Below are 113,053 nucleotides of genomic sequence, written 5' to 3'. Positions count from 1 at the left end.
ATGGATTTCTTTAGTTAGGAAGGGGGTGACGGGTGTGATGGAATTTATGTAATCCTTTTTTGGAAAAATTGGCCTATCTTCAATAGATATGCTGTTAATTACATCAAAAAGATGGACAAATTTTATTTGTGAACAAATATGGTTGTGAATACTACCACTAAAAACTCTCAGAGGGGCCAAGATGGCAGTTTACTGATGTCTGGGATTTAATTCGTTCTCCAGAGCAGCTAGTTAATAGCAAGGAACAGTATGGAACAACTGCTGGGGCCCCATCAGTGACCGAACACACAGTGTACCCCAGTCTGGACGAGCTGTGACCCCACCCAGAACCATGAGTTCCCCGAACTGTGGTGGCCAGTGCCCCTCCCCCACAGGCTGCATCCCAGAGGGGAAAGGAAAGAGAATTTAGCAGCTGCAGGGGCTGACCACAACTAAGCTCCAATTGTGGAATTAATTAACAAATTGTGACACTAAAAGTAGGCCCCAGCTCAGCTGAACCTCCAGTCAAAGTGGAGGTTGCTGGTTTTTGCCCCAGTGCAGAGGGGCAGGGCTGATGGAAAAAGAAAAAAAAAGAAACAGAGGTTTTTTGGATCTGTAGCATATAATACTTGAAAGGGTCTGGGCCCTGAAGAAAGGAGGGGGCACACAGGACCTGAAGATACACAAAGCAACCTACCAACTTAAACTCTTGTTTGGCAAACCCAAGGTACAGGAGTCGGCTCTGGAAAGGATATTTCTTTTTCTTTTTTGTGGCTGTTTCTGTGACTTGACTACTCTTTGGATACAGTGCCAAGACTTCTCAGGCTCCAACTGCCCCAGGCATAGGCAGAATTAAGCTTGTCTGAGCGTTTGTCTGGACACTGTGGCTTAGCTGGGGGGGGGGGGTGCCCAGCTCAGGTGGATTCCCTCCCTCAAGGAATTCACACCCCAGGGTTTGGAGAAGTGGAGCCTTTAAAGCCAGCCTACAACCTCTCCTCTGTCTCAACCACACCCCTAGCAGGGAGAGTCTGCTGAAGTTAAAGGTACTGCATCACCCTATGCTGGCACAACCCACAGGCAGAAAAGCGCCACATACTGGCAGGACAGGGAAAACGCAGAGTTCAGAGGCTTCAGAGGAAAGCCTTTCAATCTGCTGGATCTCACCCTCATGGAAAACTGACCCAGGTGACTCTTTCCTCCTAAGAAGAGGCATTCTGATCTGGGAAAATCTGACTGGGGTCTATAATATGTAAAGCAGGGGAGGGGGAAGGCACCATACAGGAAAGGCAAGAAACAAGTAAACAAGAAGTGAAAATTCTGATATGTTAAAACCTAAGCTAGAGATCCAGAATAAGTTGAACTAAATGTCAAAGAACAGAGAGACAACAAAGTCATTCAGCAAGAAAATCCTAGGTAAAAAAAGTGAAAAGAATCTCCAGAATAAATTAATTAAGGTAATTAAATGCCTAGACGCCAGCAAAAAATAATGAATCATACTAGGAAAATTGAAGATATGGCCCAGTCAAAGGAACAAACCAACAATTAAATGAGATACAGGAGTTGAAACAATTAATTCAGAATGTTGGAACAGACATGGAAACCTCATCAAAAATCAAATCAATGAACTGAGGGAAGATATAAAGAAGGCAAGGAATGAACAAAAAGAAGAAATTAAAATCTGAAAATACAAATTATGGAACTGATGGCATTGAAAGGCACAGTAAAAGATGAAAAAAAAAAAAAAAACAGAAGCCAACAATGTCAGATTTCATGAGGCAGAAGATAGGATTAGTGAACTGGAGGACAGAACATCTGAAATCCGACAAACAAGAGAAAATACAGGGAAAAGAATGGAAAAATATGAGCAGGGACTCAGGGAACTGAATAACATGAAGCACACAAACATACATCTTGTGGGTGTTCCAGAAGAAGAGAAGGGAAAAGGAGGAGGAAAACTAATGGAGGAAATTATCACTGAAAATTTCCAACTCTTATGAAAGACTTAAAATTACAGATCCAAGAAGTGCAGTGTACCCCAAAGAGAACAGATCCAAATAGACGTACTCCAAGATGCTTATTAATGAGAATGTCAGGTGTCAAAGAGGAAGAGAGAATCTTGAAAGTAGCAAGAGAAAAGCAATCCATCATATACAAGGGAAGCCCAACAAGACTGCAAAGATTTCTCAGCAGAAACCATGGAGGCGAGAAGACAGTGGAATGATATATTTAAGTTACTAAAAGAGAAAAATTGCCAATCAAGAATTCTAATTCCAGCAAAACTGTCCTTCAAAAATGAGGGGGGGAATTAAAATATTTTCAGACAAAAAAATTACTGAGAGAATTTGTGACAAGAGACCAGCTCTGCAAGAAATACTAAAAGGAACACTAGAGACAGATAGGAAAAGACAGGAGAGCGTGGTGTAGAGAAGAGTGTAGAAATGAAGACTATTGGTAAAGGTAAAAAGAAGAAAAATTAGATAGAACATATAAAATCCAAAAGGCAAAATGGTATGAGAAAATACTACCATGCAGTAATAACAGTAAATGTTAGTGGATTAAGCTCCCCAATCAAAAGACATACACTGGGAAAATGGATTAAAAAACAGGACTCAGGTTTTTCTCTACCTCTTGAAACACTGTCTAGGTGTTCTGTTTTTATCTGAAATAAAAGTTTGCCTGAAAAAGAAACAGAACCCATCTATATGCTGTCTACAGGAAACACATCTTAGACTCAAGGATAAACACAGATTGAAACTGAAAGGTTGGAAAAAGATATTTCATGCAAATAACAATCAGAAAAGAGCAGGAGAAGCTATACTAATACCCAACATATTAGACTTCAAATGTAAAGCAGTTAAAAGAGAAAAGCAGGACACTGTGTATTAATAAAAGGAACAACTGAACAAGAAGACATAACAATCATAAATATTTATGCACTGGGCCAGAATGCTCCAAAATACATGAGGCAAACACTGAAAAGAGAAATAGACACATCTACCATAATAGTTGGAGACAATTCCACAGTCTCATCAATGGACAAAATATCTAGACAAAAAATCAATAAAGAGATAGAATTTGAATAATACAATAAATGAGCTAGACTTAACAGACATATTTATAGAACATTGCACCCCACAACATCAGGATACACCTTTTTCTCAAGTGCTCATGGATCATTCTCAAAGATAAACCATATGCTGGGTCACAAAGCAAGTCTCAATAAATTTAAAAAGACTGAAATCATATGACACACTTTCTCAGATGATAAAGAAATGAAGTTGAAAATCAATAATAGGCAGAGTGCCAAAAAATTCACAAATATATGGAGGCTCAACAACACACTCTTAAACAATTGTGGGTTAAGGAAGAAATTACAAGAGAAATCAGTAAATATCTTGAGGCAAATGAAAATGAAAACACAACATATCAAAATTTACAGGATGCAGCAAAGGCAGTGCTAAGTGGGAAATTTATTGCCCTAAATGCCTACATCAAAAAAGAAGAAAGGGCAAAAATGGAGGAATTAACTGTCCATTTGGAAGAACTAGAGAAAGAACTGCAAATTAACCCCAGAGTAAGCAAAAAGTAAGAAATAATGAAGATGAGAGCAGAAATAAATGAAACTGAGAACATGAAAACTATCGAGAAAATAAAAAAACCCAGAAGTTGGTTCTATGAGAAAATCAATAAGATTGATGGGCCCTTAGTGAGGGTGAAAAAAGAAGAGAGAGGATGCAAATAAATAAAATCAGAAATGGAAGAGGAGACATAACCACTGACCCTGCAGAAATAAAGGAAGTAATGAGAGGACACTATGAACAACTTTATGCTAATAAACTCAACAATGCAGAAGAAATGGACAACTTCCTAGAAAGGTATGAACAACCAACATCGACTCGAGAAGAAATAGATGACCTCAACAAACCAATCATTAGTAAAGAAACTGAATTAGTTATTAAGAAGTTCCCCAAAAAGAAAAGTCCAGGACAAGATGGCTTCACATGTGAATTCTACCAAACATTCAAGGAAAAATTAGTACCAATCCTAGTCAAACTCTTCAAAAAAAATTGAAGAGGAGCGAAAGCTACCTCTTTCAATGAAGCCAACATCACCCTCATACCAAGTCAGACAAAGATATTACAAAAAAAGAAAATTATAGACCAATCTCCCTAATGAATACAGATGCAAAATCCTCAACGAAATACTTACAAATTGAATCCAGCAGCACATTAAAAAAATTATACACCATGATCAATTAGTATTCATCCCAGTGTATGCAAGGATGGTTCAATATAAAAAATTCCACTAATGTAATACACCATGTCAACAAATCAAAACAGAAAAACCACATGATCATCTCGATTGATGCAGAAAAGGCATTTGACAAAATTCAACATCCTTTCCTGTTGATAACACTTCAAAAGATAGGAATAGAAGGGAACTTCCTCAACGTGATAAAGGGAATATATGAAAAAACCACAGCTAACATCATCCTCAAAGGGGAAAATCCAAAAACTTTCCGCTTAAGACCCGGAACAAGACAAGGATGTCCACTATCACCATTGTTATTTAACACTGTGTTGGATGTTTTAGCAAGAGCAATTAGACAAGAAAAAGAAGTACAAGGCATCAAAATTGGAAAGCAAGAAGTAAAACTCTCAATCTTTGCAGATGATATGACACTATATGTTGAAAACTCTGAAAAATGCACAGTAAAACTACTAGAGCTAATAAATGAGTATAGCAAAGTGGCAAGTTATAAGGTCGACACTCAAAAATCTGTAGTGTTTCTACACACTAATAATGAACAATCTGAGGGGGAAATCAAGAAAAGAATTCCATTTACAACTGCAACCAAAAGAATAAAATATTTAGGAATAAATTTAACTAAAGAGACAAAAGACCTATAAAAAGTACACTCAAGAAATTGTTAAAAGAAATCACAGAAGACCTAAATAAATGGAAGGGCATACTTGTTCATGGATTGGAAGATTAAATATAGTTCAGATGTCAATTCTACCTAAATTGATTTACAGATTCAATGCAATATCAATTAAAATCCCAAAAACTTACTTTTCAGAAATAGAAAAATCAATAATCAAATTCCTCTGGAAGGGCAGTGTTCTAGTTTGCTAGCTGCCATAATGCAATACCAGAAACAGAATGGCTTTTAAAAGGGGGAATTTAATAAGTTGCTAGTTTACAGTTCTAAGGATGAGAAAATGTTCCAATTAAAACAAGTCTATTGAAATGTCCAATCTAAGGCATCCAGGGAAAGATACCTTGGTTCAAGAAGGTCGATGAAGTTCAAGGTTTCTCTCTCAAGTGGAAGGGCACATGGCAAACACAGTCAGAGTTTCTCTCTCATCTGGAAATCTCATCTCATCATGGTGAACATGGCCTTATCTGCTAGCTTCTTCTCCTGGCTTCTTGTTTCATGAAGCTCCCTGGGAGGCATTTTCCTTCTTCACCTCCAAAGGTCGCTGGCTTGTGGACTCTGCTTTTCGTGGCTATGTCATTCTGCTCTGCTATCTCTGAATCTCTTTCATTCTCTAAAATGTTTCCTCTTTCAAAGGACTCCAAAAACTTGTCAAGACCGACCCAAATGGGTGCAGACATGTCATCACCTAATTCAGCTAAACAACCACTCTTGATTAAAACACATCTCCAGGGAGATGATCTGATTACAACTGCAAACATACAGTACTGAATAGGGATTATTCTGCCTTTATGAAATGGGATTTAGATTAAAACATGGCTTTTCTAGGGGACATACATCCTTTCAAACCTGCACTGGCAGGGTGCCCTGAATAGCTAAAAGTATCCTGAGGAAAAAAAATGAAGTCAGAGGTCTCACGTTACCTGTCTTTAAGGCATATTACGAAGCTACAGTAGTCAAAACAGCATGGTACTGGCATAAAGATAGATATATTGAGCAATGGAATCAAATAGAGTGTTCAAATATAGACCCTCTCATCTATGGACAATTGATCTTTGATAAGGTAGTTAAGCAAACTCACCAGGGACAGAACAGTCTCTTCAATAAACAGTGCCTGGAGAACTGGATAACCACACACAAAAGAGTGAAAGAGGATCCATATCTCACACCCTATACAAAAGTTAACTCAAAATTGATCAAAGACCTAAACATTAGATCTAAGACCATAAAACTGTTATAAGAAAATGTAGGGAAATATCTTATAAATCTTATACTAGGAGGCGATTTCCTAGACCTTACACCCAAAGCAAGAGCACTGAAGAAAGAAAGAAAGAAATGGGAACTCCTCAAAATTAAACACTTTTGCACATCAAAGAACTTAGTCAAGAAGGTAAAAAGACAGCCTACACAAAGGGAGACAATATTTGGAAACAATATATCAGATAAAGGTCTAGCATCCAGAATATATAAAGAGACTGTTCAGCTCAACAACAAAAAGACAGACAACCCAATTAGAAAATGGACAAAAGATATGAACTGACACTTCTCAGTAGAGGAAATACAAATGGCCAAAAGGCACATGAAAAGATGCTCAACTTCCCTGGCTATTAGGGAAATGCAAATCAAAACCATAATGCAATATTATCTCACACACACCAGAATATATCACCATGTAAGGTTAATTGTAGGATCATTTTTTCATACTGAAATGTAATTTTGCAAATAAAATAATTGAGTTAAGATTGTTGATAATATTACAGAGAATAACAATTGTCATCATAACTAGGAATGGCCATACTTATAATTGGTGTTTTCCAAGATGTGGTGCCCCCAGAAGAAAATGTGTCATGTAATCCAGTTTTAAGTACAAAATCACATTTCTATTGCAGAGATTCTCTCACAACTTGTTAAAGCAAAAAGAAAATATTTTGGGTTTTTATTTTGTATGCAAGTAGCATACACAAATTAAGTGATAAGAGCAAAGACTTAGAGAGCTACCAAAATGAAAGTTAAGAAGGAACAGTCCAGTGCAATGATTCTCATGCTGTGTGTGCATCAAACCACTACTCCCCCCACCCCCAACCCAGAAGGCAGCTAAAACACAAATTCTCAGCCCTATGCCTAGAGTTTCAGGTTCAGTATGTTTGATTTGGGACCAGAGTACTGCACTTTTCAAGGGATGCTAAAGTTATTGGGACCACACCTGGAAACCAATGGTGTAGTAATAGAAAACATTCTTTGAATATGGAATCAGTCAGTCCTGGGCTCAAATACTTTCCATATCATTTACTTGTAGATCACCTTGTACAAGCATCCTTTTCCTTATACATAAAATCAGGACAATAATGCATAGCTCTCAAGGTGATTATAAGGATTGAAAGATATGCTGCTGAAGGACCATCAGTGTAGACATTTAATAACAATGATTTTTGCTTGCTCTTCATTGAACAAGTGTATTCTAACTATTAAATATTTGCTGTTTATATAAAGTTATGTAAGAAAATAGAAGTCTCTTGATTTAAATACTTTATTTATTCTTTAAAGAGGTAATTGTATATCAGACATGTGGCTGGTTACTGGGATTTGCCTTGTTATACAGAATAGAGAATGATTAAAACAAATTTATTGTCTGGGAAAAAATTGTACCTTGTGGACAGCTCATGCAGGGAGCAGGCGCCCATAAGCTAAATATGAATGTGGAGGGAATTGGCAGGGTAGGGAGAAAACTAGCAATTCCAGACAGAGTTGCAGCTGCCAAATCACTATCACTGGCTGTGAAATGGGGTGATTCTAACTGGGTTCACTGACCAATGCCCTTGGGATGTGAGCTCTAAATAAGTTCAAGGATTATCTAAGGACAACTGCCAGAACCCATGAAGGGAGAAGTTCATAGCTTCCACTTAGTAAATAATCTTATCTCAAAGATAAGTACTTCCTCCAGTGTGTTAAAAATTATTATTTCTCAGAAAGCACTGGACAATCTTCTCTGCTTGAAGAGAAGAAATTCTGCTGATAGAAACATTTTGAAATAACAGTGATGGTGCAGATGCTATTGACTCGATCTGCTACTATTGTGTTATTTGAGACAGGAAATTGGCCTTGGATTCATCCTCTGAGAAATGGAGGTAATAGTACCTAACTTGCAAAGCTCTTGTAAGAACAGGAAATTGCTTAGAGGGAAAGAACTTTACCAAATTTAATATATATTTAAGCAACTGTTCTTGAGACAGGTATAAACTTCTGACTTCATTCATTTGTAGTCATCCTGAATGCCAGGGCTTCATTTTCCAACCTCCTTAACAATGAGTTGTCTAAAGTGACAAAAGTAAAATTGTTCAATTAGATAACTTTTATATGATTTAATATTATTTCAGCTCAATTAACTCCATTTTTCCCTCTTTCTTGCCACTTTTATGGATTTTCATGAGAGTAAAATCTTAGAGGTTTATGCAAGGGAGCTCTTGAGAGAGAAAGAGTTTCCTCTCCAGTAGAAAAGTAGAGAGCAAACCTTAACTTTGAAATAGATTTTAAAATGTCCTATGTGAATCAGTTTCAGTTCCAATATGTGAAAGCTTAGAGTCATCATTCTCATCCTTATTACAAGAAAAGGCTAAACAAACTGAAAATCAACATTTCTTGGACCCATCAGAGAACTGAAGTTGCAGGACAAACCACTGCCACAACATCCAGCGAGACAAGCTCATCTAGAGAGACATATCTGAGTTCAACTTACCTGGAGCCATAAACTAATAGAAACTCTTCAAATGTAATTTTGAAAATTTACTGAAGACTAAGTGTAGAGTACTCTAAACTGAGGAACTCCTGGGACAGCAGTTTTAAAGAATCCCAACACTTTTATAGGCTTTACCTCCTCAAAACCACCAGATTCTCATGGTGAAGATCCCAGAAAGGTCACTTCAGGGGTCTGGCAGGAATAGGGGAAAAGTAATCATTGTGAAATATGACCAGAGACATCTCCATAACAAAGGTCTACTCTCCAGAGGAAAGGAATTTGCCAGAGACTTATCCCAGGTGGGAAGAGTGAAAGGAATTCCCTCCACTCCAACCAGCTTTACATAGTAGTAACTCAATCAGGTTATTATCAGTTTAAGATGTTAAGTGCAATCTCCAGCTAATCACTTAGAAAATAGCTGCAAAATATACAGAAAAGAAAATGAGAAACTGAAAATGGTGCACTACTAAAAATCAGTAAATAAAAAGAACACAGTAATGGAGGAATTGCGGCACAAAAAAAGATAGGGCATACAGAAAACAACTAGCAAATGGCAGAAGTAAGTCCTCTTTTATCAATAATGGCATTAAATGTAAATGGTTAAGCTCTCCAATTAAAAGACATGGTTTGACAGAATGGATAAACAAACAAACTTGAGATAATATGGGAAAAAGCAACATAAAGAAGGGAAATAGAGGGATATAGGATATGTATGCTTTGAAGTTATCTTCTTTTCAGATTACTATGGTATAGATATAGGTTATATAATCCAAACTCCAGGGTAAGCACAAATAGAGTATGTTTTAAATATATGGAAACAGAAATGAGAAAGGGATCAGTCAGATACATCACAGAAGATCAACTATACAAAAAAGGATGTTGCAATAAAGGAAAAGAGAGGCAAAAAGAGATGTGTTAGTTTATGTACCCCAGAAAAGACCATATTCTCTTAATTGAGTCCTGTGCATGCAAACCTATCGCGGGTGGGACCTTTTGGTTAGGTTATTTCAACTGAGATGTGACCCAGCACACACAAGATAAGTCTTAATCCTTTTACTGGAGTCCTTTATGAGAGGAGAAAAGACAGAAAGAAAACAGGGAGAGCAGCGAGATAAAGCCCCCAGAAGAGCTGAGAGAGGAAGCCACTGAAGCCAGAAGCTGAAAACAATGAAACTCTGGAGAGAAGGACCAGCAGATGCCGGCATGTGCCTTCTCTTGTGACAGAGATGTCCCAGATGCCAGTGGCAAGGCGTCATCCTCTTGGTACCTTAATTTGGACATTTTCATGGTCTTAGAACTCTAAATGTGTAAGCTAATAAATTCCCATTGTAATAGGTGACCTATTTATGGTATGTAGCATTCTGGCAGCTTTAACAAACAAACAAAAAAAATGAGACATGAAAACTAAAAGACAAAATTGCTGAAGCAAGTAATGCTTTTATGGTAACAACAGTGAATGTTAATGGATTAAAATCCCCAATCAAAAGACACAGATTGGCAGAATAGATAAAAGAGCACAATCCAACTATATCCTGTTTAAAAGAAACTCACTTTAAGCTCAAAAACACAAATAGGTTGAAAGTGAAAGGGTGGAAAAAAGATATTCCATTCAAATACTAACCAAAAAAGAACTGGGGAAGCTATACTAATATCAGAAAGAATAGACTTTAAGCAAAAAGCTGATATAAGAGACAAAGAAGGGCACTATATATTAATAAAATTCTCAGTCCACCAAGAAGAAATAGCAATCATAAATATTTATACACTTAACCATGGTGCTCCAAAATAAATGAGGTAAACACTGCAAAACTGAAGGGAGAAATAGACACCTCCACAATAATTGCTGGAAACCTCAATACACCATTCTAATCAATAGATAGAACATCTAGACAGAAGATTAATAAGGAAACAGAGAACTTGAATAATGTGATAAATGAACTGCCCTAATAAACATACACAAAACCCTGCAACTTTAAACAGCAGGATACAAATAATTTTCAAATGCACATGGATCATTCTCCAGTATAGACCACATGTTGGGTTACCAAACAACTCTCAATAAATTTAAAAAAATTGAAATTATACAAAGCATTTTCTCTGACATGATGAAATGAAGTTGGACATAAATAACAGGCAGAAAACTGGAAAATCCACAAGTATGTAGAAGCTAAATACATGCTCAGAAATGATCAGTGGGTCAAAGGAGAAATTACAAGAGAAATCAGAAAACGTCTTGAGATAACTGTAAATGAAAACACAACATATCAAAATTTATGGATGTAGTGAACAAAACACTGACAGGGAAATTTCTGATGCACACCTGGAGGAACAAGAAAAGGAACAGCAAGGCAACCCCAAAGCAAAAAGCAGGAAAGAAATAACAAAGATTAGAGAAGAAAAAGAAATCAAGAGCAAAAATAGAACCAGCAAACCAAAAATTGGCTGTTTGAAAAGCCAATAAATTGACAAACTCTTAGACTAAGACAGACAGAAAAAGACTGTAAATAAATAAGATTTGAGAGGGGGGTATTACTACTATCCTATGATACAAAGGACCATAAGTGGATACTGTGAACAACAATGACAACAAATTAAATGACTTAGAGGAAATGGACAATTCTTAAAAACACATGAAAGGCTTACAAATTCCAGAAGAAATAAATCTCAGCAGACAAATCACAAGTAAAAAGATTGTATCAGTCATCCAAAACTTCCTAATAAAGAAATGCCCAGGATCAGATGGCTTCATGGGTGAATTCTAGCAAACATTCCAAGAAGAATTAACATCAGTCCTGCTTAAACTCTTCCAAAAAAATTGAATAGGAAGGAACACTACCTAACTCACTCTATGAGGCCAACATCATCCTAAATACTAAAACCAGACAAAGATACTACAAGAAAAGAAAACTACAGACAAATTTCTCTTATTAATATAGACACAAAAACCCTCAACAAAATACTACTAGCAAGTTGAATCCAACCGCACATTAAATGAATTATACATAATGATCCAAGTGGATTTTATCCCAAACACGCAGGGATACATAAGAAAATCAATTAATGTAATAAACCACATTAACAAAATAAAGAGAAAAAACACATAACTATCTCAATTGATGCAGAAAAGGAATTTGACAATATCCAGTTTCTGCTATTGATAAAAACAGGAATAGAAAGAAACTTCCTCAACATGACAAAGAAAGGGCATACATGAGAACCCACAGCTACCACCATACTGAAGGGTGAAAGACTGAAAGTCCCCGCAAAGATCGTGAACAAGATAAGGATGACCACTGTCAGCACTGTTATTCAACATTATACTGGAAGTGCTTGCCAAAACAGCTAGGTAAGGAAAAGCAATAAAAGCCATTCAACTTGGAAAAGAAGAAGTAAAACTTTCACTGTTTGCACATGACATGATCCTATATAAAGTAAGCCCCCCAAAATCTACAAGAAACTACTAGAGCTAAAAAGCGAATTCAGCAAAATGGTGGGGTATAAAATCAATATGCAAAAATCATTAGTGTTTCTATACATTAGTAATGAGCAATCTGAAGAGGAACTCAAGAAAGAAATTCCACTTCCGGAGAAGATGGCGGCTTAGTAAGACGCGCGGGTCTTAGTTCCTCCTCCAGAAAAGCAACTAAAGAAACAGAAACAATACGAAACAGCTCCCGGAGTCACGACAGAGACCAAAAAAGACAGCGTACCCCATTCTGGAACGGCTGAACGGGTAGGGAGAATCCACTGCTGTGAGATACCCGAGGGGTGCACGTTTTCCCGGCTGGGGTGGCTGGCGTCTGGGGTTCCCTCCATGCACATGGCTCCCCGGTCTGACTGGGAACATTGGATAGCGGGGCCCTCCCGTCATGCTTGGCGTCTCGGGCCAGCTGGGCAATTTGGACCGGCACTCCCCCAAGCCACGGCCAGCGACCCTCGCCTCCACGCACGGTTTCCCGGGCCGACTGCCCCGCAGACAAACGACCGCCACGAGCGCCACCTACTGGGCAGGAAAAGAAAAACAGAGCCCAGAGATTCCACAGAAAAACCTTTCAACCAGCTGGGTCCCACACCCAGGGAGATCTGATCAAATGCCCAGACACCAGCAGAAAATAATGGATGACGCTCGGAAAATTGAAGATATGGCCCAATCAAAGGAGCAAACCAATAGTTCAAATGAGATACAGGAGCTGAGACAACTAATGCTAAATATACGAACAGAAATGGAAAAACTCTTCAAAAACCAAATCAATAAATTGAGGGAGGACATGAAGAAGATATGGGCTGAACAAAAAGAAGAAATAGAAAATCTGAAAAAACAAATCACAGAACTTGTGGGAGTGAAGGACAAAGAAGAAAAAATGGAAAAAACAATGGATACCTACAATGGTAGATCTAAAGAGACAGAAGCTACAATTAGTGAACTGGAGGATGGAACAACTGAATTCCAAAAAGAAACAGAAACTATAGGGAAAAGAATGGAAAAACTTGAGCAGGGAATCAGGGAACTGAATGACAATATGAAGCGCACAAATATACGTGTTGTGGGTGTCCCAGAAGGAGAAGAGAAGGGAAAAGGAGGAGAAAAACTAATGGAAGAAATTATCACTGAAAATTTCCCAACTCTTATGAAAGACCTAAATATACAGATCCAAGAAGTGCAGCGCACCCCAAAGAGAATAGACCCAAATAGGCGTTCTCCAAGACATTTACTAGTTAGAATGTCAGAGGTCAAAGAGAAAGAGAGGATCTTGAAAGCAGCAAGAGAAAAACAATATGTCACATACAAGGGAAACCCAATAAGACTATGTGTAGATTTCTCAGCAGAAACCATGGAAGCTAGAAGACAGTGGGATGATATATTTAAATCACTAAAAGAGAAAAACTGCCAACCAAGACTCCTATATCCAGCAAAATTGTCCTTCAAAAATGAAGGAGAAATTAAAACATTTATAGACAAAAAGTCACTGAGAGAATTTGTGACCAAGAGACCAGCTCTGCAAGAAATACTAAAGGGAGCACTAGAGTCAGATACGAAAAGACAGAAGAGAGAGGTATGGAGTAAAGTGTAGAAAGAAGGAAAATCAGATATGATATATATAATACAAAAGCCAAAATGGTAGAGGAAAATATTATCCAAACAGTAATAACACTAAAAGTTAATGGACTGAATTTCCCAATCAAAAGACATAGAATGGCAGAATGGATTACGACCCAGCAATACCACTGCTAGGTATCTACTCAAAGGACTTAAGGGCAAAGACACAGACGGACATTTGCACACCAGTGTTTATAGCAGCATTATCTACAACTTCAAAGAGATGGAAACAGCCAAAATGCCCATCAACAGACGAGTGGCTAAACAAACTGTGGCGTATACCTACGATGGAATATTATGCAGTTTTAAGACAGACTAAACTTATGAAGCATGTAATAACATAGATGGACCTAGAGAACATTATGCTGAGTGAGTCTAGCCAAAAACTAAAGGACAAATACTGTATGGTCCCACTGATGTGAACCGACATTCGAGAATCAGCTTGGACTATATCATTGGTAACAGAGACCAGCAGGAGTTAGAAACAGGGTAAGATAATGGGTAATTGGAGCTGAAGGGATACAGACTGTGCAACAGGACTAGATACAAAAACTCAAAAATGGACAGCACAATAATACCTAAGTGTAATGTAACTAGGTTGGAACACTGAATGAAGCTGCACCTGAAATATGGTTTTTTGTTTGTTTGTTTGTGTGTTTGTATCTTTTGTTTTTGTTTTTTCTTTTTCCTTTTTATATATATATATATTATTAGTATTATTATTTTAATTCTCTTCTCTATATTAACATTCTATATCTTTTTCTGCTGTTTTGCTAGTTCTTTTCCTAAATCGATGCAAATGTACTAAGAAATGATGATCATACATCTATGTGATGATACTAAGAATTACTGAGTGCATGTGTAGAATGGAATGATTTCTAAATGTTGTGTTAATTTCTTTTCTTTTTTTTTGATTAATAAAAAAATTTAAAAAAAAAAAAAAAAGCTTGGGACCAAGTTCATGGGTGAATTCAACCAAATATTTAAAGAAGAATTAACATCAATCTTCTGCCAAGAAATAGAAGAAGGACTATTTCTTAACTCCTTTTATGAGACTGGCATTATCCTGATACCAAAGTCAGACAAAGACATCATAAGAACAGAAAACAAATCCTAATAACAATACTAGCAAAATTAATCAAGCAGCATTTTCGAAGGATTATACACTGATGAAGTGAAATTTATCCCAGGAATGAAGGGTGGTTCAACATAAGACAATAAGACAATGTAACACACCATAATAATGAAAGAAATAAAACCCATGTGACCATAGCAATTGATGCAGAAAAATCATATTGACAAAATCCAACACTCTTTCATGATTAAAAAGACTTAATAAACTAGGAATAGAAGGAAAATTCCTCCATGTGATAATAGGGATGTATGAAAAACCCACAGCTAACATCTTACTTAATGGTGAAAGACTGAAAGCACCCCTTTAAGATCAGGAAGAAGACAAGGATATGCACTGCTCCCACTGTAACTCAACATTGTACTAGAGGTTCTGGCCAGAGCAAGTTGGCAAGTCAAAGAAATAAAAGCATCCAAGTCAGAAAGAAAGAAATAAAACTGTATTATCCAACTATCCCTATTATCTTGATATTATCTGTAGTGTTCAGAACACATAAAGAACTCTTAAACTCAACAATAAAAAACCAACATCCTAATTTTAAAATAGGCAAAAGACTTGAGAGGTATTTGGATGGCCAACAAGCACATCGTGGTAGGTTAAGTGACCTACACCAACACATATACATTCTTAATCTTAACCTGCATCCCTGTGGGTGTGAACACCTTACAAATAGGACCTTCAGAAGACGTTACTTTTAATTAAAGTGTGACGACTAAAGCAGGGTGGGCCTTAATCCATATTACTGGAGGCCTTATAAAGAGATCCCAGAAATCTTAGAGGCCAGAAAGGAGAGGACATTGTCATGGGGAGAGAGGCAGAGATACAAGCCAAGGAACCCCAAGGATTGCTAGCAACAGGCACCAGAAGGCTATTGTCTTTGAAGATGAAGCAACTGTTGCCAATATCTTGATTTGGGCTTCTTCTATCCCCAAATCTATGAATCTATGAATTCTTATTTTTAAGCCAAAATCAGATTGTGGTTTAAATGACAGCAGTTTTGGCCAACTAAGACATACCCGAAAAGATTATTGCAGTCATTACAGAAATGCAAATGCAAAGCAAAAGCATAATGAGATACCACCTCACACCCACTAAGATAGCCATAGTAAAAAACATTGAGAAAATGAATCTTCTTGAGGATGCAGAGCAACTGGAAACCTCATACATTGCTGTGCAAAACAGTTTTGCCGTTCATCAATAAGTTAAATGTATATTTACGACACATGACAACATTCCACTTCTTGGTATATACCCAGAAGAACTGAAAACTGGAATTCAAACAAAAACTTGTACAAGAATATTCATAGCAGCTTTTTTCACAATAACTGAAAGTTGGCAACAACTCAAATGCACATCAGCAAATAAATGGATAAACAAAATTTGTCATAGCCATACACTGGAATATTACTCGGCTATCAGAAGGAATGAAGTACTAAAGTTTGGGTAAATATTGAAACATGGATGAACCTTGAAGCCAGACACAAAAAGCCACATATTGTATGATTTCATTTACAGGATAATTCCAGAACAGGCAAATCCACAGAGACAGAAAGCAGAATAGTAGTTTTCAGGGGTTGAGGGAGAGAAGAATACAAAAGCAACTGGTTAATGGTTATGGAATATCCATTTGGGGTGATGAAAAGTTCTGGAACTAGGTTGTGGTGATGGTTGTACAATAGTGCTACTGTACTTTATGCTACTAAATTATGTCGTTTTAAATGGTTTCTGATAGGCTTAGATGCCCAACAGAGGCCACGCCACTATGGAAATTCCACTTATTGCCCACCTGGCCCAGAAACTCTTCATCGACACCTGAACCAATGGCTCAAGGTCTTCTCCTGTCAAAACATGCTCCGTCCTTCCCCCAGGCCAACTGCTCTAAGTCCTCTCCTGTCCTGCGCCCACCAAGCCCTGTGCCACTTATCACCCTAACTAGTCTTTCAAATATATAAGATCTTTTCCTGTTCTCCCTGGCATGGTGAAGGGCTTCCCTTCAGACCTCTGCCATGCTGTGGGCCTGAATAAATCTTGTTACCTGCGTCCATCTGCTTCCATCCCTCTTACTGCCCATTTCTTCTCTGACAGTTACAATGGTGAAATTTTATTTTTGCTTTTACCATAATAGAAAATTCACAGGAAAAAAATAAAGGGGGGTGTGTGTGAAAATTATGCTATGCTAGCACTAAAAAAAGAAGGAGAAAAACCTGCAGTAACAATATTAATTCCAGACAAATTGGACATCAGAACAAGTAAATGACCAGGGATAAAGAGAGGCATTACATAATGATAAAAGAATCAATTCATTAAAAAAAATAATAATCATAATGTTTTGTGTGGCTGAAGAAAGAACATCAAAATACATGAGAAAAAATGATAAGGACTGAAGGAGAAATAGACAAGTTCACTACGATAATTGGAGGGTTCAAGGCTCCTCTTTCAGTAATTGATAGGTCCAGTAGACAGAAAATCAGTAATGATTAAGTTCAATTGGCCAGTGCCACCAGTCAGCAGGATTTAATTGACCTTTATAGAATTCATACAACAATGGCAGAAAATACACATTCTTCTCAAGACCACATGAAACATTCACCAATCCAGACCACATTCTGGTCCATAAAACATATAGTATAGTATAGAACATATAATGTAGAACTATATAAACATATAATGAAGTATATCCATATAGTATAGTATAGAACATATAGGGTAGAACTAATGAAAATAAAAAATGACTCACCAAAATCTGAGATGCAATGAAAGTAGTACCCGTAAGAAAATGTGTAGCAATAGATATATATGCTAGGAAAGAAGAAAAACATAAAATCAATAACCTGAGTTTCCACTTTAGGAAACTAGGGAAAGGAGAGAAATTTCATCCTAAAGCAAGTAGAATGCAAGAAATAACTTTTAAAAATCAGAGCAGAAATAAAAGGAATTGGAAACAGAACAACAATGGAGAATCAATGAAATCAATTTTCTTGAATAGATCAATTGAACTGATAAGTTGCTTGTTAAGCTAACAGAAAAAAAAAGAGAAGACATAAATCACTGCATCAGAAATGGATACATGAAAATTAAAAGGAGGAGGAAGGACTATTACCTACAACACTATGTCCACTATTTGATAACTTAGATGAAATGGCCAATTCCTTGAAAGACACAAACTACCAAAACTCATAGAAAGAGAAATAGTTGACTGAATAACAGTCTACCTATTAAAGAAATTTAATTAAAAGCTAATCATCATCCAAAAATGAATCACCAGGGCGGGCCGCGGTGGCTCAGCGGGCAAAGTGCTTGCCTGCTATGCCGGAGGACCTCGGTTCGATTCCCGGCCCCAGCCCATGTAACAAAAAACGGAAAAACAAAATACAATAAAACAAGAAAATGTTTAAAGATGTTTCCCTTTCTTCCTTCCTTCCTTCCTTCTATCCTTCCTTCCTTCTCTCTGTCTTTCCTTTAAAAAAAAAAAAAAAAAAAAAAAAAAAAAAATGAATCACCAGACTGAGGTGCTTTCCCTGGTGAATTCTAGGAAACACTTAGAGGAAAAAAAAATATTATCGACTCTTCATATTTTTCCCAGAAAATAGACACAGAGGGAATGTGTCCTACTCATTCTATGAAGCCAAATGTACTCTAAAGCCAAATCCTTATAACAGCATACAAAAAAGCAACCTACCTACTATTATAGCTAATGAACATTTTTATGAAAACCCTCAATGCAAATTTTGCAAATGGAATCCAACAATGTATAAAAGATCTCAACACCATGACCGCAGTGGGGTTTAATACAGGTGTCCAACGTCAGTTCAACATTCAGTCGCCATCAGTGTGATCCACCACATCAGCAAGCTAAAGGGAGAAAATCATATTAATGGAAGCAGAAAACACTTGACAAAAATCCAACAATCAGGTTTAAAAAAATTCAGAAAACTAGGTATATATGCGACCTCCTTAACCTTGAAAATGGCATCTACAAAAATCTTACAGAAAACATCATAGTTAATGACAGAAACTGAGCATTTTCCCTAAAAGACCAGGAACACGGTAAGGGTATCCTCTCTCATCACACCTATCCAACAACATACTAGAATTCCTAACTAGTACCACAAGACAAGAAAAAGAAATGAAAGGTACACAGGGAAAAATAAAAAATAAAACTGTCTTTTTTCACAGATGACATGACTGTCTACATAGGAAAACACCAAAAACCCCACACAAGATGCTGGTACTAAAAGGTGAGTATGGCAAAGTCAAAGGATACAAGGTCAGCATACGAAAATCAATTGTATTCTTATACACAAACAAAAGTTTGGAACTTTAAATTTAAAAAATACCAATTACATTAGAACTAAAAACCAAAAGAGAAGAGAAAAATCATTAGATACAAGTCTGACAAAATATGTACAGGATATGAATGCAAGAAACTATAAAACACTGAGGAAAGGCATCAAAGAAGATTGAAATAAATGGAGAGATATTCCATGTACATGAATTGGAAGATGCAGTATTGTTAAGATATCAGTGTTGAACCAGTTGATATATAGATTACATTCAATATCAATAAAAATAATCCACAAGCTGCTTTATAAATGTCGACAAACTGATTCCAAAATTTATAAGGAAAAGATAAATAAGTGCAATACCATGCACATTGCTGAATGTTACCCCACACAATACTGACCAAAGTGGAAGGACTCACACTACATGATTTCCAGACTACTTTAAAAATCAAGACAGCGCAGCATTGGTGTAAGACAGGCATTAGATAAAAAGGACAGAACAGCTAAGTCACCTGATTTTTAAAATGCAAAGGCAATTCAACAAATGGTGCTGAAAGAAGTGGGTTTCCATATGCAAAAAAAAAAATTATCCTATACACAGACTTTGTATCTTATACCAAAAAGCAACTCAAAATTCATCATAAAACTGATTGTAAAATGCAAAACTATAAAACATTTAGAAGAAAATATACGTGACTTGGGATTTGATTATGGATTTTCAGGTACAATGACAAAAGCATGATCCATGAAAAAACAAATTGATAAACTGGACTTCATTAAAATTTTAAACTTGTTTCTGCAAAAGACACATTAAAAAGAATTAAAAAACAAATCACGGGTGGAAAACACTTGCAAAACAGTTATTTATAGAATATTTATAGAATATAGAATATCTAAAACCTAGCAGTATCTATTGCTAGTGAGAATGAGAAACAGAAGAACTCTTATTCCTTGTTGGATGGAATGCAAAATGGTACAGCAACTTTGGAATTCACTTTGGACACTTTGGATATATTAATTTCCTATAGGTGCTATAACGAATTACCACAAGCTTGTTGGTGTAAAACAATTCAAATGTATTCTCCTACATGTCTGGAAGCCAGAAGCTCCCCTCCTGGGCACCGCGCGCGCCTGGCCTGGGGACCTTCGGGGTGGAGAGCCCGGGGCCACGGGGTACCCTCCTGCCCCTGCCCTCCCCGTGTCAGCCCTGCTGGGACAGGGCCTGCACCCACTCCCCGTTCCCAGAAAGTGTCCCACCAGATTCTCCTGAAGGGCGCAGCCCGCGAGCACATGATGTTCTCCTGAAGGGCGCAGCCCGCGAGCACACGACTCCCTGGACGTGCCAGTGGAGTCTCTGACCGTGACCCCCACCTTTGACTGGGAGCACAGAGAGGGTGAGCTGCGGGAGGGGACAGCTCGGTCAGCGGGGCCAGTGCGGGCATGCAAGAGGAGGCCCACCTCTCTACCCTGAGCCTCCTAGGAGGTCCCGGGCCCATCCCACCCCAGGGCCAGGCAGAGTGGCCGCCTCCAGGCAGAGCTCTGCAGAGAAGGCAGCACCCCCATCCGCACCCCTCCCGCCACCAGCCCCCAGGCCCGCCCTCCCTCCGCAGAGGTCGAGGAGCCGAGCCCCATCCTGGTGACCCTGGACTATGTTCAGCTCCACACGGACATGCCAGCCCCCCCAGCCATCCGGGAACTCCACGTGGGCTGCATTCGTTCCACCCAGCTGTCCCCAAAGAAGGTGAGCACCTCACCACCCCAGGGGCGGCCCTGGGCCCCCCAGATCTCGTGGTGGCCCAGGAGGGGTGAGCAGCCCCTGGCTGTGGCCGATGGGCGGGCGGAGCAGGCAGCCCCTCCCCATCGCTGCCTCGCGGGCGCTGCGCCCGGCCCACAGACGGTCGAGTTCAGCGTGGAGGGCACCGCGGCCCTGCAGCACAAGGGCTTCTCCATGGAACCCTCCCGCGGTGCTGTTGAGCGCGGCCAGGCCAAGACCATCACCATCTCCTGGACGCCTGCTGCCGACTTTGACGTGGGTGCCCTGGGGGTACCCCTGCCCACCCCAGGAGCGGGCAGCTGGAGGAGGGCACTGGGCGGGTGGGAGGCACACCTGCCCTTGAGCCCCTCGGCTGAACGTCCCCTCCCCGTTCCAGCCGGACCACCCGCTCATGGCATCAGCCCTGCTGCAGCTCAGGGGGGACGTGAAGGAAACCTACAAAGTTATCTTTGTGGCCCAGGTCGTGAGTGGCTCCTGAGGCCACACGAGCTTCTGCACAGAGCCCCTTGCAGACCCTCCTGCCTGCCTTCGAAGCCCCACAGGCCAAGAGAAGCACGCAGTGTTCCGGGAACCCCGACCCACGACCCTTGTCTCAGCTTCCCGTGCCATGGGCCCGAGCACCCTAGCCGGGCTGCACGGTCAGAAACATCGCCAAGGCCCTCCTGGCCTGCAGACCCTCCTGCCGGTCCGGATCTGGCAATAAAGTCTCTCCACCCACCACGTGCAGGCCCCTGGGGGGCTACAGGCAGCGTTCCTGGGCGGCCCAGTCCGCCTCACACACAGACCAGTCCACAGAATGACAAACTAAGGAAGGGGTTCCTGGAGGCTGGGGATCCTGCTGGACACCAAGGGGAGTCCCAAGCCTGGAACATTGGGGGACCAGCAGGTGGGGGTGGGGGCAGGGTGCTGGGACCACAGGGCCAGAGCCAAGGTGGCCCAAACCCAAAAGCCCAGGATGGAGGGAGTAAGCGGGGGGCTCTACAGCCCACAGCAGACCGTTTAGGCCCCTGCTGAGCCCAGGTCAGGTCACCCTCTTGCTCAACTCACCTGGGTTCAGGTAAGGCCAGCACCTGTGTCTGTTCCTGCTTTAGCTGAGCTGGGTCTGGGCTTCCCGGGCCCTGTGCGGGAAAAGACCCCCACCCCCACCCCCAATACCACGACACGAGTCCTGCGCATGTGGCACAGGCTCTGCGGGGTCACTTCCCTTGATGAGTCCCTGGTCCATCCCTGCCTACATTGGGTGCAGTGGTGGATGTCCCCGGGAGGGGCCTCAGGGGCGTGGGGGTTTCAGACTTGGACCTGCATTGACAGAGGTGGTAGCAGGGGTCCAGGGTCTGCTCTGTGTTTTCCTAAAGTGTCCTTAGAACGGGGCAGAGTCAGTCCCATCCATGGCAGTTTCCAAAAGCTGGAGTTACGGGCTGTTCCTAAGTTGACAATCCCAGCTGCCCTGGGCCACCCTGCACCCTCCTTTGCTTTCAGGGTCTTTAATCCGATAGAGACAAATATTAGATTTGTCTGTGATTGTGAGTGAGGGTAGTCTTGTTTTTCAAATGTTTTATGTAGTATTTGTATCTTTTTCTTTGTGAGACATTTGTCGTGCCAGATCTGTATTTCTTTTTTGAAGGTTTCTCTTTTTTCTCACTATTGATTTATGAAATCTCTTTATATATTAAATGAACATATCAGCATGTAATCTACAAGTATTTCATGCCCTTCGCCCTGACTAGTTGTCATTTATTAGTCTTTCCTGATGGGTTCTGCATGTCATTTTCAGCAAAACCTTTTCCACAATGAGATTAAAATGCTCCCTGCCCCTGTCTTCTCACCTGGTACTTTTGTGGTTCTCTCTGTGTTCTGAGGCCTCTCCTATCAGATCCACACCTTCTTTCCTCCCTACTCTCCTGTTTGGTCTGCCATGGGTTGAATAGGGGCCCCCAGAAGGTACACCCCTGTTCCAGAACCTGTCCGGAAAAAGGGCTTTGTGGATGTTGCCGAGTTAAAGAGTTTCAGTTGCAGAGATGACCTCGGTTATGCAGGTGGGACCCAAGGGCCATCACAAGAGGCCTTGGAGAGGATAGGTGGGGAAGAGGGGACGAGGAGAGACAGGTAGGAAATGAGAAACGGGGGTGGGGGGCTGGGGGAAGAGAAGGCAGGGGCAGGAAGAGGCAGGAAGAAGCCTCCCCTGCAGATTTCAGCAGGAGCAGAGCCCTGATACACCTTGACTTTGCACTTGTGGCCTCTAGAGCTGGGTGAGCATAAATGTCTGTTGTTTTATGCTGTACAAAAACTAGTACGCTGACCGTGATGTGCTGTGAGGGCAGAAACGTCCTGGGCTCAGGTGCACGTGTGCCCAGGGCCTGGCAAGTATGCAGTGGGTGCTTGAGAAGGCTCTGGAAGGAACAGCCTGTGATAGGATGGCCGGTGCGTGGACCAGGTTGCGGGGGGGTAGGGCTTTTCAATTCTACCACTAGTGCTTCATGGGTGGCAGGCAGGGGTCTCAGGGAGGCTCACACCTGTGGGGACTCTGCCCAGGAAGACCTGAACAGGAGCGGATCTTGGTGCCAGCCTCCTCCCTCCCTGCTCCCCTCTGACCAGGTCTCTCCTGCAGGCATCACGTGGGGCAAGGTGGTGTCCCTGTATGCTGTGGCTGCGGGGCTAGCTGTGGACTGTGTGCGGCACTCGCAGCCCGCCATGGCGCACGCGCTGGTGGACTGCCTGGGGGAGTTCGTGCGCAAGACCCTGGCCAGCTGGCTGCGGAGGCGTGGCGGATGGGTGAGTGCTGTGGGGGTGCAGAGGGCCCGGTCTCACTGCCCTAGTCCACCCCAGGCCTCCATCCCTTTCCACCTCCAAGTCTGTGCAGTGGGTTTGGCTCCTTGTGGAGCCTGGCGTCAGGATGGCGCACACTTCCCTCCCGGCTCATGCCACCCCTCTGCCCTCCCAGACCGATGTCCTCAAGTGCGTGGTCAGCAGCGACACTGGCATCCGCTCCCACTGGCTGGTGGCCGCACTCTGCAGCTTCGGCCGCTTCCTAAGGCCACCCTCTTCCTGCTGCTGCCGGAAAGATGAACAGCCTGCCTGGGCGACAGCCGTGCCCCAGGCCCCCCTACACCCCCCACCCCGGGAAGCCATGCCCCCTGGAGAGTGTCGCCCCAGCCCCATGCTGGGCATGGCCCAGCCCTCGGAGACCTACCTTGCTGCTTGTGGGGGCTGTCCTGGTCCCCTGTCATCGGCAGACCCAGGTCCTTTGGAAGGGGTGAGAGTAGTTGGCCGTCCCTGGGCCCAGGGTGGGGGCTGGCCCCTGCTCTCCCAACTCCTGAACCTGGGGCTTCCTCTCTCCTTGTGGGGGCAGGAAGTTGGGCCCACACTTTAAGTGGATGCCCTGGGACTGTCCTGGGAAGGGGCCATCTCGCGGCTTCATGGACACTTGCTCATTGGGTCTGAAGCTGATGCTGGCTTGGCTGAAGCCGGAGTGGCTGTGGGCCACACTGGCCATGCGAGTGTCTGGCTTACGCTCTGGCTGCTTAGTTCATTTCTGAAGGGGAAGTGTGGCCCACTGCAGGGCCTGGGTGTGTTAGGGATGGGGTGTGAGTCCCCTGGCTGCACACCTGAGCAATGGACTCCAATAAAGTATTGTCGATGTGGTGTCTCTGTCTCCTTCCTTGTCCTGGGGCCTCCCCACCTCTCTTGCCCAGGCCACGTGGCCCCCAGGCTGCAGCATCCTCAGGAGAGGTGTTTGCCTGGGACCCCCTTCATCTGTGGCTTTCTTAGCCAAGAGAATGCAAAGGCTCAGCCTTTGCTGTGAAGGCCCCCACAGGAGCCCACCCACCCCCTCCCGGCGGGAGGCCTAAGGTGCACTAGGGGCCGAGATCCGAACAAACACCTTCACAGTCTCATTTTCACTTTAGATCAAACATCCTCACGGGTTATATAGTCTGCCTATGAAAGGGTGAGGAGCGGGGGTTGCTTGAAAACGATGTAGGGGCTTGAGAGGGTGGGTGTTGGTGATGAGAGCATTCTGGAATGGGTTCTTTTGGCACAGAGGCCACTGGCCGTCTGTGATGTGCTGCAGCAATGGAGAGCCATGGGACTTTCCATGGAATAGAAAGCACCACTGGGCTCCCCACTCAGATGGCTGCATGAGGTAAAGCTCTGGGTGATCATGTATTTGACATCTTGGAACATTCTAGTCAAATTTGGCAGTATAGTGGGATTGGCTGGTTGCTCCTGACTGCTGGAGAAAGTGAGGAAAGAAAGTGTTGTGTAAATGACAAGAAAGCCTCCATATTCCTTCTGAAAGAAACCCTTATGTCCTGTAGCTGCAGAGTTGAGATTCTGAAAACCAAACCCATATCCCTCCTGCGAGTGGTTGAATTACAACATACGTGAATTCCCCACCTTTCAGGGTGTCTGCTGTTAAAGTGAGGGTGTAGATTGGGAAGGAATGGGATCCTGAAAATTGGAGGGGGGACAATAGGGTTGATGATGACACTGGGGACATTGAAACCCAAGATTCTCTCTGCCAGTAGAAGCAGCCCTTCTGCTGCCACCTGGGGAGGGGAACCTGCTGTGCACCTGTAAAGGCCTCCCCAGAGGAGCTGGTTTGTAGAACACTTCTTTTCATGACCACCCCACCACCCCTCTTTTCTTCAAGACCTATAACTAGATTGAAGTCCCAATAGGCCCCAAAAGAGGCACAATGTGTGACCCATGAGGTATGCTGTACTCCAAAAGAACTGCATGAGTTTTCCAGTCTATATAGACAGAAAATCAGGAATGGATATTAGGATGTGGGATAATAGTGGAAGGAATATAAAGTTGGAGTCAGCTGTATTATTTATATGGGCCCTCTAAACAGAGATCTGGATTCGGTGTTGTAGTCCAAGAGGTTAAAAACTGGTTCGTTGGTTGAAACATGGACCAAAAGGTAGCCAGTATTACCTGAGGTTGAAATGCCAGAACTGCCCTGATATAATATAGATGAGGGGATCCAGAGGCTTAGAGAGACTGGAATGTTAGAATGGTTTTATCATGGAAGACCTGCTCACATACCCCACAGAGGTCCAGAGGACACACCTTTTATCAAAACTGTGAGGAATAAATTTGTGAGACTAGCTCCATCGTCCCCGAAGAACCCTGTAGTTGCCTTTCTCCGTAGGTCAGATATTACAGTGGGAACGTCTGTTACTGAGCTGGAATCCTTAAATACCATGGGGATGATTGCGTCCCAGGTTGGCAGGAGTCAGGTATCAGCATTTAATCACCAAAGCCAAGGTGGGCGTGGCTGCCTTAAGGGACAGCAGACTCAAAGCAGTGATCTGAAGAGTTTGACTTGCAGGGACCTAAGGCGCTGGCTAGTTCACTATGGGGTACATAGAAGTAAAATAGATGGGCACTCTGCTGAATTCAACAAACAGTATAAGCAGAAAAGTGAACAAAAGTTTAACCTGAATCACAAAAACAGGCCTCTCAATCAGTTCCCAGACCTGAGACCATTCACAGTCCCAGAGTTCCTTGAATGAGGGGAAGGCAGGTCCACTTGGGGAAGTACCCTGGTATATTGCCACGAATTTAGTCTTCCAACCTTCCCCAAGAAGACCCATGGCCTTTTACCAGGTCTTCTGGTCTTCTGATGCTGCTCTGGTGAGATGAGAGAAGGTTCACCAGTCTCTGTTGAATAAATGTTTGAAATTTTCCATAGTAAAAAGTTAAAAAAAAAAAAGTCTCTACTAGAAAAACAGAGTTAGATTCAGAAGGTCTGACATAGGAATTCAGAGTCCTTATTCCTTCCCTGTGTTCCAGAAGGGAGCTCCCTCAAATCCTGAGGGCACCCCAGGTCCAGGCCCAGAGGGGAGGGGGGATTGAGGGGGAGGAAATTCTCCATAACACTTGAGCAGCCGGTCCATGCAGCCCTCCCCTTCCTCTCATCCCCTCCCAGCTCTCTCCCCTTGCCCTCTACCCTAGGCCATCCTTATCCTTAGGACCCAGCCTGAACCCAGTGCCCCAGGTTTCCCGTGACCCTTAGTAAGGGCTTCCTAACTTGAGTGAGTTTCTGAATCCCTGAGGCTCTAAGCCCAGCGACTCCCTTCAGCAGTTTGCTATTCCATCTGCTCCCTGAGGGCCCCCAGGTGGCTCCCAGATGGCCCCAGTTGCTTGGCAACCAGCAAAGTTGCACCTGGGCAGCCTGCTGAAGTGTGCCTTGGTGCATCCCTGGCCAACTGCCCCCTCGGTAGTCAGCCCCTCAAGGGCAGGCCCAGGTGGTCAGCTCTGTTTCCCATGAGGCCTCACACAGGCCTTCCTGCAGACACTGGACACAAGGTAGGTGAATCCAATGTGGAAGAACAAAGTGGCCGTTTGTGAAACTGCCAAGCAGGATTATCCCAACTTCCTCCCTAGTGGAGGCAGTCTTCTGCATTCTTGTGCCATGGTGAGCTCACATGCATGCACACACACACACGCACACCCTGTGCACACATGTAAGCACATATACACTCCTACACATGCACGCCAAGAGCAAAGGCCAGACCCCTGGGACATTCCCTGCCATCCCTGGAACCTCGGTGTGGTCACTGCTGACAGTGTCTACTTGTGGCTCTGTGCCAGGGCTCCAGAGCGCCAGGGCTCCCACTGCTCTCACTTTATGATAACAACCTGCTCTGAGGCCCTGTTCCCATCTGTCTGTCCATCCCTCCGGCCTGCTGAACCATCCCCTCGCCCTGTCCTCCTGTTCAGCTTTTTGATATTGGGCAATCCTGAAGGTCAAGATCCCTGAGGCCACCGCACAGCCTTCACCTCCTCTTCCCTCCCCACCCACCTGCCCACTCCAGGCCACCTGCAGTGGGTGGGTGGGGGCAGGCGTTTCCTCGGCCTTCAGAACCCACCCCATTGGGGTGCACCCTCCCCTCTGGTCTCCCAGGCACATCTCCATGAGGCCCTGCCTTCCCCCTCAGGACTCCCTCACAGATATGGGACCCCCGGGGCCGCTCAGCAAGCGTGAGGTCACCCCAGGCCTGCACAGAGAGGACAGCGTTGCTGCAGTCTGGGTCCCTGGCCCAAGGAGGAGGGGTGCCTACCAACATGGACTCACAGGGCTACCTCACCTGTCCAGGCCGCCTGTGGATTTCCAGCATGAAAAAGTAAGAGAATTCAGAGAAGTGGCAGTGTTTAAAAGTAGCATGGAGCTGAAGTCTCAGAAGGCACAGTGGAAGAGAAGCCTCATTCTGGGCACAGATTAATAGGAACTGACCTCGTCAGAGGATAATCCTAAAGCCGGCCGAAACCCAAGAAGGTGGACTTGAACAGAAAGAAGCACCATGCTCCTACACAAGGAAACTGTCTTAGAAACAAGATAATCACCTGTAAGTAAACTGAAAAACTTAATGTAATTCCCATAAAAAAATCAAAAAACATTTTTTTCTGGAGCTAAATGGGCTAATTGTGAAGTTCAGCCAGGAAGGCTGACAGCGGCGGGGGCAGCCTGTGCCCCCCTGCCCAGAGCCCTGCGGGGAAGGTGGGGAACCAGTCCCGCGCCTGGTCCACCAGACCCCAGAGCCAGGAAGAAGACAGGTTTGTTAATAAAAGCTGTGCAATGACTGGTTAGCCAATTGCAAAAAGACAAAACAGGATTTTCACCTCACACTCCACACCAGGACAAACTGCAGATGGATCAGAGCTGAATATAAAAAGAACAAACCAAACAATTATAGAAAAAATGGGTAAGTTCCTTTGTTAACAGGAATGGGAAAAACCTCCCTGAAGATTTAAAATCCAAGAACGATAAAAAGAATAGTATGTTTACCTTCAAAAGTAAAACATTTTAGCTGACCAAACACCAGCTAGCCAAACAACATATCCCAAAAGCAAAGTCAACAGAAAAATGACAGTGGAAATATTTATAACTTTTAACAGTTTCAAGAATATTTGTAACTTAACACTAGGAATATTCTTATTCCTAATAATTCCTAATTATTCCTGAAATTCTTATTTCAAAGGAACACCTAAGCTCTGAGAACTAAGAGGAAAAAGATAAGCAATAAGATAACTGCCCACCCCCAATACCCCACGATCATCTCTCACCTACTGGGTTGTCCCACATGCAAACATGACAGCATCTGCTCCAGGGGTGCAGTTACCCCACTTGGCGCCTAGATGGGGTCGAGGGTGCAGCCCCTGGAGGGAGGCTGTAAAGAGACTTAGTAAAGAGACTGCACTTGATGAAAATCCATTCGAACCCACTGATGTCTCGAGTCTGCAGTGGCAGGAGGACAATGCAGGGAGGATGGGAAATGCCTCGATTCACTGGACACGGGCAGGAGATCGCCAGGGCATTCTCTCCCTAAAGTGGACGATTAGGGGAGAGCATTAACCATTCCTGTTTTCTGATGTGAACTATTTCGGGATAACCCCATTTAGCCTAATGGATGAAGGAAAGCTCTTCTGCAGCATTCCTGCCGGGGATGCAAAAATAGCCATAGTTAGAAGTAACCATTTTGCAACCTGACTGGAGCAGCTGGCTGAGCAGGAAGTCCCCACGGTGGCAAAACTTTGGGGTGAGAGGCTGATGGGAAACTAGCAAAGGGACCAGGCTGCCACCAGCGAGCCTGCTGATTCAGCACCTCAAAGCCAGGCCAGCAGGCAGAGGGGAGCTCACCAGCGTGTCCTTGTAACTGTTGGCCCAAGTCCCAGTTGCCGGCAGGGCAGGGAATAAGTTCAGTGCTATGAGGAGCCCACCAGCTACGCATCCAGGCAAGTGACCAGCTTCTCCAGCAAGGCCACATCACAGGGGAAGAGATGGGTTCTAGGAGACACATGCCAAACACAAGGAGTTCCCTGATCTGAACATCCGTGCTGCGGTCACATGTTCTGAACCATGGCACTAGTGCAGTGCTGTGGTGGTATCCTGACTCCAAAAACCACATCTGAGCCCACTCTTATGCTGCCCCAGCTCCTTTCCAGCCATGTGAAGGTGGGTTCTGCCAGCAGAGGCCCAGGCAGAGGCCTCGGAAGCAGGAGAAGTGGGGGACTTCTGGTGCTTCCAGGTCTTTCCAGCCTCACCCAACTGCAGAGAAAGCTCTGATTCTGGTGTCCAGGTTCTTCTGGCAAGCCTAGCAGCCTCGACGTGTCCCGCTGGCAACCTGGGTCCCAGCTGAGACCCTGGCATAGGCAATGCCTTTGAGCTCTTCTAGCTCTTTTAAAAGACACAACAAACACACACACACCACCCCCTTTCTGCCCCATCTTTTCTTCAACTTATCGTTGACTACTCTAGCACTCTAGTGAAGATGTACAAATATTTTAGATCTAATCAAACTGCAGGAAGCAAAAAAGAAAAGGAAAGGAAGGGAGCATGGTCCTTTCTTAATTTCTCAGGGATGAACCTTGGGAACCCTACTCATCACCAGCAGGGGAAGAGACAGTCTACACAATGAGATTCAAAATACTCAGCCATAAAAATAAAGGCCTTTTATTTGGTTTTCTATGCCACCACAGGACCTGTGCATAACATTCCTGATCCCACGGATGCTTCCTGACCATACCCCTTCTGCCTCAGGCATAACTGCCCCGGAGCCACGGTTTGCGGGAGGAGTAGGGGGTCCCAGAAGCAGCACCTCCAACGCCTCTGGGACTGGCGCTCCTGCCTCTGCTTCAAGCACAGGCAGCCCAACTCCTATGGTGTCACCTTCCTGTAGGTAACGTGAAGATGCTGTGTCAGGGGCTGTGTAGTGGTTGCCATCGAGACTGTCTGTTCAAGTTTGCCTTCAGAATTCAGCCTGAATTTTCGGGTAATCTAAGCAGATAAACAAAACAGAAGAAACACAAACACCTTAGTTTTATCCTCAAGACTCCATAAATGCTTGGGCCCCTGCCACATGCCAAATGCTGCTGCAGGTGTCGCCAAGGTGGCTTGTCACAGGCTGGCAGCTGGTCAGAGACGCCAGCCCAGGGATGCCTTGAGCTGATGTCGGACGCATGCATGGAAAGATGAGTAGGGGCACCTTTGGGACCCCAATACATGAGAGTCAGTTTATGGCAGCTGTTGCCAATGAGAACACAAACCTGCAGCAATTAATCCCAAATGAGGGAAACTGGAGTTAAATACTCTGTGAGAAAAAATTTGTAGCTGTGATAAACAGGAAATGTGAAAGCATGATAGATGTTGAGAGAGAATCCTTCAATCTTCACTGCTGTTTCAGTATTCAAAACATGATGGGGGTTCCAGAAGCAAAAGCAGGACTTCTACTCCTGGCAACAGGAACCAACTTTGTGACTGACCAGCCCCCTCACAGAGGAAAACAGCAAAAAGCTAGATTAAAAATCCACTTGCAGACATCAGACAGCCGCCAAGGTGGTAAAGACGGAGGCTTGGAGAGAAGGCAGGGCCAAGGTGGGTCCAGGGTGGAGCCACCATCTGCCGAGAGCTGAGCTGCCATGTCTGGAGGTCAAGGGGCCAAGAGGGAAGTGGAGGCTTAGCAGCACCTTCTTGAACTCCTAGGCCTACTGAGGAGGGGAGGCCTCTCCAGACTGGACCACCTTGACCTGCCCCTCCCTAAGCAGCACCTGGAAGCTCAGAACTGCTCTCTGGGGGAAGAACACCAAGCAAAGCCTTAAGTCATCGCTGCAATTCTTTATGGTGATGCTAGGAGATAAGACCAAACAACTGATATCCAAATGGAAAAACAGGGAAAGGAAATTCTCTGATATTCTTGCAGGAGTGGGGACAACCAAATCAACAGGCCAAGTCCTCAATATTGGGGTTCACCCCTATGAAACTTATTCCTGCAAAGAACAGGCTAAGCCTACTTAAAGTTAGGCCTAAAAGTCACCACCCGAGAATCTTCTTTGTTGTTCAGATGAGGCCTCTCTCTCTAAGTCAACTCAGCAGGTGACCTCTCTGCCCTACCCCCATGTGGGACATGACTCCCAGAGGTGTAAATCTCCCTGGCAATGTGGGACAGAAATCCTGGGATTAGCTGGGACCTGGCATCAAGGCACTGAGAAAGCCTTCTTGACCAAAAGGTGGTAGAGAGAAATGAGACAAAGTTTCTGTGGCTGAGAGATTTCAAAGGAAGTTCAGAGGTTATCCTGGAGATTATTCTTAGGCATTATGTAGATATCCCTTTTTTATTTTATGGTGTACTGGAGTGGCTCAAGGGAAGTACCTGAAACTGTTGAGCTGTGTTCTAGTAGCCTTGATTCTTGAAATGATTGTATAATGATATAACTTTTATAATATGACTGTGTGATGAAAACCTTGTGTCTGATGCTCCTTTTATCCGGTGTATGGATAGATGAGTAAAAAAAAGATGAATAGTAATAAATAAATAATAGGGGGAACAAAGGGTAAAATAAATTGGGTAGATGGAAATACTAGTGTCCAATGAGAGGGATGGGTAAATGGTTAGGGATGTATGAGTTTTTCCTTTTTATTTCTTTTCCTGGAGTGATGCAAATGTTCTAAAAAATAATCATGGTGATGAATACACAACTATACAATGATATTGTGAATCACTGATTGTATACCATGTATGAAATATATGTGTGAATGTTTGCCCATAAAAATATTTTTTAAAAAAGGAAATTCTAAACTGGAAAATATAAAAAGTGTAATTAAGACCTAAGTGAATGGGATTAATAGCAGATTAGATACAATTTAGGAGAAGATTGGAAAAGTTAGAAAATGACCAGTAGAAAACATCCAGGCTGAAGCTTGGAATAAAGACGGGAAATAAGGAGAAAGCATAAGAGACATCCTGGAAGCTATAAAAATTTCTAGCATATGGGTAACAGGAATCCCAGAAGGAGAGAGGAAAAAGATTGCGGCACAAGTAGTATTTGGAAGGTTATGGCCAATTTGCTGAAACTAACAAAAGATATTATGACAAAGATTTGAGAAGTACTATGTGCTGGTTTGAAAGGATTTATGTACCCTGGAAAAGCCATGTTAAACTAATCCAATCTTGTGGGAATAACCATTTTTTTTTTTAATTTTTTTTGAATTTTTGAATTTTTTAAAAAATATAACAAACACAAACATTCTTAACTTATGATCATTCCATTCTACATATATATCAGTAATTCACAATATCATCACATAGTTGCAAATTCATCATCATAATCATTTCTTAGAACATTTGCATCAATTCAGAAAAAGAAATAAAAGACAACAGAAAAAAATTCATACATACCATACCCTTTACCTCCCCTTTCACTGATCACTAGCATTTCAATAGAAATTTATTTTAATATTTATTGCCCCTATTATTTATTTTTATTCCATATGTTTTACTCATCTGTTGATAAGGTAGATAAAAGGAGCATCAGACACAGGTGTTCACAATCACACAGTCATATTGTGAAAGCTGTATCATTATACAATCATCTTCAAGAACACAGCTCTACATTTTCAGGCAGTTCCCTCCAGCCTCTCCATTACATCTTGACTAACAAGGTGATATCTATTTAAGTGCAAGAATAACCTCCAGGATAACTTCTCAACTCTGTTTGGGATCTCTCAGCCATTGACACTTAATTTTGTCTCATTTCACTCTTCCCCCTTTTGGTTGAGAAGACTTTCTCAATCCCTTGATGCTGAGTCCCAGCTCATTCTAGGATTTCTGTCCCATGTTGCCAGGAAGGTCCACACTCCTGGGAGTCATGTCCCACGTAGAGAGTGGGAGGACAGTGAGTTTGCTTGTTGTGTTGGCTGGAGAGAAAGGCCACATCTGAGCACCAAAAGAGGTTCTTTTGGGGATGATTCTTAGGCTTAATTTTAAGTAGGCTTGACCTATCCTTTGTGGGGTTAAGTTTCATATGAACAAACCCCAAGACTGGGGGCTAAGCCTATTGCTTTGACAACCATTTCTTTTAATCCCTATTCAATAATGTAGGCTGGAATCTTTTGATTAGATTACCTCCATGTAGACGTGACACATCCAACTGTGGGTATTAACTTTTGGATTAGATGGAGATGTGACTTCACCCATTCCAGGTGGGTCTTGATTACTTTACTGGAATCTTTTAAAAGAAGCATCATCTTGGAAAAAAGCTCAAGAGCAAAAACAGCCAGGAGAACTACAAGAACCCATGCAGTCAGAAACATTTGGTGATAAAGAAGGAATACATTCCTTTTTCATAAAGGGGAGCTTCATGAAACAAGAAGTCTAGAGAGAAAGCTAGCAGACTTTGCCATGTTCACCATGTGCCTTTCCAGTTGAGAGAGAAACTCTGAACTTCATTGGCCTTTTTTCAACCTCTTGTTGGTGCCTTAATTTGGACATTTTTATATACTTGGTTTAATTGGGTTTTTTCATGGCCTTAGAGTTACAAACATGTAACTTAATAAATTCTATTTTTAAAAGCCATTCTATTTCTGATACATTGCATTCCAGCAGCTAGTAAACTAGAACACACTACAAACCACATCATAGCAAAACTTCAGCTCATAACCAAAGACAAACAGAAACATGAAGGCAGCGGGGCCCTGGAGGGGGGCGTACTGTCAAAGAAATAACAAGAAGACTGACAACCAACTCGCTGACAGAAAGGATGGAAGCCAGAAGACAATGGAGTCACAATTTCAAAATAATGAAAACTGTCTCCCTCTGATTCTAGTTACACTGAAAATACCCTTAAAAAACGGAGGCACATCCGGGTCAAGATGGAGGCTTAACAACGTGCGCATTTTAGTTCGTCCTCCAGAACAACTATTAAATAACCAGAAACAGTACAGAACAGCTCTTGGGGCCAAGTCAGTGACGAGACACACAGCATATCCCAGTCTGGACCAGCTGGACCGGCTGCGAGCACCCCCCAGAACCGTGAGTTCCCAAAGCTGCGGTGGCCAGCGTCCCTCCCCCACAGGCCACTTCCCAGAGGAGAAAGGAAAGGACTTTACCAGCAGCAGGGACTGGGCATAATCAAACACCAATTGTGGAACTAATTAACAAATTCTGACTACTAAAAATAGGTCCCCAGCTTAGGTGAACCTGATCAAAGCGGAGGTTGCACATTTTTGCCCCGGCACCAAGGGGGCCGGACTGACAGAAAAAGGGGAGAAAAAAGAGAAGGAAACAGAGGTTTTTGCGGCTGTGTATCTACAAAGGCTTGACTGCCTCTGGATACAGCAGCAGAACTTTTCAGGCTGCAACTGCCCCAGGCATAGGCAGAAGTGAGCTCTTTTGGGGGCTTATCTGGAGCCTGTGCCTTCCCCAGGGGAAGGGTGAAGCCCCACCCAGGTGGAATCCCTCCATCAAGGAATTCAGACACCAGGGCTTGGTAATTTGAAGCCATTAAAACCAGCCTACAACCTCTCCTCTGTCTCCACCACGCCCCCAGCAGGGAGAGTCTGCCAAAGTTAAAGGTACCACATCATTATGCTGGTGGGACCTGCAGTCAGACAAGCACCACATACTGGACAGGATAAGAAAAACAGAGTCCAGAGACTTCACAGGAAAGTCTTTCAACCTGCTGGGTCCCACCCTCAGGGAAAACCGATGCAGGTGACTCTTTCCTCCTGATAGGAGGCCAGTTTGGTCTGGGAAAATCTGGCTGGGGTATATAATATCTAAGTAGACCCTCCTAAGTGTGTGTGTGGGGGAAAGGCACCACACAAGTAGGGCAAGAAACAAGAAAACAAGAGCTGAAAAATTCTCCTCTGTAAACAAAACTTAAGCTACAGGTCCAGATAAAGCTGAACGGAATGTCAAAAAACAGATAGACAACAAATTCAGCCAGCAAGAAAACCCTAGATAAAAGAAGTGAAAGCAATCTCCAGAATAAACTAATTAAGGTAATTAAATGCCTAGACACCAGCAAAAAATAACAAATCACACTAGGAAAATTGAAGATATGGCCCAGGCAAAGGAACAATCCAACAATTCAAATGAGATACAGGAGCTGAAACAATTAATTCAGAATGTACGAACAGACATGGAAAACCTCATCAAAAACCAAATCAATGAATTGAGAGAAGATATAAAGAAGGCAAGGAAAGAACAAGAAGAAGGAACTGAAAATCTGAAAAAACAAATCACAGAACTTATGGGAATGAAAGACACAGTAGAAGAGATGAAAAAAACAATGGAAACCTACAATGGTAGATTTCGAGAGACAGAACATAGGATTTCTGAACTGGAGGACGGAACATCTGAAATCCGACAAGAAAAAGAAAAATAGGGAAAAAAATGGAAAAATATGAGCACGGACTTAGGGAATTGAAAGACAATATGAAGCACATGAATATATGTGTGGTGGGTGTCGCAGAAGGAGAAGAGAAGGGAAAAGGAGGAGAAAAACTACTGGAGGAAATTATCACTGAAAATTTCCCAACTCTTATGAAAGACTTAAAATTACAGATCCAAGAAGTGCAGCATACCCCAAAGAGAACAGATCCAAATAGACATACTCCAAGACATTTAATAATCAGAATGTCAGAGGTCAAAGAGAAAGAGAGGATCTTGAAAGCAGCAAGAGAAAAGCAAGCCATCACATACAAGGGAAGCCCAATAAGACTATGCGCAGATCTCTCAGCAGAAACCATGGAGGCGAGAAGACAGTGGGATGATATATTTAAATTATTAAAAGAGAAAAACTGCCAACCAAGAGTTCTATATCCAGCAAAACTGTCCTTCAAAAATGAGGGAGAAATTAAAACATTTTCAGACAAAAAATCACTGAGAGAATTTGTGACCAAGAGACCAGCTCTGCAAGAAATACTAAAGGGAGCACTAGAGACAGATACGAAGACAGAAGAGAGAGGTACGGAGAAGAGTGCAGAAAGGAAGACTATGAGTAAAGGTAAAGAGAAGGAAAATTAGATGTGACATAGAAAATCCAGAAGGCAAAATAGTAGAAGAAAGTACTACCCATGCAGTAATAACATTGAATGTTAATAGATTATACTCTCCAATCAAAAGACATAGTCTGGCAGAATGGATTAAAAAACAGAACCCATCTATACGCTGTCTCTACTCAAAGGACATGAGGTCAAGGACACAAATGGACATTTACACACCAATGTTTATAGCAGCATTATTAACAATTACCAAGAGATGGAAACAGCCAAAATGTCCATCAACAGACAGTTGGCTAAACAAATTGTGACATTTACATAAGACGGAATATTATGCAGCTGTAAGACTATGTATGTAAAGATATGAAGTATGTAACAACATGAATGGACCGTAAGGACATTATGCTGAGTGTGATTAGCCAGAAACAAAAGGACAAATACTGTATGGTCTCACTGATATGAACTGACATTAGTGAATAAACTTGGAATATTTCCTTGGTAACAGAGATCATCAAGAGATAGAAATAGGGTGAGATATTGGTAATTGGAGCTGAAGGGATACAGATTGTGCAACAGGACTGAATATAAAAACTCAGAAATGGACAGCACAATACTACCTAACTGTAATGTAATTATGTTAAAACACTGAATGAAGTTGCTTGTGAGAATGATAGAGGGAGGAGTGCTGGGGACATAAATGATATCAGAAAGAAAGATAGATGGTAAAGATCGAGATGGTATAATCTAGGAATACCTAGAGTGTATAATAATAGTAAAATGTACAATGTACAAATTTTAAAAATGCTTTTGCATGAGGAAGAACAAAGGAATGTCATTATTGCAGGGTGCTGAAAATAGATGATAATTAATATTTTAAAATGTCACCTTATGTGTGAGACTAAAGCAAAAAATGTTTGTTACAAAATTTATATTTTGACTAGTGCATTTCCTAATATAACTCATGTATATAGTTTGATTGAATGTCATAAGTACTTGGAATCTCAGGTAGGACATGAGATTTTGTTGGTTTGTCCAGAGTGATGCCCCGATGAATCCCAGAGTGATTTGATCAGTGACTGGAAAAGTATTTGCAAGCCCCCTTCGGGGAATGGTGAGACTGGGGAGAAATTCAACTTCCCCAAGTTGAATTCTTGATATTTTCACAAGCAGTGTGGACAACCAAAGCTATAGGCTGAGCCCCCAGTCTTGGGGCTTGTTCATATGAAACTTAACCCCACAAAGGATAGGTCAAGTCTACTTAAAATTTAGGCCTAAGAGTCACCCCCAAGAGAGCCTCTTTTGTTGCTCAGATGTGGCCTCTCTCTCCAGCCAACAGGATGAGCAGTCTTACCACCCTCCCCCTCTCTGCGTGGGACATGACTCCCAGGGGTGTGGACCTTCCTGGCAACGTGGGACAGAGATCCTGGAATGAACTGAGACTCAGCATCAAGGGACTGAGAAAAACCCTAGAATGAGCTGAGAATTAACATCAAGGGATTGAGAGAACCTTCTCGACCAAAGGGGGAAGAGTGAAATGAGACTGTCAATGGCTGAGAGATTCCAAACAGAGTTGAGAGGTTATCCTGGAAGTTATTCTTATGCATTAAGTAGATATCACCTTGTTGTTCAGATGTAGCGGAGAGGCTGGAGGGAACTGCCTGAAAATGTAGAGCTGTGTTCCAGTAGCCATGTTTCTTGATGATGACTGAACAATGATAAAGCTTTCACAATGAGACGCTGTGTATGTGAAAACCTTGTGTCTGATGTTCCTTTTAGCTACTATATCAACAGAAGAGTAGAACGTATGGAATAAAAATAAATAATAGGGGGAACAAATGTTAAAATAAATTTAGTTTGAAATGCTAGTGGTAATTGAAAGCGAGGGGTAAGGGGTATGGTATGTATAATCTTTTTTTTTCTCTGTTATCGTTTTATTTCTTTTTCTGTTGTCTTTTTATTTCTTTTTCTAAATCGATGCAAATGTTCTAAGAAATGATGAATATGCAACTATGTGATGATACTAAGAATTACTGATTGTATATATAGAATGGAATGATATCTTAATGTTTTGTTAATTTTTTTTAATAAAAAAAGTTAAAAAACAAACAAACAACAACAAAAAACATTAACATGGGATCCTGAACTCAAGAGGACGAGGACCAGTGTGGGGCATTTTCTGAGATCAGATCCACTGATCTCAGCAAAGCCTCAACTAACAAACATGCGGAAGCTGTGGTGACAACCTGAAAAAAACAAACGTTAATTGATTTTTGTCATAACATGACAAAGTCAGTTGAAAATATTGTGGTAATGGCCATGTGGATGCTGAAAACAAACAAAATAACCCTGTATTAACAAAAGACCTGCCAAGGAGATTGAGGGACCAGCCTCCAAAGGGTGAAAATGTACCGGCCACTTCCATGGGACTCCAGGCACAGTGGGAGGACCACGTAAACAAATCAGAATGCGGTTTCAAGGACCCAGACCTATACTGTTTGCACTGCACTTCCTCTACAAAACACAAGCAGGGGGCTGGATGGGCGTCACAGCTGCAGGATGGCTGGAGTCTGGACAGGGTGCACTTTCCGAGGCAGACCCCATTATGAGCCGGCAACATTTAAAAATGGGTGCCCTGCAAGGACCAGAAGGAGGTGACACTTTGAAGAGGAAATGTACCTTAAAAAGATCCTGAGAAAAGGGAAACTTTCTCAACATGATAAAGGGCACATGTGAAAAACTCACACTTAATATCTGACTCAATGGTCAAAGATTGAAAGCCTTCCCTCTAAGATCAGGAACAAGACAAGGACGCCCACTGTCACCACTGTTATTCAGTGTTATACCGAAATTTCTAGACAGAGCAATTCAGCAAGAAAAAGGAATAAAAGGCATCTGAACTGGAAAGGAAGAAGTAAAAACTTTCACTATTTTCAGATGACATGATCCTACACATAGAAAATTCTGAAAAATCCACAAGAATGCTACAAGAGCAAATAGAAGAATTCAGCAAAGTGGAGTTCAAGATCAACACCCAAAAATCATTAGAATTTCTATACCCATGCAATGAACAGTTAAAAGAAGAAATCAAGAAAAAGTTCCATTCATAATAGCAACTAAAAGAATTAAATATCTAAGAATAAATTCAACCAAGAATGTATATAGAAAACTACATTCTAGCTAAAAGAAAAAAAAAAAGAAACCTAAATAAATGGAAGGATATTTTCCCTGTTCATGGATTGAAAACTCAATATTAAGATGTCAGTCCTATCCAAGGCAATTAATTTATAGATTCAACCCAATCCCAATTAAAATCCCAACAAACTTCTTTACAGAAATGGAAAAGCCAATCATCAAATTTATATGCAAGGGTGAGGGACTCCAAATAGCCCCTTGACAAGTAAGAATGAGGTTGGAGAACTCACACTTCCTGATCTTAAAACTTACTACAAAGTCACAGTAATCAGCATTAGCACAAGGACAGACATAGGGACCAATATAATAGGATTGAGAGTTCAGAAATCAACCTCAGATTTATGGCCAGCTGATTTTTGACAAGGGGGCAAAGACTAGTCACTTGGGGAAAAATAGTCCCTTCAACACGTAGTGCTGGGAAAACTGGATCTTCATTAGAAAAAAAAAATTTTTTAAAAAGAAGACCCCCCTACCTCACACCTAATATAAAAAAATCCACTTAAAATGGATCAAAGACCTATCTTTGACACAGAACTATCAAACTCTAAGAAGAAAATGTAGGGAATGATCTTCAGGACCTTAGGTTAGGTAATGGTTTCTTAAACTTTATCAACTAGCACAAGCAACAAAATTAAAAATAGATAAATGAGACCTCCTCAAAATTAAAAACTTGTACCTCAAAAGATTATCATGAAAGTAAAACAACCATCTATATAATGGGAGAAATTATTTGGAAACCACATATCTGATAAAGGCTTAATATCCAGAATATATAAAGGAATCCTACAACTTAACAAAAAGACAGACAACCCAATTACAAAATGGGCAAAAGACGTGAATAGAAATTTCTCCAAATGGCCAGAAAGCACCTGAAAGCACTCCATAGAATCAGAGTCTAGATACAGGTTACCAGGGACAGGACGGAGACAAGGGTGGGGAAGACACAGGCTCCTGTTTGGGATGACGGGACCATTCTGGTAATGGACAGCGGCAAAGGTAGCACAACACTGTGAACAAAATTAACAGCACTGAAATATATAACTGACCGTAATTAAAAGGGGAAATACTAGTTTGTATGCATGATAACAGTAAAAAATAAATGTTAAAAATCCATGGAATTGCACAAGACAGTGAACTTCAAGTTAAACTATGGACTATAGTACAATTATAAAAATGTTCTGTCATCAATTGTAACAGATGTTCTACTCCAATGTAAGATGTTAATAATAGGGTGGTAAAGCCTGTCTTTTATGCATGATTGTTCTGTAAACCCATAGCTTCTATATTAAAGAGAAAAAAAAAGGTTCCTGATAAACAAGGGTACTTTACTGACCAGAAAAAATTAGAATGTGCTGTCAGTGGCCTCAGGTCCACAGTTAAGAACTCCTCTCTGCATTTGTGAAGAACAGAACAGACAGGAACCACAGTGGGTGAGCAGACAGACAGTTGCCCAGATGCCCAGTGGACCAGACACCAATGTTCCAAGAGGGAATTTTGGACAAGATTCATCATGAGACATAAAAGCATCCAAACACATGGATCTGTTACCTCAGATATGCAAACTTATCTAAATAAAGCACTTCTAAAGAAGAAAAGAGCATATGAAAAGTACTCAGACCAGCATTATTTAAAAGAACTGAAAGTGGCTTACAAGTCCATACATTTCAAAGAAATACCGTATATTTCAAAACATATGGAGAGATTCTACAGTAACATGAAAAGATGGTTTGGAAACATTTTATAAGGAAGATAAAGGTGATGAGACAGGCCCAAAATAAGAATGGTGACAATGAAGGGCATCTGGAATAAGCTTGCAGGCCCTCCTTGAATCTTGGTCCCGCTGTTTACCATCTAGATGAGTGAGGCAAGGCTCTCCCTGTCTCTGAGTCCTGGTTTTCTCAACAGGCCAAAGCAATTAAAAACCTCTAGGATTCATGACAGCACACAACGTGCTGGACAACCTACTGAACCCGCACCCAGGTGGAAAAGTGCGCAGAGGGGGTTCAGGGAAGGGTTTCTGGAAGAAATGACCCTGGAGCTCCCTGAGTCTTGGAAAAGGAAAAGGAGAGCACCCGGCAGAGACTGGCAGGTTTTGAGGGCCACCTGGCAGGGGGAGGGGAGGTAGGAAATGGCCGGCAAGTCGGGGAGCCTCGCAGGTGGGGGGTGCAGACTCTGCCCTTGAGGTCACTGCAGGGCTTCAAGCAAGGGGGTGATGGGGTCAGACTTGCATTTTACATGGACAGCACAGGTGACTGTGGGAAGGGTGAATTTCGGGAGGTCAGGATGAGAGACCAGGAAGCAGCAATGGTCCAGAGAAGAAATGAAGGGGAGGGAACTAAGGTCATCAGGGGAGAAAGAGTGCCCTGAAGAACTCTGAGGTAAAACTAGCCAAGACTTACAACTGATGAGAGAAGCCACAAAGATGTGAAGGGATGCACTCAGGTTCCAGAGGACCACAGTTGTCAGATAACAACCGTGGTCCTCTGGAACTCTGACTCTGAGGGCCTGAGAAGCTGAGAGCAGAGAGGTGAGATGGCCTGTGTCAGCTGGTGGCAAAAGGGAGCAGAGAAAACAGATTTCTCTAGGATAGGGGCTGGAAAACTACAGTCCATAGGCTGACGCCAGCCCATGGCCTCCCTCTGTAAATAAAGTTTCACAGGGACCCTGCACACTTATTGGTTTACATGTAGCCTACAATGTGCTATGAGAGCAAAGCTGAACAGTTGCAGCAGAGAATGTATGGGAAGCAAAGCCATATGTATGTGCCATCTGACTCTTCACAGAAAATACAGCTGGACAGATCCCCTGGCCTATCTAAGGCTAGAGCTGGATCTGGCATCCTACTTCACGCAGAGCCAGAGAGGAGAATCAGATGACTCTCTCTGAGAAAGTGGCCCTGGATCGCTTCTCATGTGACTTATGTAGAAAGAAGAGGCAGAAAAAGTCCTCAACCCCCAGCAACCTGCTTCCTTGATGGGACTGGGTGGAGGTCATGGTGGGGGCTCTGGGGTGCCAGCACCAAGCACTCCCCCACAGCTGCACAGGTTCCAGGTGAGGCTGGGGCCCACCTTAATGGAAAGATGCCATCCTGGCCGGAGAGCACTCGTAAAGACAGAGAGGAACACAGGGGTGGGAAGGCGGGGTGGGGGTGTGTGAGAGGGTGATAGGATAGCACACAGCAAGGAAGGCTGTCATGTGAGCACACCTATCACAGAAAATGACTCTGGGCAAAGAATTTATATTATTTGAAGAAAAGAAGAGAAAGCAAGGGGCAGGAGCAAGCTGCACATGGAGCTGTAAAAACAAGGCTGGTGGGATTGAGGGGGAGGTTCCCGGGAGGTGCAGCGCAGACGGAGGATGCTCCTTATGAGCACTTGAGAGAGGAAGTGGCAACAGCTCCCCCGTGGTCAGAGAAAAGAATTAAAAGGGGTACAGAGTGGTACCAGGAGAGGCCAATGGAGCAACTGACCATGGCCAGGGAAGGGCACTCTGAGCCAGAAGTCAGAACCGTACGTGGCAACAACTTAGCCACATGAGTGAAAAGCCACAGCCTGTGGAACACAGTTTGGAGGTTCCTCAAAAAGCTAAAATAGAATTACTATATGAGCTGGAAATCCCATTCCTGGGTATATACTTAAAAAATTGAAAGCAGGACTCAGACAGATACTTGCATGGCAGTGTTCATCACAGCATTAATCACGAACACCAAAAGGCGGCAACAACCCAAGTGTCGTCGACAGATGAAGAGATAAACAAAATGTGGTTTAGTCACACAACAGACTATTATGCAGCCAGGAAAAGGAGAGAAGTTCTGATCCATGCAACAAGTATGGATGAACCTTGAAGACATCATGCTGAGTGAAAGACACTTGACACAAAAGGACACACACTGTGTGCTTCTACTTGTATGAAATATCTGGAATAGACAAATTCATAGAGACAGAAGTAGGTTAGAGATTACCAGTGGCTGGGGAAAGGAGGACTGGGGAGCTACTGCTCCACGAGGACAGGATTTCTATTTAGTTATTAAATTTTATTTTTAAAAAGTACGAAAAAAAAACAAGAAAACTTAAAAAATTCTTTGCATTCCAGGCTTATAAAAGTCAAATCACAAAAATGAAACAAAATAAGTAAACTCCGAATTAAAAAATAAAGAAAAACAAGACAAAACATCGTGTAAATCTTGGATTTTACATGCAATGCCAAGCGCCCGGGGAAACCGGCCCTCTACCTGCAGAGGAGCTGCCGAGGCCCCACCCTCACCATACCCCAGGCCTCCACGGGTGGGGGGCCTCCTCACTCAGCTGCGGGGCCCTGGCTCACATGAGGCAACACAACTCAGAAAAGCGGCGAGGACACCGCTGGCAGTCGGCAGTGTCCTGGCAAAGGAGCTCTGGAGCGAGTGCACTGGCACAACGGATGGACAAGAACCTGCCTGGGCTTGGAATATTTCGTTGGTAACAGACACCATCAGGAGATAGAAATAGGGTAAGATATTGGGTAATTGGAGCTGAAGGGATACAGACTGTGCAACAGGACTGAATATAAAATCTCAGAAATGGACAGCACAATATTACCTAACTGTAATACAATTATGTTAAAACACTGAATGAAGCTGCATGTGAGAATGATAGAGGGAGGAAGGCTGGGGCATAAATGAAATCACAAAGAAAGATAGATGATAAAGACTGAGATGGTGTAATCTAGGAATGCCTAGAGTGTATAATGATAGTGACTAAATGTACAAATTTAAAAAACACTTTTGCATAAGGAAGAACAAAAGAATGTCATTACTGCAGTGTGCTGAAAATAGATTGTAATTCATATTTTAAAATTTTAACTTATGTGTGAGACTAAAGCAAAAAATGTTTTTTTGGTACAAATTTGTACTTGACTAGTGCATCTCCTAATATAACTTATGTAGATAGTTGGTTGAACACCTTAAGTACATGGAACTTTGTATAAAGACATGAGATTTTGTTGGTTTGTCCAGGTGATGCCCTGATGAATCCCAGAGTGATCTGATCAGTGAGTGGAAAAGTATTTGCAAAGTCCCCTTCAGGGAATGGTGAGAATGGGGGAAAACTCAACTTCCCCAACTTGAATTCTTGATATTCTCACAAGCAGTGTGGACAACCAAAGCTATAGGCTGAGCCTCTAGTCTTGGGGTTTGTTCCTATGAAACTTAACCCCACAGGGGATAGGTCAAGCCTACTTAAAATTAGGCCTAAGAGTCACCCCCAAGAGAACCTCTTTCGTTGCTCAAATGTGGCCTCTCTCTCCAGCCAACACAGCAAGCAAACTCAACTTCCCCAACTTGAATTCTTGATATTCTCACAAGCAGTGTGGACAACCAAAGCTATAGGCTGAGCCTCTAGTCTTGGGGTTTGTTCCTATGAAACTTAACCCCACAGGGGATAGGTCAAGCCTACTTAAAATTAGGCCTAAGAGTCACCCCCAAGAGAACCTCTTTCGTTGCTCAAATGTGGCCTCTCTCTCCAGCCAACACAGCAAGCAAGCTCACCACCCTCCCCCTGTCTACGTGGGACATGACTCCCAGGGGTGTGGATCTTCCTGCAACGTGGGACAGAAATCCCAGAGTGAGCTGAGATTCAGCATCAAGGGATTGAGAAAAACTCTAGAATGAGCTGAGACCCAGCATCAAGGGATTGAGAAAACCTTCTTGACCAAAAGGGGGAAGAGTGAAATGAGACAAAGTGTCAATGGCTGAGAGATTCCAAACAGAGTCGAGAGGTTATCCTGGAGGTTATTCTTATGCATTAACCAAGACGTAACGGAGAGGCTGGAGGGGACTGCCTGAAAATGTAGAGCTGTGTTCCAGCAGCCATGTTTCTTGATGATGATTGTATAATGATATAGCTTTCACAATGTGACTGTGTGATTGTGAAAACCTTGTGTCTGATGCTCCTTTTATCTACCTTGTCAACAGATGAGTAGAACATATGGAAGAAAAATAAATAATAGGGGGAACAAAGGTTAAAATAAATTTAGTTTGATCAATGAAAGCGAGGGGTAAGGGGTATGATAGGTATAATCTTTTTTTTTCTTTTCTTCCCTGTGTTCGTTTTATTTCTTTTTCTATTGTCTTTTTATTTCTCTTTCTGAATCACTGCAAATGTTCTAAGAAATGATAAATATGCAACTAAGTGATGATATTGTGAATCACTGATTATGTATGTTGATCTTTTATTTTGTTTCTTAATTTTTTAATTAATAAATAAATTTTTTAAAAATAATAAATTCAATTTGAAATGCTAGTGATAAATGAAGGTAAGGGGTAGGTATGTAAATTTTTTTTCCTGTTTTTGTTTTATTTTTCTGTTGTCTTTTTATTTCTTTCTCTGAATTGATGCAAATGTTCTGGGAAATGAGCATGTTGATGATATGCAACTATGTGATGATATTGTGAATTGCTGAGTGTATGTATTCGGAATGTTTGTGTTTCTTTCTTGTAATTTTTTTTTAATTAATAAAAAAATAAAAAATTTAAAAAAAAGAACGTGCCTGGGCCCTACCCCACTCACTGCTGTCAAAGTCGATGAACTTGGTGATCTTGTGCCACATGCGGTAGTAGAAATGCCGGACCTGCTCTTTGTTCTTGACCATGCTCGCAGGCTTGCCTTTCTTCTTGTACTTCAGGGCAATGTTGTTCTGGATCGCTTCAAAGTCCTTCCCGTGCTAGAAGGTAAAGATGGCATTAGAAGCTCAGGGGCTGACACAGTATGGCTTCCTGGGGACGTGGAAGCTCTCCACGAAAGGGAGAGCAAGGCGCCCTTCACGACCCTGCAGGAGCCTCTGCTCCACCTCCCAAGATCTTAGGTTTTCCTTAGGTTTTTAACAGGATTAACAAAAAAGCAACAACAGAAACTCAGGAGCAGAGCTGGAAAGGCAAACAGACAAGGATCTCAGAGCAGAGAAACGTAGCACTTAACACTTGGACAAACTGCTTGATTTCTAGAGTTCTCTCAAGACCATGAAATGAGACTCCTCTAGAAGAGAATTACTGGAAGACAGGAGAACATGTCAGTGTCCAGGGTGCACCCACGTGGCATCTTAAAAGAAAAGAAGAAACATACTCTGGTTTGATAAGCAAAACGTATTCTACATTCTAAGAGAGCAATGTGAACATTCAGAAAGAGAATCACACAGAACATGCCACCCCTACTTCAAGGACTCAGTGCAAAAGTACCTTAGTTTTTCAGAACAAAATTTGTGTTCCAGAGAACATATTCACCCTCAGCACTGCTTCAGGCACTGCTACGAAGAGAACCAACTGCTGGATAATCTTATCAAAGCCAAGCCAATAAGAATAACCAGAAGGACCTGGAGGCATATTAGTGTCCAGGTCTCAGTTTCTAGATGTCATTTTCCAAAAGGAACCAGGGCTCCTTGGAGACGTGGCTGATTACAGGGCTGGAGCAGGGAAGAACAGTAAATCTGGAACATTTTATGGTACCAGAAAGTATGGAAGTACTTAAAGAATGGAAGGAACTTTCTAAAAGGACATATGAGCCCTCCAGAAGAGGGTCTCAATCACCAAATCTGGGACAACCTGGGCAACAAAAACACAGTATGAATGGGTTATGAACCACACAAATATCCACAAGGCCATGCTGATATAAATAAATGACGAGGAGCAGGGCAAGCTTTTCCTTACACAGAATTTCCAATTAAGCAATGCAAAAAAAAATAATGGAAGCAGGAGGTCATCATTAGGCAAACACCAGGACGGTAACTGGTGAATTAGAAATGGCTGCTACAAGTAGTAGGAGAAAAAATGAGCAGAAACAGGATATTTGTACAGTCTCAAGAAAAAGAAATAACTCGACAGTGGCGACACCCAGCAGATACCACCTGAATCACATGGTTCAGGTTAAAGCCCCTGGGAATGAGATGTCACCCCTGTGCCACCTACCCAATGGATGAAGCAGGGGGCATCCTGCACCACTTCTGGGGTGCTCTTGGCAAACACACGCAATCCAAGTCTACTCCCAAGGACGCTGAAATTAGCCTGACTCTCTACAAAGCACTAGTCAGGATTCTTCAAAAATGTCAAGATCATGAAAGAAAAGGGGACTAAAAGACCAGTGAGCTGTTCCAGACGGGAGAAAACTAAGGAGACAGAACGACCAGATGTGACTGGGTCCTGGGTGTACACTGAGCTGGGTAAGGACATTATGGGAATGAGGCCCACAGACCAGCAGCACTGCCTCCCTGCCATACACCAGCTTTGGGTCATACTGAGGCTATGGCCGCATTTGGGGAAGTGAGGTACAGGGTAGATGGTAGCCCTCGGGTTGTTTTTCTAAGCTAAAGTCTACAGTTATTTCAAAATGAAAAGTTAAAAAAGAACGACAAAAAAAGCTTGGCTCATTGTTTTTTTTAAAAAAAAAAAAAGGTAATGGCAGGCAAAGCTGAAGTAAGGGAAAACCATACAGAAGTGAAGATACACATTTCCAAGACTAATAATGGAAAACCTGTGGTATTTATATGGTGGTTACAGAGATGGAAAGCAGCAGCACGGTGCCCAGCTGGACTGGTAGTTGGACTGGAAGGAGATTAGAACGGACAGGCAGGGACAGAAGAAGGAGCCTTCAACAATTATTGACTCAGTGAAGAATGGGAATAGGCTGCTGGCAGTTCAGTCGTGGGTTTAGGGCAGGAATCAAGAATTATAAGACAAAACGTCACAGATATCAGAAGGGAAAATGAAGAAGCATGCCAGCTGAAAAAGCAGGAGGGAGAACGAGAGGGCTAGTCCAACAAGACTAAACCACCTGAAGAAAGACAAAGGGCAGGTCGGTAAGCAGGAATTCCTCCCCTACTACTTTAAAATGACAACCACGTCCACCACATGGTCTTTCGCATCTGTGTAGCCAGGGCCCCTGGCAGAGCCCAGTTTTCTCCAAGAAGAAAGGTCCACTGATGTCCTGAGATATCTCAGGAACTCCGAGACATCTATACCAGCCAACCGTTTAAGGGCGGCACAACTTGGGGATGTCTTCTGCACAAAAACAGCTCTATGCTTTATTTTGAAACCCTCAAAGGGAAGACAAAGAACATGCTAGCATTTGCTCAAATGTGACGGGAGCCCCGTGGGCACTCTTGGTTCTGCCCTCAGACAACGATGTCAAACAGCACCAAAGCGTCTGTCTGTTGTCCAGCCAACACAGGCAGAAGGTGGAGTCTAGAATGCTCTAGAGTTGGTGCTGAACTCCAGCTCTCTGCCTACATTTACAAAGGTCTCCTTTCCTAATCTCTCCATAAATGCTTCACAGTTTAAGTTCTGAAGGCACGTTCTTTTACAAACTTTGTTTCCAGTCTTGGCAAGACTTTTCCATCACCCAACTGATCAGCTCTTAAAAAAATAGGACTCTCTGACTTAGTAGCCTACTGCTGATACTGTCTCCCAAAGCATCATCCCAAAAATGGACTGCAAAGAGATGTTCACTGTAGCGTTATTTAAAACAACTGAATCAGGAAGGGACTTAACAGCAATACAAGAATGGTTACAAGAGCTGGGATCGGCAAACTTTCTGCATGAAGGACCAGAGGGTAAATATTTTAGGCTTTGAGGCCACATGGTCTCTGTCACAACTACTCAACTCTGCCACTATAGCACAAAATTGGCCCTAGATATTATATGAACAAATGAGCATGGCTGGGTTCCAAAAACAGGCTGTGAGCATGCAGGACGTAGTTTGCCAAAACCTGAAACAGAATATTTGCAAGTGTTAGAAAAAAACACTGAATAATTTGAGACAAATCATCAAGGGATATCAATTGAAATGCTTAAGGTCTCAGAAAACTGTTGAGGCATTGGTTTTCTCTGAGAGCTTGTTCTGGACCAGCAGGAGATGGGTTGACAAGTTTGCTCTACCTATATAACTGTTGACTTCAGGTAATGAACTTACTTCTTAATTCCTCTGCCTCAATTTTTTGTTTTTGGAGTTTCATAAAGATTCAATGAGCAATCAGCCTAGGAATTCCTAATACACGGAAAAGCTGTCTAAATGCATGTATTTATTGGTTCCATGGTCTAGCATGTTCTATCCTGGAGGATGTTCAGCACACACACTTGGAAGAATTCTGAAGGTCTCTAGGAGATCAAGTCCAGGAGGTCACCTAGCCCAGTATCAATTTACTCTCTAGGAATTTGGTTTCTCTAGGACAGAGTATAACTTACACTTTGACCTTTCCAGAAACAAGCCTTTTTCATGATTACTGAACTTACTCCTTCTGGGAAATTTTTCTGTTTTAACAGGTTAGTATCTTGACAAATTTTGTGCCTACCTGAACTATTTTTTTTTCTTTATCCTTTGTAGTTCAAAACTAGTGCATAAAAAGACCTGGACAACCAACAAGGAGGAGACCCTTAGGCTCATGGTGTGGCCCTCACACTTGGATATTTTCTGTTTACTACTAAGCATCTGAGGGAGATTACCACTACCTTTGCCATTAGGGGCCTTACAGTGGGTTCCAGGGCGTTCTTCCTGCCTCGGCCTGATCCGGTGACATGTCATAGTTTTGTCCAGTAAACAGGCCATTTTTCTTTCAAGTTAATAGTTTGTTGGCCTGCCATATGTGCCAGTTTTGCGCGCAACCTTGTGAATCCTCTAACCTGTATAATCCAGCTGCTTATTTGAGCTCTCTTAATGGCTTCACCCATTGACCAAATAAAAATTTTTATCCATGTGGAAAAAACAAACAAACAAAAAAATACTGAGTGAAAGGGATATGAAACACCATGAAAATGCATTTGGCATGAAGTAAAAACAGGACAGTTCACTACAGTTACAGAGATCCTTTAAAAAGCCCAAAGGGGAAGGATGCCTGCTCAAAGAAGCAGGGTGATAGGACTGGGTGGTGGGATTAGGGGAGGGTCTTCCCTCTGACTTTTGTTTTAATTCATGTTGGCCTTAGTGCTTCTTGGGGTTGAGAGCACTTCTCTAACTGATGTGGCAAGTGTCCCCTTGCCCACCCAGGGGCCCTCCCTCTCAAATCAGCCCTTCAGCACTCTTCACTCAAGAATATACTCCAGAAACAGTGGGCAATGATCTTGGGAAACAATAAATGTTGCACCAAAAACACTTCCTAACAGCCACCTTGCTGGTAACAGCTTCTAAAGTCCCAGTGTGGCAGTGAAAGGCCAAGGATGGAGGCTGAGACTGGGCCCTGGGGGACTTCCCCACCTCTGCCTCAGCCACGGTAGGGTCTCCGTGTCAGAACCTACTGCGCTCATAGCTCCATGATAAAAATGCAGGCAAGAGAAATGGAAGGAGAGAAACAGATCCCTTCATCTCCCCTCAAGTCACTCACCTCATAGAGGCCCTTGAAGAAGGTGGTCTTGTCCTCAGTGCTCCAAGACTCCCACTGCTGCCGGACCTTTTTGCCTTCCTCCTTCTCACCGGCCGCCGGACCTAAGTTCCGGGATGATGAGCGCAAGCTTCCTGCGGGCGCGGCGGAGGTGACGCCAGGCCCATTTCCTGATGCCGACCCACCGTCAGCTCCTTCAAGAGAAAGGACCATGCAGTGATCTGTCCCCAACAAGCTGGAGAGGTGGGCAGAATACAGCAAGGAGGAGAAGCTTGGGGAGGCTCCTCAGCTGGTGACAGGACTCTGACGGTCCAGTGAGGCTGGCTGTTCGGGCTGCCGGAACCTGGCCTGGTGAATCTTAAAACAGTTTCACAGTGAGAAGGAGGAGAGAGGGGCAGAATGGTGTCAAATGGCATGATAAGAGTACAGCATATGCTGCACCGTCCACACTGGAGGCACTGACATTTCGTCCCCACCTGAGGCCAGAGCTGCACATCACATTTAACGCTATATCTTTTCCAAATGAGGTTTCAGTTCAGATAATTCTTAGTATCTTTTCAAAAGACAAGCTGAAATTCAAACTCAAGAAAACATTCAATTGTGTATAAAAGTCACTGCATTTCCTTTAGATATAATTAATATTTCAAAATATGAGTCTTCTGATGTCTCACAATCTTAAACATCCCAAAATTCCTTATTCTTGATGAATTTCTACCAAAAAAACTGAAGTTCTGAGAGTAACCTGATAACCTCACAAATTCTCCTAAAGCATTGATTCCTTATGTCAAGCCACTCCACTTAAAACCATGCTAAATATACAAAAAAAAAAAAAAAAAAAAAAAAGGAAACAAGAGAGGCCCTGGCGACCAGTGACAATCCCGTGAGGCAGAAGAGGCAGAAGGCAATAAATAAGAATTATAGATCACAGATAAAAATTCTTATGACTGAACCCGATCCTCTCCCTCAGCTCAGGTCCTTCCTCCTAGAGAGAACAGGAAATCCCACGTTACCCCAAAAGATAGTATTCTCTTTCCACGCAGATGCAGGGTCACAGAAGGGTAAGAAACCTTCAAACTCTGAAACAATCTTACAACAAAGACAAAAATAGGATAATAAAAAAGTGCTGTAAAAAGCAAGAGTCCAACGAATATGGGTTATTGTTAAAATGCTTTCCTAATGGAATAGTCAGGGGCTTTTTCCATACAAAACCCACTTCCTGGTGGATCTAGGTGGGGTGTGCCCCAGCAGACAGCAGCCTCGAGACCCAGTTCCCTCTTTCCCAAGGGGAGTCTGCCTCCAGTGAGGGGAGGAAAGACAAGCCTTCTCACAGAAGACCATGACAAATAAAAGAAATGGAAAGTTGAAAGTCTGTTAATCCATGCACACTTGCAAAAACTACATCTGGGGCTACTTGGGGGATGTGGGTGAGAGGCGAACTCACTCTTCTACCTCCCGTTCCTCTGAAACTGCACTGCAAGTCTGTATCACTTCTGCAAAATAAGTAGTACCTGAAAATGGTCAGCCCCATCAGCAGCTACTACAAGTAGGATACACCAGAAAACTTGCTTAGCTAAGTTACTCTTCCTACTTGGAAAGTTGATACCTTTTGACAGCTGGCTAACTTTGAGGCAAAGCAACCAGATTCACAGAAATCTCAACTTTATTAGAGGTGTGCTGTCTGACTCCGTAATTAATACTCATTAACTCAAGTCAAATGAAATTAAAAACTCAGTCTCTCAGTTATACTTGTCACACTTCGGGTACTCAATGAACACGTGTGGCTGGCGGCTCCCAGCTCCCACAGTGGACAGCAGACACCCCCATCTCTGAAGTATTTCCACTTCCAGCACTCAACACTCAACACACTATCACCAAATGGATGATCTTCCCTTCCCAGCCTACTTTCCAGGTACCCCATTCCCATCCATCATGGACGCCGACAACGGCCCTTGTACACTTTCTGGGCTATAAAGTGGGGTAAGGGAGGACTCAATCCATTATTTGACTCTGTCCATTTCCCACCCAAGTAAACCTAAAACATGACCTAATTAACAAACTTCCTAGTGCTACTCGAGATGCCTTCCATAGGTGTGGCAACTTCAGAACATGCTTCCAGGAATAATCGTGTTGTTCTACCGCTAGGAGGTCAGGGGTGATTTTGCTCCAATAGGAAGACCAGGCCCTCTAACCCTTGAACACGTCACTTTAAATGCAAGATTGCGTTCCTCTGGAGCCCGGAACTCCTCAAATGGAGCCATATAAGGGAGGGCTGCCTGTCCACCTCTGCACCACTAACAAAGGATTTTAGTGTCATTTTCGAGTTCTTGAGAAACACCCAAGCTCCCTCTTTTCAAAAGAATTGCACTGCTAACAAGCCCTACCACTACAGCTCAGGTTTACTTGTACGAGCCCATGCTGGTATTAGATGTAGAGACATTTAAAATTTTCTATAATCCAGATGTCTACCTAAATTTTGTGAGATTTTAATAAAGAAGACACAGTGCTAGGGATCCAAAACAAGGGAGCAAACACTAAAGGAAAACAGAAGCTCAGCCTTCCTGAGAGGGACAGGCCTCAGAGGGAGAGAGCAGGACAAATGGTGAACATGAAAGAAAGTGCAACAGTGAAAGTGGCTCCCGCGAGGTTCACGAAGGAGCAACCCACACCTCAGAGCACAGAGCCACTCCTGCTCATGTGCCAAGCCTCTTTCTGATGTTTCAAAAGTGATACATCCTCAGTAGAGGAAAATAAAGCAACATGAATGTCCACGAGAGGATACAAATCACCTCAAACAACGATTCCTAACACTTAGTACACATCATCCTTACCTTGACTGGTTTTGGGGTCTTTTTTTTTGTCTTTTGTTTCTGACATTTTATTCAATATACTGTCCTCAAGGATCATTCACCTAGTTGCACGCCTCACAACTTCATTCCTTCTTGCAGCGGCTCAGCAGCCGGCTGTATGTAAACACCACAGCTCCCCCTTCCATTCCTCAGTCACTGCACCTTTAGGCCACCTCAATCTACTGTGATCTTGACTGGTTTTAAAAAGTAGAATCACAAAACTTCAGAGTAAAAACAAAACGTGGTTTCTATTCTATCCCCAAAACCTATGAGGAAGTAGCTTCATCACTTTGCCTCTGGCTCACCCAACAGCCCAAGTTCAAGCAGAGTCAAACACTGAGGGTGGGATCCAAGAGACCTGGTCTAACGGGATGAGGATCAGTCAGAACCTGCTCTTTCCAGAAGATGATGACTGAAGAGGGAATGGCAGGAAGTGAGTAAGAAGGGTGCAGGGAGCAGAAAGGCAAGAACTCGGAAGAGATTTAGGCACTTTCAAACATGACGGGTAAGCACGGGGGTTTTCTCTGGGGGTGGGAGTGGGTGTGAGAAGCACAACAAAAAGTAGAGGGTCAGAGTCAAAGCTCCACTCTAGCTCTGAAACCACACAGAGCCTCAGCAACAGCTTCTGTGATGAGAAGTCAGTATCCCAGAAACCTGAAAGGAATTACACACATAAGACAGCGACAGTGAGCTCGCTGATACTCAATGAAAGCTCAGGAGCCCACGGGGCACAAGCAGGGCTCTCTGCACCCCAGTCCCAAGGCTTTCTGTACCCTCACTTGCCCAAGGTCAGCATCTCTGAAACCTGGAGAGCAAATCCTCCAAACAGAGCCCACTCTTCCCTCTCCACCCACAATAAGGGTTGCAATTATCTGGCTGCCCAAATGCCACCTTACTTCTCCCCCATCCCATTTCCATAGCAATTTTCCCAGGCCAGCTCTGCTCTGTTCTCTAAAATCACCCACCAAAGCGTACACTGGAGAGATGTGGCCACGTGGCCTTGAACCCCTTCCATGGCTGCTCTTCCCTCTGCGGATGGACCCCCAGTCAAGCATGAAGTCTCCCCTTCACTGTCAGCCTCCTCTGCACTGGCTTGGAAGCCCACTAATCACACCATGCCCAGTCTACTGCTTACCACCACCTTTGGAAGAGAAATTACCCCATTTCTCACCTGGGGCAGAGGAGGCCCTTGTTCACTGAGGGGTAGTTGCTTGGTATCCAGCTGGGCCTGGGAATAATAATTTCCCTAATAATAATAATGTGCACTTATGTAGGGCTTTTAAAACATATTCAAACTTATCAGTTCATCTTGTCCTCATAAAATGGAATTATGATCTCTACTTTAGAAATGGGAAACTGAGGTTCTAAGAGCATAAAAGCCCAAGGTCGTCAGCCAGCAAAACCCAAGGCACAGCCCAATCATCTAGCTGGAAGCCAGGGGTTTTGTTTTCCATCAAGCTGTCTAAACACTCCCAGTGCTGACAGGGTGTGCCATTCTGATGTGCTGTGGTCCACACAACATCACGGTGGCTGCCTCTAGCGTCACAGCCACCTCTTTACTCATATTACGTGCTGAACTAAAAGAAACACAGCATTTTAGAGTGGGGGAAACTTGACCTGAAATCTACAGCTCTGTTTGTGACGGATGAGGAAACGAAGGAGGTTAAACGACTTGCCCAAAGACACATGTGGCAGGTGTTAGAAATCTTTAAGAGAATTCCTACCTCTCTATGATAGCTGTGTGACTTAATTCAGGTGAGATGTGGAAGATGTAACTGCCACCTGCTATACTACATACAGTTAGCTCGTATCTGGGAGTTTTCTTTTGAAGCTTAGTGAACTTCCTTCCAAGTGTTAGGAACATTAAAATCTCAAGAATGACAGAAAACCAACCCAATGCTACATCTCCAGTAACTCCTTTGGGGACAAAAGGAATCTGTAATGGCAAGTGAGGCCCCCACATGGAGTCTGCTCCCGGCTAGAAAGACATTTTCAAGTTCAGTCAATAAAAGTGCATCTCCAGGCATGGCTGATTTCCAACCACCAGCATGGGAAAGTTGAGTTGAGGCCGGCTGGTCTTGGTATAGAATGACAGGGTCCTTCAGAGCAGGCTGCGGAGGGCACAAACTGCCAAGTCCCCACACGTGTGCCTCAGTTCACAACGCACCACAAGTCAAGAGGCAAAACGTCCATGATCTCCCTAGGAAGCTCTGGGCTCATAGCACACGGCATTTATGGCACATGACGGCACGACGAGGTGTACTTTCAGAGCCATCATGGTCACACAGAGGGGAAGACTGAGTGACTTCAAGAAGTCCATTCCAACCAAACCGTCACCTCAAAACACTACTCCCAAAGCCTTCTAACCAGTCCATCCCACCACCATGCACACACACAACTGCCAATTCAATTCCCTAAAGCCACTCCCTTCCACATGGCAGATATTCTATAATAAATGTGGACGTCTCCTGATCACTCGCCACTCAGTCTCCAGCGTTTTCAGACTCAGTGCCCATGAGAGCCTCTCATCCTCCCTTCAGGATGTCCAGCCTTGGTGGTGTCTTCTTCAGTCATATCCCTGCGACACCTCCTGGTCCATCTGTGCTTCCTGACAACCCCCAATGCCGTCCTCTCGGCGAGCATAGCCTCTCTGCCTCATGTTCAGCCCTCAGCACCCAAAGGCCCTGCATCCTCCCGCACACTCACACAAGGATGGGCCTCCAGCCCCGAAGAGCGTGAGAAATACGTGAGAAAAACACAACCGAAATCCCACTGTCTCTATAAAAAATTATGCCCTCTTTATCAAATAATGTGAAGAATTTCAATTGTTTTATATAGAAAATTCTTGCTATCCCAACTAAACCACAAGCTCCTCGAGGGCAAGGGAGTAGGTCTTTTCTTTGGCATTTTTCACCTTGTTCTTCAGGGTTAAGAACACCGCAGTTACTGCGATAAAGTGCTTCTCTACACCCCTGTCCATGTGGGTGCTGATTCATACCTCTGTAGCTCTGCTTTCTCAAGTCATTCCTGTTTTATCTTTCCATCTTCCTATAACCCCAAATAAGACACAACACACTACACAAAATTAAAATCCTAAATCCCTATTCTTTGTTGACAAAAGACAATTCCACAAAGACAACCAGAGACCACAGAAACTACATTAGTATTGAAAGTAAAAGTAAATAACATATTTGAGAATTAGCTCAGCCCTCAAGTCACTATTCAGATATTAGTCAGTGCTCATTTGCATGTGTGTATACTGATCTGTATCTCTGATGAGATGAAAATGCAATTTGTAAAACACTGAACCTGATAATTCAAATAGCCCTTTTGTTTGCAGATACTTTCCTCTATCCTGCACAACTCCCACCCTCACTGGTCTGGAAGTAACCTGGGCCACAGTGCCCTGACCTGCTAAGGACCAGGGGGTCTGGGTCACATAAGGGGACCGCATGTCTGTGTTGATGTATTGGTTTCCACAATCACTGACAGTCTGTAGGAATGCCACCTCCCAGCCACATTTTCCCCAGGAGGTCTGAGGATTTGTAGCTTAACACTACACTGTTGCCCAGGTCTGGCTGCAGGAGGCCACTTGCATCCCTCCATGCTTCTTACTTGAACTCACAGGATCCAACTGAACAAGAAGTCCACATAGCCAGGTGCCGTGGGCTTGTGATGATCTGCTGTGTCTCCCTCACACCAGCAAAGTAGGGAGCCCAGAGCCTGGCTGTCAATGAGGGAATGAGCGCAATCTGAGCCCGGAAGGGGGATTAGCACTTCACAGTGCTGTGGATGGAGGGCACGGCACTCTGTCCCACCCCACTTTCTGCTCCAGGGCCCACCAGACAGAGAAACATTCTGCCTTCAGGTAATCTGCCTTCCAGATCATGCTCTCTTGAGAACACACGTGCTGCTCTTTCCCTCTTCCCCTCGCAATTCCTTCTTGCCCTTCATTTGCACAATAGGATTCCTTCATCCCCGAATATTAAAGTAAGTGCAGCTCCAAACAACTCACTTAAAAAGTAAGCATCTGAGAGCTCAGGCATGTCAGGCGACTTTACCTCTAGCAAAGCAGCCACAGGGAGGCATCCTGGTTCTTGGCTCAACCCTCTTTCCACTATGGTACCAGTTTCCCAAAGGCTGACTGCATCATGCTGAGATACTTTATAAAACATCTTTTAGATACACCTAGAAGCTACAAGCAGCTCACAAGATAATGCAAAACATAAATAAGAGTAAGCTCTGTACAGCAATGTACCCACTGCTAAGCATAAGCACCAGAAAACCCAGATACAAGGCCCAGATATGAGGGAATTTGGTTGTATCACCCTACTTTGGAAATGGGCACCCGTAACTAGCTTCCCTGTCCTTGAGCAGCAATGGAAATGGAGGGTCTGACTCTGACTCTCGCTCCCAACTCAGTGGCTCACGTATGGGATGAGCTGGGGGGTGTGCCTAGGACCCTTAACCTTGAAGCTAAGCGTGCAGGCCATGAAGAAGTGCTGGAGCCCCCTGATCACAGTGTGGCCAGGCTTTGCTGCATTGTGTTATCTACAGTGGAGAGGACAACACTCACCTCGTCCCTTATATGGATAAAGAAATCGAGGTTCCGAGGGGCAGAGTTGCTAGTCCAGCATCCCTGAGGTCATGATCTGCCCAATCAGAGAACATGGGAGTTCTGTCTTCAGGCTCTGCAATCTTGGATTTGAATCTCAAATGTGTCCTTGGGTCACTTCGGTCAGTGCAGTGGGACTGGGTGTTTCAGAACCGAGCAGCACCATTGATTTCTAGTCTGCAGTTTACCTTCTGTTTAGGTTGAACCCACTGTTTAAACAACAAACTTAGGTCTCTATATTCATTTGCCAACCAAGTCACAGAGAACACAAGATTCCTGCCACATGGGGCTTCCTTCCTCTGATTCAAAAGAATTAACTTGGAATATTACTAGAAAAAAAAATTGTTTTCATGTGAGTCAATAAAAGTCTATTCATATGGAGAAAGAAAACAGCCCAGTGGTACAGAGAAAAGCAAAGCAGAAAACACTTCTTTCCTTCAAATTCACTGCAAGTTTCTCATGAACACTAAGACTGAAATTAGTGTAAATGTTAAGTAATCAACCGGAAGGAACCATCAATGGCTATGCTGTGGCTATTCCTTAAGCATAAATGGAAACGACATTTTTTTCAAGTGAAAAATTTTAAAATGTGACTGGAATTCATTTCCTTATCAACATGAGTTCGCTACCCCAGGTGGAAATTTCTAGAGACTATAAAGGAAATGTCTCTCTAAGAACTATTTCCAGGGGTCAGCTAGATAATGTGTGTGTGACATGATGCCACAACTCGGCCTCCTCTCCTGCTGGCTCCTGCTGGCGATGATGGAGCGGAGGTCCCCCTGAAGCTCCAGGAGGAGGAATGTCTTGGGTGCAGTGAAGTGTCCAATGGTTCCAGGTAGCCCAGGGCACAGTGCAGCCCAGGGATGGCTAGATGCTAGCCAAGAAATTCTATAAAGTAAAGGAGACATGTTTCCTTCCTTTCTAAAAACCACTATTACCTGTTAGCTGAATTACTTACTTAGAAAAACAACACAAAATAACAACTTGCTGGCTAAAGTCAGAAATACTGAAGTTGCAACGAACATAGATTTTAACAAATTTGCATACAACTAATATTAAACTGTCACGTGAGGCCACCTGTTGCTTTGACAAGAGCCATTTGGAAGCTCGATATTGAGTGGAGTTTATTCCAGCGGCTCATCCACATCTCAGCAAGATACACTCAACTGTGCAAACAAAAGCTGAGTTCCCCTCCTCAGTTTACTGCCAAACACCTAACTGAACATGGATGTTTCTATATCATTTCATCCCCAGATTACAATTTACAGGTGACAGAGGGCCTTCACATCACCATCCTATTTCGTTTTAGTGCCCACACTACAAGAGAGTAGGACAGTCATTGTTGTTCTCCTTTCAAATTCAAGGACACCCATCTGATGAAAAAGCAGATTTGCAAGGTCATATGAGCAGACCAAGGTCAGGGGGCCAGGGTGAAAGGGCAAGACCTGGAACCCCGACTAGATTCCAGGTCCAGGGCTTCAGAAGCCACAACAAACCCACGAACCAGCCAACGTTCTAATGTATGACAACTTAAGACATATTTCCAACCATAAATGAATGATTCCCTATTAAGCAAGTAAAGCCTATAAAATAGGTTCATGTTTTCCTAATCGATCAGCTACTTTGCACCAAAACAAATACGTATAAAACAAGATCCAATTTCTGAACCATACTCTTAAAATTACCTTATACTTACATCTTGTTCCATTTCAAAAAATCCTTGCCAAAAAATTAAGACTGCTCTCATTCCAAAAGCTAGTTCCTCTTTGGTGGAGAATGAGAAGAAGCAAGTTTAATGGGAAACATTTGGCACAGATCTCTAAAATGCCTTCTCCATTAGTGCTTGAAATATTTACTTTTAAAAACTATTGGAACCATCTAATAAATTTACACTTACTTTTTCCAAAGACCTAATTGAATGATTTTTTTTCATATGACACTCACTGGAAATTGATGTTTTATTTGCTATTTATAAAAGTGCTACAAACTTGGCCCAAAACGAAAAGAACTTAAGAGTAATTCAACCGTATAATTAGGAAAAGAAATAGTGTCGAAATATAAATCGATAAAAGCAGATGAGGATGCAGTAAAGGCACGTCAGGAAAAAGAATGGCACTTGATTTTCGGATGCCTTTGGTGGGGAACCCAGGAGAGCAGTGACAACCTCAACCACCTCTGAATCCAAGGACAAATACAACCGACTGTTGCTCAGACCACAGATTTTTTCACAAACTACAGCCCTAGAAAGGACCCTTTTGTGGACCGAAAGGAAACCCTGGTTGAAACTCGATGGGCTTGTCTCCATGCCCAGAGTCCTTTCAGGCTGAGCTACTCCAAGCAGAAACTGGTGGCCCAAAGCTACAAGCACATTCATATTCAGCTTCTTCTCCACTCCCCCCAAAGTCCATTTCTTTGTTGCATTTCCACCATCCAATGTCTGGGAAAGAGATGGAGCAGATATTTTCTCTTTCTATTCCCAAACTATTGTCTCCTATTTGAAACAGCCTACCTCATAAAATTATCCGAACCCTTTGGGAAAACAACGTTAAGGAATCTATTTTGCTTACCCAAAGAAAGGGTACTTAGTGTCCCTTTAAACATTTTACATCTGGCTGGCTAGCCTCTTTGGAGGAGAAGGGGGCACAGGCCCCTCTCCAAAGTGAGCGTTTTCCAAGTGCAAAAGGAGAGGGGCTCTCACCACAGAGGGGTGCATGTACAGGGAGGCCTAGGGGTTGGAGAAGGGGGCAGTTGCCTCTTGGGACCATGCAGGGGACAGTGGCACATCCTGAATGGGTTGGGGTCTCCCGCCTGGATGGACCCCACTGTACCTTTTCCCCGGGCCCGGAGCTGCTGGTGCCACTGCTGCCCACTGCACAGGACGAATCCTTCCTGAGCCTTTTGCCCTGAGGCCGCAAACTGGACCTGAGGAAATGATGCTGATCCGGGGAAGAGACCTGAAGGGGGCAAGGTCCCTGTGGCAGGCCGGAGGGGGCAGGGGTGCTGTCGCTGCCGGGACTGGTGATCTGCTCCTTCTTTGTGCTGCTGGTCTCCTCGGCCGCTTCTCCTCCTCCAGCCCCTTCTCCTTCCAGGGACTCCTCATCGGCCGCTCTCTTGCCCAGCTTTTTGAGCCCTTCCTCCCCGCTGCTGTCGGCTCCCAACTTCACTGTCATCCTGGGGCACAGGGGGAGAGGGGAAGAGAGAGGGAGACCCCGTGAGCCCCGCGGAGGGGAGAATCCCTGGCAGGCGGAAGGGAGAAGTTTAGCTGCAGAAATTCCCTCTCAACATGGCCGCCGTTGTTTGTTACAAATCCCCTCCCAGCGGCTCTGCCCGGCCCGGGCCCGCACCCGGCCCGGCGGCCCGGCGGCCCGCGCCACCCGCGCCCCCGGCCGCCCGCGGCCCTGGGACTCTCCGGGGGCCCAGAGCGGGTCAGCCCGGGAAACGGCCCGCGCGGGCCGCGGGCGCCGGCTGGGCGCGGGGGACGCGGGCTCGGGCCATCTGGGGAGCTGCGGGGGTCCCGGGGGCGGCGGGGGTCTGCGTGGCCGGGCACCTACCCGGCCCGGTCGCGGCTCATGGCCGCGGCGCACAGGCGGCCCGCGTGGGCCTCCTGGCTCTCCTGCGCTGCCTCGGGCCGGGCGGACGCCGCTCCCGCTCCGCTCCCCTCGTCCCCACCCCCTCCCCGCCCCCCGAAACGGGAGCGGGGCTCCCGGGGCCCGCGCACCTGCCCCGCACGCGGGCGCCCAGAGTCGGCCCCAGGGCGGCGTGGAGGGGCGCGGGCTGCCGCCTGGCACAGGGCGCTCCATGCTGGCTGCTGCGGCGGGCCCCTGCCTTCCTCCTCTCGGAACAGGTATCAGGAGCCAAGCGCGGGATTCCTGGAACCCTGCGTCCCAGGGCATGACATTATTTTGCCGCTGCGGGATTTGGGAATTAAAAACGCTTTGCAACAAAAGAGTCTGTTGATCAAACAGGTTGGGGCCGCCGGTGTATGTGACAGCACGGTTATGTCCCCGCCTAACAGCAAGAGCAAGTGGAGAATTGAGTTACAACTCCCGATAAGGTCAGATAAAATTCCTGCACTTTGTTTCCCCCTGCCCGTGAAATGTCAACAACACAGTGCAATGCCTCTGAGGACTTGTGCAGCACAGAAAGCAGTTCTACTCAAAAAGAACCCAAGAGACTCGGGTACATGGTAACTTTTAAGCACAGAGATAGTTGGCCAAGTGTACAGGCTAGGAAGCATGAGAGCTGGATGTTGGATTCCTCAGCAGTTGCTGACACCATGCCCAAACTGCTTGATACTACGGCCCCCAGCGCGAGTGGCAGGGACCACGCATCTCCACTCAAAGGAAGAGTGCCAGGCCACCAACAGGACAGTGAAGCCCAGTAACACACTCAAGACCTCTCACCCAGAGGTCTGGAAATGGGCGAGGCCTCTTCCTACTCTCCTGTGCTGATGTATTCGGACACAAAACGACCTGCGATAGTCTCCATCTGCTCCAAATGAACTTTTCAACCACTCGAATTCAGGCGCCTCAAAAAAAAAAAAAAAAAAAGCCCTGCCAGAGAACAGGCCTATTCCACACACACACCAAACTTTGAGGAATTCCATTCATCTCTCCTTAAGGTCCCCAAGGGTCTTTCTGTGGGCTGCAACCTTGAGAACCCTACTCTCCGGGGGGCCCTGCGCCAAGGCGACCCTCCACCCGACCCAAGACCCGAGCCCAGTCCACCTGCCCAGGACCCACAGAGTGGGCAGGCCGGGTGCTGGGCCCAGAACACGGCTTCCCCGAACGGAAAGGATCTCGGCTCGATCCGGACTCTTCCCGAAGGAGAGGAAAGCGCAGGGAGGCAATCGTTTGGCCGAAAGCCCCAGAGGTTTCCTGGAGACCGACCGTTCGCACGGGTGGAATCACCTCAGGCCCGGACGCAGCCCGACGGCAGGTCCGGTTGCGAGACGAGGAAAGTCAAATCCCGTCCGGGGCGACCTGCCGGCTGCACACCGAGGGGGCGGGCGAGGCGACGCGGCCCTGCCTAGACCCCGCACGGCCCCGCCGAGTAGCCTGCGGGCACCGCCACACGGCACACACCCGGCCGCCCCCCGCCTGCGGCCGCGGCGCCGCCACAGCCCCGCGTCCCATTCACCTTTTTCATCGACGCCTCGCGGCAGCCTAGCTTCCCGGACTCCCGAGGGCCGTCTAGCCCGCGGCCCGGCGGGCGCCCGTAGAACCCCCGGGCCGGGCAGTCTCGGCCCCGGGGGCCGGCGCAGCGAGGCCGCGACGCCGGTCCTGTCACCCCGCCTCGTAAGCGGCGGCGCGCGACCCGGCTCGTCCCCTCCGCGGACCGGCGAGCGACTGACGGGGCTGCAGGCGCCGGTGCTGTCGCCGCTCGGACTCCGGGAGCTCGGCCCGCCGCTCTCCACTGCAGTTCCGGCTACGGCGGCCGGCGGAGACCGCGGGACAGAGCGCCGGGGCGGGGCGACGCGCGCGGGAGCGAGCACGCCCGAGGTTTGCGGCGGGCGCGCCCCCCCGAGCGGCGCTCCTATTGGCCAGCAGCGGGCGCGCACACATGCCCGCACGGAACCTGGGCCGGGGCGAGGGACGGAGGGCTGGCCTGAAACGTGAGGGATGTTGTGACGCCAGTTCTGCGGCCGTGCGGGCCTGGGGCGTCTCTTCGGATTGGTGGGGTGACAGCCAATGGGGTCAGCGCACGGGCTGTGATTGGCCGGAACCGTGTTGACGGATGCGTGAGAAGGAAACGCCGTGTCTCCAATCGGGCGCCAACTAGGTTTTTGACGAAAAAGTGTAAAAGCGCGTCTGAGCGAGATTTACATACGCTTTATTGGATGGAACGTGTTCTTTTGACGCTTCTTTAGCATAAAAGCTAAAGTAGTAGACACTTGGGTCAATTTTTCTCAAAATGGCGATAAAAGAGTGTCTTATTCTTGTGTTGGGGTTCTGTCTCAAAGACTTGAGAGCAGGACCCGAGCGGAGGCTTGTGCTCCAGCGTGCATCGCAGCACTGTTCCCAGTGGCGGAAGGTGGCAGCAGCCCAGATGTCTGTTAAGGGGGCTGGAAAAACAGTGTGATCTGTCCATACACCGGAATAGTATTCAGCCGTGGAAAGGAATGAAGTTCTGATCCCTGCTGAAACACGGATGAATCTTGAAACAATTGTCCTGCGTGAAAGAAGCCAAACGTAAAAGAACGAATATTATATGGCCTCACTTATATGAAATATCTAGAAATGGCAACTTCATGGAGACAAGATAGATGAGGGTTCATCAGGGGTTGTGGGTGGGAGAAATTGGGAGCGATGGCTTAATGCGGAGGTTCTATTTGGGTGACAGAGAAGTTTTGGTAGCACATATGTAAATGTCAATAACACCACTGAATTATATATTTGAGTGTGTTTAAAGGGGGGAGTTTTAGGCTATTAGATGTTACTAAAGTATATATTTAAAGATACCAATGGCATGTTTTCTGTTATATATAGGTTACTAGGAAAAAAATTAAATGAAGAAAAAGATAATTCCAGTTATGAAAATGAGGATTTAAAGCATAGCACGTTCCTGGTGGTATCCGATCCAGCGCATGTTTTGTGCAGTTCGGGATACCTACATTTTCTATTTTTTTAATTTGTTTAATAACGTAGATATTGTTGCTGCTTTTGGCTGTTGTGAATTTGTTTTAATGACACTGGTTCCAAAATAGGGCGGGGTGGGGAGAAAGATTGGTTTTTCAAAGTTAATTTAACCACACCGAGCGTTAGCACCCGGGCGCAGGTCGCTAATGTCTTTGGGGACGCAGCCGGCGGCCAGGAGTCAAGCCCGCTTCCGATGAGGTGGACCCGGATCCCGCCCCTCTTCCTCGCAATGAGCCCCTGTGGCCTGTGAAGTACGGGACACATGCAATAAATGCCCTAGCAACCTCAGGTACCCATGGTGAATCAGTGGGGTCTTCTCAAAAATAACTCTCGAAACACACTCTCCTTTTTGAAACCAAACGCAGCCCAAACAATAAAAATAAAAAACGGTCCGGTATCAAGAAGACACCACCAAAGTTTGACCCGGAGACGAAAGCATCCTAAAGAGGGCCTTCCCATCTCCTGCTCACGGTCTCCCTACCGCCTCCATCGCCTTCCTTAGCTCCTGCACGGCTGGAAAAGGGTAACCAGTGCGCCCTCACCTCGCCAAGGGAAAAATCACCGGCTTCCCTTCCCTGCCTGGGTCGGAAACGCCGCAGAGCCAGAGTTACTCACTGGCGGGAGGGGTTGGGCCGGGCTGAACCCGAGCTCGCCGCCTGGTCCTCGGCGCCAGACGAACACCCCCGATCGTCTTCGGCTCTTTCCGGCCCGCCGGGGCGCTTCGGGCGGCCTCGGACTCGCGTAGCTCGGCGGAGGCGTGTTCCGCGTCCGGGCACAGCCGCTGTCCCGGCAACGCCGCTGTCCCGGCAACGCGCGGCGGCGCTGGGGCCCGGCCGAGGTGAGTCCGCTTTGCGCGTGGGGGCCGCGGGGGCCGGGGTCTCGGGGGCCCGAGCCCGGCGAGCGGGGGACCAGGCCAGCCGGGCCGCTCGGGCTCCGCTCCCGGCCTCCCCGAGTTGTTTTCGCCCCCGGACCCGGCGGCCCCCGAGGTCTCGTGGCCTTTCTCCCGGGGCGGGGCCCGGAGGGCGGAGGCCGCGCTGGGCGTGGGTGGGTCAGCCGCGCCGCTGTGACCGCGCGCCCTCTCTTCCCTCTTCTTCCTCCCTGCCTGCCCGCTTCGCGGGGTGTTCGGAGGCCCGGGGCGCACCTTTGCTGGCCGGCGCGCGAGTCACCCCGGGCGATGTCCGCGTGGCCCCGGGAGCCCCTTGGGCGTGGGCGGGGTGGGAGGGGCTGCGCCGTCGGCTTTTCGTCCCGCCGCGGGGACACGAGCGGCCCGAATGGTCACTGGGTGCAGCTCCAGGACCCAGCGCGACCGAGGGGACAGTGCCCGGGGCCCGGGGGCGCGTGCCCGGGGGCTTTCCAGGGTCTCTAAGCCTCGTTCCACGCGTGCCTTAAACTCGCCAGGTCCTTTCCTGACAGTTGGTCTAAAATGGGGGACCCTTGTACCCGTCGCCAAGACCTTGGGCGCCTGAGCTGCGAGGGGAGCAAATCCGTTAGGATAAACACAATGCGTTTCTTTTCCGCCAGGCTTAGATGTTTGCGGACGTTTTCATGTTCAGAGACAGAGTTAGTTTTAGGGAGAGGAAGTGTATTTCTCCACTGACTCCATTGATAGACTGTCATTCAGTGATTCTTTTCGTTAGGCTTTTCTCTCCCTCGTATTTATTTTGGTAACTTTTCTTTTTTAATTAGGTTGTTACTCATTGTAGAAAAATGTTTAAAATGCAGGTGAAGTTAATGAACAACTGTACCTGGTGTAAAAATGGGTCATTCAGACAGTCTGTAACCCGCATTTTTAGAGTTAAAGCATCCAGGGCATCTTGCGGTGCTCAAGAACACTTTTGGGGGTGGGGGTGGGGTGGGGTGGGCTCTGTTCTGTGCAAGGCAAGGATCTGAGGCTAAGGCTGCTGCAGCTGGCCACACATAACCTGGGGTGGGGAAGGTGGTCAGTCAAACACAGAATGAAGTTTAAATGCAGTGATTAGGGTCATTGGGGACCCCGAGAGAGAAGGAGCATGGAGCACCTACAAGTCATGTGAGGAGAGCTGCCCTGAGGAAGGGTGATTTCCTAAATGCCCCTGCAGGAGTGAAAGTGATTAACTTCCTAAGGAATGAATAGGGGAAGAAGAGCCTCTGGGAAAGGCCAAGGCAGGGGAGGAAATAACATATAGATCCTGTAGCATGTTTGGTTTTTCCAAAGTGATCTTTAAGAGAACAAACGGGATATGGGGTTTAGTTTTTGCAAGTGCTGTTGTAATTCTTCAGCATTACAACAAAAGTAACCAATTACTCATTCCACCAAGTAGACTTGTTAAATATGAATTTCCATCACCCAGGATTTAGAGCCTTTGCTAGAGCCTGTTAACATGTTTTAAAGGGTCTGTTTTGCTGCTTTAGAGGGCCCTGGTTTCAGTGGGGTTCATTTTCCTTTCCAGTGGCTTTGTTTTAAGGTTTCCAAAGGACTTTGCTTAGAGAAACAGAGCCTGAGCCTCCAAGGTACACGGAAGCCCCTGGCGTCGGTGGCCTCCTCTGACTCCCTTCTGTCTTCTGCTCAGCGAGCCCAGCAAGCCCATGGCAGCCTGGCCTGGAGACTAGAGCTTGCCACCCTCCTGGCATCCTGGCCCTGCTTCGCTCTCCGGTGGTGAAAGCACAGCCTGGGGAACTGTGGCTTTGCTCAATGTTCACAGCCTCCATTCATAGGCAGAGGCAAACATTTGCAGTGGCTGTTCGTTGGTGCCCTTGTGTCCTCCAGCGTCCCCTTCAAATGGGTGTCATTTTCCAGACCCACACTGAAGCTTCTGGGCATGGCTGAAAGCAAAAGGCTTCGTCCCTTCTCTACCCTACTGCTAGGATTTTGCAGGTCTTGAATACTTTTAAATGACAGCAAATCACCCCACAAGTACTCTCTTTTGCACCCATTAGCTTCCCCAAACTGCCTCTGGGCAAAGAAGTGTGGGCAGTATTCAGGCTTCATTTCATTCTCGATCTTTCCTGTTCCCTACAAAAGAGCAATACAGACATCTCTTCCAGGTTTAAAAGAAAGAAAAAAAGTGACGCTAAGTGCACGTAGCTCATGATATTCAGTGTCTCAGCAGTTCTGTGGCTTTGTTTTCCTGACTCTGAGACAGGGGAATCCTTCTGCCTCTGTCTCCTGGGAGTAGAGGGTGGCCAGTAACTTGTCACAGATGGAGTGCTGCTCAGGAGCCAGCCTGCAGAACTGTGCAGCCCTGGCTGAAGGTATCTGCAGACATACAGGTCGGCGTTATGATTGGAACAGTTTATCAAGGATTGCACAGGAATTCTGGGCTATAGACCGTGTGTAAAAGGGCTCTTATTTATTTATGTGTATTTATTTTATTATTCTCTGTCACATCCCAGTCCAGGCCTTTGCTTCTAAGTTTATAATTTTCCCTGTTAGAGATAGCTTTGACATAAAGTTGCCTGCGTCAGAACAAAGCAGCATTTTAAAATGACCAAATGTCTTCTTTTGGTGTGTTTGTGTTGCTTCTCTTTCTTAATTGTATGTATAGTCATTTTGTCAGTTTGTTTCATTTAAAGCCAACAGGACCTGGTTCCTTTTGTTCCTTGAAGGTTTCAACCCTGACGAGGTCAGTTTGCATCATGGTCCTCTATTTTGATCACCCAATAAAAGCTGACTTGGCCGGGTCGCCTTCCTACCTCAGCTGGCACCGTGTCCACCTGTTCCTGGCAGTGGCCTCTGTTAGCACCACCTTGGTGGGCAGCGTGGATATATACCTGGAACAGGTGAGGCTCAGGAGCAGCTCAGTCCACCTCAGGAGCATCCTGCTCTTGCTTTTCTCCGTTCCGGTGTGTGTGTTGTGTCAGCCTGGCTCTGGTTTCGCTTGTCACCCAGTAGCCGTTCTCCTCAGAGGCCAAATTCACGAAATTATAGCTCTCCCAAGATGTGGGCAGTTCTTTTCTCCCCGACATTTAGGTTTGGAGCCGTATTTAGGAGGGCTTAACCCACATCCCCGCCATCAGTTCCCTGTAACCAACCAGAAGCAGCCGGCAGCATTGTCTGTGCTGTCAGCTCACTCTTTACCTCTTCACACTGATTATTTGAAAACATTTCCAGGCTTCTGAAACTCTGAAGCCTGTCCTTCCCTCTTGCTCTCAATGCACACCCCACCTCATTTTTCACAAATGAAGTAGAAACTGCCCTCCCTCTGCCATCTCACTCTTACTGCCACATCTTCACCAAGCAGGGAGGGGCAGCAGCAGCTCCTGTGAGCCTTTACTGGGGCATTTTTCAGTCCTCATCTGATCTGCCCACTTAACCAGTCTCCAGCTTCTCCTGCAGTCCTTTGCTTATCCTTCCCAGTGAGCCCTGCTAGGCCTTCCTCAGGGCGAAGGCTGCTGTGCCTCCGGGCACACCCTGGCCTCACCCCTCTTCACATGACCTCCCTGGCAGTGTCAGATGCCTCTAAATGTGGACGGAGTTCCTTCTGAGCTGCAGGCCCAGGGATCCAGCTGCCTATACAACATCCCTTGGGTCTTCCAAAGAGACCTTAAAGTCCACAAATCCAAAGCTGACTGAAATTTCTTCCACCCTCCCTCTGCCCTGAGCCTCCCTGCCAATACTGACAGTGAACGCCCCCAGGCTCAAGGAAAAGCTTCACCATTTATCATGAGACCAAGGCAGGGACATGGGAAAGATTGTTCCCAAGTCCCTCTTCCCTGCTGTGAATTCCGTCGCCAGGTGCTTCTGGTTTCACCCTCTGAATCACTAGTGATACCTCTGCTTCTCGCTACCTCGGTCAGCTCGCCCCCACCCCTGAGCACCTGCATCCTCCTGGGCCTCCTGCATTGAGAGCTGTCTCTGTGAGTCTCGGGTGTAATCGCCCCCTGCCCCACCTCCCCCACCCCCGCCCTGCTCTTCTGATGAAGGTGGACGGCCCTGGCCCAGTGTCCAGGGCCCTCAAGGCCCAGCTCTGCATCTGGCATGGACCTCCCCCTGTAGGCCTCTGCGCCCCCATGTGTGCCCTGCACTGGGCCCTTGTGTGTCATGCCCATTGTCTGGAAGACCTTCTCCTCACCCCTCTCCTCTGGCTTAATTAATGCACTAATCTTTCAGATTAAGGAGCTCCATGGCCACTGCCTTGGTGGACCCTTCCCTATCCTCCTTTGAGGGAAAACCCTCCTCTCGTGTGCTCCCCCAGCTCCCCCAGTTCCTGCTGGCTGTGCCCAATCGTGTGGAATGCCTGGCAGGGACCACGTCTGCCCTACAGGTTGCTCCAGCCCAGTGCACCTTCTCTTATTTCTTGAGTATAGATTCCTCCCCTCCACAGCTCAGAGACTCTAATGTGCATTGTAAATGGTTTTTCTTTAAGCATAAATTATTTTTAAATTCCAAACTATCACCTTTAGCTAAATTTTAAAGTTTAGAAAATTTTAGTACTACTGTTACAAAACAAATCAACAAAGTATACTTGTTTGTTTCCAGTTAGCACAAGGAAAACTTTAGAATTTCAAAATAATGATTTACTGCATGATAGCATATAGAGATCAGAGCAGGTATGAGCAAAGATTGGTAGCAGGAGCCCACAAGAAGTACTAAGAGCAAACCGAGTTCTCTGAAAATTCAGATATTACGCCCAAAACTTTTGTTCTTAGAACGTTCTAGACGACGGAGAATATACAAGTACACGTTCTGTTAGTGATGATATCATCACATTGTATAGCCTCAGTGACACTCCACTGCACACTCAGTAGAAAATGACGTTAGTATCAGTCTGAAAAGAATTTGATGTTGCAGATGCTTGGGGTCCCCAACCACATTTTGAGAACCTTACAGTTGCCAAAGTTTATCCACCTGTGTTTTTTTGTTTGTTTGTTTGTTTTTGAATGGGCAAGCACTGGGAATCAAACCCAGGTCTCTGGCATGGCAGGTGAGAAATCCGCCTGCTGAGCTACAATAGCCCATCCTATCCGCCTGTTTTTGTAAAAAGCGTTTTATTAGAGCCTACCCAATCCATTCAAATGCTTGCTAGACATCAAGCAGCCGTAGGGGTTACCTGCTTAATTAGCAGCTCAGTGTTGTCAGCTCACTGTTAGCCAATGAGTTAATAGTCAGCTCAGCTAGGGTCAAGATTGGTGTGTTTCTATGGAAACTAAAGAGCCAAATCAAAAGGTTTCCTTAATAAACAGCTCTCTATGTCTTCTAGCTGACATTGAGCCTATCAATAAGCCAGAAATTCTCAGCGTAGCTGCCTCTGTGCGTAACGTGGCCTTTGTCTCTCGTCCAACGTAGGGGGAGTGCGTTCCCGATACACACGTCGAGAGGTCGTTCCGAGCTACCTCCCTGTGCTGGCACCCGGCATGACTGATCCTGGCCGTTGGCTGGGAGGCTGGAGAAGTGACAGTGTTCAACAAGCAGGACAAGGAGCAGCACACGGTGTCCCCGACACACACCGCCAACATCACCGTCCTCGGCTGGAGCACCAGTGGAAACTGCCTCGTGTCCGGAGACAGGGTGAGCAGACACGCTTTGACGCTGACCTTGAATCCTACACCTCCCCACCCATACAGGCTCATGCACACAGGCTGGGAAGCATGTGAAAGACCACATTATTTGAATCGTATGTTTGCCAAATTCAGCTGATTTATAAGATGAAAGTGTAAATTTTCTTTTACCTTGGACCCCGAGTTTGCAAATTTCATTCTAAGATCTTACCCTATGGTTAAGCTATGTGGATTAGCCAGGATTCTCAGGGAAACGGAGCAGGATAGGAGAGCTAGAAATACTTTCTGACCTACTGAAATTCTCAGTCCTCCCTTTAAGACCTTTAGCTGATTGCATGAACCTCCTCCCACTGCTGAGGGCAGTCTCTCCTCTGTTGTTTGTAGATGCAATCGGCTGAATGGTGATTAAATCCCCTACACTCCCTCACAGTCAGCACAAGCTCAGATGTACCCAGAGACACTGGTCAGTGGCACCCTCCACCAATACCCTCACACCCCACACCCACGTTGATGCACTGCCACATCGCCTCATGTTGTCACCCAGACCTGTGAATCATACCAGCCTCCAAGACATTCACCTGACAGTCCCTCTCCACAGTCACCCCTTAGCACAGTTCCCTCTTGATCTTCATGAAGAGGGCTCACGTTCACCTGAGGGGGTGTCACCATATAAAATCGTACGAGAGTGCACAGAGGGTGCAGAGGCAGCCGAGTATGCCCAGGATGACCTTTCAGGTGGTGGGCCGGGGCAGCTGGCCCTGGGATGTGGGATGAGCAGCAGGAGAGTGTGGCACCAGAAACCTGGCCTCCCACAGCTTGTCTCTAGGTCCTGGTCTTGGTGCTAACTTTTCTGACTGGTTAGCCAGAAGCCGAGAAGAGGGAGCGTTGCCTTCATCCTTTGGCTCCCCTCTCTAGGCATCAACAGCAGTTTTAACGCATGGTCGCGGCAGGCTGTGTCAGTCCTTCTGTCAGAATGAGGGCCACCTGCTCTGCTGACTGAGCAGAAATCACAGGCACTCTAAACGTTTGCCATGGACATCTTCCCCAAAGCAGCAGCCTAGAAATCCAGACATGCATGCTACGGTTATTTTCAGGAACCTGGCGAATTGTCAGCTAAGGCTTGTATGTGTTCATAAAGGAAGACCTCTAAAGCCACCAAAAAATGTCAAGGAAGAGAGAAATAAGGACAGGCTGGTTGCAAAGCAGAGGAAGGTCTCTACCAGGCTATGCCTAAGAAACACCCTTGTCTGGAGCCTTGGGAACCCAGGACAAGGTTTCACTCTAGGGGGAGGTGGGGCCACAGGAAAAAAGCATTTTCCAATTCTAATTTTTGCATTTTTTTTTTCTTGCCATGTACCATCATTATATTTTAAATGCTATTTAAATAACAATAAAATACCGGACAATGAAATGGATAGTGCTTTTCTTCTTGTCTTCATAAGGCTATGGAGGCAAGGAGACTCAGTTTGGTGATGGGTAGAATTGAAGGTACACGTGTACATGTTGCACTAGTGCACACCTTGAAGAACCTGTCGTAAAGGTTTACTCCATAAGCTGCTTTTGAACCAGTATCTTCCTTCTGCAGACAGGATGCACCTTCTAGAACCTGGGGATAAGGGATCGCTGATGAAGGAGGGATGGGGAGAGCAGTGCACCAGGGCCCAAGGGCCCGCCAGCCTTGAGCCGGACGTGCCCCTGCTGGATGCCAGGCCTCGAAGCCAAGGAGACAGGCCAGCTGGTTCTGACGGACGCGGTGCAGTCCCCAGCCACAAAGCCCTCCGGCCTTGAACTTCTTCAGCACTGTTCTGGGCTGTTAATTTGAGACTTTTAGAAGTGAGGAAATTCATAAAATATATGAATCTTTGATTTCCCAAGAAACATATGAGTGAGTGGTAAACGGTGAGCCAGGGCCAAAGAGGCCCTGTGGTTTTAGAGCTCTACTATATTCCCACTGGCACTTTTGAGGACTTTAAAATGAACCAACAGAATGTATACCAGCCTGCGCGCTGGTTTCCTATGCCGTGTTCCTGCAGAGCAGCCGGGGCCCCACGAGAAGCGGCCGATTCCACGGCTGGGGCAGGAAGCACATGAAACAGGCCTGGAGCCTCTCGAGGTGCATGGCCCGGTCCAGCAATGGTGCACGTCAGAGGGACCCCAAGGCAGCAGAGAGCACCCCAGGGGCCACGTGCAGTGATCTGAGCAACCAAAAGCAGTGCTGGCTTCTATCCTGAAGTAACACAACCTACGTAACATCTACACTGATCTAAGCAGGTGACTAGATAGGTAAACGGGGGGGAAGAGACCACTCTCCTGTGCCCCAAGACGCCACACAGTTTGTACAGATGCTCCGCCCTCCAGGGGGTGTGATGTGACCCCCACCCCTTAAGTGTGGGCTGCACACAGCGACTTCCTGCAGAGAGCCCAGTGTGGGAAGGGGCAGGAGTCACGTGGCAGGGGAGAAGCCGGACAGGCATGCCTTCAGCCAGGGGCTTAAGGTCAGGGCCAGCCGTGAGGGTTGTGGCACATACCCGGGGCGGGATGTGACGGGAGGGACCCTGCCTCCCTGAGCCCACAGCCCCTATTCCATCCTGAGGGCGTCCTGCAGAGCAGCTGGCCTGTCCCCAAGATCCTGTCAGGCTGAGCCAGGGAGGCGTGACTACTCGGTTCCCCGTGGGCTCCAGGTGGGTCGTGGCACCTAGGAAGGGCGCGAGGGAGAACCAGGCAGCTGAGAGAAGCGTGGCCATTGGCTGACGACAGTGGCAGTCCTGGTGCATTCATTTCCACAGCGCTTGGCACCGACATGAGACACTAGCAGTGGGCCCGGGCCTGGGTGCGGCCTCTCTCGTGTGCCCACCAGCCGCACAGCTCCCTCCAGAGCAGAGAGCTTGTTTCAGAAGACAAACTGTACCAGTCCTCGGGGGAATGAGGACTGTGCAGGGCTCAGGAGCACTTGCTGGTTCTTACTTTAGTCGCTTTGGACTGCTCGGTCTCTTCCCAGAGAGCAAGGAGTAGCTTTGTCATAAGTAGGCACATGTCCTCTTCCACAGCTTGTTTGACTTCTACTGGTTTACAGAGTGTGTTTCTTGAACACTTGGCATTGGGTTTTTCCAGCTTGGGGTCCTGCTGCTGTGGAGGTTGGACCAGAGAGGCCGAGTGCAAGGCACACCCCTGCTGAAGCATGAGTATGGAAAGCACTTAACTCACTGCATCTTTCGGCTCCCCCCCTCCTGGCGAGTAAGTCTGCGACTCAGGGGGGAACTTTACGTGTGTTTTCCTCTGGGCATGGGGAGGGGAGGTGTCCGCCTGGCCACGTGGCACTCGTAGCCCCACGCCCGAGGGCTGTGGCACTCTGTGGCTGCTGTGACTTCCTGCAAGGAAGGCTATGCGGCCTTGACGCCACGTGTCGGCACTTCCTGCAGGGACCTTGTGCAGCTGGCGAAGGCGGCTGTGAGTGGTGACGAGAAAGCACTGGACATGTTTAACTGGAGGAAGAGCGGCTTTGGAGGTTTCCGGAAAACTGGGTCTCAGGAGGGGCAGTCACTCTTTGTCAGTTTGATAGATGGTGAGAAACTTAACTTACGATTATGGGTCAGCGAACTGAACATTTTGGGGTACCAGGGGAATGATCCTAGACTAATGGGAAATGCTTCAGCACAAGTAAGAGTAGGCTGTGCATGTGCCCATTTTAGGGCAAGAAGTTGGCTAGGTTTTTGCAGTTATTTACCCGGTGTTGAATGAATGCTTTTTTTTTTTTTTTTTTTTTTTTTTTTTTTAAAGAGAGAGGGAGGAAGGGAAGGAAAGACAGAGAGAAGGAAGGAAGGATGGAAGAAAGGGAAACATCTTTAAACATTTTCTTGTTTTATTGTATTTTGTTTGTTTGTTTGTTTTTTACATGGGCTGGGGCCGGGAATCGAACCGAGGTCCTCCGGCATGGCAGGCAAGCACTTTGCCCGCTGAGCCACCGCGGCCCGCCCTGAATGCTTTTTTTTGTTCTGATGGAGACAGACTGAGATTATTTGTCCTTGATGAGTTTTTCCTGATGAAGCTTTCGATCAACAATTATGTGTTGCCCTCCTACTCAGTAGACGGCCCAGGGGACCACGGGGTCTCTGGGAAGGGATTGACCTGTGTCTCTCCACCCTCAGGATCTCTGTCGAGTACCTCCTCTGTGCTGGGCTCAGCCTTGCGCCAGGGGCAGGGGAGAGTGGTCAGGGGGTGGCCTTTGCCTCGAGTCTGCAGCAGTCACCCCAGGAGCCATGCATCTGGATTGTGACACCAGCCCTCCTCAGTGAGGACCAGCTGCCCCAACTAAGGCTGCAATAAATTCAGCCTGAAGTTGAAGAAAAACAGAAGTTGTCACACTCACAAGTGTGTGTGGCCGGGAAGAGGCTGAGGGAGTGAGAGCAACCGAGGTGGTGGTGAGGAGGAGGAAGGAGGCTCTGTTCTTGATTTCCCCCAGCTGGGGAAGCTGAAGGCAAGAAGAAGGCAGGCCACGACCAGGGGCTTCGTGGTTTTGAAAATAACAGATTCCTTTGGATTCTGGAGGTAAAAGAGACAGCACTGACAGAGAGGGGCGATTGAGAAGGTCCTGGAAGGGATCTGGACGCTCACAGCATCGTAGGGGTGGCGGGGGCCTGAGGGCCAACCCCCCCAAGAGCATGGTCAGGAGCATGGGGCGGGCAGAGACCTGGGTTGAGGAGGGGATGCGGCCTCAGGGCGCCGCAGCAGGTGGTGGTCCTGGTGACAGGCCACTTCGCTGCTGGGGGCTTCAGACTAATGACTCCATCCCTTTGTGCCTCAGTTTCCTTCATGTAAAGAGGGGATAAAAAGTAATGTCCACCTCAAAAGATTGTTGGAAAGGTTAGATAGGTTCATTCCTGTGAAGGTGCTGGACTTCGAGCCCCCTGTGATGTGCCCATTACGTGGACAGCAGGAGGTGCCTGTAGACGGCCTTGAACCCTCCCCTCGGATACCAGGTCACGTTACCCACCACGGACGGGAGGAGGCCAGGAAGGGGTGTGGCTCCTGGGTCACAGCCCAGGACGCATGCTTCGCAGAACAGCGGGAAGGCATGGAAGCCCCCGAGAGCTCACAGGAGCACCATGCACAGAGCAGAAGCTGGGAGGAGAAGGAATGAAGGGAGCAGGCAAGGGGGCTCCCACAGCCGGTTCAGCGAGGCAGGCTCAGGCAGGACAAAAAAGCAGGGGTCACCTCATCCCCACCGGCTCAGCTGGGGGTAGCCCATGGTCCCCGAGAGGGTGGACGGGCAGTGCACCCAGCCAGGAAGGGATGGGGAGGGGCTCCAATGGCCATCGTCAGAGCCCGGGCAGGGGTGACGTGAGTGGACCTCGTGTGAGTGGACCAAGAGGAACAAAGAGGTCCGGGCCTGGGAATCGGAAGGCCCCGCAGCATGTCCTCAAGGTTAGCGAGGTGAAAAAAAGCTGGCAGGAGGAACGTGAGTCAGGGGTGCTGGCTTGCTGGACGCTATGTGTACAGAAGACTCTTGTTTAAGACACATCACTGCGGCAGTAAAGGACTGCTCATAAATGCAGTGCCCTGGCCAAGAGCGGCTGATGGTGCCGTTGACCTTGCGCTTGCCCGCAGGCACGGTGCACCACGTGGACGAGAAGGGCCACTCGGCACAGGTAGCGGCTGCCGACAGCCCCATCCACACGCTGCTCTACGTGGAGAAGCAGGAGGCACTGGTGGTGGTGACTGAGGGCCTTCTCCTGGCCCTTTACACGCTGATGCCCTACGGTGGCGCCCAGGAAGTCATGAAGGTGAGCCGGGGGCCACAGTGCAGCCATGGGGGCCAGAACCCCCAGACTTTGGTTCTCCGGGCCCAGGCTTGGGGTGTGGCAGGGCCGAGGCCACCCTGGGTGCCAGGGGAGGCGCCTCCCTGCACCCCGCGCCAGCCTCAGGAGGCCCCGCACCTACCGCTGCCTCGTGCGGCCTGCGCCCCACATCTGTTCCTTCTCTCCGGGCGTGAGGCCTCCAGGCAGGGCTCACTGTCCTCAGCCAGGCTGACCTTGTGGTCGCTCCACGGCATCTACAGTGACTCTGTTTCCACGTCAGGTCACTTCACATTGCTGGGGGTTAGGTTGTGGGCACAGCTTTTGGGGGATACTGAACCCACAGCAGCAAGGATGCAAAGCAGCATTCTTTGGGAACCCCAGCCCACCATCCCCTGGTGGTTGAGTGTGCTAAAGCTGCTGAAATGCAGGTTACCAGCAATGGATTGGCTTTTTCAGCGGGAACTTTTTATGTTCCAAGTTTACAGTCTTGAGGCCATAAAAATGCCCAAGCTAAGCCATCCAGGGAAAGATACCTGGACTCAAGAAAGGCATCCGTCCATCCATCCAGAACACCTTTGCCAGCTGGGAAGGCACGTGGCAGGCATCTCCTGCTCCTCTGGCTTCTCTTTTAAAGCAGCTTCCCCAGGGACATTTTCTTCCTGCATCTCCCAATATCTCTGTGTCTGAGCTCTTTCCCTCTCTGTGAGACCTTTTAACACTCCAGTAGATTAACCGAGACCCACCTGGACTGGGTGAATACATGTCCATCTAATCAGACGGTCCTTCCCCATAATATCACGTCAGGATTTGAGCAGGGCTTTTCTGGAGGACACTGCAGTTCAGAGCTGCACACCCAGTAAAGCTCTAGTCGTCAGACGCCGGGTTCCTGCCAAGCCCACTTCACCACCATGTCCTTTCCTGCTTAGCAAGACTGAAACTGGGGGTCTTTGTTTGGGGGCAGCTACCACGGCAATTGAGTGCTATTATATGTGTTCAGTTTACACATGAGGGCAGTAGAGAGAGTGGGCCGGTCACAGCATCATGGTGGAAGGGAGGCATCTGTGGGGAGTGGCTTCTCCTTGCAGGCCGTTCCCTGGGCTCTGGGCTACTGGGGGCTTCTGGGGGCCCACTGCTTCAGTTTGGGGAAGGGGATTGACAGGGAGGCCACAGACTGGGGTATCCCATGGCACCCCACCACTCTCCCTGCAGCCCCTTATCTTGCCTTCCCAGCAGAAAGGGCTGGAGCAGGGTCTACCCGAGCCTCCAGGTGGCTTCTCACCCTGAGTGCCTCGGGGTCTCTGGCCCGTATCTGCTGGTATGGAACTGCTGTACTACTCTCCACAGCTTCCCATAGTCCCTGGCACACCCTCGACTCCCTCATGCACAGGAGGAAGGGAACACAGTGCCCTTGAGGGACGGGTGTGGGGTCAGGACAGCAGCTCCAGGGGGGCTTTTGGTGCCACATGCTCCTGAATGGGGTTTGGGGGTGTCAGCTCCAGGGGTCTTTGGTGCTGCATGCTCCTTCCTGTACGGGAGTTGGGGGCATCAGCTCCAGGGGGCCTCTTGGTGCTGTGTGCTCCTGTATGGGGAGCCAGGGGCCAGTGTGCCCCTACCTGGGAGCCCATGTGGACTCTACATGTCCAGAAACAAGGAATCCTTGTCTTTCGGGAAACGCTGTGCTTTCGTGCAGACGCCTGGGTCTTATGAAGCTGATTTTTTAAGTCAGCGTCCCTCTGGTCACTTTGGGTCCCATAGCTTGGCAGTCAAGAAAGCAAGTTGCCATGCCACAGTCCCAGTGTCCAGGTCCCCTGCAGTCCTGGTCTGGCTGCTGGCCCTGGGCAGTGCTCTCTGCGCAGCCTCTGCATGCGTCCCACGTGTCTTCAGGTGTTTTCATTCCGCAGGTGAAGTTGAGCGGGAAGGCGGGCCACTGTGAAGACATGGCTCTGATCGAAGGTAGCCTCCTGGTGATGGCCATTGGGGAGGCAGTCCTCAGGTCAGTGGGTGCCCTTGGGTTGGTACTGTCACAGACAGCCCCCTTCAAGTTAACTCTTCGTCAGGGTGGGGCCTACACAGGGATAAGGCACCCACCACGCTGAGTTCCTGCACATGGGCCAGCCCGTGCACCAGCTCTACCGTCAAGGGACAATGCCTTGCAGACCCCAGGTCCCCTTCCCTGGAGGTCCCCCCACCCCATGGGACACCCATGTTTTGAGCTTTGTGTAAATGGAACTGCGTGTCGTCACCCACCTTGCGCTTGTAGGCTAGAGCTTCTGTGTGGTGGCAGGTTGGCGGGGGGGGTGGCGCTTCTGCCCCAAGGATACGCCACCTTGTGCGGGAGCTCTTTGTCTCCTGCTTGGGGTCTTCCTCTCAGCGACGGGGGGGGGGGGGGAGCTGTGCCGGTTCCCAGGGGGTTCGAAGGTAAGGTGTGGAGGGCGCACTAGGGAAAGAACGACTCGTGGGTACTGGCGGAGCTGGCAAGGCATGCACACCAGAACGTTTATTAGAGGAAGTACAATAGCTTATATACAGAGGTTTAGGAGGGCGGAGTTAGGGGCAAGAAATCAGATGGGGTTTGCTGATTGGCTGCGGGGTAATTATGACCTTATTAGGCCGCTAGAGAGGAAGCTTGGGGGCGGGGCGGGGGGGGGGGGGGAGTTGCTGAGAGCGGGAGGAGGAGTGGGTGTAGTTTTGGGGCTGCGAAAACAAAAGGGGGGTGGAGATAAGGGATAGGACGTCTCAGATGTTGCTAGGCAGGGGCCTTAGAGAGCGAGGCTACAATTGCATGTGGCAATTCCTCCTTTTTTGTTTTTAAAGAAAGCAGTTAGAGATGCAAAGGTAAAGGAGGAGAGGGAAAATTTTTAAAGATTTGTAAATTGAGAGGGTATAGGAAATGGGTAGAAGTGAGGGGGCCACCGTGGAGGTGGGTAGCTGGCGCCCCGGGGGCACAGCGAAGGGCAGTACGAACCCATACTCGCAGCCTCCCCCGTTTGGTCAGTGCTGCAGACATTTAAACCTTAGGGTGGGCTACACTGGCTAACCAAACCTGGGCTTAGTGGCGTTCGTTTGCATTAGTGGAGGAGTTTTGAAGAGTGAGTGCAGAGAGGGCGAGCAGTTGGGTTTGCTTTCGGGTGTTGGAGATTCGCTTGCAGATGCATTTGAGGGCTAGGAGGAACAAGAGGAGAATTAGTAAGAGAATTCCATAAAAAATTAGGTTCGAAGGCTGGAAGAGTGAGGCAAACTTGTGTGCGAGATCTGAGAAAATGGAAGCATTAAGTTTTGGGACAATAGTATTGTGTAAAGTGAGAATGTCTGATTGGAGCTTATGAGTGCGGTTCCAAAAGCAGTCGTTGTAGGCAGTGAAGATCCAATCCCGCAGGGAGAGGCGAGGAAGGGATTGGTTTACGGGAATAGGGGTTTTTGGTGCGAACAGCATAGGGGAGTTGTGGGGCCACCCAGTCGGAGGCGTTGATTGGGATCCAGAGTAGTCTAGGGTGCGGTATTCGTGATGGGGTAGATCTGTAAGTAGGACTTTTTCTGGCTTCCGGTTGTGTGTAGGCCGGCTGCGTCCAGATAGGCTATAGCAGGATTTGTCAAAGCGCTGAAAGAGAGAAGAAAAACATTTTTCTCAGGGAGAAACTTCTACCCTGGAGAGATTATTATTAGAAGGACGGGGGGAAGGTGTCTTAGAATTTAGTTCCGTGCGAGAGGTGTTATGCGAGCAGTGGCGCAAATTATTGGGGGGGCTGTGTGGTAATGCTAGCCCCCGCGGCTGTGGGAATGGCTCGTCCCCAGAGGGCTTGGCCGATGGTGGTTAGGAAACATTCCTTTGCAAAGTGGCCAGTTTTGCCACACTTAAGACAGCCTGAGGTGAGCGACATGGCGGTGGCAAGGGCCTGGGCCCGGGAGGAGGTTTGGAAGTCAATATTATTGCAAGCGAGCACCCAGTCATGTATCTCCTTTTCTTTTACTGGGATGGTTGCTTGTTTACAAGCGGGGTTTGTTCCCTCGAAAATGAGCTCTTTGGCGAGTGCTAGCTGGGCTTGCTCGCCTGCAACTTTTCGCTCGCAGGTTTCGATAACTCGCGAGACGAAGGAGGCGAAATCTTCCTCCCAGCCTTGAGTGAGTTCAGCAAACTTTTCGGGCTTAGAGGCTGAGCAGGTGCGGAAGGCTCGTAAAGCTACTTCTCTTAATTGAAGCCAGAAGCCTGGCGGGGCTTGCGCGTAATGCGCGGGTAGGGTGAAGGGGCCTGTTCCGGTGAAGGCCTCGGCCGGGAAGGGAACGCTGGAGGCATGGTTTGAAATAACTTGTTTCTCTGCTTCTGAGTGAAAATGAGCCTGCCAGTCAACGAATTGACCGGGGCTGAGGATGGCTCGTGCTAGGGAGAGCCAGTCAAAGGGAGTACACAACTGTTGGGACATTTCTTTAAGGAGATGAGTGGCATAAGGGCTGTTAAGGCCATCCTCCTTGACTGCCTTACGAAGGCGCTTAACCTCGTCAGGATTAAGCGGGTATCAAGGGAGAGGGCGTTGGGGAGAGGGTTGAAGATTCATCGGGAAACAGACAGGTTGCGGGGGCAGGGAGATGGGCTGTGGAGACATGGGCAGTGCGTGGGCGAAGGGGTTGGTAGGGTTAAGAGGCTTAGGGTGAAGGCTCCATGCCGAGTGAGGGGGGGTTCCCCAGGGGTTAGCGGTGCTCGCGACTAGCGCGGGCGGCGCCAACGGGGATGGGCTTGTGGGTGAGGCGGTAGTAGAAGATGGCGGACAGGGTGGGGCAGCGGCACAAAATGGCTGCCGGGGGTTTTCTCCAGTGAGGGCAGGGGGAGAGCACTTCCGGTCTTTGTTAGTTGAAGAAAGAGGAAGTGACTCGCTAGATGGTGGGAGGGAGGGGTAGATACAGTTCCTGTTTTTATCTGAGGAAGAAAGAGGAAGTTCGCCATTTTTGCCAGCCTCGAGGTTGCTCGGTTTAGGGGGGCTGAAGAGAGAATGAATGTTTTTTGTGCTAAGCGGGCGCTGCGCAGACATGGCCTCCCAAGCGGTATTGTCGGACGGAGGCCGCGAGCCTTGAAGGCAGGAGAACAGAAGGTCCCAGTAAACCGGGAGCTGGCGGACAAACACCTTGTATCGGTGGGAGTTTAGGAGGGCTGCTAAGGCGCGACTTATGGCGCCTGGTGAACGGCGATGCGGTTACCCTTATTTGAAGGGCAGTAAAAATAGATTTAAGAACAGCAGAGAGTGAAGGAGAAATTTGTTGGGGCAGTCGCCGACTGTGGGGGCCCTTACCTGTCGAGCGCGGCGAACGGGGCTGGAGAGGAGACGAGGAGAGTGCGGTCCCTGTTCGGGCGCCAACTGCGGGAGTCCTGCGTATCGGGTCTCCCGCCTGGGGTCTTCTTTCCAGAGGTGTGGGGGGGGAAACGTGCCGGTTTCCCCGGGGGCTCGGAGGTGTGGAGGGCGCGCGAGACAAAAGACAACTCGCGGGTACTGGCGGAGCTGGCAAGGCGTGCGCACCAGAACGTTTATTAGGGGAAGTACAGAGGTTTATATAGTGGTGAGGTGGAAATGGGGGGGGGCAGGGGAGGCGCGCTGCGTGATTGGTGAGGAGGCTAAGGGTGGCAGCGAGGGATTGGGTGTGCTGAGAGCAGAAAGGTCCAATGGAATGGCTTGAATATGATGTTGCCAGGCAGAGGGATATGATGTTGCCAGGCAGAGAAATATGGTGTTGCCAGGCAGAGAGCGAGAGGACGAAGGTTGGGCCAATCGGAGAGTGAGAAGACAGTGGTGCGATGTGAGGTCAGAAGTTGCTAGGTGGAGGGCCTGAGAGATGAGGCCGATATTACATCCGGCAACCTTGCGTGGTGACCATCCTTTCCTTGAACTGTTCTTTGTCACACACAGGGCACAGGAGAGTCCCAGATGCACAGCGGCCTTCCTTTCACAGACGCTATCTGAAGTGCCATGTCTCTTTCCTAATTTTTAAAGTTTTTCCACAGGTTCAACCAAACTCCCAAGTGGGAGAAATGCTCCTAGCTGAACCCTCCCTGGACTCTCTTCTTTCCATTGTAGATTTTGGGATTTAGAACGAGGCGAGAATTACGTACTGAGTCCAGAGGAGAAGTTTGGCTTTGAAAAAGGAGAGAACATAAACTGTGTTTCTTACTGTGAGGCCAAAGGTGAGACTGCTTGCCCAGCATGCGAGAAAGAGAACCTCAAGCCTTTTGCAAGGGGCTGCACAGTGGGCCTGGTGAGGAAGGGGGCTGGTCCCAGGCGGAAGGGGGACGGGCCTCCTTTCACACGTGTGAGCAAACCGCGGGTGGCAGGGAAGCGTTGCTGTCACATGAAGATAGAGGAGTCTGGTCAAAAGTGAGACCAGCCTGAGTGCACACAGTGATCTCTGTTCCCTCCTCACACCCCACTGAAAAGTGCAGGGCATCCCTGGGTGTGTGCGTGCGTGTGACGAGCCAGAGCAGACCGCTCTCCAGCTGTGTGCTCACTCTTCTGGCTTTGGGGAGACAGCGCTCAGCAAGGCAAACAGGAACCAGAGCAAACCAGAGAGAAAGCTCCCCGGCCCTCCCCTCACGCACATGCTGTGTGGTCACGCAGCCTACGAACCTGTGCGGGAAGACACAGGCCAGCAGCGGTAGCTCCTGGGCAGCGGAAGGGCTGGGATCTAGGACAGGGTGGTCTGAGAAGGGAGCTTGGGGTTGTTTTATCTCTTTGCCTTCTCAGGTACAAGGCACTGCTTCCCCGTAGGTCTCCTGGCAGCGGGAACCGACAAGGGATGTGTGGCCATGTGGCGGAGGGTACAGGGTCCCTGGAGCAGCCCAGGGTCCGAGGGCAGAGACCAGTGGGCCCTCCAGGCCCCCATGGAGCTTGAAGGGAACATCACGCAGATAAAGGTATGCCTCTCCGGGGCGTCAGGGGCTTTTGTCTGTTCTCCAGCTGAAGACTACATAAAAATGACCACGATAAATATTTTTAAAGTTCCTGTGGGTTTCAGCTGTAGATAGGGGACTGTGAACCTGTGTGGATCTCACTGTATCAGTCTCTTTCTCTCTGGATCATCCATCCATCCGACTGTTTCTTTGTATCAATCATTCTGTCTATATTAAAAACAACTTTATTGAGATACAGTTCAGACACCAAATGGTTGTTAGTATATGACAGCATTTTGCCACCATCACCACCATTGGTTTTAGACCATTTCATCACCCCAGAGGAAGCCCCGTGCCCCTCTCCCAGCCCGGTACCACTGACGTGCATGCTGGCTCTGTAGGCTTGCCCGTTCCAGGTGCTCCCTGTGAGCGGGGGTGTCTGTGAGGGGCTCCTCTCACTCAGCAGAACGTCCACTCGGCCCACCCGTGTTGCCGACCGTCTCAAGACTTCCCTCCTTTTGTGGCCCAGGCTGTGCATGGTGTGGAGAGGCCACGTTTTGTTGCTTCACTCAGTTGATGGATATTTGCATTGTTTCCGCCTTCTGGCTATTATGAGTAATGCTGATATGGACATGTGCACAACTTTTTGCATGGCTGTGTGTTTTCAGTTTCCGTGAGTTTATACTTTGGAGTGGAATCACTGGGCCATGTGGAAACTTTGCTTCACCTTTTGAGGAACTGCCAAGCTGTTTTCCAAAGTGGCCACACCATTTCTTTCTCTGTAACCTCACCAGCCTTCATGGTTATTTGTCTTTTCACTTACACCCATCCTAGTGGGGGTGTCGTGGCATCTCATTGTGGTTTTAATTTGCATTTCTCTAACGGACTGATGATGTTGAGCCTCTTTTCATTCACTGTTTGTCTGTCTCCCTTGGAGAAATGTCTATTCATCTCTTTTTATATTTTATATTGGATTATTTGTCTTTTTATTATTGAGTTATATTGTAGATATTCTAGATGTTATATTATTGAGTTATATATTCTAGATATGAGTCCCTTGTCAGATATATGATTTGCAAACCTTTTCTCCCATTCTGTGAGTTGTCTTTTCATTTATTGATAGGATCCTTTGAAAACCCAAACATTTTTAATTTTGGTATTGTCCAATATATCTGTGTTTTCTTTTATGCTTTGGTCCCTTGGTGTTATATTTAAGGGTCCATTGCCTAATCCAAAATCACAAGGACTTACCCCTGTGTTTTCTTTCTTTTTTTTCTACATTTTTATTGATAAATCTTCACACACATACAGTCCATACATGCTGTACAGTGGCTCACAATACCATCACATAGTTGTGTATTCATCACTATGATCGTTTTTAGAACATTTGCATCACTCCAGAAAAAGAAATTAAAATAAAAAAGAAAAAATTCATACATCCCATACTCTTTACCCCTCCTTCTGATTGACTACTAGTATTTCAATCTACCCAATTTTTTTACTCCTTATTCTCTCTATTATTTATTTATCTTTTAATCCATATTTTTTCTCTACTCATCTGTCCATACCCTGGATAAAAGGAGCATCAGACGCAAGGTTTTCACAATCACACAGTCACATTGTAAAAGCTATACAGTTATAAAGTCATCTTCAGGAATCAAGGCTACTGGAACACAGCTCAACAGTTTCAGGTACTTCCCTCTAGTCACTCCAATACATCATAAACTAAGAAGGGATGTCTATAGAATGCATAAGAATAACCTCCAGGAAAACCTCCTTGACTCTGTTTGAAATCTCTCAGCCACTGAGACTTTATTTTGTCTCATGTCTCTCTTCCCCATTTGGTCAAGAAGGCTTTCTCAATCCCATAATGCCACGACTTTGCTCATCTCCAGGAGTCATGTCCCACGTAAAGAGGGAGGGCAGTGAGTTCACCCATCAAGTTGGCTTAGAGAGAGAGGCCACATCTGAGCAACAAAAGAGGTTCTCTGGGGGTGACTCTTTGGCATAAGTATAAGTAGGCTAAGCCTGTCCTTTGCAGGCGTAAGTTTCATAGGGGCAGACCCCAAGATCAGGGACTCAGCCTATTGATTTGGTTGTCCCTGTGTTTTTCTTTTAAGACTTTTATAGTTTTAGCTCTTACATCATTTAAATCTTTGGTCTATTCTGAGTTTGTATTTGTGTATGGTTTGAGGTAGGGGTTTAACTTCATACTTTGGCATGTGGACATCCAGTTGTCCCAGTACCGTTTGTGGAAAAGGACATTCTTTCCTTCATTGAATTGTCTTGGCACCTTTTTCAAAAATTAAAAATAAATATTCAAGCTTCTTTTTGGACTCTCAATTCTGTTGCATTGATCTGTGTGTCTATCGTTGTGCTTGTAGCACACAGTCTTGATTACTGTAGCTTTTATAATAAAGTTTGAAATCAAGAGGTTTGAGTCTCTCGCTTGGCTAGAAGGGCACATGGTGAACATGGCGTTATCTGCTAGCTTTCTCTCCTGGCTTCCTCTCCAGCTTCCTTGAGGCATTTTCCTTCATCTCCAAAAGTTACTGGTTGGTAGACTCTCTGCTTCATGGTTCTGCAGTCTTCTCTGTTGTGGCATTCTCATGGCTCTGTTCTCTGCTCTGAATCTTCCTTTGTCCAAAATATTTCCTCTTTTATAGGATTCCAGTAAACTAATCAAGACCCACCTGGAATGGGTGGAGGCCTGTCTCCACCTAATCTAGTTTAGCAACCATTCTTGGTTGAGTCACATCTCCAGGGAGATGATCTGATTACAGTTTGAAATTTATAGTACTGAATAAGGATTAGAAGAAATGGCTGCCTTTACAAAATGGGATTAGGATTAACACATGGCTTTTCTAGGGTTCATACATCCTTTCAAACTGGCACATTCCACCCTCTGGACCCTAAGAAAGACATATTTTTCCCATATACAAAGTACATTAATTCCATCACAATATCAGAAATCCTTAAACCATTTCAGTAGCAGTGCAAATGAAATACAAAGTTAGAAACAGTACAGACTCCTATCAAAGTTAGTTACATGGTCTGTTCTAAGGCAGAATTATCCTCTGGCCCTGGACCTGTGAAACTCAGAACAAATTATTTGCTGCCAACATACAAAGGATGAACAGTTGTAGGATGCTTATACCGATTTCCATAGGGAGGAAGGAACACAGGGGTCACTGGGCCCAAGCAGTATCGAAAACCTGCAGGGCAAACTCCTTCAGAAAAGCAGAAAAACATACAGGTATTTCAGAAAGTCAAATGTCCAAAATACATATGATAAAAGATGCTCAACCTTCCCACTTAAGAAATCTAAACCAGAATTGAGGTGTCGTTTTGAGAGGTGTTTTGTTGGGAAGGTTGAAACGAGCCTGGCCTAGGATGGAAGTACGCAGGCCGCACTTCCAGCGCCTGACCCTTCCCCAGCAGCTCCCTGTCCGGGACCCTCCTTAGGAAAACGACCACCTCGGCGATGCCCCCCGCAGCCCCTGGGCACGCGAAAGGCCGGACATGAGGGGAGCGGCGGCTGCCTCAAGGGAAGGACGCGTCTCCCTGCCTCCATGTGTTTCGAATTTTGTGCCATGTGCCTACATCAGTAATTCAAAAAGTAGGCCTTTTGGAAGAGGAAAGGGGTGTGTGTATAGTCCAGCCAGGACCAGCTCCCCAGACGAGCCTTAACAACAGTGAGATGCAGAGCAGTGCACTCACGTGTCGTGACTGTGAAATAAGTGCACTGTGCTTACGTGCGCCTAAACAGATTCAAGATGCAGTCATTTCAGAACGAAAGAAAAGTTGGAAAAAAAGTCCACAGGATTCCCTCAGGCATTCTTCCATATTTCTTCTGTAATTTTCTTCCTAAACCCATGGTGACAGAGAGGCTTGTTTTTCCCATGAGCCATCTGAAAGCAGGTGGCAGCGCCGTAGCCCACTGCCCAGATGTGTGCGTGCAGGCCTGTGACGTGGCTGCAATCTCTTCAGGGCACCTCTTCCCACCAGTCCCACGGGGGTGTGTTCCAGGGAACAGAAGGGGACTGGGGTGAGCACACAAGCAGGCGGGAAACCGAGACACCAGAACTGGGTCCCAGCAGCCCTTCTGAGAGCTGGGAACCCGTGAGGATGAAGTGGAGGGCGTTGCCTTGGCCCCCACCCAGGAGAAAGCTCCTGCGAGACTCCTCCAAGACCTTTCCTTCTGGGGCCAGCCCAGGGTGATCAAGGTGTGGGGCTCCTCGAGATTTATAAACCCGCTCTCTAGAGTGAGGCCTGCCCCACAGGGATTAGCCCTGCCCTCACAGTGGTTGGCTCCACCCCACCCACAGGGATTAGCCACGCCCTCACAGTGGTTGGCCCTGCCCTGCAGGGATTACCCTGTACTCTGGGGGTTGACAACGCCCCCAGTTATTAGCCCCGCCCCATGGGGGATTAGCTCTGTCCACTAGGGGTGGACCCCGTGCTGCAGGCGTTAGTCCTGCCCAATGGAGGCTGCACGGTGATAGCTGCACCAGCCAGCCCTCCACCCTCTCCCCAGCCCTCGGTGCTTTACCTTGCTGAGCCCTCTGAGCTCCTGCAGGAGGGGCTGCTCTTACAGTCCTACACAGGTGAGGAAACAGGGTGTGGAGGGGTGACGCCCCTGCCCAAAGTTGCACAGCCTGCAAGTGCTGGAGTAGGGATTCGAACTCAAAATTCGTAGGAGCCCCGTTACCCTGCAGGCGAGGGCCCAGCCCCCACTGCTTTGTCAGGTGCCCTGCCAGGATGTTTTTTTAAAAAATAGTATATTCAATTTTACTTGAATTTAAAAGAAGAAAAAGAAACCAAGTGAAATTAAAGGACTTGTCTAACTTCACTACTAGAATAACTAGTTTCCACGAAAAAACTGAAAACTGCAGTCATTTGGGACCAATTCCAACCTTAGGCCTTAGGGACCTAGCCAAGGACCAGGAAGTCTGCCCTTTCCCATCCCCTACGCCTCCCACCTCGGGTTTTTACCATAATATTTGTGGAACGCCTCCATCCTATGTGTAGATGGATTCCACACTGGCTAGGAGCTCCGTAGCCTTAACCTCTTCATTCCCTAATTGTTCAGTTTTTTGGCTCAGCTTCACCCCAAAGAGGTTTCCCCCAAGGGCTCCTGGGTGCAGTATTTCCCACGTTATTAGAGTACATGGGCGTGTTCCTGTCCTCCTGTGGAGAGCCTCTGGACAGCCTGCCCTCCTGTTCTCTCAGGTGCTAGGCTTTTCCCTACATCTCGTTCCCTTCGTGCCTGGCACGGGCTGGGCTCGGGTGTGGGCTCTGTGCCTCCGTGGAATGAACACGCGCGTGGGTGTGTGGGCGGAGGCCTGGCGGCAAGTGTGTGGGGGTGGCACCGACCTGCTCCAGTTCCTTGCCAACCAGGGCAGATGCGGCTGGGGGGACCTCAGATGCAACTGCTGTTTGCTGGCAGTCATGGTGTGGGGAGCACGCTGGTGGCGAAAGTATTTACCATAATACAAAGGAAAAAAAAACAACAACCTTGGGCTAAATGCCACTGAGTGTAACAATATTTATGAGTTATTTTGTATCCTGTGCTGTGACCCCCACTGATGTTGGGGGTCAGTTCTCCCCTGCAGAAACCTGCAGCCGCTTCCTGGTTTACCCCAGAAGGACCAGAGGCGTGGCTGACGGGTCCTGACAGAGGCCTCCAGTTCAGGGTGTGCTGTGCCTTACCTCACCAGCCCGACCCAACCTTCTGCTCACTAAAGAATTAGGCCTAAACAGTGACTGAGTATGTGTTGGATTCAGTTGTCAGCTTGGCCAGGTGAGCATACCTAATCTTGTTGCTGCGGACATAAGCCATCTGTTGCCAATTACATCTGCAGTCAGCTAGGAGGCGTGTCTGCTGCAGTGAAAGACGTTTGACTTAATTGGCTGGTGCTTAAATGAGAGAACAATGTAGCACAGCCTGAGCAGCTCAGCATACCTCATCTCAGCACTTGCAGCTCAGCCCAGGCCTTTGGGGATGGAGAAAGAAGTCACCCGGGGAAAGTTGTTGGAACCCAGGGGCCTGGAGAGAAGACCAGCAGAGACCATCCTGTGCCTTCCCACGTAAGAAAAAGCCTCAGTGGAAAGTTAGCTGCCTTTCCTCTGAAGAACTAACAAAATAAATCCCCTTTTATGAAACGCCAGTCCGTCTCTGGTGTGTTGCATTCCAACAGCTAGCAAACTAGAACAGAGTATTTATTTAGATCCTAATGTTTCAGTAGTCATTTGAAGAAATGGTGCACATGCTGAAAGAATATCATATTTATGTTTTCTCCTTAAAGAACTGATGCTCTTTAAGAGCATCAGAGTGCAACCTTGTTTGGAATATGGCCTTTGCAGGTGGGATCAGCTAAAGATCTCGAGAGGAGGCCACGCTGGATTAGGGTGGGCCTTGACTCCAGCGACGGGTGACTTTATAAGAACAGGAGGAATGCAGAGAAGAAGGCTACATGATGACAGATGCAGAGGTGGGGGTGATGTGGCCACAAGCCAAGGAAATCCCACCTCAACAGAAGCTAGGAGAGGCCAGGACGGAACCAGCCCTGTTGACACCTTGACTTTGGACTTGCGGCCTCCGGAACTGGGAGAGGGAACTGTCTGCTGTTTTAAGCCCCCAGTTGTGGGTCTTTGCTAGGCCACAACACCCTGCAGAGCCCCTCAGGCCTGGGCCCGCACACATCCCTCTCTTCCACACGGGGTTTCACAGGCACTTGCTTTCCATCAAAGTGCCTGCAGAGACCCCATTTCAAAAGATGCAACGGCATGGAAAAGGAAGATGCTCAATACATTGTTGAAACTGAACTGCCTCCACCCGGTCCCTCACATAGTTTCTGTCACTGCATTTCCCTGGAAATTCTAGAATATCCCCCATGGCCGCTGCAGCAGTGCCCAGGCACATGATGCAGTGTTTGGGCACTGCCACTCACACACGGGTGATGCAAGTTAACATAAAGTCCATTAAGAACACCCAAAGTTATCTGTGTGACACCTGAGATCCAGAGCTAGAGCTCTGCAGCTTTGAAAGTCAGCATTATCCCACACAGCAATGGTATAAACACTGAAAAAGAGATCAGACTTCAATTAGAGATATGAATGAAGCTGATCTGGGTAGGACCAAGGTAAATCAGTCTGTAGGGTAAATGATGACATTGACTGTGTGCTGGTTTGAAGCTGTTGTGTATCCCGGAAAAGCCATGTTCTTTAATCCTGATTCAATATTGTGGTTGGGACCTGTGCTGGTTTGAAAGGATGTATGTTCCCTAGAAAAGCCATGTTTTAATCTAAATCCCATTTCGTAAAGGCAGAAAAATCCCTATTCAATACTGTATGTAATTAGATCATCTCCCTGGAGATGTAAGCCAATCAGGAGCGGTTGTTAAACTGGATTAGGGGAATGTGTTTCCACCCATTTGGGTGGGTCTTGATTAGTTTCTGAAGTCCTATAAAAGAGGAAACATTTTGGGAGATTCCGAGGGAGACTCAGAGAGAGCAGAGCAGAATGACATAGCCGTAAGAAGCAGGGAGCCCCACAAGCCAGTGACCTTTGGAGATGAAGAAGGAAAACGCCTCACAGGGAGCTTCATGAAACAGGAAGTCAAGTGAGAAAGTAGCAGATGATGCCTTGCTCGCTATGTGCCCTCCCAGCGGAGAGAGAAACTGTGACTGTGTTTGCCACGTGCCTTTCCAGGTGAGGGAAACGCTGAACATTATCAGCCTTCTTGATCGAGGTATATTTCCCTGGAAACCTTTGATTGGACAATTCTATAGACTTGTTTTAATTGGACATTTTCTCGACCTTAGAACTGTAAATTAGCAGCTTATTAAATTCCCCTTTTTAAAAGGCATTCTGATTCTAGTATATTGCATTCCAGCAGCTAAAACAGGACCTTTTTGATTAGGTGGTTTCCATGGAGACGTGTCTCCGCCCATTAGAGGTGGGTCACTTTCTAGAGTCCTTTAAGAGGGAACCATTTTGGAAAAAGCTTCAGAGCTGACAGAGCCAATATGAGATCCAGACATTTGGAGAAGCAGAGAGAAAATGCCCCTGTGGAAACTGTTTGAAACCAGAAGCCAAAGACTCAGCATTTCCAGCTGATAGAGGTGTCCTGGACCCATCGACCTTTCTTGAGTCAAGATATCTTTCCCTGGATGCCTCAGTTTGGACATTTTTATAACCTGAGAAATATAAATTTGCAAATTAATAAATTCCCTTTATAAAAGCAGCTGGATTTCTGGTATATTGCATTCCAGCAGCTTTAGCAAACCAAAACAGACTGTATTTTAAAACTTCATCTTCTCTCCCAGAAAACCTCTTTTGTTGCTCAGATGTGGCTTCTCTCTAAGCCAATTCAGCAGGTGAACTCACTGCCTGCCCCCCTATGTGGGACATGAATCCTAGGGATGTAAATTTCCCTGGCAATATGGGACAGAATTTCCGGGATTCTCCCGGACCCAGCATCATGGGATTGAGAGAGCCTTCTTGACCAAAAGAGGGAAGAGAGGAATGAGAAGTGTCAATGGCTCAGAGATTTCAAACAGAACCGAGAGGTTATTCTGGAGGTTATGCATTATATAGATAGCCTTTTTTAGTTTATAGTGTATTGGAATGACTAGAAGGTAGTACCGGTAACTGTTGAACTGCATTCCAGTAGCCTTGTCCATAGGAGTGAGGCATGATAATGTTTGTCTTTTTGTTCCTGACACTTCATTCAACATACAGTCCTTAACTTTTATTGCCTTACTTGCATGCCTCACAACTTCATTCCTTCTTGTGGCCACTCAGTCATCAATTGCCAATAGCCTTGAGTCTTGAAGATGAGTGAATAACTAGAGAGCTCTTTTAAGGTCTGTCAGTGTGACTATGAAAACTTTGTCCCTGGCACTCCCTTTATGCAGTGTATTGACAGATGAGTAAGAAAAAAAGACAAAAATTAAATGAACAAAAGGGGGTGGGGGACTGCAAGTTTTGGGTGTTCTTTTTCTTTTCCTTTTTATTTTCTTAAAAGAAAATGTACAGGGTTCCTATTTGGAATGTTGGAAATATTTTGTTAATGGACAGTGATGATGGTAGCTTGACATTGTGAACATAATTAACACTGAGATATATATCTGAATGTGGTTAAAAGGGGAAATGTTATATTGTATGTATGGCAATAAGATAAAAAATTTTAATTCCATGAAACTGTATTATATAAGCAGTAACCCCTAAGTTAAACCATGGGCTATAATTACAATTACAGAAATGTGCTTTCAGAGTTGTAACACATGTACCACACCAACGCAGGGTGTTACTAATAGGGTGGTATATGGGAATCCTGTATTTTATGCATGATTTTACTATAAAACCACAATTTCTCTAGGAAAAATTTAAAGGAAAAAGAAAAAAGAGAAAAGAATTCCCAAAGGGTGCAAAAGAAGACACCCTCTTCTAATTAGAGCCTCCGCCCTGTCAGTTGCCACTCGTGTAAAGTCCTGTGAAGAGAAGTTCAAGTGCAGTCACTGTGCTAGGGCTCAGTCCTCCCCTTCCATCCTTGTGTCCTCTCTGTGCCACCTGAATGCCACTGCGAGTGGATGGCTGGAGTGTGCGGGGTGCAGGGAAGCCGCTGGCCCAAGGCAGGTGTGCCCAACCCTGCTACACTGCAGGGGAAGGGATACTCAGATCCTGAACAAGATGTGATGAACTTCAGGCCCCAGGACTGGGATAGGACTTCAGCCAAAGGGGGAGGAAGGGGTGGAGGGAGGCTCCTGGAGGGCTGTGGGCAAGAACGCCTAGGAGACACAGTAAGTCGAAAGGCCCGAGGCACGAAAGGGTTCCCTGATCAGTGGGAAGGCCGCAGAGGGGAAGAAGGGCTCTGGGCCACCCAAGGGAGCTGGGGGCCAGTAGAAAGAGAGACAGGCACTGAAAAGCTGAAAACGGCTGGCAGTTGGGGGTGGGGGGCAAGGCAGCTGTGCAGAAGAGGGGGTAGAGGTTTGGACTAGGGAGCTGGCAGCAGGGGGCAGGGTACTGCTGCCTAGGGATGTATTTTGGAAGGAAAATTAAGAAACTAGTGAAGGCACAGTGGGGTGATGCCCAGGTTTCCTACTGAGTACCTGGGAGGGTCATCGATCAACTGGGGGGTGAGTACCTGAAGGGTGAACACCTGGGAGAAGTGAGCACCTAAGGGGTGAGACCTGGGGGGGGAGTGGTGAACACCGGGTGGGGGTGAATTCCTATGGAGGGGGTTGAGCACCTGGAGGTGAGCACCTGTGGGGGGGAGGGGAGCACCTTGGGGGATTGAGCACCTGGGGGTGAACACCTGTGGGGGTGAGCACCTTAAAGAGGATGATCACCTGGGGATGTGTGAGTACCTTGGAGAGTTGAGCACTTGGGGGTGAAAACCTGTGTTGGGGGGGTAAGCATCTGTGGGGGTGAGCACCTGGTGGGATGAGCACCTTGGGAGAGTTTGAATCTATTATGTACCCAAAAGCCATGTTTTAATCCTGATCCATTCTAGTGGGAGCAGCTGATTCAATACTGCAGGTTGGAATTTTGATTAGATTATCTTGAGGAGCTATGACGTACACAATCGTGGGTGTGACCTTTTGATTAGATGGAGATGTGACTCCACCCATTCCAGGTGGGGCTTGATTAGTTTACTGGAGTCCTTTAAAAGAGAAGACATTTTGGAGAGAGACAGAGCTGACAGAGAGTGAGCCAACAGAAATTTCAGAGCCCAGAGCTGACACAGATGCTGATATTTGGAGAACAGAGACATGGATGTTTGGAGATGCTTGGAGCCCAGCAGATGTTGCCATGAGATGTTAAGCAAGCCAGAACCTGGAGAGAGCCAAGGGAAGCCAAGAGATTAAAGTCAGACCTGGAGAAGCAAAGTAAGGAACCCCCACAGGAACAGAGGCTGAGAGCAACAGAGCCCAGGAGCAAGGGACCTGCAGGTGCCAGCCACATAACTACCCAGCTGACAGAGGTGTTCCTGACCCATCAGCCTTTCTTGAATTAAGTTGTCTTTGCCTTAGTTTGGGCATTTTTATAGGCTAGAACTGTAAACCTGTAACTTATTAAATTTCCCTTTTTAAAGGCCGTTCCAATTTCTGTTTATCTCATTCCTACAGCTTGTAAACTAATTCAGGGGGTGAGCACCTGGGTGAGTGGGGGGGGTGGGGGGTCCTGACTCCGTTTACTGAGATGGGGAGGGCAGGGTCCAGAGCAGGCTGGGGATAAGGGTGGACCCAGAAGGCAATGGACCAAGTTCCCCACCACGACCTCGTGAGGCTCTCTGGGTCCTAGGTCACAGATGAGGGCCTTCAGGGGTCCAGCAGCTCAGGACGGCACCATCAGGACCTGGGCTGATCCCTGGGCCATGCCCAGATGTCCTGAGGCCTCAGTTCGACACAGGGCAAACCCTGTCTCCTGAGAAGCCAAGTGTGCCTGCAGGAAATGAAGTCCCTGTCCCAGTCTGGTAGCATTGGCCTCAAATCTGTTTAGGGCTGCAGGCCCTGCTCCAACCCACACTGGCTCCAGGAAGGGCCTCTCCACCCTGGTCCTGGCCCTCCTCCCAGGAAGCCCTTCACCCCTGGGTTGTCGCTGTACCCCAGGCCTGCACACTCAAGGCGCAGTTGTCCATCAATGACCCGTCCTGGCCCCGTCCTTGCCGAGTTGACTCTATAAATAATCTGGAAGGCTGGGGTCTGATTCAGAATGCCAGGCCCCACAGGGAACTGCAGCCCACCCTTCCTTTTTCCTTCCACCCTCTGCTGCCCAGAGGCCTGCGTGAGTCCTGCAGCCCTAGGCCCATGCCAACTCTGCTCCCATCTGGCCAGGCCATCTTCCCACCCACAGGGTGGCTACCGGAGGGCCAAGATGGCCTCATCGCAGGGTCACAACCCCCTCTACTCCTAGGCCACGGCTTACATGCTGGCCTCGAGCTAGCAGGGTTTATGGAAGAGCCCAGGTGGATATAGCTGGCCTTCATCTAGATCCTCTTCCTGGTCAGCTCCTGGGGGCCCCAAACTCTCCCACCCAACCCTTGCTGGTTGGGTGGTTCTCACAAGCCCCTCTGCTCCACCCAGGCCCAGGTATGTGAGCCAGTCCTGACCATTAGCACATCCCTGTCTCCAGTCACAATGATTGGTTCAGGGAGGGGTGCCTGACCCCAGCTGGGCCAATGCAGGGACCTCTGGAGAGGGTGAACTTGTGGGTATACAAGGGGAAACCACCTAGGGATAGCCCGCCTGACAGTGCAGCCTTTGCAGACGAACACAGACCCATGATGAAAATGCAGACTACTGGATCCAGCCATGCCTGAAGGAAGTGGTCTTCTTTCTAGCATTTTGGTCACACAAATCAAGAAATTTCCCTTATGCTCAAGAATGTTTGGGCTGGTGTCAGCACTCAGAAGGGTCCTGACCAGCCAGGGACTGAGCTGCACAATGGCCAACACCGGGGCAGACAGAGGGGTCAAGAGCAGAGTGAGCCTGAGCAGCAAGATGCTGCCAGGGCAGAAAATCAGGGCCATGGGTCACCTCCCCAGAAGCAAATTGGGGAATTTGGGGTGGAATTGGGAGGATCAGGCCAATGTCCTTCAGACTTCAGGGGCAGAAAGACTCACTGACCTGAGCACTGCCAGGATTTCTAAGGTCTGGACAAAGGTGTGCGGCAGCCAAATTCCAGATTGGTTTAACCCTCCTACCTTAGTTTCCCACAGACTTGGAGGTTTAAAACAGCAGACGTTTACACTCTCACAATTCTGGAGGCCAAAGGTCCAAAATCAAGTGTTGACAGGTGATAACTTTAAGAGGCTCTGAGCGAAGCTGCCCTCTGCCTCTGGCCTCCGTGTGGTGGCAGCGGTCCAATGTTCTCTGACTCGCCCCCATTTCTTTCCAATCTCTGCCTTCATCTCCACAGGCCCTTCTTTTCCCTGTCCCTGTGTGCTCTCCTCCTTTTATAAGATCACCCACCATGCAGATGATGTCATTGTGAGATCCTTAACTATTTACATCTGAAAAGACCCTGTTTCCAAATAAGGTCACATTCTGAGGTTCTGGGTGGACATGAAGGGGGGTGGGGTGCTCTTCACCCCCCCCCCCTCGGTAAATAGGTCATTTGTGATTCCTCACTGCTGTTCATATTCTGTCTTCTGTAATGAACATTCCCAGGGCTGGGAGCTGTGGGAAATACACACACCTACCAGTTATGCCCTGCCACTTGTCCTTTGCACGCCCACTGGCACTTGCCCAGGATGCATGCGGTGGGGGAGGACACTGGCGCTGCGCATGGTGCAGGAGGGGGCCTGAGGCCACACGGGGTGCTAACAGGGGCCGCTGCACGGGACAGTGCAGGCGCGGGGTTCCTCCCCTGCTGGAGGTGCCTTCTGGGGTGGGGGGTGGGGGGTGCGATGGAGCAAGACCCCCCCAGGCTCTGTCCAGTCGCATAGCAGCAGCCTGCCCCTCTGTGCTTCTGGGTCTCCACCTCTAAAATACAGGCAGCCCCAAGGCTGCGGCTCCTTGAAAACGCTCCAGGAAGACTTTATTGGGGATACCCTCGACTCTGCAGGAAGGGCCTCACAATTCAGAGCCCTTGGGTTTTTCTGCAAAAAACAATGAAACAATTATTGAGCGCTTACCGCCTGACAGGCAGTTTCTTTTAGCGCTTTGCATACATTAGCTAATTCAGTCCTCCCACGGAACTCGGGAACTTCAGATGCGAAGGCCCAGGCAGACAGAGGTCTAACGGCTGACCCGCTTTCCGCATTGACCGTCGATGGGGGTGGGGGGAAGTGTCCCCCCATTTTCTCTTCTCTCAAAGGGTTTGTGTGAGACAGGGATAATTGTGTTGTTTAGGAAAACTCCTCAGTGAAACCATCTGAACCTAGAATTTTCATTGTGGGAAGGTTCTCAATTGTGGATGAAATTTATTTAATTAGCATAAGACTACCCAGATTTTCTATTTCTCTACTCTTAGTTTGGTAAATTGTATTTAATCTAAATTTTCAAATTTATTTTCACAAAGTTGTTCCTACTAGCCTCTTATCCTTTTCAGGATCTGCAGCCCTGTCCCCCCTTTCTTTCCTAATATTGGAATTTGAGTTTTCTTTTTTAAAAAAATCAATCTTTCCAGTTTTTATTAATCCTATTAATCTTTTCAAAGAACTCATTTTTGGCTTTGTTGATTTTCTCTATTTTTTTGCTTTGTTTACTTGATTTCTGCTTTTGATTATTTCCTTTCATCTTTGGGTTTAATTTGCTGTTCTAGCTATTTGAGTTGGAACATTGATTTTCAAATTGTCTTCTTAGAACTATAAGTTTCCTCCTAAGCACTGCTTTTGCTGCATTCCTCAAAGTTTATGTCATATTTTCGTTATTATTCACTTTAAAATATCTTGCAACTTCTGTTGTGATACTTGATCCATTGATTATTTTGAGGTGTAATATTTAATTTATAGACATTTGGATACTTTCTAGTAGTTTTTCTGTTATTGAGCTTTCATTTAATTCAGAGAGGACATCCATAGGATTTCAATCCTTTGACATTTGTCCAGACTTGTTTATGACCCAGGATAGAGTCTATTTTGGCAAACATCCTTTGTGCACATGGAAAGAACATGTGTTCTATAGTTGTTGGTGGCAACTAAGCTTTTAGAAGAAAACACAGGAGAATATCCTCATGAAAAAAGCACTAATCACAAAATAAAAGACTGACAAATTGGACTTCATTAAGATTACATTCTTTTGCTTAAAAGCAAAAGCAAAAGCAAAGCACTGCATAGGAGATGTTTGCAATACAGGTATCAGACCCAGGACGTGCATCCTAGCTATATAAAGTACCTCTACAAATCAATAAGAAAAAGATGGACAACTCAAATTAAAACTGGAGCTCTGGAACCAGCGTTCCAGAGCTAGACTCTAATCGCTGCGTAAAGGGGGCACAGACCCGCCGGGCCCCTTCAGAGTGTGTCCCGGGAACTCGGTCGTTTCTCCTTAAGCCGGGAGGCGACGAGCGAGGCGCGGCGGCTCCACCCCCGGGGGATGCCTTTTCCTTAGAAGGCGATGCCTAAGCCGAGCTTCTCGCTGGCGGGAGTCGCGCCCTGAGTCCCGCGCCCCCCGCGCCCCGGACGCCGCGGGCCCGCGCACTCAAGAGCGCGGGGACCCCAGCAGATCCGGCTCTCGCCCGGGGCGGGCGTGGACTGGGCGGGCGCTAGGGCGGGGCGCGGCCTCGCCGGTTTGAATGGAAGGATCGAGATCGGCGGAGACGGAGGCAGGCGGCTCGTGAAGCCAGAGCTCCTCCCTGGCCCTGGCGCCCGCGCCATGGGAACGGCGAGGCCCGGGACAAACAACGAGGACTGCGGCCCTCAGAGGTGGGTGGCCCGGGAGCCCGGGAGCTGTCGGGAGGCCGAGAAGCCGCGGCCCCTCTCGGAGCCCACCCCTGGCGCCCACTCTCGTGCCGCGAGGTGCGGGTCGGGGATCCGGGGATAGCTGGTGTTGAACGATCCGGGCGGTGCACCCCGCCCGCGTGCTTCTCTTCGAGCGAATCGCTCTTTCCCTACTGCACCGCCACACTTGGGCCGCCGCGTGGGTCCCGTGGATTCGATTCGGAGTCTACAAGCCAGCGTGCCACCGGGTCTTTCCCAAGCGGCGACCCGAAGCTAGCCGCGGCCCTGCCCGGGCGCGCGTGGTGCGCCCCGTTGCCCCGCGGGGCTCCGGCTCTGAGTGCCCCCCTGAAGACGGCCGCGGCTGAGCGCTGTCTGCTCGCAGGTGCAGCGTCCTCCGTCCGCGGCCCCGCTATGGAGGTGCTGCGGCGCTCCTCGGTCTTCGCTGCCGATTTCATGGACGCCTTTGACCGCTCGCCCACCGACAAGGAACTAGTGGCCCAGGCCAAGGCGCTCGGCCGGGAGTTCGTGCACGCGCGGCTGCTCCGCGCTGGCCTCGCCTGGAGCGCGCCTGAGCGCGCCGCCCCCGCCCCCGGCGGCCGCTTGGCGGAGGTGTGCGCGGTGCTGCTGCGCCTGGGTGAGTCTGCCCCCGCCGCCCCCACTACCGCAAAGGCCCCGGACTCCCGCGGCGTGCAGGGACGGTTTCCCCCGGCGGGTGCCCTCAACCCCCTGCAGCTGTCACGTCGCGGATACCCCCTGCCCGCCCGTCCAGATGGGCCGGCGCAGCCCGGATTTCAGATGTCCTGGCCCTGAACAATAGAAGGCTCCAGAAAGAAAACTGTTTTGATGGTTGAACCTTCAGACTGACCCTAGTACTTAGTTGGGCGCACAAATCCTTGGGGGCGTCCCGTGTTTGTTTTGCAAAATAGGCCCTTTTTGTTACTGGCTGAAATCCTGCAGAAGCTGCTATTTCCTCTGAACTTGGAGGTCCCCTAAAGCCCTCTGCGGGGAATGCCGGTGGCAGTAGGAGAGACGAGCCTTGGGTAGTCCACATCCCAGGGTTGTTTGGGGTGTGTGTGCTTCTTCCAGGGTCGGGTCACCAGGGAGGGTGGAAGAACCCAGCCCTGAAGTGTCAGCTAGGTCCACGGCAGCACCGACATTGTTCACCACTGCGCCCCTCTGGGGAGCCAGGAGTGAACAGTGCCCTCTGGGCCAGGCCAGAAAGGGCGGTGGCAGTGGAGATGCAGAGTGAGGGATGTGGGCTGGCCCAGCAGCGGGGGCCAGAGGGACCCCCCTCCCCCGCCGAGGGTAGTCAGGGGGGAAGTGCAGAGGGCCTCTAGGAGGGGGTGGGATCCCCCACCCAGCCAGAGGGAGACCACGGTGCGCAGGGTTTGGGGACCCACTGTGTCCTGCTTGGCAGGCCCTGTGGCATCAGCTGCCTGTGGGCCCTCTCCTGGGGGGGGGGGGTGTTCTAGACAGCCCCCAAGCAGAGATGCAGCTTGTCCACAACAAACAGGAAGGGCCTTGGGTCATGTCCTCAGTGGTCTGTCTCCTGGGGCCCATCCACTTCAACCCCCGTGCTCTGTGTGAGAATAGCCAGGCCAGCCTTGGAGATTTCCAGACAGCTGCCTCCTCCGAGGCTGGCCATTCCTGGGTCCTGCTTGGGTTCCAGATTTTAACGAATTAGGTGGTTTACCTCTGGCCTTGGACATGGGTGCCTTATTGTGGCACTGTCCAGCTGGCCGTATTTCCCTATTTGCTTTGGCTGGTGGAGTGACCAGCCTGGGAGGCAGCCAGTCAGCGGTGTGGAGCTCCGCTTGGTCCTCCCGGACACTTGCCAGGTGTTGCCAGGAGCTTGTGGCAAGTGTACAAGGCCAGGGTATTTCCTTGCCTGGTTGCGGCTGCCTCCCCCCACAACCGGTACCAGTGGCCCAGTCTGGATATGGTGGCACAGGGGACTTGGGCACTTTGCTGGGTCTCTGTGACAATGCTCCCCCCAGCCACGACTTTTTCAGAGCCTATGCAGGGGACTGCCTACCACCCGGGCACCTGGAGCAGCCCCTCCCCCAGGTTGCACTCTGCCTGCCTTCCGGGTCCCACACCCGCCTGCTCGGGCCTCAGCCCGGGTGTCAGGGTGAATCACCTACAGGGTGAATCCTAGTCAGGGCAGGCCCAGCCCCGCCCCGGGATTCCAGCCACACCGGCCCAGCAGGCACCGATGAGGCCACAGAGGCAGTCCAGGGGCACCAGGGCCCCACCTCGGTCTCCTGGTCGTTCTCCTGGTTGCAGGCTGTGGGAAGGGGCAGAGGGTCAGGCCCCTCAGGAGGGGATCAGGGCTGGGTGGAGTAGATTGGAGGTCAGACAGGCCCCAAGTGGTCAGCTCTTGGGGGAGTGTGAAGGGCAGAGTTGGGGAGGGTGTGGGCCACCTCTAACTTGCTCTGTGACCACCAGGGGATGAGCTGGAGCTGATGCGGCCCAGTGTCTACCGCAATGTGGCCCGCCAACTGAACCTGTCCTTGCAGTCAGAGACTGTGGTGACTGATGCCTTCCTGGCTGTGGCAGCCCAGATCTTCTCTGCAGGTGGGCATAGCCTCTCCTTGCCCAGGGCAGGGGCTTTGGTTGGGGAGCAGCCCTAGACCCTCCTGGGACAGTCCCGCCAGGCCCTGCAGTCACACATGCATAGCCAGACAACCCCACCCCTCACTCCCTACCCCTGCAACCTCTCCTGCTGCCGGCCGGTGACGGCTGTGTAACAAGCCCACCTCAAAGGGACTGAGTCAGCCGCAGCTGGCCATACAGGCAGAGGAGGGTTGATCTCATGGAGTCTAGTGGTCTTGGGGAGCTGGACCCAGCAGGAGGCCTGCTGGTCTGCACTTGGGGCTTGGGAGGGGCAACTGGCTGCAGTTGCTGGAGCTTCCGCATGCCCCCAGGGGGTTGAGCTCTCACAACATGGCTGCTGGGCTCTCACACGAGTGCCAGAGCCTCAGAAGTCATGTAGCGCCACCCCCCAGGCTCTGCTGGTCACCAGCAGACCAGCATCGAGGGGCCTGAGTGCAGAGGGGGCACCCTGGGGCTGTTCAGAGACTGGGACTCTTCGCTAGCCTGGCCGTCCCACGCACCCATGGCTTTCTGGGTGCCTTGCCCTGTGCCGTGGGCAGCTGACAACCCAGCTCTCTCACCACGACATCTGCCACCACCACTGCTTCTCTCACCCTCACCTTGAGTTCAGCTCTCGCTGCTTTCTCAGTACAAGCCACCCAGGTCCTCCTCCGGACCCAGTGTCTCCTATTGAGTGCTCTGTCCAGGGCGCTCAGCAGATCCTGGCTCTGCCCAGCCTGGCCTCTGGCCCCATGTCTAGTCTTGTCAGGTCTGAGCACACAGACCTTGTCTCCCCATCCAGGCCCCACCAGGGATGCCCCATAAGCCTTGCACCTCAGGTCCTGGCCTCGCTTGCCCCAAGCTTGGCAAGTCTACTTGCTCCCCGCATTTTCCTGGTGTGTGACTGCTGCTGGACAGCTGTGAAAGGGAATGACCCAAAGCAGCCCCTTGCCTACCTGCAAAGACTGTAGGATCCTCTGGGACCCTAGGCCCTATGGAGGATGGGTGGCAAGCCCCAGCCCTCAGGGAGGGAGAACCTGAGGTTCCCAGGGGCCAGGGGCTGGGGGGACCCATTTGATGGGCTGACTAGTAGCCCTGGCCTATCTCCCAGGGAAGGAAAGGGGGCCTATGGGCTAACTGGGCTGCCTGTCTCCTTCTCAGGGAGGCTCCAGCTTTGCTGACCCCAGCCTTGGGACTCAGTGGCCGTGGCTGGGCCTCCAGCATCCCCCGCCCCAGGAGGCAGAGCAGGGACGTGCTCCCCAGTTAGCCCATAGGCTCTCTGACAGGTGCCTACCCTGATCCCCTCGTTTCATGTGGTTGGCGGAGGGAGGGGGCCAGTCTGCGGCAGGACCCCAGCTTCTTCTGTGCTCTGAGGGGTTTCAGACCTCATGTGGGGCCAGTGGGGCTGGTGGGAGGGGACCCTCCAACATGCTCTGCCAGGCCCCACACTGGGTCCTGGGAGGGAGGGCCTTGGGATCTGGTCCTGTCCCCCTGCCTCCTGGGGTCACTCGGCTGCCATCCACCTGTGTGACTCTGAAGTGCCCGGAGCACACCTGCGTGGGAGCAGGTGATCGCAGGTGCCTGTCCTGGGCTCCTGCCTGTGGGGTTAGTCCTGTGGCTACAGAGTGGGTGCCTTGTGGGTGACACAGGGCTGGGAGGGGCCCCCAGGAGGGTAGGTTCCTTGGCCAGGCTCCTCAGGGGCCCAGGGCTGCCTCGGTTCCTGCTTCTGTACCCGCTGGGAGGGCGAGTGTCAGCCAGCCTCGTTCAAGGGCTCAGGATGAGGTGGCGATGGAGCCTTGTTCCAAAGCTGGGCACGGGCTTGGCCTCACAGGGTGGGGGCCCTGGTTGTGAATCTGCCCGTCATGGGGTCCTGCGGGCGCGTGGTAGAAGGGGTTCCTCATAAAGGGCCCTGTGGGGAGTGGCATTGGGCAGGTATCGGGTTGATACCTTAGCTGGGATCCCCATCCCTCTCAGGCCTTACGCTGTCGTGGTCCCATCCAGGCTGTCCTCAGTGGCCGTTTACCATCCACGAGCCGACTTTAGAAGGGCGGCTCATCTCTTGAGAACATGGGGTGGGCAGAAACCGAGGATGGGGGTCCTCACTGGAGCAGCCCCACCCCTGCCTGCTGAGCTGGCCAGGTGCAGGAACAGGCCCAGGTAGGGGCAGCTGGGGCAGGTGAAGGGGTGAGTTGGAGGAGGGCGTGGCCAGCTCTCTGAACAGGCCGTTCGTTTTACTTGTCGAGTAGAGTTTAAATCTTGTGAGTTTGTTTGAAAACTGCAACAGAACATACTCCTCAGTGTCCTGCGCTCACCCCCCAGCACAGTTGTGGTAGTTTCCCCACCCCTAATCTGGCCTCTGGGGTGGCCTGGGCACCCTGGGCCCCACGCATTGGCTCCCTCATAGCTGTGTGACTTGCAGGTGGTGTTCTAACCTCTCTGGGCTCCCAGTCTGCTCAGTTCTGCTTTCAGTGGCTCTTAGACCTTCCACCTTAGGCTGGCCTGTGGCCACCTCTCTCGGACACTTCTGGCTTGCTGCCTGCTCTCTCCCCTTCATCCCTTGTCCATCTGGTCTTCCCAGCCCTCTTTCTGCCTGCACTCCCCAGCCCAAGTTGGCCAGGTCTTGTCCACATGGACCTGCAGGCTGGACCGTCTTTCCCCTTATCCTCTTGGCAAGTGCTCTTGGGGTGCAGGCCCACCTCCACCAGGAAACTTGCTTGGTTTGCACCTTGGTCTTAGTGGGGGTGACGACATGGGCAGCTCGAGGGGCAGCCCCAGGCTCCAGCACACGAGGCCCTCCTCCCTCAGGACCAGAGGCCACCAAGGCTATTCCTGGCAGGATTTTCATCTGGGGCATCACGGTTCCCTTCAGAAGAGAAACTAACCTCTCCTCCTCCTTTAAAAGCTGGCAGTCATTTCCATCTTTTCCCTCTTATGACAAGGGCAAAATGTTTCACCACAGAAAGATGAGTAAACAGAAGGAATAACTCAACAACAAAAAGACAAATGGCCCAATTAGAAACAAGGGCAAAGGGCTTAAATAGAAAATTCTCCAGAGAAAATGCACAAATGGCCAAAAGCAGACGAGCTGATGCTCAGCAAATCATTGGGGAATTTCACATCAAAACCACGAGCTACCCCTGGAATGGCTTCTCCCCACTGGGACGGCTTCAGTTGGAGGCAGGGTTGCAAGTGTTGGGGAGAATATGGAGGAGGACACACTCACACATTGGGGTGGAAAATCTGGCAGGTCCTTGAAAAGCTAAACGTAGACTTACACCCTTTGACCTAGAGGTCCCCTCCCAGGTATACCCCAGGAAATGAAACCTGTCCAGCAGCGTTATTCCCCATTACTGGGGGTGGGAGCAGCCATGTGCCTGGGCAGGGACACTGACACCCTGCCTGGCCCTGAGGGGGGCCGCTGCTCAGTCATGGTGAGCGAAGTGCCCCCATGTCACGGCATGATGAGCTTGGCCGCAGGGTCCTTAATGTGAAATGGTGAGGAGAGGCTTGTCCATGTGGACTGCAGCAGGCAGCGGGGTAATAGGCTTAAGGTGACTGTTCTGGGAGTAGACAGTAGTGACCGTGGCATGACTGTGAGTGTTCTAAAGGCCGTTGTGTTGTGCACTTAAAAAGGTAGACTCTCTAGGAGGCATGTGGATTCTATCTCAATTAAAAAAAACAAAATGCAGACAAGCTCAGAGAGCACAGCTCTTGCCCACAATCCTACTGGCACCTTCCAGAAGCTTCACTGGTTGAGTTGCTCCTTGGAACACCCCCACCCCCACCCCCAATACCACGACACGAGTCCTGCGCATGTGGCACAGGCTCTGCGGGGTCACTTCCCTTGATGAGTCCCTGGTCCATCCCTGCCTACATTGGGTGCAGTGGTGGATGTCCCCGGGAGGGGCCTCAGGGGCGTGGGGGTTTCAGACTCGGACCTGCATTGACAGAGGTGGTAGCAGGGGTCCAGGGTCTGCTCTGTGTTTTCCTAAAGTGTCCTTAAAACGGGGCAGAGTCAGTCCCATCCATGGCAGTTTCCAAAAGCTGGAGTTACGGGCTGTTCCTAAGTTGACAATCCCAGCTGCCCTGGGCCACCCTGCACCCTCCTTGGCTTTCAGCGTCTTTAATCCGATAGAGACAAATATTAGATTTGTCTGTGATTGTGAGTGAGGGTAGTCTTTTTTTTCAAATGTTTTATGTAGTATTTGTATCTTTTTCTTTGTGAGACATTTGTCGTGCCAGATCTGTATTTCTTTTTTGAAGGTTTCTCTTTTTTCTCACTATTGATTTATGAAATCTCTTTATATATTAAATGAACATATCAGCATGTAATCTACAAGTATTTCATGCCCTTCGCCCTGACTAGTTGTCATTTATTAATCTTTCCTGATGGGTTCTGCATGTCATTTTCAGCAAAGCCTTTTCCACAATGAGATTAAAATGCTCCCTGCCCCTGTCTTCTCACCTGGTACTTTTGTGGTTCTCTCTGTGTTCTGAGGCCTCTCCTGTCAGATCCATGCCTTCTTTCCTCCCTACTCTCCTGTTTGGTCTGCCATGGGTTGAATAGGGGCCCCCAGAAGGTACACCCCTGTTCCAGAACCTGTCCGGAAAAAGGACTTTGTGGATGTTGCTGAGTTAAAGAGTTTCACTTGCAGAGATGACCTCGGTTATGCAGGTGGGACCCAAGGGCCATCACAAGAGGCCTTGGAGAGGATAGGTGGGGAAGAGGGGACGAGGAGGGACAGGTGGGAAATGGGAAACGGGAGTGGGGGGCTGGGGGAAGAGAAGGCAGGGGCAGGAAGAGGCAGGAAGAAGCCTCCCCTGCAGATTTCAGCAGGAGCAGAGCCCTGATACACCTTGACTTTGCACTTGTGGCCTCTAGAGCTGGGTGAGCATAAATGTCTGTTGTTTTATGCTGTACAAAAACTAGTACGCTGACCGTGATGTGCTGTGAGGGCAGAAACGTCCTGGGCTCAGGTGCACGTGTGCCCAGGGCCTGGCAAGTATGCAGTGGGTGCTTGAGAAGGCTCTGGAAGGAACAGCCTGTGATAGGATGGCCGGTGCTTGGACCAGGTGGTGGCGGGGGGGGAGGTGCTTTTCAATTCTACCCCTAGTGCTTCATGGGTGGCAGGCAGGGGTCTCAGGGAGGCTCACACCTGTAGGGACTCTGCCCAGGAAGGCCTGAACAGGAGCGGATCTTGGTGCCAGCCTTCTCCCTCCCTGCTCCCCTCTGACCAGGTCTCTCCTGCAGGCATCACGTGGGGCAAGGTGGTGTCCCTGTATGCTGTGGCTGCGGGGCTGGCCGTGGACTGTGTACGGCACTCGCAGCCCGCCATGGTGCACGCGCTGGTGGACTGCCTGGGGGAGTTCGTGCGCAAGACCCTGGCCAGCTGGCTGCGGAGGCGTGGCGGATGGGTGAGTGCTGTGGGGGTGCAGAGGGCCCGGTCTCACTGCCCTAGTCCACCCCAGGCCTCCATCCCTTTTCACCTCCAAGTCTGTGCAGTGGGTTTGGGTCCTTGTGGAGCCTGGCGTCAGGATGGCGCACACTTCCCTCCCGGCTCATGCCACCCCTCTGCCCTCCCAGACCGATGTCCTCAAGTGCGTGGTCAGCAGCGACACCGGCCTCCGCTCCCACTGGCTGGTGGCCGCACTCTGCAGCTTCGGCCGCTTCCTGAAGGCCACCCTCTTCCTGCTGCTGCCGGAAAGATGAACTGCCTAGCTGGGCGACAGGCGTGCCCCAGGCCCCCCTACACCCCCAACCCCGGGAAGCCATGCCCCCTGGAGAACGTCGCCCCAGCCCCATGCTGGGCATGGCCCAGCCCTCGGAGACCTACCTTGCTGCTTGTGGGGGCTGTCCTGGTCCCCTGTCATCGGCAGACCGAGGTCCTTTGGAAGGGGTGAGAGTAGCTGGCCGTCCCTGGGCCCAGGGTGGGGGCTGCCCCCTGCTCTCTCAACTCCTGAACCTGGGGCTTCCTCTCTCCTTGTGGGGGCAAGAAGTTGGGCCCACACTTTAAGTGGATGCCCCGGGACTGTCCTGGGAAAGGGCCATCTCGCGGCTTCATGGACACATGCTCTTTGGGTCTGAAGCTGATGCTGGCTTGGCTGAAGCCGGAGTGGCTGTGGGCCACACTGGCCATGCGAGTGTCTGGCTCACGCTCTGGCTGCTTAGTTCATTTCTGAAGGGGAAGTGTGTCCCCAGCCCACTGCAGGGCCTGGGTGTGTTAGGGATGGGGTGGGCCCCCCTGGCTGCACACCTGAGCAATGGACGCCAATAAAGTATTGTGGATGTGGTGTCTCTGTCTCCTTCCTTGTGGCCTGTCCTGTGGCCTCCCCACCACTCTTGCCCAGGCCAAGTGGCCCCCAGGCTGCAGCATCCTCAGGAGAGGTGTTTGCCTGGGACCCCCTTCATCTGTGGCTTTCTTAGCCAGGAGACTGCAAAGGCTCAGCCTTTGCTGTGAAGGCCCCCATAGGAGCCCACCCACCCCCACCCAGTGGGAGGCCCAGGGTGCTCTAGGGGCCGAGATCCGAACAAACACCTTCACAGTCTCATTTTCACTTTAGATCAAACATCCTCACGGGCTATATAGTCTGCCTATGAAAGGGTGAGGGGTGGGGGTTGCTTGAAAACGATGTAGGGGCTTGAGAGGGTGGGTGTGGGTGATGAGAGCATTCTGGAATGGGTTCTTTAGGCACAGAGGCCACTGGCCGTCTGTGATGTGCTGCAGCAATGGAGAGCCATGGGACTTTCCATGGAATAGAAAGCACCACTGGGCTCCCCACTCAGATGGCTGCATGAGGTAAAGCTCTGGGTGATCATGTATTTGACATCTTGGAACATTCTAGTCAAATTTGGCAGTATAGTGGGATTGGCTGGTTGCTCCTGACTGCTGGAGAAAGTGAGGAAAGAAAGTGTTGTGTAAATGACAAGAAAGCCTCCATATTCCTTCTGAAAGAAACCCTTATGTCCTGTAGCTGCAGAGTTGAGATTCTGAAAACCAAACCCATATCCCTCCTGCGAGTGGTTGAATTACAACATACGTGAATTCCCTACCTTGCAGGGTGTCTGCTATTAAAGTGAGGGTGTAGATTGGGAAGGAATGGGATCCTGAAAATTGGAGGGGGGACAATAGGGTTGATGATGACACTGGGGACATTGAAACCCAAGATTCTCTCTGCCAGTAGAAGCAGCCCTTCTGCTGCCACCTGGGGAGGGGAACCTGCTGTGCACCTGTAAAGGCCTCCCCAGAGGAGCTGGTTTGCAGAACACTTCTTTTCATGACCACCCCACCACCCCTCTTTTCTTCAAGACCTATAACTAGATTGAAGTCCCAATAGGCCCCAAAAGAGGCACAATGTGTGACCCATGAGGTATGCTGTACTCCAAAAGAACTGCATGAGTTTTCCAGTCTATATAGACAGAAAATCAGAATGGATATTAGGATGTGGGATAATAGTGGAAGGAATATAAAGTTGGAGTCAGCTGTATTATTTATATGGGCCCTCTAAGCAGAGATCTGGATTCGGTGTTGTAGTCCAAGAGGTTAAAAACTGGTTCGTTGGTTGAAACACGGACCAAAAGGTAGCCAGTATTACTGAGGTTGAAATGCCAGAACTGCCCTGATATAATATAGATGAGGGGATCCAGAGGCTTAGAGAGACTGGAATGTTAGAATGGTTTTATCATGGAAGACCTGCTCACATACCCCACAGAGGTCCAGAGGACACACCTTTTATCAAAACTGTGAGGAATAAATTTGTGAGACTAGCTCCATCGTCCCCGAAGAACCCTGTAGTTGCCTTTCTCCGTAGGTCAGATATTACAGTGGGAACGTCTGTTACTGAGCTGGAATCCTTAAATACCATGGGGATGATTGCGTCCCAGGTTGGCAGGAGTCAGGTATCAGCATTTAATCACCAAAGCCAAGGTGGGCGTGGCTGCCTTAAGGGACAGCAGACTCAAAGCAGTGATCTGAAGAGTTTGACTTGCAGGGACCTAAGGCGCTGGCTAGTTCACTATGGGGTACATAGAAGTAAAATAGATGGGCACTCTGCTGAATTCAACAAACAGTATAAGCAGAAAAGTGAACAAAAGTTTAACCTGAATCACAAAAACAGGCCTCTCAATCAGTTCCCAGACCTGAGACCGTTCACAGTCTCAGAGTTCCTTGAATGAGGGGAAGGCAGGTCCACTTGGGGAAGTACCCTGGTATATTGCCACGAATTTAGTCTTCCAACCTTCCCCAAGAAGACTCATGGCCTTTTACCAGGTCTTCTGGTCTTCTGATGCCGCTCCGGTGAGATGAGAGAAGGTTCACCAGTCTCTGTTGAATAAATGTTTGAAATTTTCCATAGTAAAAAGTTAAAAAAAAAGTCTCTACTAGAAAAACAGAGTTAGATTCAGAAGGTCTGACATAGGAATTCAGAGTCCCTTATTCCTTCCCTGTGTTCCAGATGGGAGCTCCCTCAAATCCTGAGGGCACCCCAGGTCCAGGCCCAGAGGGGAGGGGGGATTGAGGGGGAGGAAATTCTCCATAACACTTGAGCAGCCGGTCCCTGCAGCCCTCCCCTTCCTCTCATCCCCTCCCAGCTCTCTCCCCTTGCCCTCTACCCTAGGCCATCCTTATCCTTAGGACCCAGCCTGAACCCAGTGCCCCAGGTTTCCCGTGACCCTTAGTAAGGGCTTCCTAACTTGAGTGAGTTTCTGAATCCCTGAGGCTCTAAGCCCAGCGACTCCCTTCAGCAGTTTGCTATTCCATCTGCTCCCCAAGGGCCCCCAGGTGGCTCCCAGATGGCCCGGTCGCCAGGCAACCAGCAAAGTTGCACCTGGGCAGCCTGCTGAAGCGTGCCTTGGTGCATCCCTGGCCAACTGCCCCCTCGGTAGTCAGCCCCTCAAGGGCAGGCCCAGGTGGTCAGCTCTGTTTCCCATGAGGCCTCACACAGGCCTTCCTGCAGACACTGGACACAAGGTAGGTGAATCCAATGTGAAGAACAAAGTGGCCGTTTGTGAAACTGCCAAGCAGGATTATCCCAACTTCCTCCCTAGTGGAGGCAGCCTTCTGCATTCTTGTGCCATGGTGAGCTCACATGCATGCACACACACACACGCACACCCTGTGTACACATGTAAGCACATATACACTCCTACACATGCACGCCAAGAGCAAAGGCCAGACCCCTGGGACATTCCCTGCCATCCCTGGAACCTCGGTGTGGTCACTGCTGACAGTGTCTACTTGTGGCTCTGTGCCAGGGCTCCAGAGCGCCAGGGCTCCCACTGCTCTCACTTTATGATAACAACCTGCTCTGAGGCCGTGTTCCCATCTGTCTGTCCACCCCTCCGGCCTGCTGAACCACCAGCTCACCCTGTCCTCCTGTTCAGCTTTTTGATATTGGGCAATCCTGAAGGTCAAGATCCCTGAGGCCACCGCACAGCCTTCACCTCCTCTTCCCTCCCCACCCACCTGCCCACTCCAGGCCACCTGCAGTGGGTGGGTGGGGGCAGGCGTTTCCTCGGCCTTCAGAACCCACCCCATTGGGGTGCACCCTCCCCTCTGGTCTCCCAGGCACATCTCCATGAGGCCCTGCCTTCCCCCTCAGGACTCCCTCACAGATGTGGGACCCCCGGGGCAGCTCAGCAAGCGTGAGGTCACCCCAGGCCTGCACAGAGAGGACAGCGTTGCTGCAGTCTGGGTCCCTGGCCCAAGGAGGAGGGGTGCCTACCAACATGGACTCACAGGGCTACCTCACCTGTCCAGGCCGCCTGTGGATTTCCAGCATGAAAAAGTAAGAGAATTCAGAGAAGTGGCAGTGTTTAAAAGTAGCATGGAGCTGAAGTCTCAGAAGGCACAGTGGAAGAGAAGCCTCATTCTGGGCACAGACTAATAGGAACTGACCCCGTCAGAGGATAATCCTAAAGCCGGCCGAAACCCAAGAAGGTGGACTTGAACAGAAAGAAGCACCATGCTCCTACACAAGGAAACTGTCTTAGAAACAAGATAATCAAGTAAATTGAAGTAAATTGAAAAACTTAATGTAATTCCCATAAAAAAATCAAAAAACATTTTTTTCTGGAGCTAAATGGGCTAATTGTGAAGTTCAGCCAGGAAGGCTGACAGCGGCGGGGGCAGCCTGTGCCCCCCTGCCCAGAGCCCTGCGGGGAAGGTGGGGAACCAGTCCCGCGCCTGGTCCACCAGACCCCAGAGCCAGGAAGAAGACAGGCTTGTTAATAAACGCTGTGCAACGACTGGTTAGCCAATTGCAAAAAGACAAAACAGGATTTTCACCTCACACTCCACACCAGGACAAACTGCAGATGGATCAGAGCTGAATATAAAAAGAACAAACCAAACAATTATAGAAAAAATAGGTAAGTTCCTTTGTTAACAGGAATGGGAAAAACCTCCTTGAAGATTTAAAATCCAAGAACGATAAAAAGAATAGTATGTTTACCTTCAAAAGTAAAACATTTTAGCTGACCAAACACCAGCTAGCCAAACAACATATCCCAAAAGCAAAGTCAACAGAAAAATGACAGTGGAAATATTTATAACTTTTAACAGTTTCAAGAATATTT

The 113,053-nt window shown here is 47.9% G+C and overlaps 5 protein-coding genes across 6 annotated transcripts; 4 read left to right on the top strand and 1 right to left on the bottom strand.

Annotated features, from left to right (window-relative positions):
- Positions 1 to 23,564: 23,564 nt before the first annotated feature.
- On the top strand, positions 23,565 to 24,580 carry LOC143676183 (uncharacterized). The gene is made up of 2 exons (XM_077151901.1): positions 23,565 to 23,710; positions 23,880 to 24,580. Exons 1-2 carry the CDS (start codon positions 23,630 to 23,632, stop codon positions 24,306 to 24,308), a joined length of 510 nt encoding a protein of 169 aa, XP_077008016.1. The 5' UTR covers positions 23,565 to 23,629; the 3' UTR covers positions 24,309 to 24,580.
- Positions 24,581 to 30,382: 5,802 nt separating this feature from the next.
- On the bottom strand, positions 30,383 to 61,885 carry LOC143675678 (uncharacterized). Its single transcript, XM_077151749.1, has 5 exons — positions 61,861 to 61,885; positions 61,544 to 61,810; positions 51,258 to 51,448; positions 46,443 to 46,616; positions 30,383 to 30,722 (listed from the first exon to the last, which is right to left on the bottom strand). Exons 1-5 carry the CDS (start codon positions 61,883 to 61,885, stop codon positions 30,603 to 30,605), a joined length of 777 nt encoding a protein of 258 aa, XP_077007864.1. The 3' UTR covers positions 30,383 to 30,602.
- Positions 61,886 to 66,124: 4,239 nt separating this feature from the next.
- LOC143677434 (intraflagellar transport protein 140 homolog) lies at positions 66,125 to 94,663 on the top strand. The gene is made up of 8 exons (XM_077153385.1): positions 66,125 to 66,191; positions 71,619 to 71,840; positions 74,942 to 75,008; positions 75,250 to 75,392; positions 77,435 to 77,610; positions 79,527 to 79,618; positions 83,685 to 83,791; positions 84,348 to 94,663. Exons 2-8 carry the CDS (start codon positions 71,687 to 71,689, stop codon positions 84,626 to 84,628), a joined length of 1,020 nt encoding a protein of 339 aa, XP_077009500.1. The 5' UTR covers positions 66,125 to 66,191; positions 71,619 to 71,686; the 3' UTR covers positions 84,629 to 94,663.
- Positions 66,229 to 70,184, top strand: LOC143677436 (intraflagellar transport protein 140 homolog). Its single transcript, XM_077153388.1, has 3 exons — positions 66,229 to 66,339; positions 68,939 to 69,112; positions 70,068 to 70,184. Exons 2-3 carry the CDS (start codon positions 68,969 to 68,971, stop codon positions 70,176 to 70,178), a joined length of 255 nt encoding a protein of 84 aa, XP_077009503.1. The 5' UTR covers positions 66,229 to 66,339; positions 68,939 to 68,968; the 3' UTR covers positions 70,179 to 70,184.
- Positions 94,664 to 99,641: 4,978 nt separating the features above from the next.
- On the top strand, positions 99,642 to 108,773 carry BOK (BCL2 family apoptosis regulator BOK). 2 transcript variants are annotated; one of them, XM_077153386.1, is made up of 5 exons: positions 99,642 to 99,870; positions 100,268 to 100,519; positions 102,334 to 102,462; positions 107,719 to 107,895; positions 108,065 to 108,773. In XM_077153386.1, exons 2-5 carry the CDS (start codon positions 100,297 to 100,299, stop codon positions 108,379 to 108,381), a joined length of 846 nt encoding a protein of 281 aa, XP_077009501.1. In that variant the 5' UTR covers positions 99,642 to 99,870; positions 100,268 to 100,296; the 3' UTR covers positions 108,382 to 108,773. The 2 variants fall into 2 exon arrangements, with proteins under 2 accessions (XP_077009501.1, XP_077009502.1); XM_077153387.1 differs by having other exon boundaries at positions 99,646 to 99,870; positions 107,732 to 107,895; positions 108,065 to 108,299.
- Positions 108,774 to 113,053: the final 4,280 nt, after the last annotated feature.

Source organism: Tamandua tetradactyla, chromosome 3 (assembly GCF_023851605.1).
Source record: "Tamandua tetradactyla isolate mTamTet1 chromosome 3, mTamTet1.pri, whole genome shotgun sequence".
In the NCBI taxonomy this organism is placed as follows: Eukaryota; Metazoa; Chordata; class Mammalia; order Pilosa; family Myrmecophagidae; genus Tamandua; species Tamandua tetradactyla.
The sequence above is the reverse complement of the archived record's forward strand: the minus strand, read 5'-3'. Positions and strand labels throughout refer to the sequence as shown.

Coding starts and splice junctions, on each gene's coding strand:
- LOC143676183 (XM_077151901.1), top strand. CDS start 23,630: ATGGCGCACGCGCTGGTGGACTGCCTGGGGGAGTTCGTGCGCAAGACC. Junction 23,711..23,879: donor TGCGGAGGCGTGGCGGATGG/GTGAGTGCTGTG, acceptor CTGCCCTCCCAG/ACCGATGTCCTCAAGTGCGT.
- LOC143675678 (XM_077151749.1), bottom strand. CDS start 61,885: ATGACAGTGAAGTTGGGAGCCGACA. Junction 61,811..61,860: donor AGTGAAGTTGGGAGCCGACA/GCAGCGGGGAGG, acceptor GCGGCCGATGAG/GAGTCCCTGGAAGGAGAAGG. Junction 51,449..61,543: donor GCTCCGGGCCCGGGGAAAAG/GTACAGTGGGGT, acceptor TTTCTCTTGAAG/GAGCTGACGGTGGGTCGGCA.
- LOC143677436 (XM_077153388.1), top strand. CDS start 68,969: ATGGTCCTCTATTTTGATCACCCAATAAAAGCTGACTTGGCCGGGTCG. Junction 69,113..70,067: donor TGGATATATACCTGGAACAG/GTGAGGCTCAGG, acceptor TTCCGTCGCCAG/GTGCTTCTGGTTTCACCCTC.
- LOC143677434 (XM_077153385.1), top strand. CDS start 71,687: ATGACTGATCCTGGCCGTTGGCTGGGAGGCTGGAGAAGTGACAGTGTT. Junction 71,841..74,941: donor GCCTCGTGTCCGGAGACAGG/GTGAGCAGACAC, acceptor GGGTTTTTCCAG/CTTGGGGTCCTGCTGCTGTG. Junction 83,792..84,347: donor TTCTTACTGTGAGGCCAAAG/GTGAGACTGCTT, acceptor TTGCCTTCTCAG/GTACAAGGCACTGCTTCCCC.
- BOK (XM_077153386.1), top strand. CDS start 100,297: ATGGAGGTGCTGCGGCGCTCCTCGGTCTTCGCTGCCGATTTCATGGAC. Junction 102,463..107,718: donor AGCCCAGATCTTCTCTGCAG/GTGGGCATAGCC, acceptor CCCTCTGACCAG/GTCTCTCCTGCAGGCATCAC. Junction 107,896..108,064: donor TGCGGAGGCGTGGCGGATGG/GTGAGTGCTGTG, acceptor CTGCCCTCCCAG/ACCGATGTCCTCAAGTGCGT.